At 36.9% G+C, this 121,896-nt stretch overlaps 1 protein-coding gene across 3 annotated transcripts; it reads right to left on the bottom strand.

Moving 5' to 3' along the window:
* Nucleotides 1–46,388: 46,388 nt before the first annotated feature.
* On the bottom strand, nt 46,389–112,934 carry SMC2 (structural maintenance of chromosomes 2). Of its 3 annotated transcripts, none has more exons than XM_047830514.1 (25): nt 112,761–112,934; nt 111,490–111,715; nt 110,396–110,545; nt 108,336–108,458; nt 107,058–107,096; nt 103,943–104,053; nt 103,720–103,764; nt 102,384–102,617; nt 102,025–102,174; nt 99,153–99,386; nt 97,587–97,746; nt 89,881–89,998; nt 89,061–89,199; nt 88,585–88,704; nt 86,376–86,580; nt 76,767–76,902; nt 74,099–74,223; nt 69,661–69,854; nt 68,551–68,694; nt 65,084–65,278; nt 62,420–62,620; nt 60,148–60,264; nt 53,965–54,125; nt 50,143–50,290; nt 46,389–49,130 (listed from the first exon to the last, which is right to left on the bottom strand). In XM_047830514.1, the coding sequence occupies exons 2-25, from the start codon at nt 111,655–111,657 to the stop codon at nt 48,972–48,974; spliced, it is 3,576 nt and encodes a 1,191-aa protein (XP_047686470.1). In that variant the 5' UTR covers nt 111,658–111,715; nt 112,761–112,934; the 3' UTR covers nt 46,389–48,971. The 3 variants fall into 3 exon arrangements, with proteins under 3 accessions (XP_047686470.1, XP_047686469.1, XP_047686471.1); XM_047830513.1 differs by having other exon boundaries at nt 112,752–112,934; XM_047830515.1 differs by lacking the exons at nt 46,389–49,130; nt 50,143–50,290; nt 53,965–54,125 and adding an exon at nt 59,594–59,848 and having other exon boundaries at nt 112,752–112,934.
* Between the last annotated feature and the right edge of the window lie 8,962 nt (nt 112,935–121,896).

Consider the following 121,896-nt stretch of genomic DNA (forward strand, 5'->3'; position numbering starts at 1 on the left):
ACTGTGAATGTTCTCTAGTTTCCCCATGGCACTTGGAATCTCTTGAGAAAGTAGGCAGTAAGCAATCCTATGGCAGGCAAATTTCACTTTGAGTCATTTTAATTTCAGTCTCAAATATTAGGTTACCTCAGTTGACATCTATGTCACATCATGAATAACAACAAAAGCCATTGCCAGATACAAAGGAGAATTCCCACATTTTTACAAAGCTGATGGAATGTTTTTGAAAAGCTCTAAATTATCAGCCACACAGGCATGTGAGTGGGCAGTAGACTTTAATGAGAGATTAGGGCTGCTCATCCTCAGACTTTCCCACTCAACCCAGTCCCCCAGACTTTATTACGTGGGCCGACTGGCCCTCCTGATTCTGCATCTCTAGCACCTTTGTATCATAATTAGCATTATCTTCATTAGGGTTGTTACTCTGAACTGGCAGAGACTTTGAAATATCATTTGTTCATTCTCACTCCTCCCATTAAACTTTTCTGTAGAAGAGAACGGTGTAGAGACTTGTTTTCATTCTGATATGAATTATCTCCCCAGTGCACAAAGATATTAAAAGGTTGAAGTGGTTATTGTTCATTATAGTTTTAAATAACTTCTTTTTTCCATTAAGATGAATCATGTATCATTATAGGGACTTTAGTTTAAAATTGAAAAAACTCTATTTGAGATTGTTAGCCAAACTCATTTTTCTTCCCATTTTTCAAGTATTGTTCTTTGTAATGGCAAACAACAGCAAAACACTTTCACTGTTCTTTAATGGAATGATCTGTCTTGAGAATAAATTAGATCCTCAAGGGCCTATTCAAGCCTAAGACTCAATGGCTACTTTCAAGTTTATTAAATATAAGGAAAATTCTTAAATAGAAAACAAGTGTAGACCTTGAAACCACTTAAGGTCCCATCTAACTCTTAGGATTCCAAAAACAGTATTTTTTTTTTAATATAGCAGGAACCTTGGAGGATGTCAGTGTACAAGATTTAGGTTATAAGCCAGAACCATGATAAGTATTTCACCAGCCATTTTCCTCCCCAATATTAGCCAGAGACCTGGTCTATACCATACCCATCAATCTCCTTTCTTGTCTAAATTTTTGTGATATTTTATTACTATAAGTTTAGGAGATTTTATTGTATAGTTTAAAAGATGTGTGTGTCCACGCTGAAAAGAAACACAAAAGTACCTAAGAAACTCTTCTTTAAAACATCCAGTCTTCCCACAGTGTGATTCCTTCCTTATCCCCTAAAGACAGATCTGATCCCATCACACCAGGCCGTCAGTAACTTCAAATTGCCATCAGCAAAAAGTGGCAATTGCTTAGTATGACACACAAAATCATCTCTAGCCTGATCCCATCTATATTTATGACCTCGTTTCAAGCTAGCCTTTCTCTTGACTTTTTTTTTTCTGTTACAGGGCTTTTCTAAACAAAACTCCCCCCACCTCATTTTTATGCTTCTTTGCATGTCATTCCTTTTGACTAGAAGTTACTTTCTCCTTGTAATGACCATCAACAATTAACAAGTGACACCTTCCTTAACAAGCTCTTAGATGACTAGTCATGCTTTCTTCCCTATTGCCATGACATTTTACATGTCTCTGGCACAGTTCTTCTCTGAATGAAATGCAGTTATTTGTATGCAGACGTGCTCCTGCTGATAGGCAGTCTCTTTTTTGAGGGCAAGGACAGTGTTAACTCAGAAAAATGCTGTGACATTATGCATTCATTTATTAAGCTGAACTATATAAAACTGCTGATATTTAACCATTTTTGACCTACAAAAATGACAACACTTATATTATTTATAATCTACTTAATTCTAAAACTACTTCTCAAAACCTTGTCAAAAATACACTGAGACAGAGGCAGTCTGCTCACCAAGTGTTCTAATCGAACCATTACTTTTCTGAACCCCCTGTCACTGGGTCGGGCCTTGCAGCCAAGTATGGTCAATAAAGCAACAAAAAGATGAACAGAAGTGAGTTCTGTGAAAATAGCACATGCATCTTTCCAGACTCTTCTCTAGCTACAACAACCAGAGACTGCATATTCCAGATGGCGCAGCTACACTTGGTAAAACTTCAGCATGGGCTGCTGAGTGACATATGGAGCAGACCCCTACACCAACCTATGATGTGCATAAACAAGAAATAAGCCACTGTTGTGGTAAGCCACTGGGGTTTCAGCTTTAAATGTGGCTAATCTTATGCATAACCAAGTTAAATAAAATAGGCAGGGAAATGAGGGAAAGGGACATAGAGAAATAAGGCAGGATAAGCCTAAACCCGATTACACGCCATTAATTATGTCTTCTATGTACTAAAGGTATGATACACATTTGATTTGAGCCTCCCTGTGATCAAGAAAATAGGAGAAAAACCATCTCTTACAAAGTTCAAAGTCTCTAAAAAATGAAAACTAACTTATAACAATGCTTTAAATTCTTTACATATTTTGAAGGAATAAACATATCATTTTTATGTGTATACTATATATCAGGAAAATAGAGATAGCAACATTAGCTCTAGAAAGATTAAAGATTCTTCCTGAGAGTAGGTCAGAGAAACCTCACAACTATGTGGAATCTAGTCTAACGTTAGGTCAATTATCTTTATATCTCTAGAGGTATTAACCTCAAATTTCCAGTTAGCAAATGATTCTAAACAAAATAAGGCTGTTATGGAGGTAAACCACTCAATTTGTGCCTAAATGTTTAATAAGCTCTTTTTTAAAATATTATTTTAGGTAATGCTCAAATGCATTTTAACAAATTCACAACAAAAGATTTTATATTAATAAACTCTTAGCTCAGAGGTGAGAATAACACCTCCAATAATTTTGTGAAAATCATAGGGCATAGAGACTGATAATAAGATATCAATAACTTTATCCTCTAAACTTCTGGTGAAACTAAGACAGTAATTATTTGAGTTGTTTATCTCTTCTGTACATATTTCCAAATTAAGATATAAAGATAAACTTTTCATGCATATACAGTATATACGTATATAGCCATTTAGATCAAAAGGCTTGTGAGATTATGAGTAATCTCTATTATCTTCTTAATCCTTTGCTTTTTTTTCAAAATATTTAATAACAAATTGGATTATTTTTATAATCAGAGAAATGCATTTTTCAAAATATATGAATTCAAACACTTTGGTATTTTGATCCAGCTTTTTCTCAAGACTACCCACCCACCCACACTTCCTCATTCACATCCTTCAACTGAAGTTTCTTTAAAGATGGGGATCATATCATACTTACCATTTATTACCCTGTTACTACCTCTATCATTGAAAGCTTCTTTGAGGACAGAAATTCTTATTATAAATAAGCCTGATAGGTAGGTGTATGAACTACAAAAGCCTCTGCATTCCCGCTGGCAAAATTCATAGAGAAGCCCACTCCTAGTTTACTTTAGATACCCCTGCTTCAGCTAATGTGCACCAGGGTCTCATCCTCAATAATGCAATGTTCTTGTTTATTTAATATGATCTTGGGTTGTTATGTTGTCTCTTTTCTCAAAGCCAAAATCATTCAAACACTTTCTTTTTATGCACTTTTTATCCATTATTGTAAGCACACTACTCATTTCCAGAAATGCACATCCAGTTTTTATTATTCTATCCAAAGCAGATGTCATCTCTGCACAGCAGTTCACTTCTCATACAAAGCTTTAATAAAGTGGAAAGAAGGAAAAATAGGAGTGGGTTTTTTTTTCACATTAATCTAAAATCTGGAACACCAATCCTTTCACTTGGTGTTCAATAAACAATTATAAAATCAGTCAATAAATTATACCATATTGCAATAATATCTTGCTTTATCTAAAATTTAGTAAAGGAAGGGGCGCCTGGGTGGCTCAGTCGGTTAAGCATCCGACTTTGGCTCAGGTCATGATCTCGCGTTTCATCGTCTAGCTGGCGGCTGATGGCTGGGAGCCTGGAGCCTGCTTCAGATTCCGTGTCACCCTCTCTCTCTGCCCCATCCCTGCTTTTGCTCTGTCTCTCTCTTTCAAAAACGAATAAACATTAAAACAAAATTTTAATTTATGAAAAGAAACTTAGGAAAATGAAAGGAATACTTCTCTGTTCAAACCATTGAACCTCCATGTTTTGAGTACGCAGCATTTTGTGCACACACACACACACAAACACATACATGTTCACACACAACTCTCCAGGTAGGGCTGAGTGGCTCACCAAAGTCCTCATTTTGTTCTCCCAAATCTTTAGATTCAGGTCCTCCTTAAGTATAGTTCTCACAAATAATCCAAAATAATGTCATTATATTCCCCAAATTCAGGTGCTTTTGTTTCTATTACTCCTGGGACCAAGTTTATCTCCACCACAAAGGAGCTACCTGGTTTTTTCCTGAAGAAATGCAAAAAAAAAAAAAATAATACATCATTAATACTTTGACAGACAGAGCTGGTAGGAATATTTAGTTCACACAGTCTTTTGGAGGGCAGTCTTGCAATATATCCAAAATGTTAAATGTCTACCTAAACTGTGACCCCAAATTTTTACTTCTAATCATTTATCCGAAGGAAATAATAATGGATGTATGCAAAGTTTAAAAGAATATTTATCATAGGGCGCCTCAGGGACTCAGTTGTTAAGCATCTGACTTCGGCTCAGGTCATGATCTCACAGTTGGTGAGTTTGAGTCCCACATTGGTGAGCAGAGCCTCGCTTTGTGTAAAAACATGAGCCCTGGGTGAGCCCTGCTTCTCTCTCTCTCTCTCTCTCTCTCTCTCTCTGTCTCTCAGTCTCTCTTTCTCCCTCCCTCCCTCCACCCCTTGCTCACTTGCATCCTCTCTCTAAAAAAAACAAAAAACAAAAACACCTTATGTTGTTCCTGGAAAAAAGATCAACAGCTTTTATTTCAAGATATTGTGACTATGTCTTTTGTTTTCTTCTGGATGATTTTTTTATGTATTTAAATTTTCCTGAAAAAAATTAATCAGACATAAGAATTCCAGTTCCTGATCTGAGGACAGGCCTTGCCTACAGGCAATCAGCAAACTGAGATGACTGACATGAGTAATTTCACCTTTCATGGAAGACTCCTTCCTCCAGAATCAGGAGGGCCTTGTCAAAGCCAACATTCAAGAGTGTTCATCTAAAGTAAAATGAGGGCCACTTACCCACTTGCCAAACAGGTTTTCAAATTCCCATTTGAACTATCTGAAGCAATTTCTGCTAAAGTCCTTTTTTAGCTACTCAGTTTAATAATCCATATTTGCTTTCTTATACAGGTATAAGTCATCAGCCCCCTGGTTTAGTTTGAATTATTGAAAATGCCTCAGTAGCAGTGCAAATATAGAAATATTGCTTCCATGTATTAATGTTCCAGGGAATAATCCTGGCCAAAGGCTGTAGCTGACACCCAATAGCTAGTTGATGCCAGACATTTGCTGACAAATGTCTGAAACACTTGCGTCAATTTATAAAAATCTCTGAATTGCTATTTCAACCTCAGAGTTCCCTATGAAACTGACTGGGGCAGCAGTATGCTGGAGCCAGGTCATAGCTACTCAAAAACCCAATTTTTAAATATTCAGGGAAAGCACCCTGGACTTGGTGACCAAAAAACATGGGGGCTGGAACCTGGCTGGGTCATTACCTTATCCTCTTGAGTAAAGTTATTTAACCTCTTAGAGCCTTAGTGTCATTATTCAAGAATTCAATAATTCCTGCCTCATAAGAATATAGCAAGGATTACATATAAAAATGCCTGGATCATAGTAAATATTTGCTGAAATAAGAATATGCTAGCAAATTAAACCTGACCACAGGAAAATTCTCCAGCATGTCCAGTGAGATCCTGGCCATTTTCCTTTACAGTGTCCCCCACCCCTCTTTTTTTTTTTTTTAATTTTCTAATTTTTTTTTAATTTTCTCTTTTTAAAATTTCTTTTTTTTAATTTTTTTTTTTAATTTTCTCTTGACTGGAAAAAAAATGTTGCAGTAGAAATTAAAAAGACTTGTGTTTCAGTCCAAGCTCTGAACCTGTGGTATGGAGTAAAACTTTCTGGGTTACAATGACTATAACTAATATGAGGCAGGATGGTTATTTAAGGTACCTTCAAGTTACAAAATTGTATGTTCTCATTTTTTCAACTTTTCCATACAAACTTTCCTTGTGACTCGAGCTCAAACCCCTCTGGTTCTCCCATTTCTCATAAAACAGCATCCTTTTCCAAGTAGCTTTAAATATTGTAGTCCCAGCTCAGCTGTGATATAGGTTCAAAGAGAGACAAAGGGGATCCTGGCTCTAGCTCAGTTGCTAGAGCATGTGACTCTTGATCTCAGGGTTGTGAGTTCAAGCCCCACATTGGGCATGGAGCTTCCTTAAAAAACATTTTTTTTAATTAAAAAAAAAGATAAAGAGACCAAGAACATTGTGATGCAACTTAGCTTAACTTGCTTTCAAGGAAGTTGTTGCCAAATGGAACTTGCTCTTCTTAGTATTGCAGTTATGCATTGGGACTCACTGCATGTGATTACCACAGGTCTCCACTGACCTTCTAGCCCACTGGCTAAGCTCAGGTTTGCCTTGAAATTGGTAAACCTTGGGTTCCTCTTGTTTCCAGTCTAGACCTTGGGCATCACACAAACATCTATTCACTCACCTTGATTGCCTTAGTAACCTTTCCCTTTCACTCACTGGAGCCTCCGGGATGTTTTCTTTTTATCCTTCACAGTAAAATATCTTTCACAATTGAGATCTCATGAGTCTCAGATAAGAAACCAATTAAGGTATGTTGGGTCATTTTCTCTGCACCTTGAAAAGATATTATTGCCATAATATGTTGTTTGCTAGTTTTTCAACAGACTTTCCCTTCTGAGATCCCTGAGTGGCTCTTAGTGCCTCTAATTAATTACTCCTGACTTCGAATAGCAGCATTAGATTTAATACAAAAGATAATACTGCCAAAAGTCCAAATTGCTTTAAAGACCACGTTTATAAATGTAACTGGCACCTAAAATGTATAAAATGTTATCTTTTAATTATGAGATCAATATTTTATTTTCAATATTTATTTCACAGCAGAATTTTTACAATTCACTTAAGAAGTAACTTGGTAAGGGGGAAATAACCTATTAGGCTTTTGAACTATAGTTTAGATCGGTTCCTATAGGTGCTAGAGAATCTCCATAAGAGAACCCCCTATGTGAACCATGTAACAGCCCAAAACTTCTCATTTTGGGGGAAGCTTGCAGGGTATGTATTTGAAGAGAAAAATCCAAGACAACTGTAGAACTTCCACCTGAGGAACAGGCACCTGAATGTATCATAAGATATAGTTTCTGCTCCATAGTATAAGCGCTCTCCAGCTATTCTTTGGGGGCAAAGCTCTTGCTAGCCAAGGAAGATTTTTACGGATACCAGAGCACTCAGTAAGCCTGGTGGCTCCCTGGAAGCAGCTGAGATTGTAGCAGTGACTGGGACAACCTTGGTGTCCTGGGCTACAGCAACAGAGGTATTAAGTGCAGGCCTAAGTGGACTACATAACTATGTGGTTGGTGAGTGATGTCCAACAGACACTGAACAAAATTGAAGAGGATTGTAAAATCATGGAGATGGTCCTGACAGCTATTGGTGTTTAGCTTGGAGCTCACCGGGTCCCTCACTCTGGGCCCTGCAATGCTTATCCAAAGGTTACACCTTTAGAAGACAATACAAAGTGTATGAGAGGATATTATGTTGTGTTGATGCAGCCCAAAGAAAAGCAAACTGAAAAAGAACAGTCACTGCTTCTTTTTTGGTCCTTGTTGGATATAAGTGGGTTCCAATTCTAATGCCAACATTCACCAGCAATATGAGTTGGGACAAGTTCCTTCAACTTTCTAAGCCTTGCTTTCCTCATCAATAAATTAGATAAAATAACATATACCTTATAAGGTCATTGTAGGAATTAAACTTAATGGCATATGTAAAGTACTTGCTATATAATAAGTCCTTAATTATGGCAGCTGTCATTACTGCCATCCTGATGATGAGATGGTGATGGTGATACTGATTTTTCAACAAATACTTATCACAGAGTTTGGCATACAGTAAAAAATCAATTACATTTTCCTTCCTTCTCATTTTGAGATTTCTTTATGTCAGATATTTAGTGTAGTCTTCCTATAGCTTTTCTCCCTGGTGCCCTAAAGAAAAAAGGACTGCATCTTTCTCTCAAAAGTTATCACTAACCTCTCCATAAGATAGTCTATTGTGGTTGGTGCTAAGATGTGGGGACAATGGCCTTTGGAGGCAGAATACTTGAATTTCTCCTCTTTATTCTCCAATTATTAATGGACATTTGTGTTAGAGTCATTTTTCTCTTATTAATATAGAAAATAATTAACTGGAAAAAGAGGCAAGATGGCGGCTTAGGAGGATGCTGGGCTCACCGCACGTCCTGCTGATCACTTAGATTCCATCTACACCTGCCTAAATAACCCAGAAAACCGCCAGAGGATTAGCAGAACGGAGTCGCCGGAGCCAAACGCAGACGAGAGGCCCACGGAAGAGGGTAGGAAGGGCGGCGAGGCGGTGCGCGCTCCACGGACTGGCGGGAGGGAGCCGGGGCGGAGGGGCGGCTCGCCGGCCAAGCAGAGCCCCCGAGTCTGGCTTGCAAAGCAAAGGGGCCTGACGGACTGTGTTCCCAAAACAAGCGCGACTTCACGCCTGGGAGGTCGTAAGTTAACAGCTCTGCTCGGAAAGCGGGAAGGCTGGAGGACAAAGGGAGGGAGAGCTGCTGAGCCCCCTGACACCAGAGCTCAGTTTGGTGGGGAACAAAGGCGCTCGCCAGTGCCATCTCCCCCGCCCATCCCCCAGCCGAAATCCCAAAGGGAACCGGTTCCTGCCAGGGAACTTGCTCGCTCCCCGCAAACACCCAACTCTGCGCTTCTGCGGAGCCAAACCTCCGGCAGCGGATCTGACTCCCTCCCGCTGCCACAGGGCCCCTCCTGAAGTGGATCACCTAAGGAGAAGCAAGCTAAGCCTGCCCCTCCTGCCCCCGAGCACCTTGCCTACCCACCCCAGCTAATACGCCAGATCCCCAGCATCACAAGTCTGGCAGGGTGCAAGTAGCCCAGACGAGCCACCCCACCCCACAGTGAATCCCGCCCCTAGGAGAGGGGAAGAGAAGGCACACACCAGTCTGACTGTGGCCCCAGCGGTGGGCTGGGGGCAGATATCAGGTCGGACTGCGGCCCCGCCCACCAACTCCAGTTATACACCACAGCACAGGGGAAGTGCCCTGCAGGTCCTCACCACGCCAGGGACTATCCAAAATGACCAAGCGGAAGAATTCCCCTCAGAAGAATCTCCAGGAAATAACAACAGCTAATGAGCTGATCAAAAAGGATTTAAATAATATAACAAGAGTGAATTCAGAATAATAGTCATAAAATTAATCACTGGGCTTGAAAACAGTATAGAGGACAGCAGAGAATCTCTTGCTACAGAGATCAAGGGACTAAGGAACAGTCACGAGGAGCTGAAAAACGCTTTAAACGAAATGCATAACAAAATGGAAACCACCACAGCTCGGCTTGAAGAGGCAGAGGAGAGAATAGGTAAACTAGAAGATAAAGTTATGGAAAAAGAGGAAGCTGAGAAAAAGAGAGATAAAAAAATCCAGGAGTATGAGGGGAAAATTAGAGAATTAAGTGATACACTAAAAAGAAATAATATACACATAATTGGTATTCCAGAGGAGGAAGAGAGAGGGAAAGGTGCTGAAGGGGTACTTGAAGAAATCATAGCTGAGAACTTCCCTGAACTGGGGAAGGAAAAAGGCATTGAAATCCAAGAGGCACAGAGAACTCCCTTCAGACGTAACTTGAATCGATCTTCTGCACGACATATCATAGTGAAACTGGCAAAATACAAGGATAAAGAGAAAATTCTGAAAGCAGCAAGGGGTAAACGTGCCCTCACATATAAAGGGAGACTTATAAGACTCGTGACTGATCTCTCTTTTGAAACTTGGCAGGCCAGAAAGAATTGGCACGAGATTTTCAGGGTGCTAGACAGAAAAAATATGCAGCCAAGAATCCTTTATCCAGCAAGTCTGTCATTTAGAATAGAAGGAGAGATAAAGGTCTTCCCAAACAAACAAAAACTGAAGGAATTTGTCACCACTAAACCAGCCCTACAAGAGGTCCTAAGGGGGACCCTGTGAGACAAAGTCCCAGAGACATCACTACAAGCATAAAACATACAGACATCACAATGACTCTAAACCCGTATCTTTCTATAATAACACTGAATGTAAATGGATTAAATGCGCCAACCAAAAGACAAAGGGTATCAGAATGGATAAAAAAACAAGACCCATCTATTTGCTGTCTACAAGAGACTCATTTTAGACCTGAGGACACCTTTAGATTGAGAGTGAGGGGATGGAGAACTATTTATCATGCGACTGGAAGCCAAAGAAAGCTGGAGTAGCCATACTTCTATCAGACAAACTAGACTTTAAATTAAAGGCTGTAACAAGAGATGAAGAAGGACATTATATAATAGTTACAGGGTCTATCCATCAGGAAGAGCTAACAATTATAAATGTCTATGCGCCGAATACCGGAGCCCCCAAATATATAAAACAATTACTCATAAACATAAGCAACCTTATTGAGAAGAATGTGGTAATTGCAGGGGACTTTAACACCCCACTTACAGAAATGGATAGATCATCTAGACACACGGTCAATAAAGAAACAAGGGCCCTGAATGAGACATTGGATCAGATGGACTTGACAGATATACTTAGAACTCTGCATCCCAAAGCAACAGAATATACTTTCTTCTCGAGTGCACATGGAACATTGTCCAAGATAGATCACATACTGGGTCACAAAACAGCCCTTCATAAGTTTACAAGAATTGAAATTATACCATGCTTACTTTCAGACCATAATGCTATGAAGCTTGAAATCAACCACAGAAAAAAGTCTGGAAAACCTCCAAAAGCATGGAGATTAAAGAACACCCTACTAACGAATGAGTGGGTCAACCAGGCAATTAGAGAAGAAATTAAAAAATATATGGAAACAAACGAAAATGAAAATACAACAATCCAAACGCTTTGGGACGCAGCAAAGGCAGTCCTGAGAGGAAAACACATTGCAATCCAGGCCTATCTCAAGAAACAAGAAAAATCCCAAATACAAAATCCAACAGCACACCTAAAGGAACTAGAAGCAGAACAGCAAAGGCAGCCTAAACCCAGCAGAAGAAGAGAAATATAAAGATCAGAGCAGAAATAAACAATATAGAATCTAAAAAAACTGTAGAGCAGATCAACGAAACCAAGAGTTGGTTTTTTGAAAAAATAAACAAAATTGACAAACCTCTAGCCAGGCTTCTCAAAAAGAAAAGGGAGATGACCCAAATAGATAAAATCATGAATGAAAATGGAATTATTACAACCAATCCCTCAGAGATACAAACAATTATCAGGGAATACTATGAAAAATTATATGCCAACAAATTGGACAACCTGGAGGAAATGGACAAATTCCTGAACACCCACACTCTTCCAAAACTCAATCAGGAGGACATAGAAAGCTTGAACAGACCCATAACCAGCGAAGAAATTGAATCGGTTATCAAAAATCTCCCAACAAATAAGAGTCCAGGACCAGATGGCTTCCCAGGGGAGTTCTACCAGACGTTTCAAGCAGAGATAATACCTATCCTTCTCAAGCTATTCCAAGAAATAGAAAGGGAAGGAAAACTTCCAGACTCATTCTATGAAGCCAGTATTACTTTGATTCCTAAACCAGACAGAGACCCAGTCAAAAAAGAGAACTACAGGCCAATATCCCTGATGAATATGGATGCAAAAATTCTCAATAAGATACTAGCAAATCGAATTCAACAGCATATAAAAAGAATTATTCACCATGATCAAGTGGGATTCATTCCTGGGATGCAGGGCTGGTTCAACATTCGCAAATCAATCAACGTGATACATCACATTAACAAAAAAAAAGAGAAGAACCATATGATCCTGTCAATCGATGCAGAAAAGGCCTTCGACAAAATCCAGCATCCTTTCTTAATAAAAACCCTCGAGAAAGTCGGGATAGAAGGAACATACTTAAAGATCATAAAAGCCATTTATGAAAAGCCCACAGCTAACATCATCCTCAATGGAGAAAAACTGAGAGCTTTTTCCCTGAGATCAGGAACACGACAAGGATGCCCACTCTCACCGCTGCTGTTTAACATAGTCCTGGAAGTTCTAGCATCAGCAATCAGACAACAAAAGGAAATCAAAGGCATCAAAATTGGCAAAGATGAAATCAAGCTTTCGCTTTTTGCAGATGACATGATATTATACATGGAAAATCCGATAGACTCCACCAAAAGTCTGCTAGAACTGATACTGAATTCAACAAAGTTGCAGGATACAAAATCAATGTACAGAAATCAGTTGCATTCTTATATACTAACAATGAAGCAACAGAAAGACAAATAAAAAAACTGATCCCATTCACAATTGCACCAAGAAGCATAAAATACCTAGGAATAAATCTAACCAAAGATGTAAAGGATCTGTATGCTGAAAACTATAGAAAGCTTATGAAGGAAATGGAAAAAGATTTAAAGAAATGGAAAGACATTCCCTGCTCATGGATTGGAAAAATAAATATTGTCAAAATGTCAATACTACCCAAAGCTATCTACACATTCAATGCAATCCCAATCAAAATTGCACCAGCATTCTTCTCGAAACTAGAACAAGCAATCCTAAAATTCATATGGAACCACAAAAGGCCCCGAATAGCCAAAGGAATTTTGAAGAAGAAGACCAAAGCAGGAGGCATCACAATCCCAGACTTTAGCCTCTACTACAAAGCTGTCATCATCAAGACAGCATGGTATTGGCACCAAAACAGACACATAGACCAATGGAATAGAATAGAAACCCCAGAACTAGACCTACAAACGTATGGCCAACTCATCTTTGACAAAACAGGAAAGAACATCCAATGGAAAAAAGACAGCCTCTTCAACAAATGGTGCTGGGAGAACTGGACAGCAACATGCAGAAGGTTGAAACTAGACCACTTTCTCACACCATTCACAAAAATAAACTCAAAATGGATAAAGAACCTGAATGTGAGACAGGAAACCATCAAAACCTTAGAGGAGAAAGCAGGAAAAGACCTCTCTGACCTCAGCCGTAGCAATCTCTTACTCGACACATCCCCAAAGGCAAGGGAATTAAAAGCAAAAGTGAATTACTGGAACCTTATGAAGAGAAAAAGCTTCTGCCCAGCAAAGGAAACAACCAACAAAACTAAAAGGCAACCAACGGAATGGGAAAAGATATTCGCAAATGACATATTGGACAAAGGGCTAGTATCCAAAATCTATAAAGAGCTCACCAAACTCCACACCCGAAAAACAAATAACCCAGTGAAGAAATGGGCAGAAAACATGAATAGACACTTCTCTAAAGAAGACATCCGGATGGCCATCAGGCACATGAAAAGATGTTTAGCGTCGCTCCTCATCAAGGAAATACAAATCAAAACCACACTCAGGTATCACCTCACGCCAGTCAGAGTGGCCAAAATGAACAAATCAGGAGACTATAGATGCTGGAGAGGATGTGGAGAAACGGGAACCCTCTTGCACTGTTGGTGGGAATGCAAAGTGGTGCAGCCGCTCTGGAAAGCAGTGTGGAGGTTCCTCAGAAAATTAAAAATAGACCTACCCTATGACCCAGCAATAGCACTGCTAGGAATTTATCCAAGGGATACAGGAGTACTGATGCATAGGGGCACTTGTACCCCAATGTTCATAGCAGCACTCTCAACAATAGCCAAATTATGGAAAGAGCCTAAATGTCCATCAACTGATGAATGGATAAAGAAATTGTGGTTTATATACACAATAGAATATTACGTGGCAATGAGAAAAAATGAAATATGGCCTTTTGTAGCAACGTGGATAGAACTGGAGAGTGTGATGCTAAGTGAAATAAGCCATACAGAGAAAGACAGATACCATATGGTTTCACTCTTATGTGGATCCTGAGAAACTGAACAGGAACCCATGGGGGAGGGGAAGGAAAAAAAAAAAAAGAGGTTAGAATGGGAGAGAGCCAAAGCATAAGAGACTGTTAAAAACTGAGAACAAACTGAGGGTTGATGGGGGCGGGAGGGAGGAGAGGGTGGGTGATGGGTATTGAGGAGGGCACCTTTTGGGATGAGCACTGAGTGTTGTATGGAAACCAATTTGTCAATAAATTTCATAAAAAAAAAAAATAAAAATAAAAATAAATAAATTATTAAGAATTACCTGAAAAAAAAAAGAAAACAATTAAGTTAGATCATAGAAGGCATTAATTGCACCAAAGCTCCTGAATCTTACTACATCCAAAATATAATGACCATTTGAGAGCATCTACAGTGTATAGGTATACCACCTCATTTAATGCTTATAATTCTATTAAGTGATTATTACTGCCATTCTGAAGAGAAAAAATTGACAGATAAAGGTAAAATAAAACTGGACCAAGGTCACATAACTAACAGGCAGTGAGTTGGGATTTAAAACTTCTGTCTGACTCTAAATTCCATGCTTATATCCGCTATGCCATTTATCTCCTTGTCAAAGATGAAAACTCTTAGAAAGCTTATTCTCCTAGCGAACTATGAAATAATAAAAATCGAGTGAATAAAATGTCAACTTGTTCATTAAGATAGGAAGTACACACAATATAAAAATGATAAATCAGTTGACTTTTTTTTATAACCTCAGTGTTCCGTGAAAAAACTAAACTCATCAATCTTCCTCCCAACTAATCTTTTCAACATTAATAATTTCCTAAAGTAAATTAGGAACCGGGAATTAATTTAATATGTTTTTCTTCCTAATGACATAAGCCTCATATCATTGTAGTTTCCAAAGCAAATCACCATTTAAGTTATCAAAAGCTGTGGATTGCAGCCCTCTACGGAAGTCAGAGTTAAAAACAGAATATAATAATTAGAATTTCTCATTGAAGTGGACACTTTTCATTCTCAGAAAGAAATTATGTGTGTTAACTATGACAGCAGCCTGATTTCTGTAGCAACTTAAGGATGTTTGTTTCTTGTCATGTGTTACTGCTCTGCAAAACACATGCTGCTGATATAAAACACGGCATGTATACATTTTTAAATACACAATTATAATTTTCAATGCTCCACGTACAAGAGATATATTGGTTCATGTCACTTGCATAAAATGTCAGTCAAGTTGGCAGCTAGTTCATCCTTTCACTGTCCTTGAGGCAGAGCACAGAATGCTGAATCTCACACTGTCATTAGTGATGCCAATCGTAATAAGAATCAGTCACTCACTTTTAACTAAAAGAATGAAAAACTGAATTACCTCTGATTTGTCAAATCATTTCATGGAGTAACAATACTATTAATAAATCATATTAGTCCAACAAAAGGACCAGAATTCCCACCATAACATTCATGAGCCAATCATTATATTTGTGGATTAGGAGGATTAAATTGAAAGGTTTGGACATTTCTTTAAGTATATTAGTACTTGAAAAGGATTAATTAACTTGAAGTATTTATCTGTCCAGTCAATCTACATTGGTTTGTTTGTTTGTTTGTTTGTTTGAATGTCCACCCTGGACAAGATGCTTTTGATAAGGGGATGACAGAACAGTACAAAAAGTTGAGTTGGGTTTATACCAAAGAATGAGAAGTTTACAAAGTTTAGAGGAGAGGTGGATCTATGATGGTAAGGAGTCTTGAAACATATTAGGAGTGGTTGATGAAATTGGATTTATTTAACCTCAAGAAGATTCAGCAGAGGACATGCGAGGTGTTTTCATTTATTTGAAACTGTCCTATGGAAGTTGATTAATAAACAAAAACAAAGGCAAATTGGTAGACACAAGAAGGCAGATTTCTACTCATCATGGCAGGAGACTTTGTAAACATCAGAGCTGTGCATTACTGTGTAATCCAGATACCGTTGAAAATATTCAAACAGGTGGAGGTTGAGAACATTATGGGGCGGGGGGGATGTACACAAGAAAACTAATGTTTTCTTTCAGTAATGTTTCCTTCAAACCTAAACTTCTCTGGTCTGGAGAATAAGACACAGACAAGAAATTACCCAATAAATTTTTTAAAAAATGTTCCTTTATTTTGAGAGAGAAAGAGAGAAAATGTGAGTAGGGGAGGGGCTCAGAGAGAGGGAGAATCTTAGGCAGGCTCCAATCTCAGCTCAGAGCCCAGTGCAGGACTCAATCCCACAACCCTGGGATCATGACCTGAGCTGAAATCAGGAATCAGATGCTTAACTGACTAAGCCACCCAGGTGCCCCTACCCAGTAATAATTTTAAGAGAAAATGACAGAAATTAACAAATACAAAACAGAAAAATTCAAATTGAGTGTGAAGTATTGTTACAGGTTGGGTTCTTCCAGAAGTTGACCCGAAGACTGGGTTTAGTTTGCTGAATGTTTATTAAGGGACCCCCTTGGAGACAATCACTGTGAAAGGGAGGAGAAGGAAGTAGGACTGAGCAGAGAGAGAGAAGTCCAGCGATGAGGCAGCCAGGGCGAATGGCATCCTCAACCTATTCCCAGAGTTGCTCTGGAGCTAGAATATCCCTTAGCAGTTGTCCTGAGTTGGGCCAAGATGGCCAGGCTTTATAGACTTATAGCAATCGTTCATTAGACGTAGACTCCCACAGCAAGGGGTTCAACCTTGGGCAAGGTGACTCACTGCAGCTGAGGTAGACCCTGAGATAGCTGGCAGGTGAAGGCTGTCAATCTGCGTCACTCCCAACAATTGGGGCAATAAGTTCTTCACCGAAGGGAGATCTGGGTGATATATCATAGTGTCTACATATCACCCCTTGTGCAAGTTGAATCTGCTTCATATACATTTTGGGAGCAACTTCTATAGGATTCTCGTAGACCTCTCTTTTTGAATGAACTTTGCAGGAGAGGAAAGTTGTTGGGACAACTGTAGCCACTTCAGCTGGTTTCAGAGCCACAACTGATACTCATTGTCTCCCTCCACCAATAGATCAGCACTCTCCATTCTAGATACCCCTCCCTAGCAATATTAGCTCAATCAGCAATGGTAACAGAAAATTTATACTACTGGGCATAAGCATGGAGCCCTCTGTACTATGTTCTATTGTGTCAAGTGGCAGGAACGAGACTTAAAGGAGGAGTCTGGGATGAGAGACATCTGGCATCTAGAGCAACCAAGTGTTTCTCATCCCAGAACTCCCTTGCCACACTCTCCCAATTCCCTTATATTTCCCGAGATTCCACAAGAGCAGGCTTTCTCTGTGAAGAGTGGTCATGGCACTGATTCCACCATTCTCTGAGCTCACGCTCAGCACATCCCAGACCATCCTCTCCCTGTGCCTCCACTGGACCCACGCTTACTCCCCCACACACCCAATGCCGCATAGTCCACCTTTTGGGCTCCTGTTTGCCTTCCTGGGAAGCCTCACATTCCCCTCCTCTCCCTGGTTCTGGCTTTCCGGTGTCACTCTTGGTGTTCAAAGGAGAACCTTTCCTGATGGAAGCACTTGGGTGGAGGGGCCAGCTCCTCCATATCAGGCTGCTGGCAATTGGGCTGGGTAGAAAGAGGACTGTGCTGAGGCTGTTCTGGGGAAGGCCAGAGATAGCAGACAGCGACGATCTCCTGTGATGAATTCAAGACAACTTGCAGCTGTTGGGAGGAAAAACTGAAGCCAAGGATAGTATAACCGAGTGATCAGGTTGAAGCAGACTTTGACTTTGCCAGAGGTAAGTCTTTCATCCCTGGAGCATGTGCTGTATCCTCAGACCTGGGCATCCTGGAAGGTAATAGACTTTAGGTATTTGCTTGTGTCTGTCACTCCTTGCCAGCCGCTGGGATGAGCCACCATCACAGTGTGACTCAGACCATTGGGCCGGGGTAGGTTTGGTGTAGGGAAATCGTTTTGACATGGTCTCCTGAGGTTGAACAGGTGTGGATAAGATTAACCAGATGTGTAGGAGGATGGCAGTATAACTGGTGAATTACATGGAGGTTGTGTGCTAGATGATAAGGGATTTGTGATTTTTTGATGTTGCAATTTTATCTTAAGATGGATTGTTGCTGGGCCCACCTGACTTAATGACTTGTTGAGTCTGACAGAATCTAGCTAATGATGGGTGATTAGGGCCAAATGGTCACTTGGTAACCCATGGTTTGATACTCCACTCTCTGTAAGGGGTCAGTAGCACACCAGAAGTTGTTTTTCTACAGATATTGGGGTCTCTGCTGCAGGTGACTTGGCCCTGCCCCATGGGTCTGCGTCATGAATATCTCATTGGGGCTTGTGGTGGGTTCCAACATGTCATTTTTCCCCCATAGCTGGTAATACCACATGTTCCAAATGGCAAAGCTGCTTCCACCATAGCCTGGGTTTGGTAAAGAGCTTTTACTGTTTTGGGGCCCACTCAGAGCTTCTATGTCATTTGGTATCTGGGTCAATACAGTATACCCAGTTGCTGAATACATTGCCTTTAGAATCTGAAGAGGCCTATTGGTCATCATTCTTCTTGCTCTGTATTGGAAGGTGAAGATGCTTTAATTTATCTTTTACTTTGTACAGAATGTCCTGGAATACCTGTGATCACTAAATTACTAAAATTTTCCTAATGCAGCATACCAGAGTCATCATAGGGTTTATCTTCCATCCTCTGGAGCACATGCGTCTTAGCAAGGTCCCTAAGATACTAGCCCTTCTTGCTCCTCTAGCATAATTCACATGATGTCATTGATATAGTAGATCGATGTGGTATGTTGTGAGATGTTTAGTTTGTCCAGACCTCTTCGTAATATATTATGATAGCAGAAGGAAAACTTAACATAATCCTGAGCTAAATTGTAAATATATCCTGTTGCCTGTTATGTAAATTCAAACTATTTCTGATTCTCTAATTTGATAGTGATGGAAAAGAATACATTCGATAAATCAGTAGCTACATTTTCTCTACCTAGGGCTGTTTTAATCTTCTCAAGCAAAGATCTCCCACCTGGTGTGGTGGCTGTAATTAGGACTACTCTTTGGTTGAGATTGCCATAGTCTAATGGTAGTTTCTAGAATCTATCTGGTTTTTGGCAGGAACTAGTGAAGTAATACTAGTGAAGTAAGTGGAGAAATGGCTAGACCACCAACCCTACACTCTGTAGATTACGACTGGCACTAATATCTACCAATCCCATGAGATATGGGATTTTTTATTTGCTGTATGGGAAGGGAGTTTTGTAGTGTCAGAAGCTTCCACTTAGAATTTCACATTAGAATGGTTTTTAGATGGTATGCCATTATCAAGGATGTCTATTCTGAATACATTTGGAACCAGGAAAAGGACTGCTAGGTGGGTCCATGTACCCAGTGTCCCCCTGTGAGCCAGTTTTCATTTATTATCTAGCCTCCATATGTCTCCACTCTAACAGATCATGATGATACTTGAGGCCTCCAGGTATCACTTTAACTCAGATTATTTACTCATCGTTACACAAAATGTTTGGCTATTTACTTTTCCCAAGGACACACTTATCCTAGAATATAATTAGGTCATCTTTGTTTACTTAATCTGAAAATTATGTCCTTTAATTAGTGTGTTTGCATTATTTTCATTTAATGTTATTAGTAGACTTGGATTTTGGCTTACCACATTCTTACTAGTTTTCCCTTTGTCCTTCTGTTTTTCACTTTTCTGTTTCTTCTACCAAAAATTTGAGTATTTTTTAGTATTTCACTTTAATGTGGCTGTTTGGTTTTATGTCTTAGGTTTTGTTAGTGATTGCTGTAGGGATTACTATATATATGTATATAGTAGGATGAGAGAAAGGGGGGGGTGGGGAAGAGGGAAGAGGACATGAACCAGAAAGTAATGAACTAAAGAAAAAAGACCCTGCAAAAAGGAGCAGTGAAAAAGTACCTAGCCTCTAAATATTTGTGTCCTATTAACAAAAAAGACACCTTCAACTATTAGGTTTTTTTTTAGTAATTAAAAAGAAATTTTTATCCCAAGAAGGCTCCACACTCAGCAAGTAGGACTAGATCCCATGACCTTGGAATCATGACCTGAGCTGAGATCAAGAGTCAGACACTCAAGTGACTGAACCACCAGGCTCAGTTATTTTTTTTTTTTAAACACCGAGATTTTAAGTGACATTTAAAATTCTTATTTTCATCCCTCCTATCAAATGTAACAATATCCCAACTATGCATGTTCCTTATTTCACTTATCTATATGCCTCTTTTATAATTTTGGCCATGGCTAAGAAAGGCTTAAAGGCTGACAAGGTGGGGTGCAGGGGTGATGCTTTGGAGAAAATCTGTATATTTAAGATCAAGAAGACCCAATGAAAACCCCTGAAAGGAATTTATAAGCTTTCATACATATTTTAGAGAATTAAAAATTTATCTATTTACTATTTCTCTGTTTCTTCATTCTTAAATTCCAAGTTTCTCTCTGGTGTCATTCTTCTGTCTACACAACTTTCTTCTTTTGGAAAAGATGAGCTAAAGACCAATTCTCTTCATTTTATTTCATCTTAGAATGTCCTTATTTTTTCCTCATTTCTGAAGGCTGTTTTCTCTGGATAGAAAGTTTTCTCTCTTAGCCCTTCAAAAATACTTTTCCACTGTTTTCTGTCCCTCATGGTTTTAGGATAAAAAATAAATGAGGTGATTTAAATTGGCATTTGCCTGTATGTTGTGTGTTTTACTCCTTGGGTTGATTTTCAAGATTTTTCCCCCTTCATTTTCAGGTTTTAGTAGTTTGTTACATATTGTGATGTAGTTTGTTTTTGTTTGTTTGCTATTTGTTTTTGCATTTCTCCTGGTTGTATGTCACCAGATTTCTTCTATCTGCTCAATTAAGTCTTTCACCACTTTTAGCTCATTGTTTCTTTCTCTTTTTTTTTAAGTTTATTTATTTATTTGGAGAGAGACCAAGACCGTGAGAGCAGGGGAGGGCCAGAGAGAGAGGGAGATAGAGAATCCCAAACAGGCTCTGCACTGTCAGCACAGAGCCCTACATAGGGCTCTATCCCACAAACCATGAGATCATGACCTGAGCTGAAACCAAGAGTCAGATGTTTAACCAACTGAGCCACGTAGGTGCTCCTAAATCACTGTTTCTTAAAACAAATTTTCTGCTTTGATTTTCTGCTTCTCTCTTGCTGGGACTCCAGTGACATGAATACTTACTTTTTAAATATTGTTCCACAAGATCCTTGAGGTTTTGTCCATTTTTTCCAGACTTTTTCTTTTTTCAGACTGGAAAATTTCCATTGGTCTGTCTTCAAGTTAGTTGATTCTTTCCTCTGTCATATCCAGTTTGCAAGTGAGCTATTTAAGCAATATTTTTAAATTCCATTATTGTATTTTTTAATTCTAAAATGTCCATATTTTTTTCTATAAAGCTTCTACTTCCTTATTGAGAAATTTTATCTTCTATTCATTTTAATAATATTTGTCCTTACTTCATAAAACATGGTTATTTCTCTTCTAAATTGTTTCATAACCCCAGCATGTGAGTCATTTCAGGGTTAGCATCTGTGAGTTTTATTGAGATTTTACTGGTACTTCTCATCAAGTACTTTTCAAGGGTATCCAAAATATTTTAGATGTTATGTTGTGAGCTTGTTAAATTCTTCAGAGAATGTTGATATTTTATTTTAGTAGCAACCAACCCCATTAGGTTCAGATGCATATCTTAACCTGTCTTTTGTGGGCCTTGTTTAGATGTCAATTTAGTTTTCAAAGTTTACACAGGGCTGTTTGTGCCAGTCTGGGAACTGGTCAGTTCCTGAGGTGTGACAGCACACCTCAGGTCAGATTTTTGTTTGTGCAATTCAGAGGGTGAGTGGTGGACATGATATACAGACAAATATCTTACTATAAATTGCTCCTTTATGTGATCTCCACAGCACCCAACTCAATCTTCAGGAGATCCTTTTTGCTGATTCTCTGGCCATGAAGCTAAAATATTAGTGTCCTATGATATCATATACTTCCTAGGATTGTGTCTACCTCAGCAGCAAAGTTGTGGGAGAAAAAAAAAATAACCTGAATCCCACACTCTTTGGATAATAGAGACTTCTTTTCTGGATTCTTCTGGTCAGAAAGAAATATTTTATCTCACAGTTTTAGGTGCCTGAGTGGTCACCACTGCTATCCTTGCTAAGCAAGGGCAACTTCATGGCTGGGGCTTGCGTAAGGCTAGTCCGGGAGATTCTTTTGTTTTTGTTTATTTGTTTTTAACTGGAATTTCCTTTACAGCTATTGTATAGGGCTCCCTTTCCTCATCCTTTGGCCAGAAAAGGGGAGAGAGTTTCTTGGTGGCTTTTCTGTCTATACCCACACATTTGGAATGCCCTAAAACGTAAGGTAGGAGTCATGGGAGGAAAAAAAAACAACAACAGGATACTCAAGGCTGTATTGGTTATTCTTTAAGTTCGTAATTCTCTCTCAACTCTGCTTGCTATTATTTACTTTTCAGACTTCTCAGTGTCTTTATGTATTTGGTGGAGAGTTCTTAGTAAGTTTTAATAAGTGGGAGCAATAAGGTAGAGTGTGTTCACTCCATCCTAGTTGGAATTTGAACCCCCAAAACTGGTTTTAAAAACTAGGAAATAAATTGTTGTGAATCTCACAAAGATTGTTAAGCATTACTAAGTCATTACTATTTTGATTAAATTAGGGTCATGCCATTTAAGAAACCTAAAAAATATCAGGAACAGTCAGGTACTCTTTTCCTGTTAGACCATTTTTACTTAGTTGGTTGGGTTTTGAATTATCTTATAGCTTCAGTTCTTCTCATGCATTAAATGATTTCACCACTCCTTGACATAATACTTTAAGTGTTTTGTTTGACAAATGGCTCATTTGACCTATTTATGAATAAATGCAGCTGTTTCACATTTCTACTACAAAGAGTAAAGATTTCTTAATTTTTCTTCCTAAGCGAAATGACTCCTTAAATGTTAAGGGTTATAGTCATTTTTGAGTATAAATTGCTTTGTAGCAAAAATGATTTTAACATTTGCATCACAATAAATTATATAATAGCATCTATATGCTCTGTGTGCAGCTAAATATTTTCTAAAGGTACCATCACAAGCAAGAACATTGACAGTAATACTATGCCTTGATGATGCACTAAATTAGTTTTCATAATAAAAAGGGACAACTTTGCTTCTAATAATTGTGATGCCTTCTATAAATTCCTTTTTTTTTTTTTTTTTTTCAAAGTTTATTTATTTTTGGGACAGAGAGAGACAGAGCATGAACGGGGGAGGGGCAGAGAGAGAGGGAGACACAGAATCTGAAACAGGCTCCAGGCTCCGAGCCATCAGCCCAGAGCCTGACGCGGGGCTCGAACTCACGGACCACAAGATCGTGACCTGGCTGAAGTCGGACGCTTAACCGACTGCGCCACCCAGGCGCCCCAATTCCTACCTTTTCAAATTCCCATAAATATTTTAGTCTTGATCATGACATTTAAATTAAATAAAAAAATTTCTCTATTCTGCCTCTTACTAACCATTTTGAGCAAGTTGCTTCATCTGTTTATGCTGTGGCTTCTCTAAATGGTGGTGTCAGTGCAATGTATTCTTTCTTCAGCGCCTCCCATTTTCTCTTCAGTAAAAAATCTTGCCAGAACAACACACTATCATTACACTGAGCAAAAATCACAAATCCTATTCTTTGTTACATTTTCATTAAAATAGTGAGAGTCAGAGGCCTGCTTTGTAACAAGAAAAGAATTAAGGATGCTATCTGCTCTGAAAGCAGATGAGGTCCTAGCAGCTCCTATGAAGTCTCATGGACCACGGGGAAGGATATACTTCCATGGCAGATTTGCTTAAGCCTCACTGCTTGCTTATGGTTTCTCTAAGTGTGTTTCAGTGAGATACTGTAAATCCCAGTCACATCTATTCTCTCTCCAATTAATCATTTTAATCCATATAGCTAAGAATTCTCCTCTCTAAGTGCTCAATGGGAACAAATACAAATATAGAGTGAGAGCAAGTTAAGCCTGTTTTCTAAGGGGATAGTGGGAAATAATTGAGTTTGAAATAATAAGAATGTTGATGGGAATATATTAAATGCTTAAGTGGGTTACAAACTGCTGAACATAGGCTCCAGCCCTAGATGACCAGACAGCCTGGTCAGACACTCCAGGCAAAATCCATCAGTCCTACAGCCCTGCCACTGCATGAACCAGGGCAGAAGTCCTGCCCAACTGGAGTATACACTCCAGCTCCACCTGACCATGGAGCCTGAAAAAGGACTCCAGGCAGCCAAGGGGCCCAGACTGTGGTACCAGTTCAATGTGTACTTTTTTTTCCCCACACCACTAAGAAACTCAATTCTCTATGGACACTGACCCCATGTCCCCCAAATTTAACCCATTCTGACACTGTCTACCTGGGGGTGGCTTCTGATTCCACAGGTTAAGGACTCAGTTCCACAAGACTGCCCCCATTTTGGGTATCAATTTCAGGTCCAGACTGTTACCTAGGTTTTTGACCCTGGTTATAAAGGTCCCACAACCTTCTTCGGTTTCATTAATTTGCTCGAGCGGCTCACCAGTTTACTTACTTACCAGTTTCCTTACTTATGGGTTCATTACAGAGGATTTTAAAGGGTATGAATGAACAGCCATAGGGAGACATCATAGGACAAGGTGTGGGTAAGGGGCCTGGAGTTTCCATGCCCACCCCACTGCATCACTCATTCCCCCAGCACCTCCACAATTCCTCATGCTGGAAGCCTGCCCAAGCCTAGCCTTTGGGGTTTTTCTGGAGGCTTCATGATTAATTAAATCATTGGCCACTGGCAACTGAACTCACTCTCTAGCCCCTCTCCCTTCCTCTGAGGTTGGGGAAGGAGTGGGGTTTGCAGGCTGAAAGTTCCCACCCTTCTCTGGAATGGAACAGTTGGCTCCCCAGGCAACCAGCCCCAACCCCTTAGGTTGCCAGAGGCAGTTCAAAAGGCATGTCGTTAACATGACAAAAGACACCTTTATCATTCTCAACATTGAGCAAATTTTAGAGTTTTAGGAGCTCAGTGCCAGTAATGGGGACCTGGCCAAATACAGGTGTCCTATAATCACAACATGATAAAAACCCACTCTGTAGAGAGCCCAGCCTACAGCTCCCTCAGCAGCCAGTCCAGGATAAGCCTCTCCCCAAATGCTAAGCCCAGCCACTGACCCCACCCAAGAATAGCCTCCAGCCGCACTAAACTGCAGGTTGTAGCTAGAGGCCCCATCTGAATAGAGAGCCCAGGGAGAAACCTTCTCTAAGTGCAGAGCATAGATAGCCAGCTGCCTGCCCCTTCAGTAAACCCAGCCTGTGGTCTGCCCAAGTGCTACAGGCTTCCTGTGGCCCTGTCTGATCTCAGAGCCCAGCATGTGTCCCTGTCCAATTGGGAAGCCCTGCCTCCTCAGTGATTGAGGAGTGCAGCGAGGGTCCCCGGCTGCCTCCCCACCTCAGAGCGTGGGCAGCAGCCTCACCTGACTAGAGACCCCAACAGCAAGCCCTGCCTGTTTGTGGATGCCCCCCAGGTGACCCAGCACCCCAAGCTGAGCTGACTCAGCACCCCAAGCTGAGCTGACTGGAGGTCTTTCCCTAACAAAGCAAACCTGTGAAAACTGGTAGAGCAGATCCAGTGCAACAAGATGTTGTTCAAAGGGTACAAACTTCCAGCTACAAGAGGAGTAAGTTCTGGGGATCTAATATATAGCACGGTGTACTTGATAGGTGCTAACAGAGTAGATCTTAAATGTTCTCACTACACCCACACAAAGGGTAATCACGTGGGATGATGGATGTGTTAACTAACTTTATCATGATTAATGATTTTGCAATATATATCAAATCATCACGTTGTATACTTTAAACTTCTACAATGTTGTATGCCAATTATATCTCAATAAGCCTGAAAAAATAAAGTGTTGTAACTTTTTTATTCTCTCCATATGAGATTGGCAATAAGACCGGTGTAGAAATAGAGAAAACTTAGTATTTGCCTTTTGTAACTCATTTTAGCGTTTCCTTTTCTCTTTGCTCCTGTGTCTATTGAATCCCCACTTCCCAGAACTTCCTTCTCCACTATTGTTTGCCCTCTACCCCCATCCCACCTCCCAACAACTCCTAGCATTAGTCTCTTAGGCTTCATTGGTAGCCAGAATACCTTAGCACATCAGTGATAAGCCCTGGGTCCCTCAGACTGAATCATAACTCTCTTTATTCACTCCCTCCTTGGCCCAGTTCTTAGGACTGAGTTTCTTTCTTATTTACTATTCATGTTCTACTTTCCTTCAAGTCATGGCCCCAGGACTACCTCCCTCTCCGATAATATTTTCAGTCCCAGCTGCCCTTGTACAGGTATTCTGGAGCCAACATGTCCCCAACCACTTGGGTAAACGCATTCATTCCAATTCATCAAGCTATACCCTTATGACTTGTGTACTTTTCTTTAGCATGTTACATTTAACAAGATGTTTATTAGAGTAAAAAATAGAAGCAAATAACAAGAGGGCTGAGTACAAAACACCAAGGTTGTGGAAAAGGTGATTTTATATCTTAAAGGAATTAAGATTTGGGAAGACAAAGTCTAGATGGTTGAGGGGACTAATAAAAGCGGCTCAGAGGGGTTGGATACACTGATCTCTGTTTGGTGTAGAGAGGGGTGTGTGTGTGTGTGTGTGTGTGTGTGTGTGTACAAAGGCAAACGGATAGAAAAGCCCCCAGAGATGATGAATCTTGCCTTTAGTTAACCCAGCAATGGTTTTTACAAAATGGCTACCTGATACTTTTCTAATGAGATGCTTCCATAGCCTTTTTGTGACCCCAGGTATTCCATCATGCCTAGATTTTCTTTACTATGTCCATAACTGCCTAATTGGCATCTCCAGGTGACAGAATAAGGACTCTTCAACCCTGGTGCCTTCTTAAGAATCAGCTTGCATCAGGGTCAGTTTTTGTAGGCCCTGCCCCACTTCCTGTGCCCTCTTGAACACCCAATCTTGTATTGACCCCAATATGACTAAATCAGCAGCCTTTTATAGCCATGTCAAACGTTTTCTCACGTAATATAAATGTTTCCGTTCTCTACTGTTGAGGCAGGTCATAAAACATATTCACTACTGTTATTTAAAGTTCATCTTGACCTGACTCCCTTGTTGGCTGGGGTGAGCAAATGCTGAGTGTGAAAAGGTTACTAGTTCCCATGAATCAGGAAAGCTCATTTAAGGGATAAATCTGGAGGACAAGAGTAAAAATTGTCTATAGATAAGTTATATCATAAGAAGACTGAATAACCCTAATCTACATAAACCACGCTATCCTAGATAAAACTTTAATTCTCTTTCCTTTAGGATGCTCTGAGGTTACTATGAACCATACTTTCTAAATATTGTAGACATGTTGGTTTTTGGTTTTGGTGTGTGTGTGTGTGTGTGTGTGTGTGTGTGTGTGTGTGTGTGTGTTTATCTCCTATTCACACAAAGGAATACAGAGCTCTATCAAAGAAAAACAAATGAAACCATATTACAGAGGCTACATTTTAAATTCATTTTGTTTGAAACTGGAGATAGGTGAACTATGGAAGTCAGTTGTAGTGTCCTATCTCTTTGCCCAAAAAATGGACTTTGTAAATCCCAAGTTCCTGAGACTACCAGTTCTGCTCTGTAAAATGTAATGGGTTTGGTCACTTCGATTACTGAAAACGGGGTACTAAAAATCATCAGAAGTGTGTGAAACATTGTAGTTACTGTTTATTCTGAATACACAGTGAAGAAAATGATTATTCACTAACTGTCATGAAGGTGCTAGGGAAGCATAGGTGAATAGACTGTTCTTGAACTCAAGCAGTTGATAGTCTAGGATATAGAAATATAAACAAATAGATACTGTTTAGAGTCATAAGGGCTATAATAGAAGAACTAGCTTCTTGGAAGCCTAGCTGTATGGAGAAATGCATGATGCAAAGAAAGGCATGCTTACATTAGGCTTTCAAGAATAAGTGATCGGCAGGAAGAAATGCTGCCTGGCGTGTGGGGCAAGAATGAGTGTGTGCATGACACTGAACCTGGAGCAAGGTTTGCAGGAGCACAGGAGCCTGTGATGGAGGCTGGCCTGGCCGTGCAGACCACAGCTTAAATATGATTGTCCTTGTATACTCAGTTTGTGGATAATAGGGAATGACTAGAGAGTTTTAAGGGAATAAGATAATCAGTTCTGCATTTTAGAAGGATACTGGAAGTAGAGTGAGCAATGGACTCACGAAGAAATCAAAGATGAGACTGTTACAAGGCCGTAGCAAAAATCTCAGAAATAGGATTACTATCATATTTAACATATTTTCAGTGTTGGAAAGATCTTATCAAAGGCAGAATGATGTTTGAAATTACATCTATAAAGGCTTTGAAAAATAATTCATTTAATAAACACCTGTTACATATGTATCATCTACCAAGCAGTGAAAAAAAACAGATATATAGGATGTGTGAAAAGATTTAATTATAGCACTGTCATTGCAAAGTTACTTATAACTAAAAAATCTGCAAGTAATCAAAGGACCCACAATTATTAGATTGCCTAAAAGAATCTATTTTTCTATTTTATACATACACACTATACATATAGTATGTACACATAGAATTTCTTTTTTAAAAGGCATAGGACTTTTATACATTCTTTTCTTTTTTCTTTTCTTCTTTTTATTTTTTTTACAAAATATGAACAATTTCTATAATGATTTGTCATTTAAATGTAAATGCATTCCATCATGTTACCAGATAGAGAACTATCTGGTTCCAAACTCAGGTTCAGCTGCTCACTGCTTAAAAGTCAATACTCAAGAGACAAGTGATAGTGGGAAAGAAAAGTTTGTTTTATTCAGGAAGTTAGCAATCTGGGAAGATGGTGGACTAATGTCTCAAAGTCCATCTTTTCCGTCCAGGCAAAGCCAGAGGGTTTTAAAGGGGAAGGCATGAGAAAAATGGAGGGGGCTGGTGCAGAAAAAGCAGGTGCACAGGTAGTGACTCATATGTGGGCATGACCCTGAACAGACTTGCTGGCATCTTCGGCAGCTGTTTGAAAATGTAGTCAGACTTTATCTCATGGGGAAGTCTGGTCCTTCACTCTTCAGAGGCCATTTGTCTGCAGATCTCAAAGTTCTGCTACAAACCAAGAGACTTAAGTCAACAAGCAAGGAGTGCATAAACTTGAAGCAAGTTAACCCTTAAGACCAGTTGGAGTGCTGTTATAATAGTTACAGCATGTATGTATACTGAAACATATATGTGTATATTAAAATGTTGCATATAAAAATAAAGGCTATAACTGATGTATATGTATAGTTATACATATAATTCTAAATTGTATAGTAAAAGAACATAGAAAGATATCAAGTTTTTATTTACGTGTTGTTAAAGAAAAAATAATGTAAAAATATGCACTAAAAAAAAAGAATGTATATACCACACATAAAAGAGAAGTACAAAAACATGACCATATGGAGTGGTTATAACTGGGTAATGATATTGCAAGTGATTTTTATTGTCTTTAATATGTTTTCTATAGTGAACCACATATTTTTGTACAGAGAAAAATACTGTTGAAAAATATATAGTCAAAAGTTTTCCCTCTTTTTATGAAGTTGCAAAGGCCAATAAAAATTTGTATCATCTATTTTATGACCTATGTATGGAAGATGAAGTGTGAATGTTTGCCTGTGTTTGAATTGGTGACTATTTGTGATGGTTACTTATAAATCTTTTCAACTTTATAGTATCAATATCTGAATCTTGGTTCCATCCATGCTTTTCCTGAATTTCTGAATGTTACTTTAGCTTTAGACCAGAGTGATTTATGCCAGACAATGACTGTCTCCAAGTTCATACCATTGAAGTATTCATTCTAAATCCAGATCCACAGGCACCAGTCTAAACCACATGCACTTAATTAATACTTAAATGCGCACATGGAGTTAATTTGGCCTGCGAAGTCCACTTTTTCTTTGAACAGTATGTCAGTATATTGGGAGCTAAATTGTTTCTAATTTCCCTTTAATGCTTCTAATAAAATTTAAAGCCCCAATATATTTAAGGTAGCATAATTATGATTACGATATTAACAAATTTTTATTTTGCATGAAACAGAGATTTGTGACCACTTAATAATTAGAATGTAGACTTCTAATGGAAATGTAGTAAACATTACTATGCTATATAGGTTCTCTGTTTTATGAAACTCAGTTGCGCATTGTAAATCTAGCCTGTTTGAATTCTTTTCAGGTAGTATGTCAAATTTAAAAATCAGAAGGAAAAGCATTTAAATTGGGCACCACTTGCATATAATAAGGACTATATACAATTAAAATTTTTTTTAATTCCAATATAGTTGACATACTGTGCTATATTGGTTTCAGGTGTACAATACAGTGATTCAACAACTCTATACATTACTCCGTACGCATCATGTTAAGTGTACTCTTAATCCCTTTTACCTATTTCACCCATCCCCCCACCTACCTCCCCTCTGGTAACCATCACTTTGTTTCCTAAAGTTGAAAATCTGTTTTTTAGTTTGTCCTTTTTCCTTTCTTCATCTGTTTCCTAAATTCCATATATGAGTGAAACCATGTGTTACTTGTCTTTCTCTAATTTCACTTAGTATTATACTCTCTAGATCCATCCATGTTGTTGCGAATAGCAAGATCTCATTTTTTTTTTATGGCTGAGTAATATTCTGTTGTGTATCTATACAACATCTTTATCCATTCATCTATTGATGGACACTTGGGTTGCTTCCATAATTTGATTACTGTAAATAATGCTGCAATAAAGACAAGAGTGCATGTCTTTCCAAATTAGTGCTTTCATATTCTTTGGGTAAATACCCAGTAATGGAATTACTGGATCATGTGATAGTTGTATTTTTAAATTTTTTGAGGAATCTCCATACTGTTTTTCCATAGTGGCTACACCAGCTTGCATTCCTACCAACAGTGTACAAAGTTCATTTTCCACCCTCGCCAATACTTGTTGTCTCTTGTGTTTTGATTTTAGCTATTCTGACTGCTGTGAGGTGACCTCTCATTGTGGCTTTGATTTGCATTTCAAATGCAATGATGAGTGATGTTGAGCATCTCTTCATGTGTCTGTTGGCCATCTGGATGTCTTCTTTGGAGAAATGTCTGTTCATTTCTTCCCATTTTTTTCAAGTTTATTTTGGAGAGAGAGCACATACAAGTGGGTGAGGGGCAGGGGGGTGGAGAGAATCCCAAGCAGGCTCTGTACTCACAGTGCAGAGCCCAGTGTGGGGCTCGAACTCATGAACCATGAGATAATGACCTGAGCTGAAGTTGGACGTTTAACCAACTGAGCCCCATTTTTAATTGGATTATTTGTGGGTTTTTTTTTTTTCTTGGTGTTGACTTGTATAAATTCTTTATATTTTGGACACTTTTTATCAAATATGTTGTTTGCAAATATCTTCTCTCATTCCATAGGTTAGCTTTTAGTTTTGTTGATTGTTTCCTTCACTCTGCACAAGCTTTTTATTTTGATGTAGTCCCAGTAGTTTATTTTTGCTTTTGTTTAATTTGCCTTGGGAGACATGTCTAGAAAATGTTGCTATGACCAATGTCAGAGAAATTACTGCCTGTGCTCTTTTTTTTAATTTTCAATTTTAATTTTTATTATTATTTTTGTGTGTGTGTCAGATCTCACATCTAGGTCCTTAATCTCTTTTGAATTTATTTTTGTGTATGATGTAAGAAAGTGTGCCAGTTTCATTCTTTTGCATGTAACTAGCTGTCCAGTCTTCCCAACAGTGTTGAACAGACTATCTTTTTCCCATTGTATGTTCTTACCTCCTTAACTGAAGATGAATTTGCGACATAATCTATCTCTTGGCTCTCCATTTTGTTCTATTGATCTATTTTTGTGCCAGTACCATACTGTTTTGATTACTACAGCTTTATAGTATATGTTTAATCTGGCATTGTGATGCCTTCAGTTTTGTTCTTCTTTTTCAAGTTTGCTTTATTTGGGATCTTTTGTGGTTCCCTACAAATTTTAGGATTCTTTGTTCTAGTTCTGTGAAAAATGCAATTTTGATAGGGATTGCATTAAGTCTATAGATTGCAGACTATATGCAATTTTAAATGGCAACTTTGCTTTGGAATTATTTTGCCGTGTGAAATCACAAATAGGACTGTCTGTTTTAAAGGTGATATATATAGTGTATGGTTCTCTGTGATGATTTTTGGTAACAATCATGGATTTTAAAACTGGTCAAACAGGTATAACCTTGCAATGACTTATAAATTACACACTGTATATGGGGAAAAACTGAGTCCTCTCAATGTTAAACTGCTAAGATTAGCCTAGGATGAGCTGAAGATAAAAAGTTTCCATCTTGAGTGATGGGTGAAATTATTTACTTGGACTTTGATGGGAATGGTATAATGTGGACAGGGAGTACCCAGGTTTTGGAATGACATGAACTGTATTCAAATCTCAGTTCTATCATTTATTATCCATACAACCTTGGGTACATTATTTAAACAACCTGATTCTTAAAAAAAAAAAAAAAGGTTTTTTTTAATGTTTATTTGTTTTTCAGAGAGAGACAGAGTGTGAGTGGGGGGTGGGGGCATAGAGAGAAACAGAGACACAGAATCCAAAGTAGGCTCCAGACTCTGAGCTGGTGTCTACTTCTGTATAACAGACCTGATGATGCTAACTTTCAAGGATGTTGTCAGACTTAAGCACGCAAAAATAGCACCCAGTAGAGAGTAAAGTGCCTAGTAGAGATATTACACAAATATGAACTAAAAATTTTTTCTATCCACTTTATCCCATTTCCTGTGGACAAATAGGACATCAGTACTTGTTAGCATACATATATGGAAGCAGAATTAAAGCCCTTCCCTGCAACATCCAATTAGCATTCCTGATAAATAATTCTTTAATAAAATTATGTGATATTTTGGCACACATCAAAGATTGATTCTGCCTACAGTGCTCCCTTTGTTGGCCAGGTACATCTCATGGTCAATTGATTGCCTTCTTTCAGTAATTATTTTTACATTTGTATTGTAATTTTATTTTAGAATAATTTCAATGATGATTTCAGTGGTCACCATTAAAATCTTAAACTGCATCATTCCTATTTGATACTGTATTTTGGCTTCTGTTTTTAATTTTTTTAATGTTTATTTACTTTGGAGAAAGACAGAGAGAGACAGAGTGTGAGTGGGAGAGGGGCAGAGGGGGACATAGAATCCAAAGCAGGCTCCAGCTTCTGACAGTATAGAGCCGATATAGGGCTCAAACTCAGGAACCGTGAGATCATGACCTGAGATGAAGTCTGACACTTAACCTACTGAGCCACTCAGGTACCCCTGATTCTGTATTGTAGCTAGACTATTTATTGGAGGCGTTTCATTGTTGGTTTGTTTTACTTTCCCAGGAAGACTAAGTAGGTGCCGTGTGTGTGTGTGTGTGTGTGTGTATACACACATGTATGTATGTATGCGTGTATATATATATATACATAAATATATAATTTTATAGGTGCCATATAATAATAATTTTGTAGGTGCCATATGTGTGTGTGTATATGTATATATACATATATGTACATGTGTGTATATATGTGTATATATATATATATATATAAAATTTTTAACTTTGCACACTTCAGGTACTATTCTATTGCTTTCTCAACTGATGAACAAATTGGCTGAATATACAATTCATCTGTTACAACTTTGTCCCATGTAGATTCTAAATATCTTCTGATATATACTATTGTGAAGGGGATATCAAGGCCAGTCAAGAGTTTTCCCCTTTGTACAACATCTTTGCCAAAATGCATATAATTTCTTTATTTATATATTATTTATATTTTAAATATATTTAAATATTTAATTTAATATAGAAATATTTAAATATTTCTATATTATCTATTTACATTTAAATTTTACATATTATTTATATATTTAAAGGATTTATCCATGTGTTTTTATTAAGCATTAAACATTCAGTTAGACCTTTTCAGCTCAAATCTTTCTTCACCTCAGGAAAATATTCTTTTATATCTTTATTCTTTTGGTCCATGTGTTCTGGACTCTTCTTCAGGAACTAATTATTTTGTATTAAGTCTCTTTTGGCTAAACTCTACGTTATTATTTTAATTTTCTTTTTCTCTGTTCTTTTTCTGTGAGTAAAAGAGTACCTTACATTTTCTTTTTGTCATATTGATTTGATTTTTCAGACTGACCTTAACTGCTTGTAATGGAAATTTTAATTCTATTTGCTTTTTAGTGTCACTATAACTTTTCTCATCTTATGCAGTTTCTTTTAATTTGTCTGCCTCTCAGCACTATTTTATTTCAGTTTCTTGTTTCATTTAATCAAATTTTGTTTTATAATTTTTTTTTCTTGTTTCATATATATTGGGAAAAGGAATTACCTAATTCCTCAATTTAGTACTGTTTTAAAATTTTTGAAGCATTTTTCTCTGTATTATAATACTTTACTATTTTTATATTACATATTATGTTTATATTGTATATCATGTCATATACAATATTCTAAGTGATTTTTTGTTAATTTTTTTACTAGAAGCTTCTGACAGCCTAGTGGTACTCGTATGTAGGTGATTATTTCTTAGACATTCTATCCACTTTCATTGCTGTTAGAATCTTCCTTCAGATGATTGCTAATAAATTGCTAAAACTATGTATGATCAGCTCAGACTAGGCTGATTTGGAAAAAGAGTTAAGGATAGTTCAAGCAGAGAAATTTCATATTAGTCACTAGGCAGCTTCTATATTTAAATCAGTTTTCTTTAACTTGTTTTGTGTCCCAGCATCCAATTCAGATATAAACTATCATTGTTCCTAGACTTCTTAACAATGTTATCCTCAGTACCATAATTTTTGGGGCCTCTGGGTGGCTCAGTTGGTTAAGTGTATGACTTTGGCTCTGGTCATGATCTCCCCGTTTGCGAATTTGAGCCCTGTGTCAGGCTCTGTGGTGAGAGCCTGCTTCAGATTCTGTGTCTCCCTCTCTCTCAAAAATAAACAAACATTAAAAAAAACATTATTTTGGGGGGTTCCTGGGTGGTTAGGTCAGTTAAGTGTCCGACTTCAGCTCAGGTCATGATCTCACAGTTCGTGAGTTGGAGCCCCGCATTGAGCTCTGTGCTGATAGCTCAGAGCCTGGAGCCTGCTTTGGATTCTGTCTTCCTCTCTCTCTAACCCTCCCCTGCTCACACTCTGTCTCTCTCAAAAATGAATACACATTAAAAAAATGGTTTTAAACCAAAAAAATTAATAAAAAAGAGAAACTTACTCAAATAAAACCTTGGAACGTTGTGATACTGACACATAATACTAACACAGTAAGGGAATATTAATTAGGAAAGAAAGACTAAAACAGAAATGATCTCAAGTGGTTAGTATGGAAATAGGAATGTGGGTGGAGAGGGGGAGAAAGAATTTTCTTTTCAATTTATAGATATAAATTTTACATTTCTTTTGCTATGCACATACCTTTTTCTTATAACTTAGAATAAATTTTTAAAATTGTAATGATTTTAATGATGCAATTTAAAATTAAAAAAAAAAAAGGAATACTCCAGAATAATTCTAAAATCCTAGCACTACTATTAGTACTTTTTTCATTTCATATATAAATGGAATGGAAAAACTATGTTTGGGGCTATTTTGCCTTTTTATGACATGGCAGATAGCATAAGTATTCAGCATATAGCTTGCCTCCATATTTCTAACAGAATCGATCCACAAAGTGATGCCACTCCCTCTCAAAATAATTGCTGCCTACTTATTTTGTATCTTTTATCATGACGATCAAAATGAAGGTGTAGGTTTTAATAAAAATTCATTTTGAAACCTTTTAACATTGAGTAATATATACATGCTATGAGAAAATACAAATTGAAATGGGGTGTTTTCTGCAAATAGGAATTTGGATTAAGAATGGTAATTTGGGGGGACCTGGGTGGCTCAGCCCGTTGAGCAAGTGACTCTTGATTTTGGCTCTGGTCATGATCATGGGGTTCATGAGACTGAGCCCTGCATTGGGTTCCATGTTGTCAGTGCTTGGGATTCTCTCCCTCTCTCTATCTCTCACCCCTCTCACACCCCCTCCCACACCTCCTCCCTGCCCTCTCCATGCACACACACATGTGGTCTCTCTCTCAAAATAAACATAAAAAAAGAGAAAGAAATGGCAATTTGGGTGAGAAGTCAAAAATTAGGACTGCAAAGCTATGATGAGCATGTGTTCTCAGGAAAGATGTACATGAAGACTGCTAATTGCGTTTCAGTGGAATATGTAAAAACTGCACATGAATAAACAGGCTTTTGTACCAACACATTAATCTGATATTTTTCACCCTGAATGATTCTGTGCTAAGAAATTGCTCCATTTGTGGCAGTTGCTAAAGAATATAAACGTAATGTGCAACAAGCCTTTGTATCTGGATTATTTGCTAATGTTCCCAGTGATAGTTAGAGGGCATGATTTATTTAAGGGACTCTGTAATAACTATGTTTGCTTAGATTAGTTGGCACTACTCTTTCAAACTTTGGATGTTCTTTCAGAGAAAGAAAAAACTTTATGACTCAAATTGCTCTTTAGATAACTGTTGCTAAAAATATTTACAAGGGTCCAAATTTCTTTCCCGGACAAGCAGGGGATCCAAGGCTTAGCCTAGCCGGTATTTTTGTTCTAGAGGCTAAGGTTGGACCTGGGAGTCGGGTAGCAGAGCTTTGGGGAAAAAACTCGTTGTGGAAAAAAAAAATAACCTGCAGAAATAGTGGCATGGGACTTACAAGAGCTTGGCAGTGTTGAAAGACCAAAAGGAGGCCCGGTGAAAATGTGAGATCAAGTTTGTCAGCAAGACTTGTCTGGACAGGCTCAGGAGGAAGGAAAAGAGGAGGGTACCTGAACCGGATGAAACAGGGAGGCAACTTAAAGCCACTTGTTGACTCTGATAGTGTGTCACCGTCTCCAGGGGTTAAGCACCTAATTTCGGCCAAACTTTATTCCCATCGTGGGTAACTGAGATGGTCTGTTGTCATGTCTGTAGTTTAGACAAAGCAGGAGGCATCCAAAAAAGTGTAGTAGATTTTCAGTGTGTTTGGAGTTGAAGAGTTAGTGAGTTGACAGTTGACATACATGAATTCGAGTTTGAATATATCAAACTTCAATTTAGTTGTGGATGATGCCTTTATGACAAAAAGAAAATTGGAGGTAGAAAAAGTGTGTTTTCTTTTCCACCAATTTTGCCCAAAATCCATGAATTATCTTTTACCTGCCTTTGCAGTATTTTTCTCCCCACTCAGGAAGATTTTAACCATGTCCCTAGTTACTATTTTTGTTAGAATTGTGTAAATTTTCAAGGTTGGATCTTGGGTCCATATCCACATATTAATGATTTTTTTTCACATTGTTTTTCTCCTGTTTGACTATTTTCCTTTTATATTTTAGGAGGGCGTTTCAATTTTATTTTCCTGATTTCTGATGAGGTTTTCTAGCATCAATTTTCCATTCAAACCAGAATTTGGTTAAGAGGACAGTTTAAAGTCAGATAGACTTCTGAGTCCAGTCCTTGACTGCTCTTCCAGCTTCATTTTCTCTTACTGACATTTAACATTGTATTAGCTTCTGGTATACAACATAATGGTTCAATATTTGTATATATTGCACAGTGATCACCACAATAAGCCTAGTTAGTGATTCAATATTTTTATATAATGCAAAATGATCACCACAATAAGTCTTGTTAACATTGTCACTATACGTAATTACAAATTGTGATGGGAACTTTTAAGATACCTCATAAGAACTTTCAAATATAGAATACAGTATTAACTATAGTCACCATGCTATACAACCCCATGACTAGATGTTTGTACCTTTTGACCCATTTCACATGCACACGCACACCCTGACAACCACCAATCTCACCCCCCCCCCCCCCCGCCCCGCGCCGCCAACCACCAATCTGCTCTATCTATGAGCTCGGGATTTTGTGTTGGTTTATTTTACATTCTACATATGAGATCATACAGTATTTCTCTTTCCCTGACTTATTTCTCTTTGCAAAATGCAAAGTCTATCCATATTGTCATAAATAGCAAGATTTCCTTTTTTATTGGCTGGGTAATATTCCACTGTATATACGCACACCACATTTTCTTTATCCATTCATCCATCGATGGACACATAGGTTGTTTTATTTTGGATATTGTAAATAACGCTGCAATGAACATGGGGATGCATGTATCTTTTTAAGTTGGTGTTTTTGTTTTCTTCGGCTAAAAACCCAGAAGTAGAATTGCTGGGTCATATGGCAGTTTTAATTTTTTAGAGACCTCCAAACTATGTTTTCCTTAGTTCCTGCACCAATTTATATTTCCACTAACAGAGCCCAAGGTTCATTTTTCCTCCTTACTCTTCAGCTTCATTTCTTGATTCTATTTATACAATCTAAATATAACCCAGGCATATAGAAACATTTTCATTTCTCCAACATTCAGTGTCCTGTTTTCATGCCTTATGCATGCTCTTCCCTTTTGCCTGGAATGGCATTGCCTTGTGATTTCAGTCTGGTTTTGCTCATGCTCTTCTCAATGTGAAGAAATCACCCTGGGTATGCTGTTGGAAAGAATGGTATATTCAAGGTTCTATTCAACAGACACCTCTGATTCCTCTCTATTCCCATCCCCCCCCTTTTTTTTTTAAATTTTTTAAATGTTTATTTCTGAGACAGAAACAGAGCATGAGTGGGGGAGGGGCAGAGAGAGAGGGGGACACAGAATCCGAAGCAGGCTCCAGGCTCCGAGCTGTCAGCACAGAGCCCGATGCGGGGCTCGAACTCACAGACTGCGAGATCATGACCTGAGCCGAAGCCGGACGCTCAAGTGACTGAGCCACCCAGGCGCCCCTCTCATCCCCCTTTTGTAAGGCATCAAAAAAATTCCATAATAGTAACTGAATACATCTATCTTCTTGCATTAGTGGTTTTGTTTTCTTTGGGTAAATACCTAGCAGTGGGATGTTGGATCATATAGTTCTATTTTTAATTCTGTGAGGAACCTCTGTGATATTTTCCACAGTGGCTGCACCAATCTACATTCCCACCAGAGTGCATGAGGGTTCCCTTTTCTCCACATCCTCACCAACACTGTCTTTTTGACTTTAGCCATTCTGACAGGAGTAAGGTGAACTCATTGTTTTGATTTGCATTTCCTTGATGATTAGTGATGTTGAACATCTTTTCATTGTCTGTTTGCCATCTATATTGCCTTCTTGGAAAAAAATATTCAGGTCTTCTGCCCATTTTTAATAGGATTATTTGTTATTTTTTGTTTTTGGTGTTGAGTCGCCTAGGTTCTTTACATATTTTGGATATTAACCCCTTACTGGATATGTCATTTGCAAACATCTCTTCCCATTCAGGAGGTTGCCTTTTTGTTTCACTGATGGTTTCATTCACTGTGCCAAAGCTTCTTATTTTGGTGTTGTCTCAATAGTTTATTTTTGCTTTTGTTTTCCTTGCTCCAGAGAACAGAGTTGTTAATATATACATGAGTAGGTGATGACTAAATGCCTTTATGATAGACTGTACAAGGTTCTATTGTGGTGCATAGTGAGGGGAGTGTTGGGGAAAATTAGTTGTGGTTCACATTAATGTGCTAAAATTAAAAGAATTTGCTCTTTAGAAGGTAGCATCACAGTCTCATGCAAAGCAACACCTTTATTTCACCCTTCATCTGCATAAGTAGATAAATGTTGAGCTAAATTTTGGTTTTGTGGTTTCTTATATTTTGTATTTTCCATTTATTTTGGTTTTATAAGAATACAAGCGAAAGGAATTCATTGTAAAGTTTATGCTCACACATGTCTAAATCTTGTATAAAAAGTTTCTCCCTTTAAATGGTTTTTACATTATTGAATAATGTATTGGAAACAACTGTGTAGTTGAAAGACCAGGATGCTTGGAATTAGATACATAATCAAATTATGACCAGCTGCACCTTAACTGAGCAAGTAACTTCTCTGAGCCAGTGTTTTCTCATTCTGTGAAAATAACAGCAACTTCGTTGAGCTGTTAAAATCAGGTCATAGATGAAACTAGGTGCAGTAACTGTAGGCTTGTTTTCTTTTCTCCTTATCCTGAATCTAAAATTTTCAGCAGCAACCAGGGAATAACACAGGCTATGGATTAGCATCACAGTGCATTTTTGGTTCATTTAGCCCTGATAAAAATGATGGGAGAGGGAGTGGAAAGTAAAGCTTAAAGTATTGGAATTAATAAATTACTCATGTTTTTCCTGGTCCCCAAAAGCCGTGGTACTCAGGATGTTTAATACCTGCTTCCTTTACCCCCGAAACCAAGAACACCCTGTATACACTGTATGTTAGCTAACTGGAAAATAAATTATATTAAAAAAATAATACCTTATTCCTTTTACTGAGCTGGAAGCAATCTCAGGTAATAATTTTCAGATTTTTTTTCTCTCTTCTTCAAACATGCCTTGAAATTGTGATCCCAAGTAATTAGCACAAAAGCAAACTTGTATACCTAAATTACAAAGGGATTTAAAGTTCTGTATATTCGTGCCTCCCTTGTGTCAGATGAATTAACCAGAGGAGTTTTATTTCTAGGCGCTCTTTATCGTTGCATTGATCTATGGGTCTACTTTTGTGCCAATAACACACTGTTTTGATTACTACAGCTTTGTAATGTATCTTGACGCTGGGGATTGTGATACTCCCAGCTTTGTAAAGATTGCTCTGGCTATTTTGTAGTGTCATACAAGTTTCAGTATCATTTGTTCTAGTTCTGTGAAAAATGCTGTATTGGTAATTTGATAGAAATTGCATTCAATCTGTAGATTGTTTTGTGTAGTATGGACATTTTAACAACATGCATTCTTCTGATCCAGGGGCATGAAACATATTTCTATTTGTGTCATACTCAATTTTTATTAAAGTTGACAAATGTGAAATAAAAACCTTTCAACTTTAGGACACAATAGTTTAGACTTTCCACACCTACAAAAATAGAGTAGGACACAACATATAAAAGGGCTGTTATAGATTCTAATAATTCTTTGGAGGAAAAGTCTCTGTTGCTTATAAAATTTTACTGGGAGACTTCCTTACAAGTATGATAGTATGACAAAACCCTAATAGGAACTTCTCAGAGTGAATATGGGTCTGATGATCTCATTCTAGTTAGTTTGCTAATCCATAGTGTGGTACATGAGCTAAATACCATGGTCTATTTCATCTTGAACTTTTATCAGTTCTTACACTCTCATTAAGAAAATCATTTTTGGGGCACCTGGGTGGCTCAGTCGGTTAAGTGTCCGACTTCAGCTCAGGTCATGATCTCACGATTTGTGAGTTTGAGCCCCGTGTGGGGTTCTGTGCTGACAGCTCAGAGCCTGGAGCCTGCTTCAGATTCTGTCTCTCTCTCTGACCCTCCCCCATTCATACTCTGTCTCTGTCTCAAAAATAAATAAACGTTAAAAAAAAAAAAATTAAAATCATCTTTGAGCTCAAGCCATTAATAGGTTACGGGCTCTAAAGAGTTGCACTCAGGTGTTCACAATCTACTAGAACTAAGGTGTGTTCATTTACTATTATCCAATACTCTTCGATGCCTTATGAAAGGGGGATGGGAATAGAGAATGATCTGTAGAGACGGTGGTTTCTAAGTACAACTTGGGAGGATGGGTATGCTGTTGACACAGCATTAAGAACATGAGCAAACACAAGAAGAAAGCTGTATTCAGGAGTGGCAACTGTTGCAGATTGGGTGGCATGTAGGGTTCATAGAGGCAGTTAGTTTAGGATAAGCTGAAACTCCATAAAGTGGGCTGTTAGAGGCTTAGAATGCCAAACTGTTAAATGTGTAGTAATGTACGTGAGGAGCAAGATGCAGAAAGGAGTAATGAGCCTGACACTAAACTCGAGAAGATGCTTATGACCATCAATAAGAGCCCATCCTACAAACTACATCAGAAAAGTTGTGTAAAGGATAATATGTCAAGCTTCAACCTATCAAAGAAAACTCTGGCCCTTAACTGATGGCAAGAAAAGGGGCAGCTTATGCCTACTGTTCTGTCATACAATTAAGGGATTATTAGCCACATTTCACTAGATTGGTATAAAATGACCAGCGGCATGAGCTTTAGGATTAAATCACAATCTTTGTTCTCTATGATGGATGTAAGTGTATCTCTCCTTGCTCCCACCCACGCATGACAAGTATCTTGTCTACTAAAGGCAGAATGTGTGTATACCTAACACAGTTTGTTATAAGGACTGAGTATGGGATTTTTATCTGGACAGTCTTGAGCTTAAATCCTGGCTCCCCTCTCCCACCCCTTATTTTCTAGCTGTGGAAGTTTAGACAAGTTATTCAAGTTTCATACCTAGAGTTACATATACTAGGAAACCCCCCCAAATTTTTTTTGCTTTGTTTTACTTGCTTTATTGTGGTAGTATCAGACTGAACCCAAAATGTCCCCAGGGTATGCCTGGTTTATAGGATTCTGTTTGCTACAGTTGAGAATAAATATGTAGTTGGAGTATTACATAATGTAGATAATCCTTTCTTGATACAAATAACACAATGCAACAAGGGATCGCTTCTTAGTTGCCATGTGGAATCTGAAACTCAATTAATAAAAATATTGCCCCTTATAACATTAAAATTAACTGGTGATTCCTGTACTTAGAAAGGCTATTTTACTTATCCATGCAGGATTTTGTAGCATCACACATTAGTCAAGGGAAACCACCATTGATTGCGTTATGCAGATCTTCAAAATGTTAACACATTCCACAATATAAAAAAAAATCCTGTTAATATGACCACCAGTATTATCAGAACAGTCTTTATTGAGATGTCCAGCTCACAATGACAAATACAAGTTTGCCAGAATTCTAATTTTCATTTGAAAGCTACAATCTTAGTATTTGCAACAAATGTCAGGTTAATATGACAGGTTCATACTGTTCATTTTTAAGAAATGTCTAACCAAATGCCATAGACTTAATAACCATAGTTTGTCTTAGTCACCTGTCCAAGTAAAAATGCTTTTCCATGAAAAGTTATTTCAGACTACAACAGAAACAAGAGCATTTCTGCAAAAGAACCATGTTTTGGTATGCAGAAATGCTTTATAACATAACTCCCATTTTATCAGATTATTAAAGACGTACTCAGGAGGGGGGGATAAAAAAATTTTTATAGCTTCATTAAAGACACTTTTAAGTGAGACCACCATTAAAAAACAAAACAAAAACATTCAAATGCATGGAGGTGAAAATGCTATCAGTATTGCTAGCACAGAGTGCTGCCCCACCCTGGTTTATGCCTAGGTGACAGTTCTGCCCACCATTCATGCCAATGTCAACATGTGAGTTGACACATTCTGCACCCAACTCAGCTCCGAACATTCCAAATTTCTCCTATTCTGTGCTTTGACTTTTCATGTTCTTAAGACTGTCTTTTGAAAATATTCTTAAAATTTTAATGTTCCTTGATACTTTTTTTCTTCTTCTTTTGAGGTTTGTGTTTTTTTGGTGTGTCCTAGGAAATCTTTGCCTAATCTAAGGTCACAAAAATTTTGTTTTCTTCTAGAAGTGTTATAACTACTACTTTTAGGCCTATGTCTCATCTTTAGTTATTTTTTTGTGTATGTTGTGAAGGGCAATGTTTTTTGTTTTTGTTTTTTTGTGTAAATACCTAGCTGTTGGTACCATTTATTGAAAAAAACTGAAAATGGCTTATTATCGCCTGTAAATGTTATCAGATTCAGTTTGCTAATATTTTCAGGGTTTTTGCTCTTCAGACCATGAGGGCTACCAGGCTGTAATTTTCTTGTTTTATAATGTCTTTGTCAAGTTTTAGTATTAGAACCCTGGACTTATAACAGGTTGGAAGTGTTCCCCTGCCCCCTCCCCACCCCCCACTTGTCTTTGAATAGTAATATTTACAAATAAAACCACATGGAACTAAAGTTTTCCTTGTGAGAGGATATTTAATCATTTCAATTGCATGAACAGATGTGAAGCTATTCAAGTTCTGTCTACTCTTGTCAATTTTAGTGAGTTTTATTTTTCCAATTTTCCATTTTGTCTAAGTTATTGAATTTACTGGCATGAAAAGCATCATAATTTTGCATCCTTTTAATTTAGGTAAAAGCCACAGTGGCAACTCTTCTTTCATTCCTGATATTAGTGACTTGTAATTTCTCTGGTTTGCCTGAATGGTCTAATTACAGATACCTGGTTCTCAAAACAAAATCAATATGTCAGCTTAATTTTCTCCCAACTATCTGGAAACTTAAGAAATAGATTCCAAAAGAATTCAATAGTCAGAAGAAATGTCAAAGCAAATTAGAATATATTTTGAAGTTAAAGTTGAAAATGCAGCATATCAAAATCTGTGAGGTGAAGCTAAAAGATTACTACCTAAGAGGGCCAATGATAGCATTAATTGCTTGCTACAAAAAGAGATCTCAAATCAACAATCTAAACCTCTACCATAAAACTAGAAAAGAGCAAAATAAGCCCAAAGCAGAAAAAAGGAAATGAGACAAAATCAGTAAATGAAAACAGAAAGACAATAAAGTAAATGAAATAAAAAACTGGTTCTTCGAAAGACAATAAAATTGACAAACTTCCATCATGACTGACAGAGGAAAAAACAAAAATTACCAATATCTGGAATGAAACAAGTGATAACTTCAGAGCTTGAAGACATCAAAAGGATAATGAGGAAATACCATGACTGCTGCACACAAATTTGACAGTTTAGATGAAATGGAACAATTCAGCAAAAAACACAAACTATCACAAATCACTTGTTGTAAAACAGATAATTTAAACATCCCCATAACTATTAAAGAAATTGTATTTCTATTCCCCCCATCCGGCCCCCTAATCTCCAGGCCTAGAGAGTTTCATAGGAGGATTCTAATATTTGAAGAATTATTAACACAAATTCTATATAATTATACAGAAAATAGAAGAGGGAACATTTCCCAATTAATTTTGTGAAGTTAGTATTACCCCAAAACCAAACAAAGCCAGAAAAACAAAACAAAACAAAACAACCTATACAGACCAAAGCCCTTAATGAACACACACAAAAATCACAACCAAGCTATTAGCAAACAGAATCCTATAAAACAGGCATAACCTGGAAACATTTTGGGTTCAGTTTGATACTACAATACAGCAAGCAAAACAAGGCAAAAAAATTTTTTTGGCTTTCCCAGTGCATATAAAATTTCTATTTATACCCCCCTTTACCATATATTCATCTGTTTTGATTTCTTTTTTTTTTTTTTTTTTTTTTTTTAATTTTTTTTTTTCAACGTTTATTTATTTTTGGGACAGAGAGAGACAGAGCATGAACGGGGGAGGGGCAGAGAGAGAGGGAGACACAGAATTGGAAGCAGGCTCCAGGCTCTGAGCCATCAGCCCAGAGCCTGACGCGGGGCTCGAACTCACGGACCGTGAGATCGTGACCTGGCTGAAGTCGGACGCTTAACCGACTGCGCCACCCAGGCGCCCCTGTTTTGATTTCTTAAAATCAGATGGTATTTGTCTTTCTCTGATGGACTTATTTCACTTAGCATAATACATTCTAGCTCCATCCACATTGTTGCAAGTGGCAACATTTAATTTTTGATGGCTGAGTAATATTCAAAAAGAGATCAAACCACAAGAGACTTACCGATAGAGAACAAACTGAGGGTTGATGGAGGGCCATGGGTTGGGGGATGGGTTATGGGTACTAAGGCAGACACCTGTGATGAGAACTGGATGTTGTATGTAAATGATGAATCACTGAGTTCTACTCCTGAAACCAATATTTAAATTTAAAAGTTACATTTACACTGTAATCCATTAAGTGGGCAACAGCATTAGGTCTAAAAAAAGTATGTATCTTAAAAATAGCTTATTGCTAAAAAATGCTAACCATCATCAGACTTCAGTGAGTCATAATCACTGATCACCATAACAAATATAACAAGGAGAAAGTGTGAAAGTATGTGAGAATTATCAAACTGTGACAGACTCAAAGTGAACCAATGCTGTGGGGAAAAAGGGTGCTGGCAGACTTGCTGGGTGCAGGGTGGCCCCAAACCTTCAATCTGTAAAAAAAAAACGCAGTTACCCGTGAAGCATAATAAAACAAGGTATGCCTCTACATAAAGAGAATTATAGACCATGACCAAGCAGGGTTTAATTCAGGAATACCAGGCTGGTTTAATATTCACAAATTAAGCGATGTAATTCATTCTTAACAGGCTAAAGCACTTACATGATCATATCAATCAATGCAGAAAAAGCAATGAACAGAATTCAATAACCCATCCATGATAAAAGTGACCAAACTAGGAACAGAAGGAAACTTCTTTAACTTGATAAAGATTATAAACCAAAAAAGCCTATGGCTAACATTATACTTAGGTGGTGAGAGACTGAATGCTTTCCTCAGAATTTTGGGGAAAAGGAAGATATGCCAACTCTCATTATTTATACCACACAGTGCTGGAACTTCAAGCCAGTACAGCAAGAAAGGGGAATAAAGGCCCACAGATCAAAAAGGAAGAAAACCTGTCCTGGTGCAGACAACATGATGGCGGGAGTGGTTGGCCTATTTGATTACCTCACTGTATCAGAAGAGAATGGATTCTCAAGTTTTTGCTTTTGCATTTGTTAGGGTACATGAAATGCCCAACTACCCCCCCCCCCCAAAAAAAAACCCAGAAGGAATCCTTTTCAAATGTTTGACATTCTTCCTAGAAATAATTTTCTCATGTTGTGTATACTGCTCACCCAGGTGTGTCTTAAATTTATTATGTACAATGAACACAAATGTTCAAACTGTCAGAAAGGTAATACTCTGGAGCCCAACTGCCAAGACTGGTATCTTGGCTCTGCCCCTAACTACTATCACCACAGACAAGTCTGGTAACTTTTGTGCTCAATTCAATTTCCTCAATTATGTAATGCTGATCAACAGTACTTACTCAAACGTGAAAACAGATGCAAATACGAATAGCCTCTGATGTCTAGAAAGAGCTCAGTAAAGGTTACTTATGTTATTGCAGAACTTTAAAGGTCCCTGACTCTCCCCTTCATGTTGTCTTCTAATCACAATATACTGACATTACTCATAAAAATTTAATGTTTGAGGATTATCATCAAAAAGCATGATATATATGAGACAAAAATTAAGGAAGCAAATAGAAAATCTGAGGTAAAGAAAATTAGTTCAGATGTCAAAATATAACCTCACAAGTTATTTATCAAATGTTAGTTAAAACAGCAATGAACTACCATTTTATAACTAGTAAATCAGAAATAATAAAACTAACAGCCAGTGCTGACTGGGTTGTGGTCAACAGATATGCGATCTTACTGCAAGTGTGAACCGACAGAACTGTTTTGGCAAATAATCTTCAATACATTTGAAAGGAAATAAAAAACTCCTGTCTGTTACAGGTGAAATTAGACTTCCTGTAACTCGGCATTTATAACTTTGTCTCCCTCTCCTCCCATAGTGGACAGAATGAATTCCAGATTCAGTCCTTTCCAGTGTGTCCCATTGTATCAGTTACCTGGATGTTATCTGACATCCTCAGTTGTGTATGAGAAGGATGAGGAATGTTAAAGCCAAAGCCAAGAACCATAAGCATATATTAGGGAAAGGGTCACATAAAGGAACTGAGTATCAAGAAGGGATACAGGGCCAAAATAATATACTCAAGATCAGATTAGATCATGTGAGCGCTTTCAAAATTCAGAGTTTGGAGACACTCTGGTGATGCAGAACTACACATAGTAACCAAATGGGTGTTTGTTAGCGCTTCTTTTGAGTTCTTAAAGGAAATTCAACCTTTTGACCTGGAAAGCAGAAGACACTAAGATATATAATAATCATCAAATTTTGAGTTCTTTTGGTAGAATGGATGGATCTATTTATATATTCATCAGACTCAAGGAAAAAGATAAATTTGGTTTAGTCTGCTGGCTCCTACATTCTCATTCACCAACAGACTGTTATTAATTGGATTATGAAAAGGCTAATAAGAAAAATCTTTGAAAACATGAGGAGACTTAATGCAACATACTTTCTCCCAGGCTTCTATTAAAATACTAGTGAAGATTTTTTAAAAACTTAAGATTGCACAGACCAATTACTAAGCATATAGAAACATGATCTCCAAACATCATTAAAGTGAGAGAATCTTTCCAAAGGTTTCCCATCTGGGTCTCAATCAGGGCTCTGCCATTGTATCTTCACAGAACTAACAACAAATAGGTTGGTGCATGCCTAACAGCTTCCTGTGTGTTCCCTTTGTTGGTCCAGACACTTGCTTTATAATTCTTACCTAAATGACTTTCTTAACAACAGAAAACACATTAATATTACCTTAGGAATTAAACTAATTAAAAGCTGACTATCAGCTATATTTATCTTATAACTTAATTCCATCTGTTTCTTTTTATTTTTACCTTTTACAAACAATGCACCACCAACCAGGTATCTCAGGCTCCCTAGTATAAAGAATTGTGTAAGAAAAAACATTTGAGGACATGCATAAAATCACAATCACAGTAATTGGACCATAGTTACACTGATTAAGAAAAGAGGCATCTATGTTCATTTATAAGTGATTACATAAAGGAAGAGAAAATACAGGTTAAGTAACAAAACAACATTGCATTTTACATAAATAAGTAAATCCCAAGGTCTTTATGTTTAAAAAACAGGTCAAGGTAAAGGAGTAAATCTGTACTTTTAGCTTCAAAGGTGGTCATTTGGGTCCTTTTGCCTTGGATGTAGTTTCCTTAGGAATCTTTCCATTTTGACACTGAGTAAATCTGGCTACTGTAGACACACCATCCACAAACTTGGTTTTGAATAGGACATTTGCATTGTTGAACATACCCTCCTTTAGGGACACCACAATGAACTTGAGGGAAAAAGAAAAAAAAGCATAAAAGGTATTTTGTAATTTGAAGAAAAGCACTCCTGTTTTTATTCTGGGACTAAGAATTGTCTAGAGATATTTTGATTTTATTTCTTTCAATGCGGGGCTCAAAGCAAATGCAAGTAACAAATAGTTATAATATTAGGCACCTAAATGAATTCTAGCTTTCTATATTTGGGTTTTAGGAGTCTTAATTTTACCTCGAGTGCTTCATTACCCAAGTTTACTATTTCCTGCTGGTTGACTGCTTGTTGCTATCCTCTGCAGCTGGCATCACTGTTTTGTTGCTAGCTCTAAATGCTCTGGTGAAATATTTTTCTTTGTGATATTGCAAAAATATCGAAGGCTACAAGTTCCCACAGCACTACCACTAGTCAAATGGAACACTTACAGAATTCAAAATAGGCACCACTTCACTGTTAACCTGGTAAAAATGGACCATAATAAATAAGTCTACGCTAACTACGATTAAGTGAAACCCCCGAGTTGTACACTGCATTATCTATATAACCATACTTGGCAGCCCCAGCTCCTGCAGCAACAGTTCAATAAAAACTAACTGTTCTTAAAGGGGCTTTTCTCTACTTCCCACCCAGGAAAAATGACCAGTACCCCATCAAGTACCACATGATTTTCTGATGCCTAGGTATGTTCCTAAGCCAGTCTTCCTTTGACTGTGTATCCTTTGGCAGCAAGCTAGAGAAAATAATGACGTTAACCATATTTAATTTCTAATTATGAAAAACTTAGACTCTCCCTCATGATACAACCAACAATTGTCATGCCTGGCTCTTTCTGTAACAGTAAACCAAACCTTCTTTCCTTATTCGAATGTGCATATATGTAAATAATCACTGTATATTTAAAGAGATACAATGCTTTCATGTTCTTCAATCCTAAATATCTTCGTATTGGCCATTACTAAAGAATAGTTTTTGCATAAACACATACTATACGAAAACTATCACGGAGACATTGTCTTCCTGGTTCTCACCTGAGAATGCGTGAAATGAGTCCGCAGCATTTGTCCGATGTTTTGGGTGTGAGAAAGGTCCAAGGCTGCATCTACCTCATCCAGGATATAGATTGGAGCAGGTTTGAAGAGGAGCATGGACAATATTAATGACAAAGCCACTAAAGACCTAAGAAAAGACCAGAAGAAAAGTTATCAAAATTTGATTTTACCATTTTTTACCAAAATACTGAAGCAAATCTGCTGTCCTTTTATGGATAGTGCAGATTTAGCTGAAAGACTGCCATGGAAATAATTTAAAGTTTCAAAGTTCAACACTTCTGTTGGTATTAAAATGTTTATTTCAGCTTTTCAGTTTTTCTCTTCAAGTTTTATTTTGAAACTTATTTATCTTGAAACAGGTTTACATTCTTTCCCGTCAAATAATCAGGATTTTATAATTGGCACTTATCCTTAAGGAAAGAGCATGTTAATTTTTTTCTTTCCTTCCCCAGTTGCTATTAGATGCCTTGGTAGCAGGTGAGTGAAGTCTTAACAAGTAAGTATATAGTCAACAGCTACTATCTTTGTAATACTAGAACTGGTTTAGGTACCCTCTTTCAAACTTTTACTATGTCTGCATATGTGTGCACGTGTATGTGCGTGCACACACACACTCTTTATTGGCACCATTTAAGAGTAAATTGTATAGATTATGACCCAGTAATCCCATAATACTGGGATTACTGGGAAGTAATTCCCAGTGTCAGAAATTCAAACAAACAATTGTATGATGGTTAATCTTGTGTGTCAACTTAACTGGATCACAGAGCACTCAGATATTAGGCTAAACTTTATTTCTGGGTCTGAGAATGTTTCTGGGTGAAATTAGCGCAGTTTGCGCTCTCCAATGTGATTGGACATCACATAATCTGCTGAAGTCCTGAATCATAAGAAAGGTAGAGAAAGAATTTGTTCTTTCCTGCCTCATTTACTCGAGTTGGGACATGGATATTCAGACTCAGTGTTCCTGGTTCTTAGGACTTCAGACTCAGACTGAATTATACCACTGGCCTGCCTAGGTTTCCAGCTTGCAGACAACAAACTGGGGGCCTTCTCAGACTCCACGTTAAGATGAAAATTCCTTTTATACACACAAACATACCCTACTAGTTCTGTTTCTCTGGAGAATCCCAATATACCTTATTTAAAATTTGCAGTTACACATCTGAGTTTCTATAGCTTTTTTTCAGTTCTCTTCTAGCTAGTCATCCCCATTACTGTAGCTGTTTTTTTTCTAATCAGGTATCATGATAATTCTTAGATTTTTTTTCTTTACCATAAAAAACAACAGTGAGATTGACATCTACCTCTATAAAGGGCAGCTGACGTCTCTCAAGCAACCTAAAGTTATTTTTTATTGGCTTTCTCTGTACCAAATGTTTAAGGCATTGAGCTTTCTTTCAACTTAATTTTGCAGGGGGGGGAAAAACCTCACCAAGAAAAAAAAAATTCTCATCAAGAGTTAAACTAGTATGCTGGGTATGTATCTAAAATAATGGTATTTATGTGAAGATTGTATCATCTTAATTATAGAAATAATTTTCAGGTCTCAAAAAGAAAGTAAGCGTATATTTTCTGTTCTCCTCAAAACATTATCTAGGACTTTGGCAAAAAAGTCAGATGTTGGGATTTGAACTGTAGAATTCAACTTTGGTTAACAGGCACCAGAAGGTGTCTTAGACTGTTAAAATATTTAGGAATTTTATCGTAATGAAATATAATCAGGGGAGTACTATTCTCATAAAAATGGCAAAGGCCTTCATTAGGGAAATTAGCAGGTCTTAGTATTTTCTACATACATAAAAGTTACATGATGGCATCATAGGGCACATGAGAACAATTTAAGAACTACAGATTGCACATCCTACAGGGGACAAAATAGAAAATTAACAACTGTCTTTAATTATGTGAATATTCACAATTTTCTCTCAGTAGGCTTTAATTATTTGGTTCTCTGCAGGTAAGGAGTTAGTCCACATGACCTCTTAAGTTTTTCCTTAGTATGCCGATTGTCTGAATCACCATGTAAGGCTGGGGAAAAACTTCCCTGAAGTCTACAGCATGCTATTTCCAACATTATTCATTCCTTTATGCAGATCTGAGTTTTTTCATCTGGTATCATTTGCCCTTTATCCAAAAACTTCGTTTAACTTGTACGGTTCTGCTAAGAGCAAATTCCTCCAGCTGTTGTTTTTCTGAAAAAATACTTACGTTGACTTCCATTTGAAGAATATTTTGATTAGACATAGAATTCTAGGTTGCCATGTTTTTCTTTTAGCACTTTCTAGATGTTGTTCCAGATACCTGGCTTGCATAGTTTTTGACAATAATCCTAAAGTCATTTTTATATTTGTTCCTTGGTATGTAATACTATGCCTCTGGCTGCCTGAAGACAAATCACAATTTCATATAACATGGCTTGCTGTGTTACTGTATGTATGTCACGGGAGAGGTTGTGTGGTGTTTATCCTACCTACTAAGTCTGTGGGTTTATAGAACTCATCAAAACGGGAAAATTTGGGGACATTATTTCAAATATTTTTCTTTACCTCTTCCTCTCTTTTTGGAACTCCAATCACATATATGTTAGATGGCTTAATATTGCCCCACAGGTCACTGTTTACAGTTCTGTGCTTCTCACTTTAGCTTTAACTTTCTATTGCTGTGTCTTCAAATTCACTCATGTTTCTACACTGTTTAATCTGCTAATGTCATGTGAGCTTTTCCTTTTGGGCATATTTTTTATCTCTAGCAATTCTACTAGATTCTTTAAAAAAATTTTTTTTAAATATTTATTTTGGGAGAGAGAGTACACGTGAGCAGGGGCGCAGGGGAGGCAGAGAGGATAGAGAATTCCAAGCAGGCTCTGTGCTGTCAGTGCAGAATCCAACACTGGGCTCAAACCTGCAACCCATGAGATCATGACCTAAGACGAAATCAAGAGTTGGACACTTAACTGACCAAGCCACCCAGGTGCCCCCTAAATTCTTTTTTTTTTTTTTTATAGCTTACATTTCTCATCACATTCTTTTCTCCTTGTAATTCTTAGAACTAATTAATGTAATACTATAACTTCCTTGTCTGCTATTTTCATCACCTGTCATTTCTGGGTCTGTTTCCATTGAATAATTTTTCTCTAAGTTACACGTCATTTTCTTGATTTCTGTCCAGTACTTTTTATCAGATACCAGACACTGTGTTCCATTATAGTCTCAAATTTTGTTGTCTTTCTTTAAAAGCATTAGGCTTTGTTCTGAGAAACACTTTAGCTACATGAGGATCAGCTTGATTTCTTCAAGGCTTACAATGAACTTTGCTGTGTGTAAAGACTAGCCTTCACTTCAGGGACATTACAGACTGAATGCTAGGGTGCAGCTTACTGGGGCCTCCCAAAATTCTGTTTCTTTAATTCAGTGAAACTACTATGATTTGTGTTGATTTCCCCCTCCCTGCATCTGCAATCCAGAAATTCTATGGAGAAAGCAGACATGAACCCTGAGCTTAGCACTTTTGTTTTATTGCTCACAGGATTCAGACTCTTCGGCTACTAATTTCCCAATGTCTGAAATCAATTGTTTTTCATAATTTCATCTCATTTTCCAGCTGCTTACCCTTATTTCCTTTGTTGCCTACTATTTTAATCACAAGTTCTAACCACAATCTGCAGTCTTACATATTAACTTCCTTAAATTGTACATTTAAGATAGCTAAGCAAAACAAAACAGCAAATAGGTCAGCAATGAGATGATGGATTGTAATAAGAGGATTGAGGAATTCTAAATCTGTAAAGGGATTACTCACCTCTGACCACCACTAAGTTCAGTTAGGTTTTCTTTCCAAGTATTTCCTAAAGCAACCTTGAACTCCAGACCATCCAATACAGTTTGCCCCTCTGGTGGTGCAAGCATAGCATTAGCACCAGGCAAAAGAGTAGAAAAAATAGACCCAAAGTCCTTGTTAACCTGGATTAAATAAATAAATAAAATATTATAGAAGGCTTTCAAAGAATCAAATTTTGATATGTGTATATTCAATCCAGCAGATACATTTTGTTGTCTGTTACTAACTCAGGTGTTGGCAAATTATCGCCTATGTGACAAATCTGGCCATGCCCATTCTTTTATGTTTTGTCTATGGCTGCTAGCACTAAAACAACAATCTAGTAATTGCAGCAGAGACTATATGGCTCACAAAGCCAGAAATGTTTATTACCTGTTCCTTTGCAGAAATAATTTACTGAGCTCTGCTCTAACTTTTGATACCTTTGTAAGCCATACTGTAGGAATCTTGAGAGACCTACAACTGTATAAGACACTGAGCTTGGAGTTGGAGAAGCAGAAACAAACTTTTTGGCATAACATATTCTCTTCTAAATCTTGTTCTCGTTTGACTGCTTTGATAGGCCAGTGGTTATCAGCTAACCTTAAAAAGCCTAAGATGAGGGTAAAGTCTAGGAAAAAAAGAGTCATGAAATCAAACAACCAGATCTGTTCAAGGTGTTGACTGGTACTTTTCTATAGGCTTTGTCTCAGCCAAAGAAGTTGTCAAAAGACAGGAAAAGGATTGGACCCCAACAGAAAAAGACTAAAGAAGCTGTTTGGCTTATCCCATCAAGCCCCAGTAGATTACTGAGAGACTTAGGGTCAATATTTTAGTTTGAAACTGGGTAATTTTTGTGCATACACACTTGATTTGAGAATTTGGCCACCTGTCTTCAAATACGTGACTAATAACCTTAGTTCAGGAAATCTGAGAGTGTATACATACACATGCACAACCATGAGGATCTGACAGTCATGTTCTCTAGAGAAATCTCTAAATTCAAGTGCAAATAAACAGTTCATGAATATTTGTAGTAATAAGGATCTCTACATACCAAAAATCAGTGCTACTGAATACAGATTTATCAAGGAATACAGTTTTAAGAGCAACTGAATACATGCTGGACAGTACCCTACACAGAGGAAACAGGTTTTAGTTTTATCTGGGATACATTTCTACAGCTAAGTGAGGTTCACCACAATGGGAGAGGACTGCTGTCTTTTTTTGAGAATGATGAAGATAGCAGAGTATTCATAAACAGTTTTGGTTCTTTTGCTTTTAATTTTTTGGGCAGGCAGGAGAAAGACACTAAAGAGAGGATTAAAATAATGGAATGCTACTGAACCCTGAACCCAAGTGAAAACTCCTCCAAAGAAGAAAAGAGAAACTTATTTATAGGCAAAATATAGCCCTATTCAAGATAGAAAATGCATTATATTCACGGATAGATAAAAGATGAAATGCAATCAAATTCTGGAAATCTAATATGGTTAAGAAGGAAATAGAAAAATAAAAGACACAGCCAGTGCTGAAAATACTCTGGCTTTGTGAATTGAGTATGCTAGAAGCCAGAAGGAAGTATATAATACTGATAACACTATTACCTCAATAGGTTATTATGAGGATTAAGTGAGAAAATTACTATGAGAATAGTCCCTGACATATAATAAGTACTCAATAAACTTACCTGCTTTGAGACAACTCTGGAAATTGGGGGAACATCAATTTAAAGGATAAATTTGTACTTGCATTAATCCAGGAATCACGTGGAAAACAAGAGACAAAACCTCTCAGACCTAGTGTTATATCCACACTTATACAAGAGTAATGGGGCCAACTTTATGCATCCATTTAAAAAGACACAAACACCACAGGGAGATGGAACACTGAAAATAAGTCCTAGGGTACTAAAAACCAGGTGACTGAAAGGGATAATTGTACTACCATTACTAAAAATGAAGTTTTCAGAATTCAGAAATAATTACAGAATTAAAAAGCAAAAAAGAGGCAAGGTGCCCAATTAAATCCCAGAGGCATGGGACTGTTAAAGTACCAAACAGCATAGTAACTATGTTTGGAATCTTCTGAATGAGTCTTTTGCTAGGATGGATACAGGAAAACTTCCACATAAGTGGATAGGGAATTATCCTAAAGGAGACAAACATATGCAACTAGGGAAGCAGAAATAAAAGTAAAGAACTGTGAAATCTGCCAAAGTTGTCCTAAAACAAAACAAACGTACTTGGGATTTTGTTGAATGAGAATCCAGTGAAAAACAATTCTAAACCTCTTTGCTTACTGCCCCAAATTTAGAGCAACAAGGGTGACAGGAGTTAGCAACTAAAGGCAATTTTAACTGGTCTTAATTTAGGAAAAGAGAATCCCAGTTTTTCCACCTCTGGCTATCTGATCTTAGGCTAGATCATCTATGTATGTATGCATTTATCTATCCATTCATCCATCTGCCTTCCTACCTACCTACCTATTCATTTTTAAATTTACATCCAAATTAGCATATAGTACAATGATATCAGGAGTAGATTCCAGTGATTCACCCCCTATGTATAACACCCAGTGCTCATCCCAACAAGTGTCTTCCTTAATGCCCCTTACCCATTTAGCCCATTCCCCCACCCCCAACTCCTCCAGCAACCCTGTTTGTTCTCTATATTTCAGAGTTTCTTATGGCTTGTCTCCCTCCCTGTTTTTATATCATTTTTGCTTCCCTTATGTTAATCTGTTTTGTATCTTAAATTCCTCACAAGTCATATATTTGTCTTTCTCTAATTTCACTTAGCATAATACCCTCCAGTTCTATCCACGTAGTCGCAAATGGCAAGACTTCATTCTCTTTGATTGTCAAGTAATACTCCAGTGTGTGTGTGTGTGTGTGTGTGTGTGTGTGTGTGTGTGTGTGTGTATACCAAATCTTCTTTATCCATTCATAGACACTGGGACTCTTTCCATACTTGGGCTATTGTTAATAGTGCTGCTATAAACATGGGGTGCAGGTGTCCCTTTGAAACAGCACACCTGTATCCTCTGGATAAATGCCTAGTAGTGCAATTGCTGGGTTGTAGGGTAGTTCTATTTTTAATTTTCTGAGGAAACTCCATACTGTTTTCCGGAGTGGCTGTACCAGTTTGCATTCCCACCAGCAGTGCAAGAGATCCTCTTTCTCTGCATCTTCTCCAACATCTGTTGTTGTGTGAGTTGCTAATTTTAGCCATTCTGACAGGTGTGAGGTGGTATCTCATTGTGGTTTTAATTTGTATTTCCCTGATGATGAGTGATATTGAGCATTTTTTCATGTGTCAGTTGGCCATCTGGATGTCTGGTGTGGAGAAGTGTCTATTCATGCGTTTTGCCCATTTCTTCACTGGATTATTTTTCAGGTGTGGAGTTTGATAAATTCCTTGTAGATTTTGGATACTAACCCTTTATCTGATATGTCATTTGCAAGTCTCTTCTCCCATTCTGCTGGTGCTTTTGGAAAAAAAAAATTTTTTTTTTTACATTTATTTATTTTTGAGAGACAGAGCACAAGTGGGGGAGAGGCAGAGAAAGAAGGAGACACAGAATCCGAAGCAGCCTCCAGGCTCTGAGCGGTCAGCACAGAGCCCAATGCGGGGCTCGAACTCACAAACTGTGAAATCATGACCTGAGCTGAAGTTGGACGCTTGACTGACTGAGCCCCCCAGGCACCCCAGTGTTGGTTGTCTTTTATCTTATTTTTTACTGTTTACTCACCTTACAGAGAGAGAGAGAGAGAAAGAGAGAGAGAGGGCAAGCTGGGGAGGGGCAGAGAGAGAGAGAGGGAGACACAGAATCCAAAGCAGGCTCCAGGCTCTGAGCTGTTAGCACAGAGCCCGACACAGAGTTGGAACTCACAAACTGTGAGATCATGACTTGAGTCAAAGTCTGAAGCTTAACCGACTGAGCTGCCCAGGAGCACCCCCACTGTTGGCTGCCCTTTAGTTTTACTGACTGTTTCCTTTGCTGTGCAGAAGCTTTTAATTTTGATGAGGTCTCCGTTTTCTTTTTGTTTTCCTTATCTCCGGAGATGTGTTGACTAAGCAGTTGCTGCGGCTGAGGTCAAATAGGTTTTTGCCTGCTTTCTCCCCTAGGGCTTTGATGGTTTACTGTTTTACATTTAGGTCTTTCATCCATTTTGAGTTTAGTTGTGTGTATGCTGTAATAAAGTGGTCCAGGTTCATTCTTCTGCATGTCGCTGTCCAATTTTCCCACCACCACTTGCTGAAGAGACTGTCTTTATTCCATTGGACATTCTCTCCTGCTTTGTCAAAGATTAGTTGGCCATACATTTGAGGGTCCATTTCTGGATTGTCTATTATGTTCTATTAATCTGAGTGTCTGTTTTTGTGCCAGCACTATACCATCTTGATGATTACAGCTTTGTAATACAGCTTGAAGTCCAGGATTGTGATGCCTCCTGCTTTGGTTTTCTTTTTCAAGATTGCTTTGGCTATTCAGGCTCTTTTCTGGTTCCATACAAATTTAGGATTGTTTGTTCTAGCTCTGTGAAGAATGTTGGTGCTGTTTTGATAGGGATTGTATTGAATATGTACTGATTTGGGTAATACCAACATTTTAACAGTATTTGTTCTTCCAATCCATGGGCATGGAATCATTTTCCATTTTTTTGTATCTTCTTCAATTTCTTTCATAGGCTTTCTATAGTTTCCAGTGCACAGATTTTTCACCTCTTTGGTTCCGTTTTTTTCCTCAGTAGTTTATGGTTTTTTGTGCAACTGTAAATGAGATCGATTCCTTGACTTCTCTTTCTGTTGCTTCATTACTGGTGTACAGGAATGCAACCTATACTGATTTCTTTGCACTGACTTTATATCGTGTGACTTTGCTGAACTCATGGATAAGTTATAGCAGTTTTTTGTGGGATCTTTTGGGTTTTCCATATAGAGTATCAAAGAGTGAAAGCTAGACGTCCTCCTTACCGATATGGATGCCTTTTATTTCTTTGTTATCTGATTGTTGAGTCAAGGACTTCCAATACTAGGTTGGATAACAGTGGTGAGAGTGGACATTCCTGTCATGTGCCTGACCTTAGGGGTAAAGCTCTGTTTTTCCCCATTGAGGATGGGGTGGGGTGGGTCTTTCATATATGACTTTCATGATCTTGAGATATGATCCTTCTATCCCTACTTTCTTGAGGGTTTTTATCAAGAAAGGATGCTGTGTTTTGACAAATGTTTTTTCTGCATCTATTGAGAGGATCATGTGGTTCTTGTCCTTTCTTTAATTGATGTGATATATCATTCTGATTGTTTTGTGGATATTGAACCAGTCCTGCATCCCAGGTATAAATCCCACTTGGTCGTGGTGGATAATTCTTTTAATGTATTGTTGGATCTGGTTGGCTAGTATCTTGTTAAGGATCGATTTAACCTTTCTAAGCTTTGATTTCTTCATCTATAAAATATGGATGGTTAACTATCAGTTATGGAATTGTTTTAAGAGAAAACAGAGTATCTGCTTCATATGTGTTAACTAATAACATGTACAAAATGGTCTGCCAGAAATCTACACAATTCTTAATGATGAATTCTGAAATACCATGAATAACTTGTAAGTGGTAAGGAATATGCCAATCTTGTTAGAAAAATATCCTGATAACAAATATTTGAACTCTGTTGAGTCTGGGTAAGAAAAATCAAGGAAGTTAGAACAAAACGGATCATTGGGAAGTTTCCAACAATCAGAGCTTTCCCAGTGCAAAACCGAGCTTGCTTCCAGCTTCAAGCAGAGGGAGTGGGGTATGGCACATATTGGACAGACTCCAAGGTTTCAGACAAATAGCATCTCCCTTAAAGGTAACACAGACCTGGAAACAAGGTAAGAATGAAAAATAAAGAAATCTAGAAAGTCAGAAATTTAATATAACTTAAGGACCAGAGAAGTAGACTGTGAGACTATGATGTAGCGACACAAACTTAGCTTTGCATTATCAGTAGTACTCAAGTCCAAAAGTACAAAATGCATTTAAAAGTCAGGAGGTTTTAATTAAGGCGTGTGCCTCATTCAAACACAAATCAGCCATTTCAAATTCATCTTAGAGTATAAATCTATTGACAGTATTCTTCATCTTTGCCTCACAAAGAATAATATTTTGGGTTCAAATACCTTTTGCCACGCAATATTTAGGGCTTGGTTTTTCTTCTGGTCAAGGTCTTCTATAGTTGCAAGGATTTTTGATTTATCATTTTCTACAATTCTCTTCTTCTTCATCAAGTCATTATACTGGTAAGATAAAAAGCATGCTTAATTGAAAAAATGTAAAATTTTCTATTCTAGAATTCAGTCAGGAATAGAGGTTTAGTTTGTATGTAGAATATATACACTTCTGTTTACCAGAAAGATACACTGCATTAAGAGTCATAACGTGAACCAAATTATGAGAAAGGTAAATATATCGCCTCTATGTAAAATTTAGCTGCCATAATTAAGAATTTATAGGACAAGCTCCTGGGGTACTTTGATACTGATATTCTCATATCCTTCCAGTAGTCAAGGCAAAAAGGAAAATGTATGTAAACTCAAAAGTAGCCCTGCATGCTTTCTTCTTGAGGTCAGTCTTAGTAGTAACACAAAGTTTCAGTTCTTCACCATGATGTCCAAGTCCTACATAATTGGGCCCTTATTTATCTCTGACTTTTTGACATCCCAATCCTCCCCAGGGGCCAGCCATGTGGTCTTTTTTCAGTTCCTTGAACATAAGAAGCTTATTATATAGCCTTATAGCCCTTGCATTGTTCTCTCTTCCCTGAATGCTCTTTTTCTGTATACGACATAATCAGTGCTTCAAGTTTCAGCTCAAACATGACATCTTCAGAATGGGCTTTTCCTGGTTAATGTAGAAACTCACTGAAAAAAATTTAAAGGAGGCTGCAAAGGGAGAATTACACCATAAGTAGCAACAGAACTTTATGAAAATCTTAACTCATTTCTCCTCAAAGCCTCACATTTCAAGGAGTCTTCAAATTCTCCCTTAAATTGTAACCAGTCCTGTTAGCTTTCTTGCTGTCTCTCTCCTTTATAGCAAAGCTCCTAAAACCTCCTCTACATTTTTCTCTTATTCCTTTCATAATTCAATTTCTTATGTGTACAGACACAAAATACAACAAAATAAAACAAGGGTCACCTGGGTGGCTCAGACGATTAAGCGTCGAACTCTTGATTTCAGCTCAGGTCATGATCTCACAGTTTTTGAGTTCGAGCCCCATATCAGGCTCTGCGCTGACAGTGAGGAGCCTGCTTACAATTCTGTCTCCTGCTCTCTGCCCCTTCCCCATGCTCTCTCACTCTCTCAAATAAATAAACATTAAAAAAAAAAAAAGGCCATCTTGCTTATCAACAATAGACCCTTTCCCTAAGAAAGCGAGTTGGTGATTTTTTTTTAAAAAAAGACTCAATTATTATTATCTAATAAAAGCAAACAAGTGAACAAGTTTCACGATACACAGTTCAAATTCAGACCAAAGATTTTCTTCCACAAAACATATATTGCAAAGCTTTAATGGAGAAATAAAAACCAGCAGGAACATTTATAGAGAGATCACAACACGGGCATTATTAGCCTGTTTGGTATCTAACATAATACAGGTTCTTTGTAGATAGTAATGTCAATAACAATTTAAAAAAACCCAGTACAGCAAAACTTTTTAGAAGTAATGGAGCTCATAAGTATTGCCACTTTTAGAGAGTTCTCATAACTCTGATACAAATTCAAACAGAATCTTAGAAAAAATAAAGTATAGGGCATTATATAAAATTAGACTGCTATCTCCTACGGAGCTGTTGAGAATATGAATTGCTTTTCCCTGTGGATTTTTCTAGTGACAAAGCGGATTCAAAGTTCTGTCAGGGTTGGGGAGATAACATTATTGCGTAAGTGAACATTAAAACAGAAGATGATGCTGGATTTACAGATTAGGAAAGGAGTAGTTATGCATATAACAATTTTAGTCATTACTTATGTAATGGTTCTAGTATACCCTAGAGTCAAAAGGAACACCGTATTTATGGAATGACTGGTAAGGAGGCAGACAGCAGAGTAGCCTTATTTTTCAAGGCCTTTTCAAGGCAACTGAAAGAAATTATAGAAATGGGAGGAGTAATCATGAAAAAATGTTCTTATTTATGCCAAGAATAAGAAAAGGATAGATGGTATTCTGGGCAAAGCCAGTAGAAAAGCTTTTCAAGGGACAATAGACTATATAAATAATTGATGCAAAAACAAGTAAGACAGAACTGAAAAGGGAGAACAAGAAAACAAATCCGGTATCAAGAGTATCAAGCCAAAGATTGACTCTAGTAATTGCCACAGGGGTCACAGAGAGCTATTAGTGCTACTCATTCCCTAAGGAGGCCAGAGAGTCCAAGGAAAAGGACTTACCCGCTCTTCAGCTTCTGTCAGTACATTCATAGCTCTCATGTTGACATTTCTTCCTAGTTTCTCCTTCATTTCTTGCAACTTCTGAAGTCTCTGACCAGCTTCTTTTGGGTTGTTGGTTTTGAAATCATAGGCACTGTTAGGTTGCCCAAAGAGGTGTTTCTCTGCATTAATCCAGTCATAGTCCTTCAACATTTTGGAGACCTAGCCACGGAGGATAATGGAGGAATCTATCATTGTTTACAAACCGACATTTAAAAACTAGTTTCTGGGGCACCTGGGTGGCTCGGTCAGTTAAGCGTCCGACTTCGGCTCAGGTCATGATCTCACGGTCCGTGAGTTCGAGCCCCACGTCGGGCTCTGTGCTGACCGCTCGGAGCCTGGAGCCTGTTTCAGATTCTGTGTCTCCCTCTCTCTCTGCCCCTCCCCTGTTCATGCTCTGTCTCAAAAATAAATAAACATTAAAAAAAAAATTAAAAAACAAACTAGTTTCTTAAATGTTTACTAATTTTAAGTATTTAGGAGAAAACCCCACAATGACTCATCTGCAAAAATGAGGTTCACTGTTAGTATAGGTTTACTATTAAGTATGAATATTTTTACCTAGAGAATAGGTTAAAAAAAAATTGTATAGGAAAAAGATTACTTAAGCATTACAAGAAAAGCTAGCTCAGAGAAATTTATACATGTAAATCATTTCCATTAGAATGAATATAAGATAAGCCTCCTTCAGATTTTACCAAACTCAATCTATTGCTTCAAAAATAATTTGTGAAAATTAAAATTCTCATAAGAATACTTAAGTCATAGATTTGGTAAATTTGTGGAAGCCTAATTCCGACTGATTATAATTCTCTCTTTTTTAAAATTTTTAATGTTTTATTTTATTTTTGAGACAGAGACAGAGCATGAACAGGGGAGGGTCAGAGAGAGAGGGAGACACAGAATCTGAAGCAGGCTCCAGGCTCCGAGCTGTCAGCACAGAGCCTGACGCGGGGCTCGAACTCACAGACTGTGAGATCGTGACCTGAGCCGAAGTCGGAAGCTCAACCGACTGAGCCACCCAGGCGCCCCGGACTGATTATAATTCTAAAATATACTAGGTAAATAAAAAGCCGCTCTAAACTTTGACTCCATTGCCTAGTCACCCTCTTTTGACAAGGCACAGTAATGTATTTCTTTATATGGTAAAAAGAGTTAAAAATTTTAGATTATAGTGCTTAAAGAAGACTTTCTTCTACTAAAATTGTTCAAGGTTGGTTCTGACTGATAGAGTCTAATCCTTGTCAGTCTGTTTATCCTCATTAATTCCAGGGGAACGGTCTCACCTCCAGGCTCCAAAGATGATCATTTCCAATCTACCTTCCCTGCTGATACATAGGGTCAATGAAAGCATTCTGGGTACATGTTGCTAAACCTTATCATTAGTGCCTGGCCTACTACTATCTGATACTAGTTGGTATGTAATTAATATTTGACAAACTATAGACTTCAAAGAATCCTGGACTTTTTAGCAGTTCCACTTTTAACTCTCCTTTTCACCTTAACCATAAATAAAATCCCCTAGCAATCACCACTACTAGCACTTTCAATTACCAAAAACCTATTAACAGTAATATTAACAATGGTAACATTTCAGTGAATCCACTAATACTAGGCTACCAGGCTAATGGAAAATCAATACAAAAAAATATTAGGAAATTAGTGATGTGGCTATGAAAAAATATTTTCTTTAAGTGTGAGCCTAAACAGTCACACAGGGTTCTTTCAGAGGGTGGGGTGACTATTTTGTATGTTCTGACTTTTTTGAAGTTAAATCTCTTATACTTTTAAGATGATAAACAAGATTTAAAAGGCATCAAACGGTTACACACTCGTTAAGAAAACATGATGGGCAAATTACTAAGATTTCATGAGTGCAGCCTCTTAACCAAGCAGAGAATTTCTGCAAAAGCATATATTCTCTTTAATGTTTACTTATTTTTGAGGGGGATGGGAGGGATAGAGAGAGGTGGTGAAAGAGAATCCTAAGCAGACTCCCCATTGTCAGCAGAGAGCCCGATGTGGGGCTCGAACTCATGAACTGTGAGATCCTGACCTGAGAGGAAACCAAGAGTCAGACGCTTAACCGACTGAGTCACCCAGGTGCCCCAGAAAGAAACTTTCAGGAGTGAAAAACTGAGATAACTTCAAAAAAAGACAGCTGCTAGCAAAACATCAGATTTCAGATGAGGCTGCAAAATTGACTATACTGATCCTCTTAAGGACATCTGGAAGCCAATTAAGTCCTGGTTTTGGAAGTTGCCTGTAAATATATATCGTTTACCTTATTTCAAAATAAATTGAAAACTCACAGGCAACAAAATATATAATCACAACTAATATATTAATCTGAATATCTGGGGATTAAAAAATGGTTAGTTCTATGGGAGACCACTGAAACATCTTATACATAGGAATAAATACCTGAAATTTAGAAAGATTTATGCCAGGTGGTAAAAATAAGCATTGCTGAGAAGCCATTAAAATAGCAGTAAGCCTCAAAATTCTGTTATACCCCATTTCTGCCATTTATACTGAATTCTCCATTGAGCAGTTTACCAGAATATCTCAACAACTCAGAAGCAAAAATCTGATTACGCGTAGAAATAAACAACACAAACGTGCCTTTGCAGCAGCATCTTCAGCTTCCCGTTTATGTTTGCTGATGTTGTGGTCCAGTTCCTTAATTTTAAGCTGAGAATCATTGTTTTGTTCCTTGTGTGTTGCAACTTCAGCATATTTAGCTTTAATTACATTGTCTTGGGCTGTTATCACTTCTTTTTGCTTGGTCACCTCTTCTTGAGCTTTATTTACGGACTCCTGGAACAAATAGAAGATGATATATAGCAAAGTAATGTAGGCATATTTTTAGTTTATTAAAAGATCATCTAAAAAGCGTCTGGGCAAGATGGCAATGTGATTACAGGCAGATGGTCACCTAACCCTCTACATTGTATATCCCCATTAAAATGACTAATTAATTTGCATACAGGAGAAAACTTGTTCTATCACTAGAAAAAAGATGGGATACTTTTCTAGTGTACTACTACTAGTACACTAGTAGTAGTTCGTGCTGGAAGCAACAAAGTTTCTGGGGATACAGTGAACTACAGGAAACTGACTTGTGAGGTCTCAGTAAAGTGGCATTTCTGGGTAGTTAACAAGAAGATACTATGCCAGATCCCTACATGTCATTTATCAGGAAGGGAGGATGTAGGCCGGGTTTTCTGCTCTTCCCTTTGTAGATATAAGCCATATTTATCCGTGCAACAGAAAAGGTCATAATGTTTGGTTCTAGCACAAGGGTCAAAACAGAAAAATACAAGAAACTTTTTTCAATAAATAGATTTGTGGCACAAAGAAAAACTTTCTTGCTTTGACTTTGAATATCCCCCTACCTCCCAAGGTTGGAGCTACTCAATGTCAGAAGTGGTCATTGTAACTGCAATTCAGTCTATCACCAACCTGCCCTGCAAATCCTATTGCTTCACCCAAATCTTGAAAGAACTCACACAAATATCTAAACCAAAAAAACCTAGTTCAATCCATATTTAGGTAGGGGGAAAACCAAAGTAGGACAACCTGCTTTAAGTTTCTGAGGAAGAATGGATCTTCATGATGCAAACCACAAGGAAAAATTTAGGAATGTTTTTAGCATGCTCATTAGGAAACAAGATGAGCAACAAAGAATACCTGATGTTATGGTTACGGTACTCAAAGTGCCTTAATTTCCCTATAATGTTTAATCTGTGTCATCAGAGGTCTTTTGAGGAAAGAAAATAAAACATGACATTCATATAAAAACCTGAAGATATTTTAGCTTTTTGAAACCTGTGAAGAGAAACTGAAAAATACTCTGCTTAAGATATTAACCAAAGGGAAATATAAGTTTATTAACTAACACTGTATCTTTAAAAAAAAAAAAAGTGTTTATGAAGAAGACTGTCTCATGCCTATAGGTTAAAAACTGCAATGCAATTTTCACTGTTTTAACCTTTTTTTTACAATGATAGGAAATCTGTTACTTAAGATTGAACAGAAATGAAATTTTAGTTTTGTTTGTCTAATTAGTAGGTAGTTTCTTTTCTTAGTTCCCTGGGAGTTTCCTTTGATATTCTTATCTGCAAAGGAAACAATTTAGAATGCAGAGCCCAAAAAAACAACCTTTAACAACCAAGTGATCTATTTTATACTTCTCCATAAAGAGAAATGGAAGTATGTACATGTTTGGACTTTATTTAGATCAGGAAAGGAGTAGCTTATTTATTTTCACAATTATCTTTAAAAACATATCTAACTTTTAAAATTCTACAACATGATGTCCATGAAAGACAGCAAAAATATGCACGGGAAAAATGAGATTAAGACAACAAATCAGAAGGGAACTAAAAATATTTTTAAAAACTAAAATTTACTTTGGAGGCAAAATAAAAACTGAACAGAAACTAAAAAATTTAATCAGTAACACAGAACACAAAGCTGAAAAGCATTTTGATCTTAACTTCAAAAAAAGTAGTTAAAAACTGTTCTATTGATTTGATAAATAATGGGTTAAAAACAAAAAACTTTAATTTATCCATGAAGAGAATCAAGAGGAAAGACCTACTTTCCAAAAACACCATAGGCTACAACAATTACAACAATCATATTAAAGGAAAACATAAAAGCATGTAGAGGACACAAAGAAGACAAAAATACCACACTGAAAACTGAATGGAACTACCCTGTTGAAAGCTATTACATTCAGTTAACATAAAAATCAATGTTAGTTACAAACGGTATCAATTAGCAACATGAAACAAAACTTAAAAAACATGATGAGTGTAGTCAGTGGTACTGTATATTTAAAAGTTGCTGAGACAGTAGATCTTAAAAGTTCACATCACAAAAAATATTTGTAACTGTGTGGTGAGGGATTAACTAGATTTATGGGTTGGTCTTTTTGCAACATATACAAATAACAAATCATTATGTTGTATACTTGAAATTAATATAGATCAATTATACCTCAATATGAAACAAAGCAATTCAAAGACAAAATCAAAGAAAGGGGCAAGAGAATTTCCAATATTCATTAGGGACAATCTCTAAGAAAGATATACCACAGTATGAATTTGCAGGTGACAGAATGTCTTCATAACATTTGAAATACCCTCAGTCCTAAATCCATCCTTCACTTCCCTGCTTCTGATAGAACATTTCTCCCCAACCAGCTGCAACTATAGTCAGCCTCAACAGTAAAGGATGCTGTAAGGAAACTGTAGAAAGAAGAGGCTTTACTTCCCAGTTCTGGTGTGCTTTTCTCAAAGGCAAGTTTGTCATGTGCAAGGGCCAGCAACCTACATGGCTTCCCTGGCATCCAACAGATGGGGAGAAGGGAACAGGGCTTTGCAACATGTTCACATGGGCTAATTTCCCCTACATCCCACGTGGCACTTCCCTATGGATAACTACCCATGGCACTCCAGCAAACTTCACAACCAGGGGGCCACAGTTACATCTTCAACTAGATCTGGTTTTCAGCCTATAGTTGCTATGGCTCTTTTCCAATTTGTTCCTTCCATGGGTGCACTCCCTCAGCCCTAAGGGTGGTATGGCTATTCCCTGTAAGGGCTGTTCCTATATAATTTAGAATTCTCTTTATTCTTTAGTGATCATCCCTTATCATTCCAAACTCCTACTGTAGTTAAATTTTTTATTTAAACTCTGCCTGTTCAAATTACTGTGTAGTTTTCGTCTTCTGAGTAGACCCAGATTAAAACAATTAGTAATATTATTTCAGGACTCTTTCTGGATCAGGAATCATCTTTGCCTCTCATCAAGACAAGAATGAAGAGGGGCACCTGGGTGGTTCAGTCGGTTAAGCGTCCGACTCTTCATTTCGGCTCAGGTCATGATCTCAGGGTTTGTGAATTTGAGCCCCACATCGGACTCTGCTTGAGATTCTCACTCTCTGCCCCTCCCCCACTCATGCTCCTTCTCTCTCTCAATAAGTAAAGAATGAAGAGATCAAGACTTCTAAAGTCAAACATCTTCAAGCCAACATTTCATAAGTGGATTAACATTTGTAATTTCTCCAGCACGGTAAGTACCTTATTTTTAGCCACCTCAGCTGCCATTACTTCAATCTGACCTTCATAGGATTTGATAGCTTCATTTACAGCTTCAAGCTGTTGTTTATAGGATGCATGCTCTCTCTTGAGCTCTTCCAGCTCCAGAGTGATAGCTTCAACTTCCTAAAAGAATGTTATTCAGACATTCAACAGACTATTAACTACTGAAAAATAGATACATGTCAACAAAATTATTAAGATTCCCATGCAAGTAACACCCACAGCTTATTCAACTACCAAAACACATGTAAGCTGCTTCTCCAGAAGAAGGGAGGAGAAAGGAAATTTATTTTCCTTTAGTTAAACATTACAAATGTATGTACAGTTTTTACAGGTTCAAAGAACTGGGCATAAACTGTTTATTTTGTTATTCCTACAGGGAAAAACAATCTAGAATTCTACGTAACAGATAAATTAGCAAAGGAAAAGCCTTTTTTAAATGTCAAAAAAACCCAGCTGCTCAATTTTCTTCTTTCCCTCTATAGCCTTTAGTTTGTTAGAAAATACTTTGTGCAGCTATTTAGTGACAGAATATGAAGAAAAGCAGATTTAAATAGAATCATATAGAAAAGTGATGTAGAACAAAGCCTTTGGAGGCAGAAAAGGCTAGGTTCAAATTCCATCTGTGGCACTATCAAAAGATAAAATCAGGTATCACCAGTCTACAACTGAATGGTACTTTGTAACTATAACATGCTTTGTCATATATCAATCTTTCACAGGATCCATTCATAGATGATCACCAAATAGAAATGTCAACACTTGGAGCTGATAGGACATACCTCCACCGCATGACATAAGCTTTGGTCTACTCTTAAGTGCAGCATTTACCAAAAGGCAATTTTGCTCTTTCTCTAAAATTAGAAAGACAATGCAACCTATCCTTACCATTATGACACTCCATTACAGGGTTTTCAGAGAGGAATGTTTTAATTTGACTCATACGACGCATAATTATTTCCTAAAGAAGCATACTGTGCTTTTAGATTTTGTGATGAACACTGATGAGTGAGGCTAACCCAAGATGCTCTACCACCTTCAGCTCTATACTGATGTTAAAGATTGGTTCCATTTCAAGAAAGGTATTACCTGTTGTTTTTCTTTCATTTTCTTGCTAGAAGCATCTGCTTTTGTTTTGGCAAAATCCAGTTTTTTCTGAGCATCCTTCAGTTCTCTCTCTCTTTCAGCTTCTGCATTTTTCATTTTATTCTCCAATACTTCATATTTTTCTTCTGCTTTTTTCTGAATTTCTTTGGTGTTTTTTAAAGTCTCCTCACTTTCCTCTGCATCATAAAGCAGGCAAATGTAGCTAAATGAGGTCCTTGAACTATTAGCAGTTATAGGCAATGGTTTATGAGTGCCTTATGAATTCACCTTTTAATAGAAGACATGATCTAAAGAATTTAGGCTAAAATTTAAAAAAACTGTTCCAACCTTATTCCAGAAATGCTACGTTGAAACATAAACCCTGCCTAAGAACCACACTTGAATTATCTAAAGACTATGAGGAAATTATTTCCCAGCCTATGAAACTGAGTAACAAATTTTGTCTTTAACTTACTAAAAAGATCACAGACCACCTTTTAATATACTTGTAATATGCTTCCTAAGCCAGAACAAGAGTATAACTATGGTATTTCTCCTTTACTTTAGTGCACAAAAAGCTTAATTTCATAAACAAACTTGCATTGTATTCTTTGCCTATTTAGCTCTAATTTGTACAGGAAAAAAAAGCAAGATAAAATGAGTAGATTAGTGTCACAATTGCCATACACTGTGTTAGAATGCAGATACAAATACAACCCTGGAGACCATTAACTACATAATATCCTATGCTACTTTTCAGTGCACAATATCACTGCAAATAAAAATCAAAGAAAAAATTTAAAAAGTACCTTAAAACAAATTAACATGGAAATACACCATACCAAAACTTAATGGGATGCAGCAAATGCAGTTCTAAGAGTGAAGTTTATAGTGCTGCCTCCATCAAGGAAGGAGAAAAATCTCAAAAAACCTGACACATAAAGGAACTAAAAAGCAAAAAACAAAGCTCAAGGTTAGTAGAAGGAAGGAAATAAAGATCAGAGCAAAAGTAAAATTAAAGAGACTAAAAGATAATGGAAAAGATTAATGAAAGTGAAAGCTACTTCTCAGAAAGAATTGATACACCTCATGCCAGCCTAAGAACAAGAGAGGAATCAAGTAAAATCAGAAAAACAAGGGAGACACGACAACTGCTACCACAGAAACAGAGGATCCCAAGAGAGTATTATAAACAATTATATGCCAACAAATTGGACAACCTAGAAGAAACAATAATACCCAGAAATATACAACCTACGAAGACAATCATGAGAAACAGAAAATCTGAACAGACCAATTATTAACAAGGAGATGGAATCAGTAATCAAAAATCTCTGTTTAACAAACAAAAGTCCAGGACCAGATGGCTTCACTGGTGAATTCACAGTCTCTCAAAGCACAGAAGAGGGCACACTTCTAAACTCATTCTATTAAGGCCAGCATTACCCTGATACCAAAACCAGAGGACACCAGAGGAAATAAGTTACTGCCTAATATCCCTGATGAACACAAACACAAAAATCTTCAACAGATATCAGCAAGCTGAATTAAAGAATACATTAAAAGGATGACACACCATGATCAAATGGGATTTATTTCAAAGATGCAAGGCTGGTTTAACATCTGCAACCAATGGGCTACACCACATTAACCAAATGAAGGATAAAAAGCATGTTCTCAATAGGTGCAGAAAAAGCTTAGACCAATTTCAACATCCATTTATGATAAAACTGAAGCCCACAGCTAACATCATACCCTATCTACAGTGAGAAGCTGAAAATTTTTCCTCTAAGATCAGAAACAAGTCAAGACTGACTCCATTTTTATTCAACATAGTCCTTAAGTCCTACTTAGAGCAATGTGGCAAAAAGAGAAAAAAAAAAAAAAAAAAAGAGAAAGGCAGCCAAATTTGAAAGGAGTAAAACTTTCTCTAGATGATCTATTATATATAGAAAACCCTAAAGATTCCACTAAAAAACTGTTAGAATAGACAAATTCTGTAAAGTTGCAGGATATGAAATCAATGTAAAAAAAATCTGCTGCATTTCTATACAATAATAACTATCAGAGAAAGTAAGAAAATAATCCTACTTATAATTACATCAAAAAGAATAAAATACCTAGGAATAAATTTAACCAAGAAGGTAGAAAGAACTGTACACATAAAGCTATAATGCACTTATTGATAAAACAAACTGAAAAAGACACAAATAAATGGAAAGATATTCAGTGCTCATGGACTGGAAGAATACTGTTAACATGTCCATACTATCCAAAGCAATCTACAGATCTGTTAAAAATCCGTATCAAAATTCTAATGGCATTTTTTCAGAAACAAACGAATCCTAAAATCTGTATGGAATAGCCAAAGCCATCTTAAGAATAACAAAGGCAGAGGCATCACACTCCTTATTTTAAATTATATTACAAAGCTATAGTAATCAAAACAGTATGGAATTGGCATTAAAAATAGACACACCAGGAGGGGTTGTGGGAGGGGGGATGGGCTAGATGGGTAGGGGCATTAAGGAATCTACTCCTGAAATCATTGTTGCACTATATGCTAACTAATTTGGATGTAAATTAAAAAAAAATTATAAAAAAAAAAAGACACACCAATCAATGGAACAAAACAGAGCCCAGAAATAAATTGTCATAAACCCATGCATGAATGGTCAAAGGAGCCAAGAACATACAATGAAGAAGGAACAGTTTCTTCAATTAATGGTGCTTAGAAAACTGGACAGCCACATTAACTCAATAGGTTAAAGACCTGAATGTAAGTCCTGAAACCATAAAACTCCTAGAAGAAAACATAAGTGATAAACTCCTTGACACTGGTCTTAATAGTGATTTTTTTTGGACTTCACACCAAAAGCAAACACAACAAAAGCAAAAATAACTGGGACAATTATCAAACTAAAAAGTTTCTGTAGAGCAACAAATTGAAAAGACAACATAATTAATGGGAGAAAATATTTGCAAATCATATCGATGAGAGGTTAACACCCAAAATATGTAAGAAACTCCTACAACTCAAAAGAAAAAGCCAAACAGTCTGATTAAAAAACGGGTAGAGTATCTGAATAGACCCTTTTCTACAGCAGATACATAGTCACCTGGTACATGGAAAGATGCTCAACATCACTAAGCATCAGGGAAATGCAAATCAAAATTACAATAAGATAGATACACGTTAGAAGGGCTATTATCAAAAAAAACAAGAAATAACAAGTGTCAGAGATGATGTGGAGAAAAGGGAATCCCTCATGCACTGTTGGGAGGAATGCAAATTACTGCAGCAACTATGTTAAACAGTATGGAGGTTCCACAAAAAAATAAAAATAGATATGATGTAAAAGTTCTACTCCTGGGTATTTGAAGAAAACAAAAACAGTAACTCAAAAATATATACACACCACAATGTTCACTGCAGCATTATTTACAATAGCCAAGATATGGAAACAACTTAGGTAAGCATCTACTCATGGATAATGGGTAAAGAAAATGTGTGTGTATATATAATGGAATATTACTCAGCTATAAAAAAAGAATGAGATCTTGCCATTTGCAAAAACATGGATGGAACTCAAAGCCATTATACTAAATGAAAAAAAGAGAAAGATAAATACCATATAATATCACTTACATGTGGAATCTTAACCAATTAAAAAAATCTTAGTACAGAGAACAGATTGGTGGTTGCCAGAGATAGGGGGTAAACAAAATGGGTAAATTTTTTAAATTTTATAAAAAGGAAAGAAAATATTAGTGGGTAATAGGTAGGTGGATATTGTCCTATGGAATGAGAAAAACTAAAACTACCATATACAATTAAATTCTAATTAAAAGTGTAAGACAAGTTCTTAAAATGAAGGTTCTGTAGAAGCAGCTATAAATTGAATTAAACATTAAAAGTTTCTGTTTAACAAAAATACTATGAACAAAATTAAAAGACAAGCACATAAACCCAAAGATATTCATAATGCAGATAATCTATAAGAAATCGTAACTCTTAAGTATGAGAACAATAGAAACAAACCATAAGCAAGTCAATAGGAAAAATGGTTGAAAGAAGTAGAATATTCACAGAAGTAGAAATCAAAAGGTCTGAGGAACAGATCAAATAGATTCTAGGCTTCCCCTGCAATATCTGCAGGTGAAAACAGTAATGTGCTACCTCTTTCTAACAATCACATTGGAGATATTTTAAAGACTTTCTAGAAAAGAAAGGATTTAGAGAACTGACAACTTTCATATGCCACTGGTGGAAATGTATACTGCTCCAAATGGGCAGAACTTGGCAATATAATAATAGTATCTAATAACTAAAATATTTAAGGTAACTAATTCAAATAAATATATAATAAAGATGAGATCTAAATATCTAAAGTAAGGTTATCAGTATAAACAGAGGAAGCACAGAATGTTTTTATCTTACCAATGGTTTTTTTAAGGGCATCTAATTCTTCTTGTTGCTTGTGATAGGAGCTTTGCTGGAGCTTGGTTTGTAATAAATCTGCCTCCTCAGTTTTCATCTCCCACTGCTGTTTTAGTTGGCGATACCTTAGAAAAAGAGAAGTTTACAATAAATGACCACAACTTTTCTGATATTTGAGACATGCATTTAAACAATAGGCTCTTACCTAAAATAAACTCACATACAATATAAACAATTTTTTTTATGTGTATTTATTTCTGAGACAGAGAAAGACAGAGCATGAGTGGGGAGGGGCAGAGAGAGAGGGAGACACTGAATCCGAAGCAGGCTCCAGACTCTGAGCTGTCAGCAGAGCCTGACGTGGGGCTCGAACTCACAAACCATGCGATCATGACCTGAGCTGAAGTCGGTTGCTCAACCTACTGAGCCACCCAGGTGCCCCTCAATATAAACAATGTTAAGATGCCACTGATTACAAGAATAGTTTTGAAGACTCAGTTTTTGAGGAATCAAATTCAAGTCTGATTTGATCACCGAAGGTAAATGACTCTAAACGGCCAAGGCTGACAACTATTTACAGAAATAGGAATTTTAGAAAGCACTAAATATAACCTTTAAATAAATAGGTTTCCTTAAAAATGGTCTCTTCTACTGAGCCTTACCAAGAAGAAAAACTCCAAACTCCACAACAGCTTCCCACAAGAATACATTAATATGCAACAATCACACAAAATTTCAAAAATCTGGTTATCAATTCCCATTTTCAAATACTAATAAAAAGTTCCCCCCAACATTCTGTAATGAGACTGATAGTTTAAAAAGACCTAGTACTGAACTAAACATTACATTGTGCTCTTCTTGCAAACCCTGTAATCTAGCCCTTTTCTAGCTGCTTAATATTTTCTTTGGCAGGTATTTAGCTAATTCAGCCGCAGTGAAATATCAAGTTGTAATAAATTCACAAGGCAGCTTGACACTAGAAATTCATGAGGTCTGAGGAAAAAGGAAGCAACTTATAAAACATAAATACTCCCTTGAGTATTCTTGGCTGAGAATGCTTGACAGCAATTAAAACTGTAATTTTAAAGCCATTTTTCAATTCATTTAAAAATGGGGAGTATAGAAACTTGAAAAAAAAAAAGATAAAAGCTATTTTCCTGATATGGTCTGTGAAAGAATGGCTTTAGTTGATACTTCCACTCTCATAGTTTTTTTTTTTTTTTTTTTTTTTTTTTAAATTTTTTTTTTTTCAACGTTTATTTATTTTTGGGACAGAGAGAGACAGAGCATGAACGGGGGAGGGGCAGAGAGAGAAGGAGACACAGAATCGGAAACAGGCTCCAGGCTCTGAGCCATCAGCCCAGAGCCTGACGCGGGGCTCGAACTCACGGACCGTGAGATCGTGACCTGGCTGAAGTCGGACGCTTAACCGACTGCGCCACCCAGGCGCCCCCACTCTCATAGTTTTAAAAATCTATTTCCTTTCCTTGACCTCAATGCCACTATCAGTCCACAAGACAACTCTGCAAAATAAATGATCCAATACTACTGAATAAAGGTAACAGCACCAAGCCAAATGCCAGCTGCAAACTCACTGCCTTGCCAAAGTTTCCACAGATATTCACTTTTTGGTAATTTATGTTAAAGAAGGTAAAAGCAGGCTTTGTATGTATATGTTTGAGAGTGGACATTTTGATATAATATCTATGTTGGAATGACCACTTTGACTAATTATGAGCATCTCTTCTATACATATAATATTCCAAAAAAGTCTTGGCAACATTCTAAGTTTTGATAATTTCAGAAGATGAATGTTTAAAATTTACAAAACCATATATATTTTGAAGTTTATTTATATATGATTTTTAACCTTTGTTCAGTATTGTGAATTCTGAATAAAATGTCTGATTTTAATTTTAACTCAGTTCCCATTTGTCATCTTTGGAGACTGTAGGTTTGTGGCATTTTTCCTCTTAGAACTCAGTGTTACCTAACATGTTTTACCAATTTAACTTTGAAAGCAAGAAGAAGGAAGAGATTTATGTTTGGTTTGCTGCTGTATTCCCAGCTCCTACAAGAGTACTTGGCACTGACGTTAAGTGATGAAAAGATACATGAGGTAGCATGACGCCAATTAAAAAAAAAAAAAATGTACCTGTATCATACACAAACAGAAGTAGTATTGAAAGGTACACATACATATGCATACCCATACCCCTACAAAAGAAACACAGTAAGGAAACACTTTAACAGTGACTTTCTTACATGCCTCAGTAGGCAGCTCAGTGATCTTTAATAATCTATAGGATAGCCACGATGCTACTAAACTTACTGTTGGTATCTGATCAATGCTACATTGTGTATCATTTCAAATCAAAGACTCCAGTACCCTCTGGTATCAACATCCAGAGTATGGATTTCCCCACCAATCCCAGTAGAATGTTAACAGTGTATCTCAACAGGGAAAGAAAAATATTTGGCTGATGTTTTTTCTTCCTTTTAATTAGCTTTCCCTAATTTCTTATAACAATGACATTCTTATCAGAAAAAGCTAACTGATAAAAGTCAGAAGTTGTATTTCTTTAGCTAAAATTCTTTCATCTTCTACCATGCAAATCTTTGACCAAAAAGAAACTTAAAAATACAACTTAATTCAACAAAGTCTTACTTTTCAGCTGTGTTTTTAAGACCTGCTAAGTCCTCATCTAGAGCCTGTAGCTCATTCTCCTTAATTCTCAGCTCATCTTGAACACCTTTGAGTTCTTGAAACTTGGTTAAAATAGAAGCTGCCTGGGATCGAGCACCTGATTGAAGCAAATTGAAACAGACCTTAGTCATTAAGTTACCACATATTTAGTAAACAATAAAAAAATTTCTGAGAATTATACTTGAAAAGATTCAACAGCAAATCTTTTATAGTGAGCTTATGAAGATACCGATTTCAATGCATCATTGGAATCTCAGGACATACATACTTGATAAGAAATACTTCTAAGAAGATGTGATGGATTATTCATTCAAATAATCACTGCCCCTGCCTTCTAGGCCCACCCCTCCCAGGGCCACTAATCTCTCCAATAGTATCAGCTTAGCCACGTGATTGGCTCTGGCCAATGAAATGAAAAATGTGCCTTTTTTGAAAGTAAGCTTAAAAGGCAGCACCTAATTCATCATTTGTGTCCTCTCTCCCATGAGAAAAGCATGTTCACAGTAAGGGCTATTTTTCCTTCAGTATGGGTCCCACAATAAGAATAACACTGAACAGAAATAACTGATCTACAGGTAAAGAAGCATAATTATTGAATGAACTTGTAAACCATTGGGATTTGGGGGCTATTTACCACCACATCATAACCTGGCCTGAACTTTGATATAGCAGAGGAAGCAGCTAAATTGGTTTCACTTTACAAACAACTGTGAATGTCTGACAATACTAGGTTACATTGGCAAGAATACTCTAGGTTTGATGGGAGAATACAAAAGTCAATTAGCAATGCTATTATGAGCACTTTGTTATTTGTTAATATGATAAAGAGTTGCATATTTGCCATTCCTAAGTAGGAACTTCAAGAACATCCAAATCAATGAAATCTAAAGTTTCTCCTATTTTAGATACTTAATATTTGATCTCTCTTTATCCTCCAATTGCAGATACTAATCCTCTTATTGTATTCTTTGTTGGCTATTGTTTTCTTGGCCTAGAAAGAAATTATGTCACTTAGTATCTTAACAGGCATTATTCAGTCTCTTGGTTTGGTTAAAGGCACAAACTGTAAAAACAGACTACTTGAATTCAAATCCTGGGCTTTGCCACTTACCAGCAAGTTATTTCACTGCATACTGGAGATGACAGTAATATACTCCCCATATAGTTGCTATAAGGATGAAAAAGCACTGAGAATAGATCTTCATTAAAGGATAAAAATGTCCTCTATCTGCACTGCCCAGTTACCCATTAACTATTAATGGTCACTGAGTCCTTGAAATGTGACTAGTACAATCGAGGTTATTATTTTTATTTATCTTATTTAAATGTAAACAGCCATGTATGGCTACTGTACTGGACAGCACAGTCTTACAGTGTTGCCTGGTACTAAGTACTATTCAGTCTGTTATTACTCGACCACTCAACATAGATCTGCAAATTCCATGTGACAAACATAAGAAGAATATGATCATTATCTTATTCTCAAGGGTAGATTTAGTTTTTTCTTTTACTTTTGAAAGGAGAAGTGACATACAAAAATTAGAAGTTAGTGTTTCCTGATGAAGTGGGCAAAGTAAAAATGTACTGAATAAAAAAATTTCCTAGTGGCTAGAATATCCTAATAGGGCAAAATGCAAGAAAAACAAAATAAAAACAAAACAGGAACAGACTACATGAGAAGAACAGAAGAAAGCAATACTATTGATTACTAAGCTGTGAGCTCCTTGAGGGCTATGACACTTTATAACTTCTCAGTATTATTAAGTAGCTGTGACACAGTAGGTATTCAAAAGAAAACCCAATCCTTAAATTAGGAATAGAACTCTGGATTAAGTCATCCCAAACCCACACTTTCCTATTTTAAAAACAAAACAACAAAAACCCCCATCCTATTTACCACACAGAATTTTGAGGACAAAATGATATAAAACCTACCTTTAAGATTTGTGGGGAAGATGGAAGCAGAGTAGGAAGACCCTAGGCTCACCTCGGCCCCTGAATCAAATCAAATCACCTGAAATACCCCAGAAATTGACCTGAACTGCAGAAGAAACTCCACAAGGAAAGGCAAAGAAGAGACCACATCAAAGAAGGCAGGAAGTGTAGAGACACAGTTTGGGAGAGAAACAGATTGTGGCCACTGTGGTGGGGTGGGAGCTGCAGTCACAGAGACGCACGAGCACATAGGGGAGGCCATGCAGAGAATACAAATCCCTGTAGCAATTGGCTTCAAAAGAAAGAGGGACCAAATTTTGTGAGTTGTGGCAACCAGTGGGGATTAAAACCTGGAGTTCTAAAGGTCAGCATGCTTGGCTATGGGAAAGCCCCAAGGGTACTGGAGCCCCTCTTTGGAGACACAGTGGGGCAAACAGCCTGCTACAAACAGTATGGTAACTGCTTTCTGAAGTGCATCTGGGGCACATGGTGGGGAAGCTGTGAGCTCATCTGGAAGCTTGTCCCAGAGAGGCAGCATTCACAGAGATCCCTTTAGGACAAAGAACTAGCAGGCGCCATTTCCCTCCCTGCTCCTCAGCATAAACACTGGGCCATCTGTGGAAACCAATACAGCACAGACACTTGCTACCTAACATGCTTATACCAAGTTCCATCTCCCATGCTCAGGTAGATGCACCCTTCCCAGTCATGCTTGCCTCAAGTCCCATCACTGTAGGCTCCTACCCCCAAAAGACCAGTCCAACCCTTGCCAACACATATCTCCAGACATAGGAGTTTAAAATTTTTTTTTAATGTTTATTTATTATTGAGAGACAGACACAGAGCTTCAGCAGGGGAGGGGTAGAGAGAGGGAAGACACAATCTGAAGTAGGCTCCAAGTTCTGAGCTGTCAGCACAGAGCCCGACACGGGGCTCAAACTCAAGAACTGAGATCATGACCTGAGCCAAAGTCGGTCGCCCAACCAACCGAGCCACCCAGGTGCCCCTCCAAACCTATGATTTTAGGCAGCGTCGACTCCACTGGCAATAGGTCTCATTTCACAAGGAGACTAGAGCATACCTAGTTAATAAAATGCTTCACATTCAGGCCAGAGACCAAACACTGCCCATGACAGGCAAAAAGAGCTGCTGTAGACCACTGGCCTGAAGGATAAAGAGGCCAGTACACAACAGCAGAACATACACAGGACACACTGTAGATACTCCCAGAAACTCCAAACCTGGAGAACAGGGGATGCTATACTCCAGGGAACTCTTCTCCATCGCCATTACCATTAAGAACAGAAGATGTAACTGACTTTCCTAACACATGGAAACAGATACTTAGACAAAATGAGAAGACATAGGAATTTATCCTAAATGAAAGAACATGACAATGCCACAGCCAGAGATCCAAACAAAACACATACAAGTAACATGACTGATAGAAAACTTAAAGTAATAATCATAAAGATATTGCACTTGAGAAAAAAGTGGAAGACATCAGTGAGACCCTTAATACAGAGATAAAAAGAACCAATCAGTGATGAAGAGTGCAATAGATGAGATTACAAACACCCATGATGCAATGGAAGAGAAACAAATTAATTACCCAGAAGACAGAGGGGTGGAAAATAATCAAACTGAACAGAAGTGAGATAAAAGAATTATTCAAAAAGTGAGTATACTAAGGGAACTCAGTGACCCCATCAAATGTAATATTATTTGAATGGTAGGGATCCCAAAAGAATAAGACAGAGAAAAGGGGGCAGAAATTTTGAAGAAATAATACCTGAAGACTTCACTAATCTGGGGAAGGAAACATGTCTACTTCCAAGAGACACAGAGAACCCCCAACAGAATCCACAAAAGCAGATTCACACAAAGATATATTGTAATTAAAATGTCAACATGTAGTGATAAACAATTTTAAAAAGGAGCAAGACAAAAAATGACAGTAACATACAAGGGAAACCCTGTAAGGCTATCAGCAGCTTTCTTAGCAGAAACTTTGCAGGCCAGAAGGGAGTGGCCTAACACACTTAAAGTGCTGAATGGGAAAAATAGGCAGCCAAGATTACTTTATGAAGCAAGGCTATCATTCAGAATAGAAGGAAAAATAGTTTCCCAGAGAAACAAAAATGAAAGGAGTTCATGACCACTAAACCAGACCTGCAGGAAACTGACTGGAAAGGAAAGACCAAAAGTGACCATATGTAAGCGGGAGACACAGAAGTTACAAAAATAAGTATTTCTGTAGAAAATCAGTCAAAGAATTCACAAAATACAAAGATGTAAAATGTGACACTAAATACCTAAAAGGTGGGGAGGAGAGCAGTAAAGAATGGGTTCAAACTTAAGCAAATCACATAACATAGACTGCTATATGCAAAAGACGTTATATACAAATCTAATGGTATCCAAATAGAAAAGTAGAAATAGACATGCAAAGGATAAAGAACAAGGAATGCAAATATAGCACTAAAGAAAACCAGCACACCATGAAAGAGGAGAAAGCATGAGGGAAAAACTTCAGAAACAAAACGACAATAAGTACCTACGTGTCAATATTTACTTTGAATGTAAATGGACTAAACGCTCCAATCAAAAGACATAGGGGGACAGAATGCAAAAAAGACCCAACTATATGCTGCCTACAAGAGACACATTTCAGGGGCACCTGGGTGGCTCAGTCAGTTAAGCATCTGACTTGGGCTCAGGTCATGATCTCATGGTTCTTGAGTTCAAGACCCATGTTGGACTCTGTGCTGACAGCATGGGGCCTGGAGCCTGCTTCAGATTCTTGTCTCCCTCTCTCTCTCTCTCTCTCTGCCCCTCCCCCACTCAGCCTCTGTCTCTCTCTCTCTCAAAAATAAACATTAAAAAAAAAAAAAAGAGAGACCCATTTCAGACCTAAAGACACCTGAAGGTTGAAAATGAGAGAACGGAGAGACATTTATCATGTAAATGGATGTCAAAAGAAAGCCTAAGTAGACATATTTATATCAGACAAAATAGATTTTAAAACAAAGACTGTAACGAGAGACAAAGAGGGACACTATATAATAAGAAAAGCAACTATCCAACAAGGAGACATAACAATTTTAAATATTTATGCACCCAACATGAGAATACACAAATATAAAAAATAGTTAATAACAACATAAAGGAATTAATCAATAGTCATACGATAATAGTAGGGGATTTTAACACCCCACTAATGTCAATGGAAAGATAAAAAAATCCACAAGGAAACAGTGGCTTTGAATGACACACTGGATCAGATGGATTTAACAAATATATTTAGAACATTCCATCCTAAATAGCAGAATACACATTCATTTCAGGTACAAATGGAAAATTCTCCAGAACAGATCACATATTAAGCCACAAAAGAAGTCTCAACAAATTCAAAAAGACTTAAGTCATATCATGCATCTTTTCTGACCACAATGCTATGAAACTAGAAATCAACCACAAGAAAAAGTCTAGAAAGAACAATAAATACATGGAAGATTAAAACATGCTACTAAATTATGAATGGGTCAGCCGAGAAATCAAGGAAGAAATCCTAAAATACATGGAAACAAATGAAAATGAAAACAGTCCAAAACCTTTGGGATGCAGCAAAAGCAGCTCTAAGAGGAAGTTTAGGGCAATACAGGCCAACTTCAAGAAGCAAAAAAAAAAAAAAAAAAAAAAAAAATCTCAAACAACTATATCCAAAGGAGCTAAAGAAAGAAAAAACAAAACCCCAAAACAGCAGAAGGGAGAAAATAAATATTAGAGCAAAAATAAATGATATAGAAATTAAAAGAACAAAACAGATAAATGGTTCCTTAAAAAGATGAACAAAATTGATAAATCTTCAGTCAGAACCATGAAATAACAGAGAAAAAGGACTCAAATAAAATTACAAATGAAAGATGAGAAATAATAACCAACATCACAGAAACACAAACAACTGTAAGAGAATATTATGATTATATGCCAACAAAATGGACAATGCAGAAGAAACAGATAAATTCCTAGGAACATATAACTTATCAAAACTGAAACTGGAAGAAATAAAAAATTTGAACAGACTGATTACAAGCAAGAAGACTGAATCAGTAATATAAAAATTCCCAAAGAGCAAAGGTCTAGGACAAAGTGGCTTATTCTACCAAACATTTAAAGACGAGTTAATACCTACATTTCTCAAGCTATTCTGAAAGTAGAAAAGGAAGGAAAACTTCCAAATTCATTTTACAAGGCCAGCATTAACCTGATACAAAAACCAGATAAAGGTACTAGAAAAAAAAAAAAAAAAGACATCTACAGGCCACCATCTCTGATGAACATATATATAAAAATCCCCAACAAAATACTAGCAAATCGAATCCAACAATACATGAAAAAAGTCATTGACCATAATCAAATTAATCAATGTGATCCATCAAGAGAAAGGATAAAAATCACATGATCACTTCAACAGATGCAGAAAAAGCATTTGACAAAGTACAACATCCATTCATGATAAAAGCCCTCAACAAAGTAGGTTTAGAGGGAACATACTTCAACATAATAAAGGCCGTATATGAAATACCCACAGCTGATAAAATATCCAATGGGAAAACAGATTTTACTCTAAGATCTAGAACAAGATAAGAATGCCTACTCTCACTACTTTATTCAACATAGCACTGGCAGTCCTAGCTCAGGCAATTAGGCAACAAAAAGAAATAAAAGGTATCCAAATTGGTAAGGAGGTGGTAAAACATTCACTATTTACAGATAACATGATACTATATATAGAAAACCCTAAAACTCCACCAAAAAACTATTAGAACCGATCAGGGAATTGAGTAAAGACGCAGGATACAAAATCAATGTGCAGAAATATGCTGCACTTTCTATATACAAATAATGAAGCAGCAGAAAGAGAAATGAACAATCCTACCAAAAACAGAAAATACCTAGAAATAAACTTAGTCAAGGGGGTGAAACATCTGTACTCTGAACACTATAACACTGATGAAAGAAACTGAAGATGATACAAAGGAAGATATTCCATGCTCATGGACTGGAAAAAATATTATTAAAATGTCTATACTACCCAAAGTAATCTACACTTTTAATGCAATCCATTTTCCACAGTACTAAAACAAACAATCCTAAAATTTATATGGAACCACAAAAGACCCCAAATAACCAAAGCAATCTTGAAAAAGAAAAGCAAAGCTGGAGGTATATCAGCTTCAAGTTAGATTACAAAGCTGTAGGAATGGAAATAGTATGGTACCAGCACAAAAACAGATACCTAGATCAATGGAAAAGAACAGAAAGCCCAGAAATAAACCCACAACTATATGGTCAATTAATCTTTGACAAAGAAGGTAAGAATATCTAATGGGAAAAAGACAGTCTCTTCAGCAAATGGCACTGGGCAAACTGGTCAGCTACATGCAAAAAACAACAACAACAAAAACAACAAAAAAAACTAGACCACTTTCTTATATCATGCACAAAAATAAACTCAAAATGAACTAAAGACAGAGCTGAGACCTGAAACCATAAAAACCCAGGAAGAGAGGACAGGCAGTGATGTCAATGACATAGGTCATAGCAACATTTTTCTACATACGTCTCCTGAGGCAAAGGAAAGGACTACATGAAAATAAAAAGCTTCTGCACAGTGAACAAAACAATCAGCAAAACTGAAAGAGAATCTACAGAATAGAAGATATTTGTACCTGACATATCTGATGAAGGATTAGTATCCAAAATATAAAGAATTGACAAAACTTGACTCAAAAAACAAAAAAAATCCAACTAAAAAGTGGGCAGAAGACATGAAGAGACATTTCTCCAAAGAAATACAAATGGCCAAAAGACACATGAAAAGAGGCTCATCAAAATCACTCATCATCAGGGAAATGCAAATCAAATCTACAATGAGGTATCACCTCACATCTGTCAAAATGGCTAAAATGAAAACACAGGAGACAAGTGTGGTAGAGGATGTGGAGAAATAGGAACTCTCTTGCACTGTTGGTGGGAATGTACACTGGTGCAGTCACTGTGGAAAACAGTACAGAGGTTCCTCAGAAGGTTAAAAATGGAACCACCCTATCATCCATCCATTGCACTACTGGTGAGATTTTGGTGTTTACCAAAAATACACAAAAACACTAACTCAAAGGGATACATGCACCCATACGTTTATTGCAGCTTTATTTACAATATCCAAATTATGTAACCAGCCCTACGTGTCTGTCAAGTGATGAATGGATAAAGAAGAGGTGGTGTGTGTGTACATGTACATATGTATATATATACATATATATATAGACATAATATTCAATCATAAAATAGGAAATCTTGCCATTTTCAAGGACATGGATGGACTGAGAAAGTATAATGCTAAGTGAAATAAGTCAGTCAGAGAAAGAAATATACCATACAATTTCACTCATATATGCAATTTAAGGAACAAAGGAAAAAAGAGAGAGAAGCCAAGAAACAGACTTGTAACTATAGAGAACTGATGGCTACCAGATGGAAGGTTGGTAGGGTGATAGGTGAAATAGGTGACAGGGATTATTAAGGAGTGTACTTGTTGGGATGAGCACTGGGTGATGTATGAAATTGTTGGATCACTAAATTGTACACCTGAAATTAATATAACACACTATGTTAACTATGCTAAAATAAATTTAATTAAAAAAACTTATGTAATCAATAGAGCATGATCATTTTTCTTTTAATACATTTAGTACTGAGTATTTTTTTGGTATTACTCTTGTCTTCTAGGCTTTCTTTTTGTTGCTGTTTATCTCATACCTTGTGTATCTTGTTAATATTTTACTTTTACCTTTTTGTTCATCATTTAGTTTTAAGCCCAAAAGTAAATAAAGCCAAAAAAACCACAATCAACCTTAAAAGTAAATAAACAGAAAGTCAAATCCATAGATCTTTGCACTTCAATAAAAGATTTTCAAGTCACTAGAAAACGAGTATGCTTAATAACTGTTTTCTACTTCTACTTTTTATAATCATACCTATCTCATAGATAAGCTATTGAAACATTAAATGAATTAATGGCATGGTTCCTGGAGTATCATAAGTTATCAATAAACATACAGAGGAAACCATAGTAGTGGTTCAACATTAGCTCTGTAATCCAACTGAGTTAAAATACTAGCTCTAACACTATTTGCCACTGAGTGAATTACTAAACTTTTCTCATTTAATTCCCTAAAAAAAATGGGGAAAAAAACTACTTTATAAAATAGTGGTAAGGAATGAGAAAAAAGAGCAAATATGTATATCAGGGTGCCTGGGTGGCTCAGTCAGTTGAGTATCTGACTTTGGCTCAAGTCATCATACTGTGGTTTGTGAGTTCGAACCCCACATTGGGCTCTGTGTAGACAGCTCGGAGCCTGGAGCCTGCTTTAGATTCTGTGTCTCCCTCTCTGTTGCTCACCAACTCATGCCCTGTCTCAATCTCTCTTTCTCTCTCTCAAAAATGAATAAACGTTAAAAAAAATTTTTTTAGAAAAAAAAAGCAAATTGTAAAGCACCTGGCATAATATGAATTAAATGAATGTTAACTGTTTTTATTTTTTGCAAAAAAACAAACACATAACGTACCTCCACTCAATGTTCCATGAGGATCAAATACATCACCTCCTAGAGTAACAGTTCTGGTCATTATCCTTTTATCAAAGGCCACTTTTTTTGCATTATCCATATTATTACAAACAAATGTTGTTCCAAAGACAAATTCCATTGCTTTCTGAAGTTCTGGTTTGTATTCAACAAGGGAAAGAGCTACATGAACATTGTTAGGGCCAACCTATGGAAAAACAACAGATCTATCACAGTAAATACTACTCCTTTCTTTTCAAATATTATTTTATAAAACAGAAGTGCTATACTAGAAATTTAAGTAATACTTAACTGAACACTATAATTCCTTTTGAACTTTCTAAAATGCTATGGAAAACTCAAGAGTTTTAGAACAAATTTCAAGTTTAAACACTGAAAGTTCTACAGCTACATAAAATATTTAGCTAAGGCACCAGGCATTATGAGAGTGTCTATTAAGCAAGAGCCAGTACCAAGTTTCTAAATTCAAAATGGACTATGGACACATTCTCTTAATTAAAATACAACAGTTGCTTGGGGCGTCTTGGGTGGCTCAGTCAGTTAAGCGTCCGATTTTGGCTCAGGTCATGATCTCGTGGCTTGTGAGCTTGAGCCCTGCATCAGGCTCTGTGCTGACAGCTCAGAGCCTGAAGCCTGCTTCCGATTCTGTCTCCCTCTCTGCGCTCCTCCCCTGTTCATGCTGTCTCTCTCTCTCTCTGTCTCTCTCTCTCTCTTTCTCAATAAATAAATAAATAAATAAATAAATAAATAAATAAATAAATAAATATTAAAAAAAATTTAAATACAGCTGTTGCTTGATCAACCCAATTTTATAAAATGTTTTATTTCAACTATTAGTAATTTGGTTGTTCCACAGTGAATACTTTTTCATTCAAATTAAACATGCTAGGGCAAACAAACAGACCAACAAAAATACATGCTAGGGCAGCCACCTACCAACTACCAAAGTAAAAACACAACAGTTGCAAGAGTCAAAAAAAATTTTTTTTAATTCTTCTTTTTTTTTTTAATCCAACTGCCTCTTCTCAACCTTTGTTTATAATATTTTCTTCTGCTCATCTTTTTAAAATAACTAAGCATTCTTTAAGGAGTTTAGTAGTAGCAAGAGAAATCAAAATGAAGGCAGCTGTTTAACAAATGTTCAGCATTGCTCTCTGACACAGCAGCTACCGTTAAAAAGGTCTAAGAGATCTGAATATAAGTATTTTTGCCGTTACCTGAGATCCCAATTTACTACTTACACTCGGACTTGTCCGAAAGCTGAAATAACTTCCAAAACCTTCCAGACCCATTGGTAATTTTTTAAAGTAAATGAAGTACTAACTGGAACACCACCTTTTAATTACTCTGCACTCATTTTCCTTCTCCTAATAGTATACGTATCAATACAACTGTATTTTGAAATAATTTTCATTGAAGGCTTCTCAACATCAGCAAGAACACTGAGTATACATTTAGTATCTTAAATACAAATGCATTTCTAGGTTTCCTAACTGCCATTTCAACTGATGCTCAATAAAAAGATGGTATCACTGCTGAACATTAGGATTTGCTTCATGTTATTACCTACAGTCACACAACCATAACCAGATGTATGGTCTTGTACTCCTTTGGGGGGAGGGGGGGTTGTGTGTGTTTTTGTTTTTGTTTTTTAACTAATAGCAATACCACTTTAGGTCCACCTTAGCACCTGACTGGGTATCCCAGTTCCTGCCTTTGTATGCCCAGAGGTTGGAAGGCAATGTAGAGATACTTTAATAGAGAAGTATCTTTGCAAGACTGATGGACACCTTCCAAAACCATTGTCACTGTGGGCACTTTGTGCCTGACAGGAAAAAAAAAAAAAAAAAAAATTGAAGAATTCTGGTATTTGTAAGCTTTGTATATCTAACAACTCAGAGATCAGAAATTTAATGTTATCATGTGATAGTCATGTGACCTCACTTAAGGTTTAAAGACATTTTAACATTACAACTCTGAAATATCAAAGGGAGTTTGTCTTCCCCCATTTCTATTCTCTTTCTATCTAATTTCACATAAGCCAACTCTTACTTTTTTTTGTAGCTTAACTATTTGAAGTATGGTAACAATACAACTTTATGGTTCCATATATGATTATGTCCCCCAAGTTAATGTCCCCTAACTAAATAAACCAAGTAAGATGTACATAAAACATATAAATAAGACTTACAAGATTCTGTGCGACCCTCAGAGTTTCTGGAGCAATACATCTGGCTGAAATCTTATTCAGTGGAATTATAGTGTATCGACGCTTCAATTCCCCCTTTTCTAGTAGCTTTTTTCCAGTCACCTAAAACATTGTGCATTTGAAATAAAGAAAATATTAATGACAGAAAATATTCAGATGGAAAGAGTACAGGTTTAGGAATCCACAATTAAATATTTAGTGCCTACCATCCTAAACAATCAAAAGTCTAAGACTGATAATAAGCATTCTGGGCTCCTGAATAAGCATGTGACTTCTTTGGGAATACAGTTAATCAAATACGATATAATCAGTAATAAAATAAAAGTCATTAACTGAATTACTGTACTTATAAACCTTAGGAACAGCTTAAAACATAAAGAAAATACTCCATTGTAGAAACTCATGATTTTTCCAGCTAAAGAGCAATTGTAAATTTTCTTTCATTATGATTAATTTACCTCTGTGTCTACTACAACATTGTAGAGCCTTTCCCCAGCCACCAATTCTAAAGCTGTCGTTGCAGAAGTATCTTTCACACTAATCAGAGAAGCTACAAGTCCTTTCACACAATTTCTATTCCAGTTCTTCTCTGGATCCCTAAAATACAACAGATGACAAAAAATTAATGTGAAACAATAAAACAGATTAAGTTATATTTTACTAGTCAAGAGCTCTTTCTGAAAACACATTCAATCGAAAGAGAAGCATATACAGTTTTAAGAAAAACAAAAATTTTTAAATGTTCCGGATGACTAGTCAGCTATTGCTTTAAGTCAATCAAAAACTCTTTCAGTATATATTGTTTTCAACGTAGCAAAAATAATGTTGATGTTCTTTTTAACACATTACTTTGAGTATTCCATAAAAAAAAACCCATGTAGCAAAACAAATTGTAAAATACTAATGTTGATATTTACAGAAACTGTGGACTAAATTTCCCTCATTTTGATCTTAAGAATTCCCCTGCCAACATCTGAAACGTTTCAATAAACATCTAAGAAAAAAATACCAATTAAGGAAAAGCAACTTATAATATTTTTCATACAAAAATCGTAATGTTAACAAAATTTTCGGACTGCCTTCCAGCTTAAATGAAAATATATCTTGGTTAACATTTCAATAAATGTTTAGGGAAAAAAATCCCAATTAAGGAAAAGCAGCTTACAATACTTTCATACAAAAAACTTGATGTAAATGAAATTTTCACTGTCTTCCAAGCTTAAATAAAAATATATCTTGGCTATTGCTACATTAAAATTTTAGGTTTAAATCTCTTACCTGTAGGCAAATTGAATATTGGGAAATCTGGCTAAGAGAGCTTCATATGTTTCTTTCAATCTACTGATATCACGAGATAACTGCCTGCGCTTTTCCAGAAGTCCTTCCTCTTTGTTTTCTGAATAGTAAATTACAAGTAAATTGAAACAAAATTTTAAAAATACAAATATTGTTTTAAAGAAACTATCAGTTTTGGAAACCTCTGTTTCCAAAGCATTCCTAGAAGCAAAATACAAATTTCTGGCATCAAATAAAAAGCATGCTTAACATGAAGAGTCAAGTAGACAATACTACCAACAAATAACAGTAATTTTCACTCTAAGAAACAATATATGAATTGAATAACCACTAATGTGGAAATAAATAACATTTTGGGAATTCTCTAGTGGCACTTCAGTAACTGAAGCAGGAAACTGTCAGTAGTAAGTTTTCACAACTTCAAAGAGCTAGAAAGATGATGGAATAGGAGAATCCCAACTTCACCAAGTCCCACAGATGCTACCAGATAACACCTACATAAGTGTAAACAACCCAAAATGGCCAAAACACTGGCAGAACAGACTCTCCACAGCTAAATGTAAAGAAGAGGCCACAAGGAAGAGGGTAGGAAGGACAGAGATAGAGTCAGGAGACAAACAGAACTGCAGAAATGCCAATGGGAGGAAAGGACACCAAGGGCACAAACAGTCACACCAGGCACCCCAAGCACAAGGAACCCATAAGGGGAAGACAAATCCCCATAACATTTGCCTCTGAAAACCAGAGGGGCATAACTTCACAAGTTCTTATTAGCAGGGCTTAACTCCTGGCACTTTAAAAATCAGTAGGGTCAGCTCTAAGAGAGCCAAGAAATTGAGAGGAAACTAACTCCTCACCCTTTAAAAGACAGCACAACAAACAGCCCCGCAGATGTATAGCATTTAACAGTAGCAGTTTGAAAAACGCCTGGAATATACTGGTGGGAGATTTGTTTATTAATCTCAAAGAATGTGCTGGAGGGGCAGGAATCCTTGAGAGACTTCTCCAGGAACAAAAGAACTGGCAGGCACCATTTCCTTCTTTAGTCCCTCGGCCTAGACACACAGACACTTGCAGGAAACAGCACAGCTCTCTATCTAGCTTTGCTAACAGTGTGCCTCAACCCCATGTTATAAAACTGTCCCCTCTAGTCAGACCTCTGTTCCAGGTCCCCTCCCACAACAGACCTGTGCAAACCTTGATAATTCTGCTGCCCCACCCCACTTTCGGCTGTGGACCTACCGCTTCCAATATGCCCTGGGTTGGAATTTATCCAAACCAGTGCTATAAGCCAGGCAGGGTACAAGTAGCCCTGACAGGGGACCTGTACCACTCCAAAATAACAGCTACACTGTGGAGAAGAGAGGATAATTACACATATCAGTCCTACTGCAGCCCTAGCAGTGGGCTACAATCAGATATCTAGTTTGACTGTAGGCCTCACCCACCAAAGAAAGTTTCTCAGGGTACAACATAGGGAAAGCAAGAAACACTTCCGTGCTACCGCATCTCTGGCAAACACTTGATCTGACTCAACTCAAGCCCACAATGGCTCCAGACTGGCCCTCTTAACAACACAGGGACCAAATCCTGTCCAAGACAGGCAAACAGAAACATTCCAGATGACTGGACTGAAAGCAAAAACAGCTTAGTCACAATACTAAGGTACATGCATTACACATAGGATATACAGCTAAAGCATCAGGTTCTAGTGCACAACAGACATTGCACTGCAGGGCACTACAGGAACTCTTCTTCATAAGGTCATTACTTTCAAGAGCAGGAGACATAACTAGTATTCCTAACATGTAGAAATAGACACACAGAGTTAGACAAAATGGACAAGAGAATATATCCCAAAGGAAAGAGAAGGTAAAACCACAGCAAAAGAGCTGAATGAAATGGAGATGAGTAATATGTCTGATAGAGAATTTAAAGAAATGGTCATAAAGATACTCAGTGGACTTAAGAGTGAACAAAGAGAGAAAACATAGAAAAGAACCAATCAGAGATGAAGACCTCAATAAGTGAAATTAAAAATACACTAGATAGCACAAATAGCACACAAGAGGAATCTGACAAATAAATGAATGAGCAACCTAGAGGACAGGGTAACAGAAAACAATCAGGCTGAACAGGTGGTAGAAAAACATAATAAAAAATGAAAACAGATTTGGGGAGCTCTGCAATACCAACAAGTGTAATAACTTTCCCTTTATAAAGATCCTAGAAGAAAAAGAGGGGCTGGAAATTTCCAGAAATAATAGCTGAAAACTTCCCAAATCTAGGTAAGAAGAAAGAAATCCAGATCCAACAGGCACAGAGACCGTCAAACAAAATCAACCCAAGGAAGCCCATAGTGAGACACATGGTAATTAAAATGGCAAAAAACAGTGATATATGGAACATTTTAAAAGAAATTAAGAGAAGATAGTTACAAACAAAGAAAACCTCATAAGGCTATCAGCTGATTTTTCAGTGGAAACTTTGCAAGCCAGAAGGGAGTAGCAGGATACATTCAAATGCTGAAAGAAAAAAAAAACCTGTAGCCAAGATTATTCTAGGCTATCATTCAGAAGAAAGAGACAAAGAGTTTTCTAGATGAACAACAGTTTAAAGAATTCATGACCACTAAACCAGTCCTACGAGAAATGTTAAAGGAGACTCTGAGTGGAAAAGACCATAAGAAGAAATAAGAAAAATAAGAAGTACAGAAGCAGTAAAACGAAGTATACCTATAATGTGGGGGTTGGGGTAAGAGGAGTAAACAACAGGTTCAAACTAAGCGACTATCAACTTAACATAGACTGCTATGTGACTAAGATGTTATATACAAACCCAATGGTAACCACGAATCAAAAGCCAGTAATAGATATGCAAACAATAAAGACATGGAATCCAAGTATATTCCAAAAAAAAAAAAAGCCAGCAAGCCATGAGAGAAGAGCAAGAGAAGAAAGGAACAGAGAACTATAAAAACAAGTAACAAATTGGCAATAAGTATAGACCTATCAATAATTACTTTGAAAGTAAATGGACTGAATTCTCTAGTCAAAATATACAGGGTAATAAAATGGATAAAAAAACAAGAGTGCTGCCTACAGAGACTAATTTCAGACCTAAAGACACATGCAGATTGAGAGTGAAGGGATAGAAAAGCATTTATCATCCAAAAAGTGAACAGAAACAAAGAAGGGTGCTATATAAGCGATCAAACAAGAAGATATATCAGTTATAAATATTTATGCATCCAACATGGAAGCATCCAAATACATAAAGCAGCTAATAGCAAACATAAAGGAAACTAACTGATTGTAATACAGTAATGGTAGGGGATGTCAACACCCCACTTACATCAATGGATAGATCATCCAAACAAAAAGTCAACAAGGAAACAGTGGCTCTGAATGACACACTGGAGTAGATAGATCCAATAGATATTATTCAGAACATTCTATCCTAAAATAGCAGTTTATACATTCTTTTCAAATAAGTGCACATGGAATATATTCAGAAGAGATCACAAATTAGGCCACAAAAGAAGTCTCAATTCAAACAGATGAAAGTCCTACCATGCAACTTTTCCAACCACAGCACTTAAGAAACTAGAAATCAACCACAAGAATAAGTCTGAAAAAAAAAAAAAAAAGAATAAGTCTGGACAAATATATGAAGCATAAAAACATGCCACTAAATAATGAATGGGTCAACCAAGAAAATGCATAAATGGAAACATAATGGTCCAAAATCTTTGGAATGCAGCAAAAGCATTTCTAAGAGGGAAGTTTACAGCAATACAGGCCTACCTCAAGAAGCAAAAAACATTTCAAAGGATCTAACCTTATACCTAAAGGAGCTTTGAACAACAAAACCCAATACCAGCAGAAGAAAGGAAAGATTACAGCAGAAACAAATGAAATAGAAACTAAAAGAACAGTAGAACAGACAAAAGGAACCAGGAATTAGTTTTCTGAAAAGATCAACAAAATTGACAAACCTTTAGAAAGATTGAGCAAGGAAAACGATTCATGAGTTTGAGCCTGTATCGGGCTCTGTGCTGACAGCTCAGTGCCTGGAGCCTGCTTTGGATTCTGTGTCTGCCTCTCTCTGCCCCTCCCCCACTCATGCTCGCTCACGCTCTCTCTCTCTCTCTCTCTCTCTCTCTCTCTCAAAAATTTTAAAAAATTAAAAAAAAAAAAAAAAAAGATGGGGCACCTGGGTGGCTCAGTCAGTTAAGCGTCCGACTTCAGCTCAGGTCATGATCTCACAGCCTGTGAGCCCCACGTCAGGGTCTATGCTGACAGCTCAGAGCCTGGAGCCTGCTTCGGATTCTGTGTCTCTCTCTCTCTCTCTCTGCCCCTCCCCTGCTCATGCTCTGTGTCTGCCTCAAAAATAAATAAAAACATTAAAAAAAAAATTTTTTTTTAAAGAAAATTTGAACAGGCTGACTACCATCAATGAAATTGAATCAGTAATCAAAAAAACTCCCAACAAACAAAAGTCCAGGACCAGATGGCTTCACAGGCATATTCTACCTTCTCTTAAAGAAAAGTTAATACCTATTCTTCTCAAACTATTCCAAAAATAGAAAAGAAAAACTTGCAAATCTCCTCCTAAGAGGCTGGCATTGCTTTGTTACAAAACGAGATAAAGACACTAAAAAAAAACAAAACCAAAACAAAAAGACTACAGGCCAGTATCTCTAATGAATACAGATGCAAATATTCTCAACAAAATTTTAGCAAACTGAACCCAACAATATGTTAAAAAAAATCACTCACATCAAGTGGGATTTATTCCTGAGTTGCAAAGAACATTAAATATTCACAAATCAGTGAACTTAGCACATTACATCAACATGATAAAGGATAAAAACCATATAATCATTTCAGTAGATGCAGAAAAAGCATTTCACAAAGTACAACATCCATTCATGATAAAAGCCCTCATCAAAGTAGGTTTATAGGGTATATACCTCAACATAAAAAGACCTTATATGAACAACCCATAGCTATCATATTAAATGGGGAAAAACAGCTTCTCCTCTAAGATCAGGAACTAGACAAGGATGCCCACTCTCATCACTTTTATGCAACATAGTACTGGAAGTCCTAGTCACAGCAATCAGGCAACAAAAAGAAATAAAGGCATCCAAATTGGTAAGAAAGAAGTAAAAGTTTCACTATTTGCAGATGACATGATACCATATATAGAAAACATTAAACACTCCCTCAAAAATCTTCTAGAACTGATCAAAGAATTCACTAAGGTTGCAGAATACAAAAATCAATACGCAGAAATCCGTTGCATTTCCATATACTAGTAACAAAGTAACAGAGAAATTAAGAAAACAATCCCATTTACAGGTGCACCGAAAGTAATAAAATACCTAGGCATAAATTTAACCAAGGTGGTGAAACACCTGTACTCTTAAAACTATAAAACACTGATTAAAGAAAACTGAAGATGAATGGAAAGATATTCCATGCTCATAGACAAGAATAAAAATAACATTAAAATCTCCATACTACCCAAAACCAATCTACAGTTTTAATGCAATATCTATTAGAATACCAACAGAACTACAACAAACAATCCTAAAATTTGCATGGAACCACAAAAGACCCTGAATAGTGAAAGCAATCTTGAAAAAGAACAAAACAGGGCATATCATAATCCCAAATTTCAAGACACACTTCAAAGGCACAGTAATCCAAACAGTATGTACAGGCACAAAAATAGACACACAGATCAACAGAAGACAGAGCCCAGAGACCCATGGTTATATGGTCAACTAATCTTCAACAAAAGAGGAAAGCATATGCAATATAAGACAGTCTCTTCAAAAAATGGTGTAGGGAAAACCGGACAGCTATACGAAAAGAACGAAACTGGACACTTTCTTAGACCCTATACAAAAATAAACTCAAAATAGATTAAGGACCTAAATGTGAGACCTGAAACCATAGAAGTTCTGGAAGAGAGCACAGGCAGTAATTTCTCCAACACAGGCAATGGCAACATTTTTCTAGTCTCCCGAGGCATGGGAAACAAGTAAAAATAAACTTGGGAGTACATCAAAATAAAAAGCTTCTGCACAGCACAGGAAACAAATAAAACTGAAAGACAACCTATGGAATGGGAGAAGATATCTGCAAATGACATATCCGGTACAGGGTTAGTATCCAAAATATACAAAGAACTTATACAACTCAACACCAAAAAAACAAATAATCCAATTAAAAATGGGCAGAAGACATGAAAAGAGATATCTCTAATGAGGACATACAGATGTTCAATAAACACATGAAAAGATGCTCAACATCACTAATCACCAGGGAAATGCAAATCAAAACCACAATGAGTTATCACCTCATACCTGTGAAAATAGCTAAAATCAAAACCAGAAGAAACAAGTGCTGACAAGGATATGTAGAAAGAGGAACCTTCATGCACTGTTTATGGGCATACAGAGTGGTGCTGTCACTGTGGAAAGGAGTATGGAGGTTCCTCAAAAAATTACAAATAGAATTACCATATAATCCAGTAATTCCACTACTGGGTTTTTACCCAAAGAAAACTAAAACATCAATTTGAAAAAATATAAACATCCTGTGTTTATTGCAGCATTATTTGCAATAGCCAAATTATGGAAGCAGCCCACATGTCTATCAATAGATGAATGGATAAAGATGTGCTATACATATACAATGGAATATTACTCAGCCACAAAGAATGAAATCGTATCATTTGCAATGTGGATGGATCTAGAGATTACAATCCTAAGTTAAATAAATCAGTCAGAAAAAGACAATTACGATATGATTTTACTCACATGTAGAATTCAAGAAACAATAAAAAAAGAGACAAACCAAAAAACAGACTCTTAACTATAGTTAACAAACTGATGAGGAGGTGGGTGGGAGGATGGGTGAAATGAAATAAGTGATAGGGATTAAGAGTACACTTATGATGAGCACTGAGTAATGAACAGAACTGTTGAATCACTAGGTTTTATACCTGACACTAATATAGCACTGCAAAAAAAAAAAAAAAAAAAAAAAAAATCAAAGACCTGTTTTATACTTAGTTGACCCTTGAACAACCGGGTTGTTCTGCAGGACATCAGGGGCACTGACAGACACCTCCTCCCTACACAGTTCCAAATTCATGTTTCACTTTTTTTTTTAAGTAGGCTCTACACTCACTGTGGAGCTTGTACTCACAACTCTGAAACCAAGAGTTGCATGCTCTACCAGTTGAGTCAACCAGATGCCCCTAAATCTGTGTTTAACTTCTGATCCCCCAACTTAACTACTAATAGCCAAATGCTGACAAGAAGCCTTACTGGTAGCATAAACATTACACACACATCGTATATGTATTGTATATTGTATTCTTACAATTAAGTAAGCTAGAGAAAGAAAAGGTTAAGAAAATCATAAGGAAAATACACTTACAGTACTCAACTGTATTTATCAAAAAAAAAAAAAAAAAGCCTCAAGTAAGTGGGCCCATGCAAGTTCAAACGTGTTGTTCAGGGATCAGTTGTATTTACGAGTATGTCTTATACTAACACCCATTAATACCGTAAAAAAAACAAACTCCTACTTGCTATTTCCTTTATTTAGTTTTTATCAACAATCACTACCTCCTAATGATTTAATATCATGTGTTTCAATGCAAACCTTCATAATTTAGCTTTTTCATTTCAGCTTCAAGTTTTTCTTTAAGTTTCTTCACAGCTTCTAAAGCTTCTTGATCCTTCCTATAGCCACTATCCATCTTCTTAACTTCAGCTTGTTTAGTCTTTAATTCTTGTTGGGCATGTTTCAACTTCATCTGAGCCTGTTATTGAAAATTTAATAGACTATGTGAGGCAGATAGTGCTAGTGATTAAATGGTCACAGAGGCAGATTAGTTTAAGAAACGTCAGCTTGGAAAATGTAACTGTTTGGTCACTTGCATTAATATCTTAAAGAAATCAATCATTTCCCAATACTTTCTGCTCATAAAACTACTCAGAGTATAAAACATATGCTTAACATAAATCATTAAGTTATTTACTCCATATTTTTAACACTTACAAAGGATGACATTAATGAGTCCAAAAATTATATGAAAGAGTAATTGTCATTAGCTGATTAAATTAAAAACACATCAGAAAGCTACTAATCAGAACACTAACTAGTTCCCTTCCTTTCCACTTAGATATGCATATTTGTACTTGTATACTATTTGTGAGTGTTGTTCAATTAACAGTGGAGAGACTGTATTGAGCAGTAAGAAAATTATACAGGAAAGTGAACTTAAGCTGACAAGAGAAATTTCAATGCTTGGAGTCTGATATGCGAATGCTAGTTTATATAAATGAGTACCGTTCCTTAAAAGCATGAACTAGTACTTTGAGATCTGGCTGGATATCTCCTCCCCCTAAAACTGAGTAATGGTGGCTTTTTCCCAACATATAATAAGTTAACAGAAAAACTGAGAGGATTTAAAAGTTTTTCTGTTATTGATTTCTTACAATTTTTTGTGACCTTCAGCGTTGAGTGGAAAAGTTGCAAACATTTAACAGAAAATGCTGAATATGATTAATACAAACACACACAGGAACATGTATATTTGTAAAGATGAGCCCTCTGTTAAAAAAATAAAGACTGTGTATATATATATATTTTTTCTGCAATCAAAACTGTTGCATTCATAGGACTTTAAAAGATGCACAACTATCTAAACAAATTTGAAAGTCTTTACTGACAAGCTTCAAAGGTTATGAAATCCGTATAGGGAAACCAAAGACGAGAAGGGGGTAAGTGGGAGGGAGAGATAGTTCCAAGGATGAAAGGTAAGAACTAAGTGTGGTGACCACAGAAATGGAAAGGATGTTTGTTTTCCTGTTAAAGCTTAAGACTTTGACTTTATGTTGTCAATAAAAAAGTAAAAAGAGCACAAAAAAAAAAAAAATTAACCTCAAATATTCCATACAATACTACAAAATAGAATAAAGCATTTATTGCATTTATAATTTCAACTAACCTATAAGGGTATTTAATATTTTATAGCATCTTAAACTATCATCAATATTTAGCAGTTAGCATATTTGAATTTCACTGTATTGAGCGCTACTGAGTAGCAGAGTAACAAATTCCTTGACATTGGCAGTGGTTATAAAACGTTGAAAATAATCAGATCACCATAATGTGGAGCTTCTAAAAAAATGCAATCACACAGTGCTGAATGTCTGTATTTACCTGTTTGGCTTCTGTCTGAGCTTTACTTATGTCGTTTTTACAGGCCATCATTTGACCAGCAAGAGTTGCTTCTGCTCCATCTTCATTACTAGACAGTCCAGCGGAAACAGCGTTGAAGTGCTGCTGTGCCGCAGCCAAAGCTTCAGCATCTTTATTACTTGCTTCCTGAAGGGCATTCAGCCCATCTGTTATCTTCTTAACCTCTTTTTCCTTTGCTGCTAAAGTTTTAGAATCCTTCAGGAAGATTTTAATATTGAAGAGTATTATATTTTAGGAAATACATCCATTTTTTCTTATCTACCCATACCCTTATGCCATCAAATTTCATAGCAATTTGAAGTGGGCATGGTTAAAAGGAAAATAATTTAACCATCCCAATATTAAATACTTAATCCTCATTTTAAAATTCACCCTGTTTTTAGGATAAATGTGTCCTTAGTATTCCAAATACTACTGGAAATACTTTCATTCTGTGTGTTACGGTCTAATCTAGAAATTAGCTAAAACAGCATAAACAAACGATTTGAAGCAACTAAAAATCACTTTCTAAAGCTCTAAAATTGAACTAATAACTATCCTACTCCAAGCTTCAAAACAGAGATTGTAGGATGAAGAGCATGTACATGAAAACATATTTATAAACTATTAAAGACCATAAAATTTAAATATTAAATACTAGTGGAAACAGCATTATTAATAATTAACCCCTCTTAAGTTATATACACGAACACCATGAACACTAAGATAACAACACTGGAAAAAAAAAATCCAGCTATATTATTTACATGAGAGTGACCAGAAATTTTGGCTCACAAGTTTAATTCATGATTCATTAAATATTTATTAGAGGTTTACCATGTATCAGTCATTGTTCTAGACATTAAAGACACAGATTCCTCAGGGACCCTATATTCTAGAGTAGCATAGTAAAAAAATAAAGCAATGTAAAGGGATAGAAACTGATGAGAACTATTTTAAGAACAATGAAGGAAGGCCTTTTTGTGATGACATTTTGAGCAGAAACCTAAATGAAATAAAAGGAGTGATCGATCACGCTAATACTACGGGGACCCACACTAGGCAAGCTCTGCGAAATATGCTTGGGTGTTTGAGGAACTATTTGGTGTTGGACCACCGTGAGCAAGTGGAAAGGAGCTAGGGTCTCATAGGCCATGGTGAAGACTAAATTTAATTATACATGTGACTTTGAAACCATTAGTGAATTTTAAGAACAAGAGTGATGTGACCCAGTTTATATTTTAGCTTTTGTAAAGAACAGATTGTAGAATGGCAAGAGTAAAAAGCAAGGCAACTAACAGGGACATCATTACAGCATCCCTCCTAAGACATGATGGCCTGCAGTAAAGCAGCAATAGACATGAAAAGTGGCTATATTCAGGAAGTACTTTTAAAGTCAAGAGAATTTGCTGATGGATTAGATACAGAGTTTGAGAAAAAGGGGGGAATGCAAGAAGACTCTAGGATTTCTGGACTGAACAATTAAGTTAATAGTGGCGCCATTTTCTGACATAGGGAAAAATTCAATAACTCAAGGAGGTTTGGGTAGGTAGAGTTTTATTTTGGATATGTAAAGTTTTAGACTTTTTGTTAGTCATCTGTGTAAAAATATCAATTAAATAACTGGACAAATAAGTTTTAGACATTTTGTTAGTCATCTATGTAACAATGTCAATTAAATAGCTGGACAAAAAAATCTAGAATTCAGGGAAGGAGTCAAGGCTAATTATAGATCTGAAAGGTATCAACATATAAATATTATAGGGCTACAGGCCTGGATGGGATTAGCTAAGAAAGGAGTGTATATAAAAGAAGTCTGCACTAGCCCAGGGGCATGCCAACATCTGTTATTCTGATTTCTATTTCTAGACTGGCTTCAATATTCCTATATTCAACTACCTAATCAACAGATCTACTTAGACGTCTAACAGGCACCTCAAGCCTATTATGTTCACACTGTACTTCCTCCTATTCTCTACTAAGCTAACGATATTTCCAATTGTCAAGGACAGAAATCTGTAGTATCCTTCAGTCCTTTTAACAACCAACTCAACAACCAATCTGCCAGGTCTAACTCGTTGGACCTACCTTTACAATACTCATAAAATCCCAAAACTTCTCTCAATACACCCACTTATACTGCATTTATCCAAGGACTATCCTCTAGACTGGTACCTACTACCTGGATTTCCTCCCTGCTTCTTCCCTTTAGGTTATTCTCTAAACATCAAGAAAAGTACTATTAAAATATAAAAAATGTTGTTCCTCTGCTCAGCCAACTCCAGTGGCTTCCCATGTCACTCAGAATAAAGGTCAAAGTCCTTCACGTGTCTTATAAAATCACATGTGATCCTACACCTTTTACCTTTCTGCATTCCTACTACTTAGTGCTGAAGAGCCACACTGATCAATCTCCTTATATTTCCAATATCTTTGGCACCTGGGGCAATTGCTCTTCTGCCTCGTACATCTTCTCCCACAACCAATTTATTTACATGGTTCTCTGACTTCCTTCAGGTCTTATTAATGAAATAGCACCTTCTCAATGAGACCGTCAGTGGTTACCCAATTAAAAAACCCACACCTTACCCACCTCCCTTATATTCCTAAAACTCTACCCTGCTTTTTCTCCAAATCTGTTATCACTATATAACACACTGTAGATTTCATTTATTTTATCATCATTCTCCTCATTGGAATGAATACCCAAAAGGCATTTTGTCCATATTTGTCATTTTGTCCACTGCTATATCCTCAGCCCAAACAACTATACTGTCCGTAGCATACACTCAATAAATATTAATAAAATGGATAAGTGTAACCGAGAGAAATTAAATCAAGCTTATTTACTTACCTCAACCATATTTTTTTCCAGCTCTTTGCGTTTGTTCTCTTCACTTGCCAGATTTTTCTTCTTGAGATCAAAGGCACTTTGAGATTTAGTATTAACTCGCTGAGCTTCTGCAAGAGCATCTTCTAAAGATCGGAGTATACCTCCAATTTCCTATAATCAAATGCAGCCAATCCAATCAGCATACTTGTAATTTGTTCATGTCATCATGTTCTTGTATAACTTCTGTAAGATTTACTTTTTATAAGCTATGTTATTATCACATGTTAAGATGATCAATACAGAAGACAATGCCAGTGGACCTCACTTATTACAATTTTTTTTCCACAGTATATTATCTGTTCTTACATATTATGTCTGACCTTATCTTTTCTTCTTTCCAACTCTTCTATTTCATGGCTAAGTGCTTTTATTTTTTTATCATTCTCAGACAATTTTTCTTGAAGCTTTACAACTTTATCTTGCATTTCTTTTAACTCCTCAGCTGAGCGTTCTTTTGTATCTTCAGCCAGCAAAAACTGATAAGCAATATATAAACGACTCAAATGTTCTATTTCCCTCATTACTTTTTGGTACTCCAAGTAGGAAGATCTTTCCTGGAAGAGAAATCACCAATAAAGTATAACTCAAACTTCAAAATTTTCAACAAACTTAGAAAGACTCAAACTACAGCAACATGTATAAAATTTCCCATCACATAATAGACTTTGTCTTAGATTAGTGATCACGGATTATAGAAATTTTAACATTAGATCTCTAGCTTTTCAGATACCATTATACCATCTCCAGTGAATCCTGTGTGGTTGTTTCTTTTAATATATAATCAGGCAGTTGGGATTAACAAAGAAATGTGGACACAAGGTTCACAGACGGGGGGGGGGGGGGGGGGGGGGGGGGGGGCGGGTAGTAAGTAGTCTACAAACTACACAACCACCAATGATACATTATTACATGTATTTTGAAATAGTATTTACCAAGATGCCTACCCAACATTCAATCATGTAACTATTTACAAACATTTGCTCACACATTATTAAACTTGATTCTGATAAGGACCCCCTAGGGTGGACAGAGTAATTAAAATCCCTAACCACACCTGTTCAGATTTGCCAATAACATCCACATTACTTTATGGATTCAGAATACAACTCTGAGAAGTATCAAATTTTAATGAGCATTTAATGAAATCCTAAATGTGAAAGTTTAAAACCAATGTGCTATAAATGCATTTTTTCACTGAAATATTATGTCACAAGCTACAAAGATGATAGAAAAGACCTGGACATTTGTTTTAGTACCTTTCACTTATCAATGGTCTTGACAGCAATAATTGCAGTGGTAGCCCCTATTATCCTAGAAATTATTCACTCTACCAACAGGATTACTAGGAGTGTAATGTCCTCAAGAAATGTTGTTCTGCTCAATTCTACCTCTCCATCTGGGAGATCATTTTCTGAGATTATGAAGAGCAATCTCCAAAATCACTATGATTAATAGGTATGAATGAAGTACATGTCCTCTATAAGCAGAAGTCTGATTAACAAGTACCAACTCTAACTCCTTATCTTATCCCATAGAAAAATTCCTGAGAAGTGGTGTACATTTCATCTCTATGTGTATGATCCTGAATACAATGAAAAATTGTCACCAATTTTGAGAGACATTCTAGATGGCTGTCCTCACATACACAGTGTATACCTCTTTTAATTTTTGAATGGTTGGAGTAATCTCTTCTTCAAGTATCTGGAAAATAAAGGAAAATCAAAATTTTCAGTATGTAAAGTACCATTAAAAAATCTGAAAGGAAAAGTAGCATGGAAGTTTAAGGAAAACTGGGGGAGGGGAAATTTCCTCTTTATAGCAGGGAAACTCTAAATGCAAAATTACTCTCTTTACAAACATTTTATATAAATTTAATTACCGTCTTAATTTCTTTCAGCTTAGCCTCTTTTTTTTCTATAGTTTTCTGGGCAGCTATTTTTTTGTATTCATACATCCTGGTTCCAGCTGCTTCTTCTATCATGGATAAAATCTGGAAAGACAATTATATTAATGTTTCAAGAATACAAGATAAATCTCATTGGAGTTTACATTAAGTATATCATTTAAGGTCTTAACCTCACTAAGCATGCTTACCAAAATAAAGGCCCAAATGGACCAGAGACATTAAGTACATAAAAATGCACGTATTGCCCACAGCCCTAACATTCAAGAAACATTTCTGGCCTTTACTCCAATTCTAAAATTGAACTTTATGCAACACTGAGGAAGAGTAAATCTCTTTTAAAATTGAAGCCAGGGGCATCCGGCTGGTTCAGCAAGTAGAGCGTGCAACTCTTGATTTTGGGGTTGTTGAGTTTGAGCCCCATGTTGGGTATTTAGATTACTTAAAAATAAAAATTTTTAAATAAAAAAATAAAATTGAAGCCAATAATTCCTCCTCTTTTCCTTCAAACATAAGTTTAAAAAAGATAAAGGCTACCAACATTGAGTTTTCATTTTAGAAGCTTCTACTTAAAATTGTTCCAAGAGACTTCAGCCATTTTGTGCCAACAGGATGAAGCATGACATAACATGTGCATCCCAACTGTGGCATGTGCTTTAAGAACTTGGGCAAATAACTTAATCTTCTCTGTGCTGCGGTTTCTTCATCCATAGCGTATGGATAATATCTCACAACACTGTTGAGAATTACACAAAATAATTCATGTAAAAAGCACTCTAAAAAAGGCAAGTACTTATCAATTATAATTTCCTAAGTAAAACAATTTTACCAGCACTCCTTTTTCAGAAGCTTCTACACACCATCAATCCTTATCTCAAAAGGATTTCTCTCAAAACTATTCTCATTTCTATGTATTTGGCAGGTTTCAAATTAGAAGTTTCCCTTAAGACGTTATCTAAAGAAAATATGCATGACCTACGTTCAAATCAGACTGCTATTACCAATTATCAGTTTTCCCCTTAGTTCTCAATAAAAAATAGTAACTAAAGAGCCTTTGTTCTTGTTGAAAACATTCATTCCTTTATACCAACTCTTTTCAAGGGGGCTCCAAGAAAAAAAACTTTAAGTCTTAATACCCTAAGCAATCCACTGAATGCAATGAATTAATTTCACTCAAATCTTTTTCTGTAGGGTTTAAGTCTGATATGGAACACTGGTTGAGAAAGGCTGCTTGATACAGTCAAAATTTCTTTTAATACTGGGCAATACAACTCTTAGAAGAAAACACAGAAGTTAAGCTCCTTGACACTGGTCATAGTGAAAAATTTTTTGGATTTGACACCAAAAGCAAAGGCAATGAAAGCAAAAATTAACAAGTGGGACTCTATCTGACTGAACTACCTTCTGACTGAAAACCTGCATAGCAAAGGAAACCATAAACAAATGAAAAGGCAACCTAGGGAAGAGGAAAAAGTAGTTGTAAATCATGAATCTGCCAAGGGGTTAATATCAAAATACATAAAGAACTTGCATATACAACACAATAGGAAAAAAACAATCTAATTAAAACCTGGGCAGAGGATGTGAACATTTTTTTCACAAAAGATAGAGAGATGAAAGGTATATGAAAGGTATTCAACATCATTACATCAGGGAAATGCAAATTAAAACCATGAGATAACTACCTCTGTTAGAATAGCTATTATCACAAAGACAAGAAATAACAAGTGCAGGTGATAATGTGGAGAAAAGGGAAACCTTTTCTATACTGTTGGTAAGAATGTAAATTGGTGCAGCCATTATGGAAAACTATGAAGATTCCTTAAAAGATTAAAAATAGAACTACCATATGATATAGCAATTATATTTCTGGGTATTTAGCCAAAGAAAACAAAGACACTAACTTGAAAAGATACCTGCATCCCCATGTTCACTGCAGCATTATAATACCAAGACACGGAAACAACCTAAGTGTTGGTGATGAACAGATAAAGAAAATGTGGTATATATACACAATGGACTATTATTCAGCTATTTAAAACAAATGCAATCTTAAATTTTTTAATGTTTATTTATTTTTGAGACAGAGAGAGACAGAGCGCGAGTGGGGGAGGGGCAGAGAGAGAGGGAGACACAGAATCGGAAACAGGCTCCAGGCTCTAAGCTGTCAGCACAGAGCCCGACGTGGGGCTCGAACTCACAGACCGTGAGATCATGACCTGAGCCGAAGTCGGACGCTTAACCAACTGAGCCACCCAGGCGCCCCTAAAACAAATGCAATCTTGCCATTTGTGACAACGTGGATGGAACTGGAGGGTTTTATGCTAAGTGAAATAAGTCAGGCAGAGATAGAGAAATACTGTATAATCTTATTTGTATGTAGAATCTAAAAAGAAAAAAAATGAGATCCTGGAGAACATATTAGGGGTTGCCAGAAATAAGGGTTAAAGGGTGGACAAAATGGGTACAGGTGATCAAAGGTACAACCTTCCAGTTACAAACATTCTGGGGATATAATGTATAGGATGGTGACTACAGTTAATAAAACTGTAAAAATACAGTTAATAATACTATATTTGAAAGTTGCTAAGAGCTAAGAAGGTAAACCTTAAAAGTTATAAGAAAAAGAAAATTGAAACTATGTGGTAATGGATGTTAACTAGACTTATAAGGATCATTTTGCAATGTCTACATATATTAATCACTATATTGCACACCTGAAACTAATAGGTCACTTATACCTTCATTAAAAAAAAAAATGTTAAAAAAAATCTGCTCGACAATGTTCTGCCCATGCCTTTTCTTATACATTCTCATTTAATCCTCAGAAAATACCTGAGGTAAGGACTCTTGACTCTAATTTACGGATGAGGAAACTAAAGCTCAGAAAGGTAATGTCATATAGCTTTAAAAAGGTAGGGGGCCAGAGTGCCAAATAATAAAAAAAAACAAAAAACTTTCTTTACTAATTATTCTTAATAATGTTCCTAAGAATTTTAAGAATGGAAGAAATTATGTTTAAAAATTGACTTAGAAGATTAAAACAGTATCTACAATTATTACTTTTATTGTCTACAAATAATATCTTTACCTCTGGAGGTTTCATGTTCAATACTTTTGTAATTCGGCCCTGAAAAATAAAATGGCAGTTACTGTAATGATAACAAATTAGAGTCAACTAAAGGCATACACATTTACCTGCACTGAAGTTGTTATATCCTAATATACCAACCTTTTGGGAATTCTTTCTCTTACCTACATGAAAAGATGTTTCTTCTAGAATTCTGCTATTCACACCCTCACTTACCAGTAATACAGTTTTTAAATAACACAAAGTCAACTCAGATCATATTTCTGAAACAATATTAATGATACAGAAGTCTCCAATAAGTATATAAATACATAAGTATATACAATTTAGCATAATTGTTGGACATCTTTTGATTTTTTTCTTTACTTGCTGCACTCCAAGATAATTTCAGAAACAGAAATTCTGGGCCTCAAATAGAATAGTTACATGTTTTATTTCAATGCCAGATTATCAGTACCAAAAAAAACCAAAACAAAATTCCACTACCCAATTCTCAGACCATCATATTACTTATGATTTCGATTCATTTAAAGTAAATTTTCAGACTTGAGGCTGTGATATACTGAAAATAACGTTATTTTGGTCCCATCAGGATCCTGCCATTGACCTTGCTATAACTTTCTAAGAAGACAGCTGGATGAGGCAAGTAAGGACAAGATAATATTAGCACTTAATTTTCACTTGAATAAGTCTCCATGTAAGAAAATTTTTTTTTTTTTTTTTCAGTGTTTAATTTTGAGACAGAGACAGAGACAGAGCACGAGCAGGGGAGGGGCAAAAAGAGAAGGAGACACAGAATCTGAAGCAGGCTCCAGGCTCTGAGCTGTCAGCACAGAGCCCGATGTGGGGCATGAACTCATGAACCCGTGAGATCAGGACTTGAGCGAAGTCCAACACTTAACCGACTGAGCCACCCAGGTGCCCCTAAGTAAAAACATTTCTTAAAATTTAATATATATTTGAAATAACAAAATGCTTGAGTCCAACACTCAAAGGAATTCCTTTAAAAGGAATATATTATGACAATATCTTTTTAAAAAATTTTATAGTGTATTCTTGTAAGTCAAGGAAAATTATTTCTAGACATTCTTCAAACTTCAAATGTGTATGTTAGAACACATCCGTACATATTAACTAAATCAACCTCTTAACAGGTACCCAAACACCAGTGTAATGGTATATAAAAAACGAAAAACCCAAAAAGAATCAATTCCCGTATTATAGTATCATAAAAAATAAACAATGTCAAAGCATATATAAAGGCCACAAACAAAATACCTGCATGATGAGAAAGTGAGGGTTGTTAACATTAAGGCCAACAGAACAGAAGAGATCTTGTACTCTGGTATTGTTTGCATTTACTCCATTGATTAAATATTTATTTCTACCACCAATAACCACCTAAAAGGGAAATATTTTAAAAGATATATATAAATATATAAAACTTGAAGATGATACATTTCCAAATATATTTCACTTGTTTGTTCTGTCCTACTAATGATAAATAAAACCAATCCTGAATAAATAATGGAGGAAGTGTGACATGGTCAAAAAGAATACAGAGTCAGGTCAATTGGTTTCTAATCCAAGGACATTCCACACACAAGCCTCCTAATCTCTCATGCGTTGGACTAAATCTCTAAGGTCACTTTTGACTTTATGTTTCCTAGTATGTATAAAACATATTCTATACCTAATCATTCTTTAGAATTTTCCCACCCTCAGAGGTTAACCCCTCCTTCCTCCACTTTTTAATTTCCAAAAAACAGAAGTCAGATACTAAAAACTAAAGACAAGGAGTTTGATAGCCGTGTGATAGTTTGATCCTTGACAAGATTCTAAAATGGGTCAATAAAGACATGACTTGTGAATACTTGAAAGAAAAAGAGTAATTATGGAGCTTCAAAGAACAACTTATACCAGACATCAGCGTGTTCACACTCTGCTATAGCACTTACATTGTCACTTATTGGGTATAATCATCTCACCCATCCTATTTTGAGGTCCTTCTTCTATCTGTATTTCCCAGGGCCTTCAAGATTGCCCAGCACATACCTAACACTTAATAAAATACTGAATGAGTGTTAATTCAGTTCTTTTCTTGACAGAAGCATTAAGCTGATAGATCACATACTACTATATTTGGAACAATAAACCTAGTATACACATAAGTATTTTAACAAAGTCTTTCTAACAAAAATTTGGTGAAAATATAGGCATATGGATTATATGAGGACAGGAATTTTAGGTAGATTAGTAGGAGACTTACTAAAAATTCCTAAAAGGTGAGTATTTGATGGATGCTTAATGACAAAGAACAGGATTTTGTCTCAAACTAGTCAGTGTCTTACTTTTTTTTTAACTAGAGGTTTTTATTAAAATAGAAAAGGGAATCGATAAATTACATAATGCTAAGATACAGAGTCAAAAGGACTTAACAGAATTTTTAAACATAAAACTGACAAAGTAAAAACACTGTAGGACTATAGTAAGAAAAAAGGACAATGTATGGTCCCTGCTTTGGTTTCAAAAACCTGCTTACATACAGAAATGGCAGTAACACAGCTAATAACACACATTTAAAAAATCCAGAGTTTAAGTGAAGTGGATATGAACTCATATTATGAACTCTCCAAAGACATACTGGGGAAAATAGAAGAGTATGTAAAATGAAAGAAGTGACAATTCTGCTTAATCCTGTCCTAAGGAGACCAATTCTGGGACATGCAATTTGATGGACCATGCATTAAAAATAATTTAAAAAAGGCATAAAGAACCTAGAGCAAATTTGTATTCAGTGTGATCAGACAAGTTAAGGCAATAGAAACAATTATCAATTGAAATACCTAGAGAGATTTAGCTTAAATATTAAATATTTAGACACCTAAATATTAAAACATGGAATACATTAGATTTGCTTTTTGATGCTCTCAAAGAATCGGATTTAATGTGTAAAATTTGATGACAGTACTTCAGCTCATTTTATAGGAATAACTTTCTAATTAGACTCATCCAGTAACAATAGGTTACCTCAGAAGATGGCAAGATCCTAACTATTAGAGGTACTCCAGTACAGAGAAAATTCAAGTATAGTTCAAGATTTAAAGCATAGTTATTAGTGCTTATCCTGATTGATGGCTTTTTAGATCCCTTTCAATCCTCTTGGTAAATGGTGTAATTTGCACGATCAAATTTTTAACATAAGGAAGATATTCTTAAGAAACCTAGTCAGTTTTTGATCAATTTTGCTCATAAACTTTCTCTCTCCAGCAGTCTCATTGCCAAAAAACGTGTCAGACAAAAGTTCTTAGATATCCAAATATTTAGTAGTCACTCACCTGCCTCGTTACTGTAATTTCATCATGAACCTCAAATCCTAAAGGACTTTGCTTTTTGTCAGAATTATCAAATGTGATTGACACGGAGGCTTTGGTAATACCAGCCTGCCCATTTTTGTAAACTAAATCTTGTAAATTAGAAGCCCGAACCTAAAACAAAAGAAAAGTTTGTCAATTACAAAACCCCCATATTGCATAAAATGGCACTAAAAATGGGTTTCTTACTGTTGCAAAACCACCCATGCAGTATCCACTAAGTAGCCAGCCAGGCAAGGAAAGCAAGGAAAATGGGAAACCACATAAAATGAGTGCCTTTCCCCACAAAACTGTTCCAACCCTGCACTGGATTGTTTTCTATTCGTTTCGTAGCTGAAGTTCATTTGAAAGATTTAGGAAGACAGCATCTAAGAATTTCACTATTCATCCAATCCCATTAGATCCTGAAAAGGCATTAGAACGCAGAGTGAGCGGGTAGGAATACGGCTTCTGGAATAAGACTCCCAAATGCCTGAGTTTGAGGGCTGCTCCAAACATCTTAAGGGGATGAACCTTAGGCAACACTAAATTTCTATTTTCTCATCTATAAATAGAGTAGAAAAAAAAGTAGAGTAATAACATCTACCTCTAAAGGACTGCAGTGAAGTATATGCACTGTATTTAAACTCCATATAAAAACATATTGAATAATTCTGTATGGTTATTTCAGAATTTGGTAAAGTACTAAAGTACTCGTAAGTTGTTTGACATTATAAGACAAGTTATTTGATTCTTACAAAAACTTTACTGACCCCCCTCCTATAGTGAATGCAGTCAAGGCTTTTAAAAGTGCCCTAGATTATGACAACTATACTTCATTCAAAAAACAAACAAACAAAAAGTGTCCTGGACTATAGAAAACTCAAGCTTTATTCTAATTTTAAACAAAGAATGGTAGGTTAAGTTCAGTAAAAACCCAATAGAAATGAAAAAAAAAAAGATAATTAACATAAACTTAAAAATGCAAATGAAGAGAAAACTGGCAATAGTGTCCAAGTTCAATGAGGATTCTCTTGAGGTTCCCCAAACTTATAATTCACATATATCAGAAAGTTTACCTGAGACAGGTTGGAGATGCCCAGCAAAAAGCAGATGGAGTCCAATATGTTGGATTTCCCACTACCATTTAAACCGGTGATAGCATTGAAGAGGGGGTCAAAACCATTGACTTCAGTCCTCTGAGCATAGGACTTAAATCCCTCAAGAATGATGGACTTAACATGCATCTTCACTACTGACTTGGACAGGTAAACTGCTAGGAATCAAACAGGCCACAAAGCAGTTCTGTACAAAACAGAAATACAATAAGTGGAACAGAAATCTGGAATCATGACGTATGTAGAAAGACTAAAACATAAAAACGACTTAATGGCTTAATAGAAATAAAAGAGCCACTTGCTGAGCTACTTCCTCTGAAGTAAGGACACTCTTTCCAACTTAATTAGAAGTTAATTAAACCATTAATTCAACCTGGAAGTCAACGACTTAATTTTCCAGCCTTCCCTTCCATCTTTATCATACTCTTAACAGAAACTACCGATTATTTCATATCCCACTCCCTCTGCCCCCAATGTCCTTCTCCCTGATACAGACATGACTCACTCTACTACACTCACGACTTTGCTTAAATGTCACCATACTGAGGTCCTGACTTCTCTATATAAAAACGCACCTGTCCCCATCCCCTCTTTTTTTTTCCTTCAACTGTACTTAAAGATGACGCTAAACTGGGGTGCCTGGGTAGCTCAGTCGGTGAAGCCTCTTGATCTCAGGTTCGTGGGCTCCAGCCCCCTATGGGGCTCTGTGCTGACAGCTCAGAGCCTGGAGCCTGCTTGGGATTCTGTCTCCCTCTCGCTCTGCCCCTCCCCAACTCGCACTCTGTTTCTCTCAAAAATAAACATTTAAGAAATTAAAAAGATGACGCTAAACAGTATTTTTGTATTTGTCTACCCAAACTATCATAATGAAAGTTTCTGTAAAATCTTCGCCTGTTCCACCGCTGTATGCCCTAATAGTGCTTGACTCGAGGGCGCGGGGAGTCCGTCAACATTTACTTAAATAGATGAATCCCATATATTCTCAAGATTCTGTTTTCACTCAGCCTGTTCCCTCGCCCCACCAGGCCTTTCTATCAACAATTGTTTGCACCACTCCAAGGCTGGAGAGAAAGTAGACATTCTTCCAGGAACCCTTTAGGACTAATTTTAGTTTGAGGTCCAGTCTTGCTAATCCCTCCTTCCACGCACACACACACACAAAACCCTATCTTCCTCTCCAGCCAGGAATACCTGACTAGGCCCAACCGGCCCCGCTCACCCACCTGCCTCACCACTACGCCAGGCCCTCCGGGCTTGAGGCTCCCCAGAAGCTACTCCTGGTCACAAGAACAGAGACTGGGTTCACCCTTGCCTGGCCTTGGGCGCTACTAAGCGAATTGCAACATAGTGGCTTAGACACTCGCTCCGCGATCTACACCCAGGCCGGAAATATTTATGCCTTTGAATTTCGGCGCGAGCAAAGGACCCCACCTCCACTGCCGATTTCATTGCCAGGTGCCTACGAGATGCCTAACTTAGAGGTTCTAATTTTCCCTCCCATCGAACAATCAAAGTGACAGAGGGCTAGGAAAGAGCGTCACGACAATGGTAACTCCGGGGATGCAAGAGCTGGGACCTGAAGACTAAAGGAGAAAGCGGCATTTGCTGAGCTCGGCGTCCGGCACCCCACGGGCAGCCCCATACTGCAGCCAAGGGCCTCGCGTTTCGCCAACCCCACCCCACTTCAGGTCCCATCTGGCCTCGGGCTGTCCCGGTGGCCCCGCCCCGTCCAGAGTCTCGCGGGTATTGCGGGGGGGTGGGGGGGGGAGAGGGGAGAAACTAGCTGGTGCGGACGGCAGCTTTCTCAGAGTCCTGAAGGCAGGGAGGCGGGAAGGCTTCTAAGTAGTGTTACCAGTGTATTTCAGAAGACTCAGAATTTATCCGATTTGGCTCAGATTTGTCAAAAATAGAAGCTGTGCTTTGTCGGTGCTGGAAGGCGCGGAACTTCGGGGCACTGTTGGCGGGGGGAGGGGTGGTGGTGGCGTTCTGGCTCCGCCCCTCGCGGCTCCGGTCTCTGGCGGGCTTTTTCATCTCAAATTTCGCGTCGGGGCGGGACGTTAGTACTCGCTGTCGAGAGCTGTGCTGATCCCATAGGAAATTGTGTGGGGCTGGCAGGTGGTGGGCAAATAGGTGTTTCCTTCCCTGCGCTTCCGTTAAAGCAGTGGCAGAACTAACATTTCACAGAATTTCTTTGGAAACCGGATTGTTAATATTTATGCCAGGCTGGGTTCCAAGGGCTTTCAAATCCTGTCGCAACTCTGTGAAACCCGTGACACTGTTTTCATTTCACAGGTGAGCGAACACAGGTCAAGCAACTTACTCCAAGTAATAAGTGGAGAACCTGGGATTTGCTCCCAAGCAGTGTAGCTTCATATCGCGTATTGTTAAATGGTTATATACTATTCCTCTTCGTGTTCAGAATCCAGTACCATTAATAGGATTCTGTATTTATCAGTGTGTGCTGTTATCAACAAACAAAACTGACCAGTTTACTCACAGTTGAGCATTCTGATACTACTAAGGAGGGACAGCGGCAAATTGCACTGTCGTGCTGTCCCTATGTGAGGTATAAAAAGATGGTGTAGCTGGTATGCTATTTTAAGCCATATGTTTAAAATTTCTTCACGCAGGAATGGCTTTGCAGCATTGGACACCAGTAGAACTATCAAGAACCGCCAATAATGGGCCTATGTTTTGAAATTCATTCTCTTCCTAAGAGGATAAAATAAGTGGTTTTTTTTTGGGGGGGGTAGTTTTGTTTACTTAAGAACTATGTATTGTCATATCCCACCCCCTTCTGTAATGTCAGTGGTTACTGGCCTAACGTCTTTTTAGTTAAGCATTTATCTCTCTGCCTTGGTTTCTGCATTCCCTACATTCTACAGCTCACATATGTTGGTTCTATTCAATTTTTTTTAAGTTTTTAATTCCAGTATAGTTAACATATAGAGTGTTATATTAGTTTCAGGTATTCAATATAGTGATTCACCACATCTATACATCATTCGGTGCTCATTACAAGTGCAATCCTTAATCCCGATCACCTATCTCACCCATTCCCCCCACCCACTTCCCTTCTGGTAACCATCAGTTTGTTCTCTAGTTGAGAGTCTGTTTCTTGGTTTGTCTCTTTCTCTCTCTTTGCTCGTTTGTTTCTTAAATTCCACGTGAGTGTAATCATACGGTATGTCTCTCTCTGACTTACTTCGCTTAGCATTCTACTGTCTGGCTCCATCCTGGTTACAAATGGTGTATTCAATTTTAATATACATTTATTTTCAACTATGTCTCCATCACTTTGTGAGTAAAGAATTTTAATTTGCCAACAAACCCTAAAATGGGTTTTACCAAGTTGTGAAATAAACATTTCTTTGGGGTGAAAGTGGACACAATTAGCCTTTGCACTTATTTAATAGATTAATAATTCACATATATTTAAGTCAAATGGATGAAAACATATGCAAATGCACTTCTGGATGAGCACTTATGAGTACTTATAAGACTATACATACCTACTCCCACTGAAAGTATTTACTTAAATGAAAATTGCTTATAAAAGGAGAGATATGTATCTGTTTTAGTTTTCCAGCAGGCCAGGAACAGTAAGGAATTTCTGTTCGTATGGAATGATGACGAAATAACTAATGGCTTACTTACAACTGCCTCCTAAGATCACAGGGAAGTGAAGAAGACCAAGGCACAAAGCCACTAACACTCCCCTAATTTGGAAAGGGAAAGTCTGGAAGTAAAGATAGGCTGTAGAGTAAATGTAGTAAAAATAGAGCACTGTTGTTGTTTCATTATCATGGATCAAAATCTTTTGAAAGCTTCAAGATGGGCAGGCTGGTAGAGTTTTAGTCCTTATGTACAAGGCAGCAGTACCAACAGGGGCACTGATCAAGCCATAAGAGGGATCTAGGAAAAAGATTTGGTCTTTTCTTCCAGAGCACTGGGAAGGACCCTCTTTCCCTGGATGCACATTTCTAATTTTAGAGTCCTAAAGTAGCTCTTCTTGGGACGTTGATGAATCCTCTCTCCCTGCAATTTAGGACAGAAGAAAAAAATAAAAGGACTTTACCTTGACTGCAGATGTAAGGAAAGGTTGATTCATTTTGTTGAGAGATAAACTGGGGTTCAAGGGCATGAACTGATAACGATGGGAAGTTCATATTGTAAAATTGTACTGCATAGCAGCACATTTTGAATACACCACATATAGCCTATATGACAAGAAATATAGCTGAGCATAATTTAAAATAAGGAACAGAAAAAGAGGTGACCATATTGATTCATCTATGGGATCTGGTTAGACCCATTCATTTTCATTTCAGTGACAATATTGTTTTTAGTACTACATGTTCTGTTTGGTTCTTTGTGAAATCTGCCTATATTCTTTCATCATGATTTCCATTAGTTGGCCTCTTTAATCAAGTGTCTTTATCTTCTCTTTCAGATACTTCTATTATTTCCAGCTTTTGAGTTCCTAACTCTACTGTTTACAACATTTGCTGAGTTTTACTCATAGTGATTTATATCCTCCCATGGTGCTGTTCTGGGATGGGGTTGTTTTGTTTTATGGAAGTCTCTTATGCCCTGAGTTGTGAAAGAGTCCCTTCAGAACAGTTATGTATTTGTTTCTGCCAGGGTTCTTTGGCTCTTAAATATCCTGGGGCATTTGTAAATGATTATTTCTCAGTTTGTAGTTCCTGAATTATGCAGATACTGTAAATTTATATCTTGCAGGCCGAGGTGTTTTATTTCTCACAGGTACCTTTTGTTTTTAGCCCCTATTCAAAGCCCCAAGCAAAGAACAAACTTCTTGGCTTCTTCCAGACTAGGAGGTGGAATTTTTCCAGTCCCAGTGACTGGCAGTTGTTTAAGGCTCCAGGATTTTCCTGCTTCTCTGCCTCACTGAGGCTCAAGGCCTTGTGCTTGTGCACTGGAACCCGGAAGCTGGCTCCTGGGCCATATAACTAAGGATAAAATGTTGGGAGGGCTGCCATGGCATCAGTTTCTGCTCTTCTGTTTTTCAGTTTATTTCTGGCACTGTGAGTTTCCTATATTTTTTTGTTTTTTTGCTATTGAGTTTGGCATATGGCTTATATAACAATAATTACATTTTATCCAGTATTAGTTTATAAAGGGAAGTTCAACCATATTAGAGGAGGTCTCATTTTTGAAAACGTAAGTCAGATCTTTGTTTTGCTCCTTCAAGCCTTGCTTTCACATTCTTACATTCCATATAGAAAGTAGCTTTTCCTAAGAAAACAGAGAAGTCTCGTGCCAACCAGCTCTTTAAGAAAATATTTTCACACAATATTCATAAAATGCAATATCTTCTTATTTCATATATGTATATTTTTAAGTTTGTTTATTTTAAGAGAGAGAGAGAGAGAGGAGAGAGAGAGAATCCCAAGCAGGCTCCTCACTGACAGCACGGGGCTCAATCTCACAAATCTTGAGATCATGACCTGAGCTGAAATCAAGAGTTGGATATGACACTGGAGCCTGGATGGCTCAGTTGGTTAAGCACCTGACTTCAGCTCAGGTCATGATGAGTCTCGCATCAGGTGAGCTCACCCACTTCGGGTGACCCCTGCTTCTCTCTCTCAGCCTCTCCCTCTCTCTGTCCCTGGCTCACTTGCGCCCGCTCTCTCTCAAAAAATAAAAATAAAAAAAAAAAAAAGAGAGAGAGAGAGAGAAAGAGATGGATGCTTAACTGACTGAGTCACCTTGGCACCCCTTCTTATTTCATATTTGTAATTTTAGTTTTTCAGCTCTCCAGGCTTTTATCACTTCCATGGTTTATGGCCAAAGCTACTCAGCTTACCTCTTCTGTTCTGCCACACCCCTTCCTTTATAGAGATAATTACTGGCTCCTTTATCTCAAATACAATTCTCATTTTATTCATTGTTCTCTATGTCATGATGGTATCTTACTTTTTATTTCAAATCCATACACATCTGCTTTATCTTCTTCCAATTGGTTCCCTTTTATTACTATTATTTCTTATGAGATCCAAACACATCTTCACCCTTAGATTTTTATTTCACAAATTCTGCCTCTTCTGTAATTAACATTTTCTCTGTAGTCATCTACATCGTTTTTCAATTCTCTAGAGTCACAAGTATTTCTTATTCTTTGAATTCTGACTTAAATTCCTACTTCTGTAGTACTTATTAGTGCCAGTCTCTGCCCTCTCTAAAGTTCTACAAAATACTTATGTTGCTCTATCAGAAATATGATATCTCTTTATTCTGTGTAAACCCTTGGTGAAAATTGCCTACAGAATTAATTCTAATCTCTTTAAGGTGGCATGCCAGGCTTTCCATAATTTATTCTCAACCTACTTTCCCAGTCTCCTGTTTCTTCCTTAGATCACCTTGTCTTTTTTTGTGTGTTCCTTACTGTAAACCAAGCACCAACCAATGACAAAAGATAATGTGATAACTTTGTTAATGGATGGATGAATGAATGAATTCAAAAGGCATTTATAGAATGCCTACCTTATGCCAAGAAGTATGTTAAGTGTTGGGATACAAAGATGAATAAGATGTGAGTCTGTCCCTAGGGAGTCCATAGTTGAGTAGAGATGACCTGTATAAAGACATAACCAGAGAAAAAGAGTAGAATGCATTATAAATAAAGTAGACTGCACAGTCAAGGGCATAGAAGAGACATAATGTTTGATGCAAGAAGTATCAAGATTTAGTGTAGGAGATCACAGAAGCCTCAGATAATGGAGCATTGTATGTGCCATTTTATTTTTTAAGTTTCTTTACTTATTTTGAGAGACAGCACTAATGGGAGAGGGACAGAGAGACAGGAAGAGAGACTCCCAAACAGGCTCTTCGCTGTCAGCGCAGAGCCCACTGTGAGGCTTGATTTCACCAACCACGAGGCACCTCACCTGAGTCAAAATCAAGAGTCAGAAGCTTAACCGACTGAGCTACCCAGTTGTCCCTGTACGTGCCATTTTAAAAAACTTTGTGTCATTTCTGAAATGTTGATGTTCTCCATCTCTGTGTCTTTGCACATGCTGAACTTGAAATACCCATCCTCTCTACATCTCACCCCATGTGCATTTCTATTTCTATTTCAGTCCCCAGATCTGATCCATTTCTGGAGGAATTACTTGCACCCTATTTAATCTCTTAATCCTTCATTCAGATTTTTCTTCTGACCTTTATTCCTATTGTGACATATCTTTGTGACATACCTCAATGCTTAGCACATGGTAGACAATAAATATTGGTTGTATATGAATAAGTTTAGAGGGTTCATTTGCCGCTTTCTGATTAAGGTAAAGGGAAAGAACAGTTTTCAAAAAAGACTTGAAAATGCAGAATATTGCAATATTTAATATATTCCACAAATTATTCAATATTTTAAAGTTAAGCAAATTAATGGTAGTGATTATTTCTCACTGGTGTAACACTGAAGCAATTTTTTTTATGCCAGCTAGCAGTGTTCTATTTGTGTAATACCATCAGTGACCACTGTGATAATCACAAAACTGAGTAATCTGCCATGGAATACACATTCCAGTGTTTCGCTTCAGAGGGCTGTCAGTACCATATAGTTTCCCCATCCTACTTTTTTGACCTGTAAAGTAAAAACAGGCATCTATTATGCAGAGGAACAGCTGCAGTTTCAGACTGAAAGAATATGATTCAAATATCACCACCTCCTGGTTGTTGCCCAGTATAATTACTCCTCCTCCTTTGTGCTCCTTTATTACACACACAGACTCCTGTTAACATGTTATTGTATTTAATCATTTATATGCTGTTTCTCCCCACTGTGAGCACCTTGATATCAGTGGTCTTGCCTTATTAGTCTGTAAACTTAGCATCCAGCCCAGTTGTTGACACAGTTGTGCTCCATAAATATTTACTGAACTGTTGAACAGCTACAAGGACATATAAAGATTATAAAGGTGGTCATTGTTTCTAAACCAGAGAATACTCATTCTGTTTTCTAGATTTTTCAAATGAACATTGGTTGTTGTTTTGTTGTACTTTTGCCCTTTTAAAAATTCCTAGAGTTACCTGTATACTCCATCAAACATTAACATGCACAGAACCTCAGGAATTACCTTGATCACTCTCCTCCCTTTCCCATTCTGACCCTATCTCTAAACATTGACTTCCATTCTACCTCCTCCCCACTCTGGGTGGGTGGCAGATAGAGAATCCACAGCCCTCTGGCTTTTCCCTTTCAGTCTCCATTCTCTGAATTGAATACTCCACTCTCCCCAAATCCCACTCCCATCCATAAGGGTGGGGTCTTGCCCTTTGCTTCCCAAGGGACTTCAGGCCAGGATAATGTAACATTAATACATTTCTAAGAGTTTGAGGTTGTTGTTGTTGTTGTTTTACTTCAAAATACAGCATTTGTGGGATATTCATGTGGGGCTTCAGCAATCCAAATGAAATTCTTTTTATGTCCTTTGTGACAATGTGTTCCTATGGCAATGAAAATCATGTCTTCCACTCTTTTCTGCCATTTCTAGGTCTCCTCTCCCAATCTCTACGGGTCACTGCTTGGAAAAACAAAATGCTTATCGACTTCTATAAGGACAAGCAATAATGTACAGACATAGAATAATTGAGATCGATACATAGTAGGGAAACATGTTTTTAAGACAGATTCTGCCTAAATTAATAAAAATGTTACAATATTAAGCATGCTGTTTATTTTCTTTATGCTGTGTATCTAAAATCTTTCTATTTCAGCAGAGAGTCATTGTTCTACATTTGTATAAACTTGAATATCCATTCAGAGGATTCTCCAAAAACAGAGGCTTTTCAGGCCTAAAAGTTTAACTAATCCTTCACATTTTAGGGGAAAAAACAGTGCTTGCAAGTTTCAAACAACAGTTTTGCCCATCATTGTCCTTCAAGGGATTTAAAATAATCTTATTTCAGACTTAGCTTGAGTCATCTTATTAAGTTATTAAAAAAAATTTTATTTAAAATATTGATGTATTTATACTTGTGCTGCACAAGTTTCCAACACTTCTCCAAAGTTACTTTATGTAACTCAACAATTCTTTTATTTTTATCTCCATTTTATAGATGAAGAAGCAGGATCACAGAACTAGACTTTGATCATAGAAAAAAGCCAGGACTAAAGTCCATCCATTTATTCAACAAATGCTTGAGTGCTTACAATGTCAGTGAACAGTACAACAAAAAATTTCTGCCTTATGGAGCTTATACTGTAGTGGCTATCAGTTGTTATTTTATTGATTACAAAGCATGGCTTTTTGCAATAATCTTATACTGCCCTAGAAGTAGCTAGCAGTCTTAATGCCTCCGGTCATTTTCCTTTCTCTGTGATTACTGAAGCCCTCAAGTCATTGAAACCTCAGCTGACCTATTTTACCAGATGCTGGACATTCTCAAGTCAAGTCTGGATTTATAGTGGGTACCCAGGTTTAGGTCAAAACATAAAATCTGAACAACTTTAACCACTGTTCACAGGGAGTAGATTCTCAGTAAAGGAGCAATATCCCACCAAGAATAAATGACAGGCTAAAAGGCAGATTTGTAAATGTATATAAAAAGTAGGTTGCATTTAACATAGGTCAAAGTGCTGAGCAGGGGCAACAGGAGGAAATATTCTTCATAGTGATGGTCAGTGGCATCTTTTTATATAAAGAAATGTTGCCAGCAATCTTGCTTGAGCTAATTTGAAGTCATTTTTATTTTGTATAGTTTTTATTAGTTAATGGGATCTAGGAGTGTAATAACCTGGTGAGAATTTCTCTACAAATGGCAATCAAATTAGTCTTATTCATGAAACTCATAAATAAGCTATAATTCAACTTTTTATGTCTAGGGAAAATAAACCTGGGGTCATGCTGTTTAAGGGTAAGGGAATTTAAGGGAACACTGGGGGATTTATAGCAGATTTATGATGATACATTCTAACTGGAAGCTTAATTGTGATTTAAATTATAGGACAATCTGTGCAATGTGTTTTCTTTTTAGGGGGAAATCTTTGGGGAGATAGACTGTGCTTATTTAAAGAAGAAACAGGAAGCAAAAGAGAAAACAGATTGCATTTTCTGTTTTTCCTTTAAAATTTCAAGCTGCTTTAAGTCAAATTGCCCCTGAGTTCCTGATGATGGCTGTTGTGCAATTTCTTTGTTTTACTTTCTTTGTGTTATTCTCGCCCTCTGTTCCAGAGCAGTTATTTCACTTGACAGTAACAAAAAAATGTAGGCAGCATATCTGCCAGCAAACTAATATGGAAACCAGAGATAAGGTATTCTCAACCTTTCTAGAATTGTGACATCCTATCATTTTAGGCTGACTCACATAAAATTAGTAACCTCTGCAGATAGAAGAGCCCTTGAA

This window comes from Prionailurus viverrinus, chromosome D4 (assembly GCF_022837055.1).
Source record: "Prionailurus viverrinus isolate Anna chromosome D4, UM_Priviv_1.0, whole genome shotgun sequence".
NCBI lineage: Eukaryota > Metazoa > Chordata > Mammalia > Carnivora > Felidae > Prionailurus > Prionailurus viverrinus.

Bases quoted from the DNA above. Each gene is read 5' to 3' on its own strand.
- SMC2 (XM_047830514.1), bottom strand. From the start codon at position 111,657: ATGCATGTTAAGTCCATCATTCTTGAGGGATTTAAGTCCTATGCTCAG. The intron at 104,054-107,057 runs GTAAAGATATTA...TTGTCTTTCCAG, and splicing joins TGAACATGAAACCTCCAGAG to ATTTTATCCATGATAGAAGA. The intron at 99,387-102,024 runs GTAAGTAAATAA...ATCTTCCTGAAG, and splicing joins TGGAAAAAAATATGGTTGAG to GATTCTAAAACTTTAGCAGC.